General features: G+C 39.6%; 1 protein-coding gene across 4 annotated transcripts; it reads right to left on the reverse strand.

The window, feature by feature from the left end:
• Positions 1–842: 842 nt before the first annotated feature.
• Positions 843–119,796, reverse strand: BEGAIN (brain enriched guanylate kinase associated). 4 transcript variants are annotated; one of them, XM_071809653.1, is made up of 8 exons: positions 119,757–119,796; positions 119,009–119,037; positions 62,143–62,304; positions 60,471–60,527; positions 55,785–55,851; positions 9,682–9,789; positions 6,133–6,216; positions 843–2,933 (listed from the first exon to the last, which is right to left on the reverse strand). In XM_071809653.1, exons 2-8 carry the CDS (start codon positions 119,020–119,022, stop codon positions 1,566–1,568), a joined length of 1,860 nt encoding a protein of 619 aa, XP_071665754.1. In that variant the 5' UTR covers positions 119,023–119,037; positions 119,757–119,796; the 3' UTR covers positions 843–1,565. The 4 variants fall into 4 exon arrangements, with proteins under 4 accessions (XP_071665754.1, XP_071665751.1, XP_071665753.1 ...); XM_071809650.1 differs by lacking the exon at positions 119,757–119,796 and adding an exon at positions 74,135–74,224 and having other exon boundaries at positions 119,009–119,522; XM_071809652.1 differs by lacking the exon at positions 119,757–119,796 and having other exon boundaries at positions 119,009–119,522.
• Between the last annotated feature and the right edge of the window lie 24,383 nt (positions 119,797–144,179).

Genomic DNA, 144,179 nt, shown 5'->3' on the forward strand with positions numbered 1-144,179 from the left:
ACAGTGATCTCACTGATTACTACCACATATTGAGCTAAATAAGGTCTTACCCCATGCATGAGCTGGTAAGAGTCAGTATTTCAAGTATAGGATACACGTTCAATGAACATGACTTAAAATATTTGTTAAATATTTATGACTGTATTCTGCTTGTCACCAAGTAGCAATACTGAAGCTAGGAAGTAAATCCACAGGATTCACCTTCCTCTCTTTTTTGTTTTTCTCGTTTTGCTCGTTCCTTTCTGCTGCTGTCCAAGTTGTGTACTCCTTGGAGGTGAAATGATGAGAAACAAAAAATTCTGCGGAGGAAATGCAAAAACTACAGGTAAAACTACAACTCCTCAGAGCCAGAGGAGAAATTCCCTTAGGCTACAGAAGGCCCAATTTACCTTAAGCTTTAGAAATATCTCTTTGTTAGAAATACCAAGCTACATATGAAAAAAAGGGCAACTGTAGAAGGTAGCAGCCCTAAAGAACAAAAAGGTTGTGTCAAGTATGTGTGAAATAGAGGAGGAAGTTAAGTCACAAGTTTTCAGTTTTCTGTGTGCAGAGCCCTGCTTAGTGAACTCAGGCTTCCTGATAAAAAATTTGTTTTCTTGTTTACTTTCCCCAGGCTGATGAGAAGCAGTCTTTCCATGTCCAGGGTTGTGGACTGAGAGCCAGTGTCCTGGAGCTTACAGAGAAAGAAAGGCACAAAAAATCTGAACCAGGAGCTTTACTCATTAACTTCTGCTGGACTGATGCCACTCAGAGCAATGCCATATTCTATTGACTAGAGTGTATTTTAATGAAGGAAAAAACCTCAAACCAATGCAACAAACCCCAAACCAAATATATCCACTGGTGTCTTTTATTAAGTAATGCAAAATACAGTATTAATTATGACACTGCATGCATTTTAGACAATATAAATGCAAGCCTACAGAAAATGTGACAAAGAAACCCTCAATTACTTTTGAGGTAGTATACAAGGAAAAATAGGAAAGCAGAAACACAGTGGATTAAAAGAACAAAATATTAGTATCACTTTGTGCATACATTAGTCACTCATAAATACATTTGTATGAAATAATTTAAGATACAATTCCATTCTTGTTAAAAAATATACTTATTCAAATTCACCATTCTTTTTTGTTTTGTTTTCACATGACATTTTATGGTATTTTATCGGGTGGATTTATTTTTTATCACCGCCGTCATGATTTTACCCTTTTCCTCCAAGAGTATAGGCACAGATGGCCTCATGCACAAAAATAAATAAGAAAGCTGCTTGAAGGGAAAAGAATTCTGCTCAAATAGCTTAGGATAGTCTAATAAATACCATTTTGTTTATAAAAATATTTCAGGTTTATAAAAGAGGGGAGGGGACAGTCTCCCATGTGGAAAGAATGTTAAGTGAAAAGTGCTGTGTAACATTTTTGAAGAGATTTTCTTTGAACATTTAGTACCATTATGAATATATATTTTATAATAATCCTGTTTCTTAGAACCTTATTGTTCACCAGAAGTATCAAATGCTGTTTGCTTCCTTTTGTTTGTTGTCTTATTGCCGTTTTGGAAGATGCCTAGTTCAGAAGGGTTCCGTATAATTGTGCTTTTGTAAGGCTGTCCTTCCGACTCAAACCAGTACTCCCAGTCCGTTGAAACTGCTGCTGTTTGCTGTGAATACCCGAATGGCTTCCTTGCTCCATGGAAGACTGGTGGATTTCTGAAGCCTCCACTGAACTCTGGTTAAGGGACTCTGCTGAGCTGTTGGGGCTCACGTCCACGTATTCTCTTTTCAATACCGGGCTATTTTCGATGTTTTTGCTACTGCATAACTGGACGGTGATCCTTTCATTTTTTTGGTCTCTCGATTCTTTTGTTTTATAAGTGGGCAATTTTTCCTGTTTACAGCTAGTGCTGATGTCAATATTCAGACCACTGTCTGTTCTCAGGAAGCAAGAATCCACAAGTCTGCTTTGGCAGATATCGTCTCCTTCTGAGCAGCTATCTGCTTTGTAACTAGCATAGATGGGACTTGTGCAACTGTCTCCCTTTTTAATTGGGCTGCTGTAGTACTGCTCCGAAAAGCTACAGGGTGACAGCCTGCCAGTGTTTCTGTAAGAGTATGCACCAATGTCCTCCACGCTCAATTGCCTCCATCGCCCAGGCAAGTCTTCTTCTGAAAGGTGGGTGCCCCTGCATTCATTCCTCATTTTCTGGTTTGCTAAAGCCTGCTGTGGTGTTATGGCTGAGAAATGAAAAGGTTCGTTCGCATAAGGAGACAGAGTCCTAGTAAAAGTGGGTGAGTTCTCATTGTCGTCGGCAAGCTCCATGTGCTGGGCAGGTTTGGACTTGGCAAACCTAGGACTTCCCTGATGCTCGTAACCTGCAGGTGACTTTCTTTCAAACAGTTCATCTCGGCTGCTCATGTAGATCGCTTGCTGAGAGGCCGTCAGAGTGTTGGCTTGGGCGTTCTCCTTCTCCTCGGAGGTGACGCTGAAGCTGGAATAGGAGCTGGAGGTTGGCAGGGAGGTAATGTACTCTGGGAAGGCTTCATGAGAGAAGCTGGAATGGAAACCGTCTTCTTCGACGGTGCTGTCTGTGGAGTTCTGGGACCTCAGGAACCCCACATCTTTCACCTGTGTGTCCACGCTCTGTCTCCTCTCCCTTCTCCTCTCCTCTGGGCAGTAAAGGGCGGTGTCACTGCAGTAGATGTCTGACTTGTACTGGGGCCTTTGTCCAAGTTTTCCAGTAGAGTCCTGAAAATCCCTTGTAGATGGGCTTGACAGGTGTGAAGACAGGCTGTTTGGATCTGGTTTTTCCAGTACTTTGGCAATGACACAAGTGGGTATGGTATCAGCGTATGATGTGTGGCACAAGGGGACAGAAAGGCTGCAGCCGTGTTTTTCCAGATGGATGCTGACTCTTTCCTGAAATTCGGACGGCAACTGTAGCATAAAGAGATGACAAAGGGGACAGGAAAAAAGAGTGAACAACAGTGCTGGTGTCTGCTTGGGCCTATACAACATCGATAGAAGAGTGCTCTTTACAGTATATGGCTCAGTATACATGGTTCTTTGACTAATGTGGTGGCTACGATCTTTGTGCATTTCTGAAAACAAATGTAATCAAATTACTTTCACTTTTTAACATTTGGAAATCTTCATCTTCTTCCCCTCATGGAAAACATTGTGAAATTGAAATGTTTCCTGCCAAGTTAATTCAGGTTGTAAAGAATGTATCAAGCAACAATTTTAAAAAGACAGGTAGGGAATTACAGCCTACAGCAACACTTTCCAGACTGTGTGCTTATGTCTGATTTGCAGTTGGAGTGGAGGCATGTGGAGGTCTCTGCTAAGGTGAGGAAAGAGGAGGAAGAGATCACATCTATTCTATTCTTCTTTTGCCTTTTTTTGAGCTCATCTTGCCTCCAACCTGGTGCCAAATTGGCTCCTGCCCTCAAGCATTGCATTTGATAAACAATGCTCTTTGAAGAGGCAGGAAAGTTGGTTTCACTGACACTTAAAGCCATGGTACTGGCTGCTGTGACAGGAGCTTTCCTGTGCTGGGTAAGAAGCAAATCAAACTGACTGCTTTGCCCCAGCACTCGGACACTGCTTGTCAGATCACCCATCTATATAAGCCTCAACATCTTCCTTTACAGCAGCTTCTAGCTGACTGCTTTTCTGGTTTCTTACTACACTAATAGAAACCAGACCTGAAACCTGAATATACATTATGATTCCTGGGGCAAACTATTCAAAATTAATCAATAAGTCTGTTATGCATCATAACTCGTATAGTTTTTGGAGGAAGTCAGGATCAGGTCTATGGACAGTGGTTCCACCTGCCATTCTGTCATGTGGACCAGAAGAGACTGAGACCCTATGTTCCTCGGTGTAGCTGAAAATCCTGGTAGGTGATGCCTAGGCAGGTTTCGCCAGGCATGCTTGCTGTCCAGTATTATCTTCCTTACTCATTTTGGATCTCAATCAATGATCAGACAGGGATATGAGAGAGTGCTGCATGGTGGCTGTCTCTCAGTATTTCTTGCTGGAAATCAAAAGAACTCACATTTGCACTAGGTTTCAAGTTTGTAACTGTGATAACTCTTTTGATACCCATGTTGATCTACACTACTTAGGAGTTCAGCCCTTAAATACTTGGCTGAACTCTGATTTACTCAGCACTTGTATTTTATAACTAGAAATCATGTTCCTCTTTACCAAATATTCAGTGGTTTCCCTTCTCACCCTAATGACCCACTCCCTCCTTTGTTTCTCTAAAGAGAGAACCCAAGAAATACTGAAGTGGTGTCTTCCTGTCGCTATTTTAAGAAAGAGAAATTTAAGATGCCTGCTCCTTGTAATGATCTGATGTTGTATAAGGTATGGAGCTCCTCTTTTAGATTCTTTGGGAAGTTTTTAAAATTGGTTTAGTCCCCTCAACTAAATGTATTCAAAATATGGCATGTTTTGAAATGGCATTCTTAATGTGAAATAGAATGAATGTTTTTTTAACCAACAGACCTTCCAGGATATTTTGGATTAATCATTGTGTTGTTAATGAGCTCATATGTCTTCCATTGGAAATAAAGAGTGTGATATTGCCAATCTGCGGGCAGACAGCAATATTAGTCATAGTAAGTACAGATGCAGCGTAGATTGAACAAACAGGTTGTAAAATAGGGCTGCTGTAAATTGCCACAGAAATGAGGAAAAAAATACAGTTCATTTAATATGAAACTGCTGTATGGGGCAGCTATTACTTTAGTATACTGTAACACTACTGTCTGATCTATTTTTTTATACATTATTTAGATTATGAAATGTGTTAAGAAAAAGAACATTATTTTTAAGGTATTGCACTGGAAACTGGAATTACTATAATGATATTGCTGTCGCATTACTGTATTGTACTATAGTTTAGGCTTTTGGATAATCTACAATACTTTGTCAGGCAATATTTGCATTTGTAAGGAAATTATTTGCTGTGACAGCACATTCATACTTGCTAAATTAATAAATACTCAAACTTAAGAGTGGAGGCCTTGCCTATTCAATTGAGTGTATGACAGGCTGGGAAATGGTGGGGACATCCCACAATTGTGATAGTTTTCTACAAGTGAACCACTACATTTGAGGTCCTAATTCTTGCCAACAGGTAGGGTGCTTTCAAGTGTTGGTAAAGTCCTGGTAACTCCTGGATATGATTTGCTAAGCAAAGTCAGTTACTAGGAAAAAAATAGCATGACCAGGATAATGGTTGATTTGGAAGTTCTGTCTCAGTTCCAGAAAATCATTGCCCTTTTGACAGAACTCTTACTCTATCCTTATTTACCAAAGTTGTTTAGTGCTCTGGAGCACTCTACTGGCTCAGAAATGGTTTATACATTCCACATTCAATTTCCATTATTCCACCGCAGAATTGCACAAGAGAGACCATTTTGGGGGACATTAACCTGATGGGATTGAAAAAGAGAAGACTTTTATCCATGACCTTCAACAAAGCAATACACATGAGGAAGGTGCTATTGCTTTGTGTAGGGCTTGCATCCCTAAAGGCGGTCTTGTTCACTAAGATAATATTTGCCTCCCCTTCAAGGAGTCTGTTCTCAAGCCAGGTTTCCTTGGAAGCGAGGATTACTAATTAAAGTCTACACCTTGGAAATCAATCATTCAGTGCTCTGGTTGCTTTAGAGAAAGATATTTGTTCTGTCAGTCCATTTTAAAATTCAGGTTTAGAAATTAGCTGGACTGGAAAATAGCTTCAGGAGGAAAATTGATTATATCAGAATCTCTGATGCCTGTAGCTTGTCATTTCCCTACTCTCACCCCCCCACTTGCCCCCCTGCATTTTGCAGTCCAGTGTTCTTAACACTTTGGTTTGGCTAAAATGTTTGTTTTTCATGTGATCAGTGCAGGCCCATTCTACCAGACAGCCGAGGTTCTGAGGAAGACTGTAACTTCCAGTTCCATCACTGGCTGTGGTTTTGTCAGCACAGAGCACCAGCAGGTGCACAAGCCCAAGGGTGTGTGGAATCAAAGCCTTAAGGGCACACAAGTTCTGGAATTGATGCATGTAAAATAATCTGTTTTCCATAAAATATTTATTTATTTGAATATTCACCAAGTTCAGTCACATTACCTCCGAAAGCTTATGTGCCCTGTCGTAATTCTTGCTGCACTGGAGCAACTGAGCAGCTAAATTGCAGTCCTTCCTATAGAGTTCCTAGAAAAACAAAAAATAACCTGTTTTTTAAAGTCTGCAAGTAGCTTGTGGCTTTCAGCCTTTCTTTCATGCCTGAGCAATCTTTTAAAAATTTCCTTTGGGGAGGTGTGGAACATACTTAAGATTAAGATTCTGTGTTTCTTGCAGAGTCCTGAGATGTTTGCCTCTTTTACTCCTTGAGGGCAGATAAAATTACTAAAAAGAGAATTTTGAGAACTCTTACTACAGAACAGTAATCCACATTTCAAAAGATGGATACTTACCATTAGGAACTGGACTTTGTATTGTTAACATGCATGGTTCTATGAAGGCTAAAATAAATCTGATCTTTTAAACAAAAAGAAAATGTAAGAACAGACAACTTTTACTGAGTCTTATCCAGATCAGCACTAGGATACTACTTTAGAAAATGTTTAAATAGTTTTATGAGACTGTGGGAGAAATTCATTGCAGAAATACACATTGTATTGTTTTATAAAAGGATGGCCTTTGTCTTATGAAACTTTCTTGCTGGTTCCTGGCTCCTTTCATATCTTGCAGAATGCAGCTACACAAACATATTAAGTCTCACTGCAAATATTTGATACTGCAGAACAGGGTATTTTTACTGGATAAGAAATTACCATGAGAATTCCACACAGGGAAAAAGAGAATTTAAACAAGCCTCTTATACTTTTTTTTTTTTTTTTTTTTTTTTTTATTGAATGGCTCCCACAGCCTGTTTAATGGGAAAACTCAGTACATAGATTTGCCCTTCAGCTAAATTTAATTTAGCACACATGACTATAACTATATCCTTCAACCAGTATCTTTAGGTCCCTGGAGGTGAGAGTTGTATGTTGCTTCTAGTCAAGGTGCTTCAGAATTTGACTTTATTGTTGGGCATAGATAAGACAGACAAAACATAAAGGTACGATGGACACAAGGCTGGGCTAACCTGTAAAAATTAGAAAATGCTTATAGAGAAAAGGTGTTGAATACTGCAATGATTTTAATTTTATTTCATGCTAGTGTTTTAATTTTATCATATGCAGATTTTTACTGTTCTACTTGTTCTTTGCAGAACTGATAAAGAAATTTTCTATGAAAAGGAAAGGTGGAAATTCTCTTTGTTTCGAAATACAATTTTAGAACTACTCTGTAATAACAGATACAATGAGATATTCCTGGGAGTCTGTGAGGCATGAAGGTAGTAAAGGTGTTTTTTCTATGATCATTAGTTCATTATATCTTCATATTCAAGGGTCTTCAGGTACTCTTTTGTGTGTGTGTGTGTGTTTATACAAGCTTCTATACATGCCACTTCTGCCTTAAATGTACTGGGGAGATACATTCATTTATGCAAGTCTTAAAATTTATATTGGTACACACTATTTTTATTCCTGAAAACAGATGCAAACAGTAGGAATTCTATAATTTAGAAGCAAAATCTGTTTCATGTGCAAGTGATTTTGACACGTTACATGCACATTAAACACATAATATATTGCTGCACAATATGCAGCACTAAGTACTCCAAGTTCCATATGGAATTACTAGGCACACAAAAAATTAAATCACTCCAAAATCTAATCCTTTCTTCAAAAGCTCTGAGGCTCTGTTTCTGTGAAGCAGTTGTCATGGAGAGCACAAAAAGTATTTCTGACACTTTATTTTTAGTAGCTTTAAAAATTGCTACAGAAAAATTATATATGGGTTGAATGTACCACGTGTACATGCTGGGACATGCCATAGGACTGGGGTGACTTTCTGTCCTTTAATGTTTATCCAAATGGAAACTAGCCACATCTCTGGCAACTAGAACAATAATTGGCAATTAATGCAAAAAGTGTTCTTCATAGTCTAAAATACGTTTTTGCATCCTTTTACATATCTGTCAGAAGAATAAGGGGAAATATAATCAAAAGAAGAAATATTGGCAAGACAAAAACCTGTTCTCTCCATGTAGGATTCTTCAGTTTAACACTTTCTACTTATTAGGCATTATATTATCTTTTTTCATAGTTCTTTATTTTAGAGTTCAGAATTTAACCTTTAACTAGTCATGCTGCACAACTAAGGGTAGGATTTTGTTTCTGAATCAACCTCGATTGTGAAGAAGTAGTACTGTTATTTGAGGCTTCTGAACTGTACTCTAATGTTCACTGTAGTCCAGAATAATTATTGAAAAAGAATACTCTGTAGTTCAGTCCAGTCTAAGCTGCCTTTTAAAAGCTATGATTATTGAAAACACTCCTTCAAATCTAGGCTCAATCCTGACTCAGAGAAGTAGTGTAAATGCATGAATACTTGTTGGGAGAATGTTACAATATTTTCCCTTCCATTTTAAGCCTGAAATAATGCCACTGATATCAGCTGAGTTATTCTCGATTTATACCCATGTTTCTAAAACCTAAATTTAGTCCACTTCATTTGCCAGGTTCCTTTAGTTACAACTACTAGAGTTATGAACTAACCATTGTTTCAGCACAATTTCTATAAAAAATAAAGGGCCAGATTGTGAACTCTTTGTTTCCGCTGGAAACCTATTAATCACATAGGCATAATTCACATAAACAGTCATATTAATGGGATCAAATGCTCCCTGCCATGATTAAGAGTTCATATGAAATATGGGAAGGTTGAATGTAAGATGCTGAAAAATAAGTGCGAAGAGAAACATGTCTTCTGTAGATGAATTTTTTATTAGGTGTCTAAGAAATGGCACAATAATGAACTAAATGCCTGCAATGTTCCTTTCTTTGCTGTCTGTTTTAGGTTTGTCCCTGGAAGGTTTTCATGAGCTGGGTTGCCAGCTGCAGTGTACATACCAGTTTTCAGCAGTGTTTAATGAGATGCAGGGTGACAATTGCCAATGATGTTCCCTGCTTTGTTCTACACAGAAATTGTTACATTATTACACATGAACCACAGCTGGGAAAAACCTGGCTCCTGATCCCCGAATAATCTGAGTGACCAGGTTGGGTTAATTCTGTTTTCTGCTAGTAGAGCTCACTTGTGCTGAGTATCCCATTTCCAGAGGAATTACAGTAAATGTCAGGCTCTACCCTGTATCTGAAATCTTTTTGATGAATCCTCACCCCATACATGCATCCACACAAGAGCTCAGAGCATGTGCATCCACACAAGAGCTCAGAGCATGTACATCCACCAGTTTGCTCTACTAGACTGGAACCAATGGCAAAATCAATGTGGAAATATTGCCATTTCTTGGAATATTTTTTTCATCTGTTTTAGGTTAGATGTAAGGAAAAAAAAAGTGAAAAACCTCACCACAACACCATATCATAAGGAGAATTGGATTTACAAAATTATGGAAACAATCAAACATGACTTTTAACTGTCAAGGCGACAAGTTACTTTTTATGTAAACAATAAGAAATTATTCTATAGTTTCCTGGAAAGTGCATGGCCTAATTTATTTCTGAATATAATCTCAAGATGTACCCATAATTAAATACTTACATTGTCTTCTGACAACTTATCTATTGTCACCTTGGCCTCTATTAAGTGATTATTGAGTGCAATTATTTCATGGCTCAAAGCCCGTTTTTCCTCTTCGTAATGTTGACCCTGTATAAAAAATGGAGTAGTCAGTATTTTTGCTGCTGTCAGAATATTTCAGAAAAAGGCCCAAAGGTTGATGTTATTCTCAAATCCAGGGAAAAGCACAACAGACCAATATATTTTTTTTTCTATTTTTTTGCTATTTTTAATCAGTAGATGAGGCAACGTATTTTGAAAATGTAGAGGTCAAATCGAACTCACATTAGAAACCTTCACAAAAGTCTCTAGTTAGTCCATGCAAAAATGTTAGATTGAGCATCAACTATTCCTTATTTGCTACAAGGCAGGTTGCTAGCCTGGAAGTGACTCGGGCTGCTCTTGACTTTTGCTACAAGAACGTTTCACTTCTGCCATTAGCTCCCATTCTCACAGGTGAGAAAGAACAATACTTAAAAAGGAAAGTAGCGGTGTTTCAGCCAATTTCATTTTAGTTGTTGACTGTTATGGCTGCTTTAAAAACCATGAATGAGGTTGTTCATTTCTCAAGATGAATGTTTGCCTGATTGCGGGGTTAACACTCATTAGCAGAGTGTGACCCACTGTGGGATAACAGGAAAATAGTCTTCAAACTTCTTGCTACCTGCTAATTTAATCTTGTTACCAGTAGGCTGTAACTCTGTATTATTAGCACAAAGAAATCAGTGTAAAAAGTAAAGTGCCACTGGCCCTTCCCATACTGTGTTCCATTTTCATGTTGCAGTGTATATTGCACCGCCTCATATATCAAAAATTGGTTTGTAGCATTTATAACCCTCTCTCCAGCCTTATGTTAATATTAAAAAGTGTGATAACTTCTGAATGCTGTAGCTGAGATCAAGGCATCTTCCTTGTGCTCAGAGCTGTACATGACCAGGTAACAAAGAAGGTCTGAGAATTATCTGGAGGGATCTTTTAGAAAGCAGCATTGCAGTAGGAACAGAAAGTAAACTTTAATAAACATCTGTTTTGTTTGCAAACTCATTTCAGTGACAAATTCACAATCTCACTTCCCATTCTAAAATTGTTAGAGTCATTTGTGAAGGACTTTCTCCAGAAGGATGATTGTATTAGCTACTGAAATTTCCCAAATGCCATATTGCCAGGGTCACACAAAAATCTTCCATCAACACACAGTCGGTACTGTCAGCTAATTGACAGCAATGGGAGTTGTGTGTTTTGAAGTCCAAATGAATATCAAGGTTAATTATCCAGCTGCAAAGCACCAGGCTATATTAAGGAAGGGTGATTAAATTGAAAGTGGCAACTCTCATCCCACATTGCTATTTAAAGAAAAACACCTTCTCAAATGGTCTAAGCAAACCCACGGCTTGCTTTAAACAGTGTAGATATGATTACGGCGTCTTCGTGAAGGTCTGGACTGGCCTGTTTTAATGTCAGCTTTTCTATGGGCCATCTGTTCCCCGTCATTGCAAGACCTCTGTCTTGACAACCCAACTCTGGTTCAGGCTTGACACCTCACCCGTCCTCCTTCCCATTGATCAGGTCCTCCTCCCAGCTGCCTGGGGACTATGTCATGGAAAGCCGAAGCGTAATTTTGGGAGCTTCCAAGAGCTCCAGCCTCACTGATCTTAGGGGCTGTGTTTCTTAATCAGGTGGATTGATGTGGTTTTATATGAGGCCCTTAACTTGCATTGATTTTATTGTGAAGTAAAAAAACTAAGCAATTTGTAAACCTCCTGTACATCTGTGCACCTCTAGAAATCTGTCTCCTTTGAGAGTATGACTGAAGATTACATTTTCAAAGGTATTTAGCTGTGTAATGAGGTAGACAAGTACTATATTGGGATCTCCAGCTACCTAAGTACCTGGGAAAGATGTGTCCCCACAATTTACCAAGTCATTTCATGCTTCTGTAGGGTCTAGGCCCACTGAGCACAGACTTATTCTTCCAAATAACCATGTATGTCGAAGATTTTATTAATCCTTGTATGACAATCTGTTGTCAATGCCAGGGCAGCTGATTCATAGGAACCCCTTTTGCTCTTTCTCTGATTTCAGTAAGTGTTGCTCTTGCCTAACTAAATTGAACTTGACTCAATATATTCTACAGTTCAGGAAGATAATCTGATCAAGGATTTATAGTCTTCAGCATAGAAAGTAGCTCATAAAAGGACAGCAGATTCAGGCTTCAGAAGCAGTATTTTCATTGCAGAGTAATGCTGAATCTCACTGAATTATATGTTCATTTTATTTCAGTTACTTATAACTTTTGGGCTGATGTTTCCCAGGCTTTGTACCTGGCCAGCTCTGACTTCAACAAATATTGTCCACGGGTAGATGTTGGCATCTTCCTCTTGAAATCGCTGCTGTTGACATGAGCAAAAAGTCTGTCACACTGTGACAAAATGAGGGAGCCTAAGGGTGGACAGGACCCTGAAAGATTTTGACATATTGACCACATACTGTATGTCCATCTTACAAAGTTCAGGACTTCAGCCAGATATCATGGTCCCGTGGTGGCAGCAACAGGGCAGAGGCTTAATCCTGACACCACTCTGGGGAAAATGGTGCAGCTGGAAAACATAGCATTGTAGTGCTAGATCACTGATTTATAAATGTTGCAACTTTGAACCCTCTAGTTGCACTTGGACAATCATATTTTCAGCACTGGGTACATAAGACAGAAAGGGATGAATCGAGGACAGAAATCATGATATCAGTGCTATGAATGCAAGTTACAAATAGAAACACTTATTTTATTTAAACTACTTTTGAACAGACCTCTCCATGTTTAGTGGATTTTAGATGTTTGGTCTTCCTGCTCTTCTATAAGGCTGGTGACCTTACATGTCTCCTTTTGACATTGATTTCTGCTCTGCAGGCGCTAACAAATTGTCTCTCAAATGGTGTTATTGATATGCCAATAGCTTGCAGCTGGGCTGAAGGCTCCTAAAGTCCACTCCAAAATGCCATAGCTATAGGCTGCAATAGATTGAGCTTCTGGTGGATCTTTGTTCAGAAGTCTTTGTTGAGTCAGCTCAGTGCATTTTACCCCTGCCTCCTCACCTAGCACAGAGCCAGCATAAAAGAATTCAGCTCCATAGCGTCTGACTAGCTTGACAGAACTGCAGTCATGTGCCCATGTCTGAGTCAGATCAAATTCATACTGCTGGGTGACTTCAGCAGTGCACAGCACTGATATTAATGTTGGGAGAACCAAACATTCGAAGCATTGCTCCTACCCAGGATTTGACATGAGCCTCATTGCTGCCCTCTCAGATCTGATGAAGGAACTGAGTATTTGCTCTTCACAGTGGGATCAAATTATACATATATATATATGTATATGAAGATTGCCTCTGCCTAGAACCTTGTTTTTCTTATACTTGGTATCTATCGCAGTGACAATATCCATCATACCTTCACAGATCCATAAAAATATCAGGTGTGACTTTCAAAAGTGTTCAGTATCATCTAGTCCCTCCACCTGTTATTTGTGGTTTAAGTGAAAAGGCTTTTGGTAGGTTGGTATAGCTTGAAGTAATTAACAGATCGGTGTGATTTGGAAAGTTACAAAAGCCAGATGAAAAGGTCTGCTTTTCTTGTGTATTAGTGGATCCACAAAGGTTCCTGCTCTAGTACTTCAGCAGAAATTGAGCAGCCTAAAAGTTGGCGCTCTCTCTGGTAATGTTTCAGTCTCCCTTCAATGCTTTCCAGCAACTGGAGAGTGTCCTACTGTAAAGAAGTGTCAGACTATTAGTCACGGCTAGGTTGATTACTGTCATCTCTGCTGTCCTGTGGGAACTTTGACTAAAGGTTTTTTGAAATCAGTCTCCATTTTGCAAATGAGCAGTGCTGGTCTATGTAAATGTCAGCCTTTTCAAAGACGGCAAAGTAGATCTGTTCCTTATGTTCCTGTAATGAACATTTCAATGGATAGCACGTAAATGCTAATGTGAGAATCATACAGTGGTAGTAGAGACCATCAAGGCAGGCCAGCAGCATTCCATTGGAAATAGCTCTGAATGACAAACAGAAAGAGAGACTTGTTCTGTTACGAGTGTCACCAAAGTGGCAGTGGTATCCCACCTTGAATGCCTGGACAGAGGTTTACTGCAAGATCTTTTGATGTGGTATACAGGCAGAACTTTATTCACTTTTTTCATTAACACTGTGCTTGTTCAGGAGCAATACAGCACTTCCACAGGAGAAATTCCCTGCGTTTTTGTACCAGTGTAACATGGTTAACTCAGTACTTTTCTCACAGAGCACCAGTCATGATCTTTTCGTTGCAGATATTAATAGGCGCTGTAAGGTATCTGCCAAGCAACTGCAATGTGTTTACTGTTGTTCTGTGGATGGTAGTTGGCAAAGAAGTGCTTGTGGGACCATACTTTCAAAATAAAGTCTATATATTTTTAGGTGGTATTTTATAATCTCATTGAAATCATCATATGAAGGATAAAATGATAGTTGCAGATGACACAAAACTGGCAGGAGTAGCTAGTACACAGAAGAGTTGTTCTACCACCCAGAGGGACTTCTACAAGAAGGGATGAGAAATGGGATGAAGGGAACCTCACGAAGTTCAACAAATAGAAATACAAGGTCCTGCACCTGGGGAGGAAGAACCCCATGCACCAATATAGGCTGGAGGCCACACAACTGGAAAGCAGCTTTGCAGAAAATGACCTGGAGGTCCTGGTGGACTCCAAGTTGAGCATGAGCCAGCAACGTGCCCTTATGGCAAAGATTGTAACAAGAGCTGTGCTGGGAGAAGTGTTGCCAGCGAGTTGAGGGAGGTGGTCCTTCTCCTCTATTTGACATTGGGAAGGTCACATCTGGAAAATTGTGTCCAGTTACGAGATAGATATGGACATACTAGAGAGAGAGTCCAAAAAATGTCCAGGAAGATTATTAAGGAATTGGAGAATCTCTCATGAGAAAAAGCTGAGAGAGCTGGGACTGTTTAGCCTGGAGAAGACAAGGCTCTGGCGAGATATCATCAATGTATATAAATATCTGAAGAGAAGGTGAGAAGAAGAGAGAGGCAAACTCTCTTCAGTGCTGCCCAGTGACAGGACAAGAATTAATGGGCACAAACTGAAACATACATGGTGACATCTGAACATCAGGAAACACTTTTACTGTGAGGGTGACTGAGCACTTGAAAAGGTTGCCCAGAAATGTTGTGGAGTTTCCATCCTTGGAGATACTCAAAAGCTGTCTGGACAACCTGCTCTAGGCATCCAAGCAGGGGTTTTGGACCAGATGACTTCCAGAGGTCCCTTCAAACCTCAACCATTCTGCAGTTCTGTGAGATCTGTAACTGATTATGACTATCACACTTCACTTAACTGCTGTGATAACTGGTAAGCGGCATTTGGGGTTGGTATGTTATAGGGTATTTTAAAATCCCTCTATTAGCAAACACATCTGCCAAGTTCTGCAAAGATTACTTAATATATAATTAATACATGTTTAGGTCCTAATAAAATAGGAAAAAGGTATGCATTGAATATGGTATAAGTTCACTTATATTTCTCCCTGATATTCCATCAAGACTTCAGACAGACCTCAAGCTATGTTTGATGCATGTGAATTCCTGTCTTTTGGAGTCAGTGAAGCATTGTCTAATTATTACTGAAAATCACATTAAGAGTGGAGGATGAGGGTGTGTTATCTATCACAAAGAAAAGGCACCCAGATGCTCCATACATTCTCAGTAATTTTTCAATAAGAGTGCTTCAACAACGAGTGAGGATGAATTTGTTTTATAGCATCTGTCAGTGCATATCTCATATCCTGGTGAGAAATACATAAAATAGGCTTCCCTTGTGGAACTGAATGTTGGGAAAGTATGAAATAGTCTCTCCCACAAGGTGTGGAGACTTTTAACTGTTGCGGAGAGTAATAACGTAGCTTAGTTCAAGCTTACGTACACTCTTCTTCCTATCTAGGTGTGTCATGGTCCCTGCTGAGCAAGACACAGGTTTGAAATACAGTGTTTGAACCAAGGGACCTCTTAGCTTGCAGGTGGAGTCTTAAATAGATACCAGGGTGGTGGAGGGGATGACTAGGCCAGGGGCATATCTAAAAATATAAAGAAAACAAGAATGAGAAAACTTGTGGTGAAAACAAGACCTTTTTTCTATTGTAACTCTTAAAGTTAACAATTTTTCTATCTACAGTACTTCCCTATAGACCATATGCACAACATATGTTTTATCCATTGACTCATAAAAAAGCAGAATATAGTTTAGATTTGCAGATATCACTGGATATTCTCTGCAGTAATTCATGATTTCAAGCTTTACTGCATGTTAGTTTCTGCTCTGCAGATCTCCATGTTGTTACGACAAATGATGCGTTTGTGTCTGTACATGTTTATGGATGCTTTGGAGCTATGTGAGTTTTTCTGACAGTTTAGAGCCTCGCTATGAATATCTCCTACTCACACTTGCTTGCACCCATGGGCAGAAACTGCAATAAAACCAGTGAATTGACAGGATGAGAACAACAAGTAAGAATAATGAAAGACATTTCAATGAATAATGAACCTATATCAACTGATACCAGTTCATGACATGACCCTTGGGGTGCAGGATTTTATTCTGATCATTGTCTAAGAGCATTATTCAGTACGTATTTAATTTTTGGATTTACTTCTTTGCATAACAGTTCTATTTTTGTCTAACAGCAAAATGAGTATCCAAGGGAGCTCTTCACTTACAGACTCACTGACCCCACAAGTCTGTTAAGAATGTGCATCTTTACAAGCAACTAGAGAAAAAGAGTCAAATGTTTAGCTAATCTGTTAGGTAATTCTTCGTCAAGTTGCAAACAAATCTGCAGGAACCTATAGTGATGTATGCAGAATCTGTGGCAGCATCCTGATTGCACTTGGTGATGCACTATTGTCTCATCTTTGCTTCCTACTGTGGTAATCCTCAGGACACCCATCCTTGTCGCAACACCTCTTTACAATGCTATAGAGCCTGGATTTCAGGAATGATATTGCATTACCATAAAGAGTAACAGTCAATTAATTTTATTTACTCTATGGTATGCTAGATAATTATTTAAAGGAATTTTCTGTTTCCCAGCTACCAAGGGCACAGGTAAGGCTGCATTCTTCTGAGACAAATGTATGGCATCAAGGTTTTAAAATGCTCACTTTTCTGAGGCCTGACCTACTGCAAAAACCTGTATCATGCTGGAGTTCTTCCACATAAGGATGATAGTGGTAAGACCGTTATTCCAGTGCGACAGGCCTTATGATGAACACATGGGATAAAAGGAAGTGACAGTTATATAAGCCACGGGTTGGCTCAGGAAGAGACTCAGTTATCTGCTCTTGCCATAGCATAGTTTTTTGCATTTTGTAACTTTATCTAAGAGCTCATCAAAATAATTTAAAAGAGTTATGTGGTAACAGTGAAATGAAAGCAATAGAGGCTTCAACTGAACTACTGGTAAGAAGTGAAATGTTTTGCAAAGAGAAAAAGAAGTTACGTCAATAAGTAGCAAAGGAGAAATACCATTACTTCAGGCCACACTAGGTGGGTTTTTCAGGCTTGCAACTTGAAACTGTCACTTTAATGACTCATTGTTTGATGCTCAAATTTTCTAGCCATGTAGGTTCATCTCTAGGAATGAAGAAATTAGTGGAGAGAGGATATTGCTTAGACTCTACTTAAATGGACTGGGAAGAGAAAGTTGCTTCGTTAATTTCTCTGATTAAAGCAGTAAAATGGCCGAGGACGGAAAATGTGGAATTCTGAAATTTGGAATCTTATATTAGTACATAATAATTTTTGATCTTTGTAATATGCAAGTGAATTCTAATTAGAGTTGACTACTTAAAGAAGGGCGATTTCCCAACGAAACAACAAAACTGAGGTCAGACTGTTTACAATACTTTGCTCTTTCATACTTTGTTCTGCTCTAGGAATTTTTAAATACAAATTTCCTGTCACCTATTGACTTTTTTTCCTAATAATTAGTTGTGTAGAAGAAAAATGAAACTCCCCTTCCCCCTGTAATTACTGTCTTAAAATAACTATTTAACTAGATGCTCTCTCTTGGGAGTTAAGATATTTGTCTCTCAGAAAAGTTTCCTCAGATTTATCACACTCCTGCGGCAAGGCTGACTTTTCCTCTCTAGGTACATAGTAGAACTTGAGTGCACAAGATCTATTCTTGCAGCAAAGACTTATGCTGAGCTAGATTTGTGCCCAAACCCTGCCTGGTGGTGCCTGGCCAGCCACAGCAGCTCTGCTCTCCCTGCAGTGCCTGTCATGGTAGGAGCCCTGGTATTACTAATTTTGCTGTATTATTGTCATTCTGTCTCCTGACCACCCCAACTCACATCTAGGGCTCTTCCTCTTCTTGAAATGTATCCTTAAAAACATGTCCACATCCAATGTGTATGCCTTTATATGCTACCATTTCATTGGTTAAATCTAATATACATTGAAACATCAACTGGGATATTGACTGAAAAGATTTCGTAAGCTGGCTGCAAAATTGAGAGTGTAGTACAGGGAATAAGCACAATGCACTTGTGTCTTTTCTGTGTGAACCAGACCATCCTTTTTTTTTATTAAAAATATGTATATATATCTGCTATTTACTTGGTAAAATCTCCTGCTGGGTAAAGCTATTTAAGGTTTGGTGGTTTCCCCATGCCTCAAAGCAACCCCAGCTCTTTGAGAACATTATGAGAAAATCCCTATAAGCTCTTTTCAAGTCAGATGAGGGGAAGTTCATTAAAGTAAAATGTTCTGTTCAAATATCAAACCCTTCAGACTCTGCTAAACTGTGTATTTTTGTATTTTTGGCAGCATCCCAATTCAAACTGCTATAACCAAGTACAATGACTATATTAAATAACTAGTGTGAAAAAGTAAAAAAAAAAAAGAAGTTATTACATGAATTGCTTAAACAAAGAGAGAATTTTACTTCCAGTCCTCCTAATATGTTACTCAAGTCTCCTCTGCCTCCTAATGCAGCTCTCTGCAGAGCTGTTTTGGTGGTTGTTGTTGTAGTGATTTTTCATATGGGCTTAATTGTAGCTCTTTGGAACTGCTGAGAAAGCCTGGGTGGAGGGACAGGCAGGAGTGTGCTGGAGAGCTGGAGTGAAGTTTGCTGTGTGGTTGTGGTCACATGAGGCTTTGCAATAATAGATATAGTCACACTTGACCCTTATATGACATCCACTGTTTCTGCTGACTAGTGTTCAAGGAGTAAACTCTCCTGGTATAAGGAGAGGCTGCAGAATGGATGTATCAGAGTACTGGTTAAACTTAACTATAAAAGAAGTGCAACATTTCCTCCCCATTGGACTGCTCAGATCAAATCCAAAGAAAACAAAACACAGATATATTTTTATGAAAGGATTTGCTCCTACAAGCAGATAGGAAGCTCGCCGTATGCTCCTTACATTGCTAGTCAGAGTGGTCACTTAAACTGTTGTCTCTGGTTTGTGCAGACAGAATCATAGAATAATTTTGGTTAGAATATGCCTTTTGGTCAAGAGAAATGTTATAACCTTTCTTCCATGTCACAAGATGATTGCTATATGGATCAACTGTCTTACTTGAATCAGCTCTACTCTTCTCTATGCCATTTCAGAACTATTCTGGAATTTTATTTGCCTTCTAAACTGCTCTGAATTATGCCGTAACTTCACAGTCCTTTTTTTCAGGGATGAATCTGGTTTAAGAGGCCTTTACTGCCACACAGTAGTCCACGGCTCCATGAGTTGTGCTGGCACAACTTCATTGCCATAATGGAATTCTGGCAGGTGAAAAATAACCCTTTAAAATGGAAAAAACCCTTTGTTTGGGAAAGAGGTCTTTTAAGCTGCCTTTGCCATTAAGGAAAGTGTACATAGATTCAATGACCTCAGTATTTCTTTGTGGTATTCAGAAATCTGGCTCACAGTCTAAATATTTTCTGGTATCTCAAGATTCAGTTTTCTTTGAGCCTAGAGCTTTGCAAAAATTTGAACCCTGTGATTTCTTGATGCCATTTATCATAGCTATTAATATATCTTCTAATAACATTAAGTCTCTAAGGTGTTATTTTCACAGCAGCTTATAAACATTAATATCCTCCTCAGCAGAGGTTAAACAGACCTTCCATTATTTATATGTCTAGAGTGTTGTTGTCCAAGTCTAAGCCAGTCAGTTTCCTGCCTTCCTTCTATCAGCATGGAAATTTCTTCAAAGCATGAAATTCCTGATTGTATAGTGCTTTTTTGAGCACTATCGGAGGAACAGCTCTCCAACAGTGCCTGCTTCTTTCCATTGGCTAATTGAGATGCTGAGGATAGAAATGCTGCAGACATTTACACGTTACATAGATATCTAGCTTTTAGATGCCTAAAACTAGGTAAAATGAACCTTATTTTAAGCAACTAGCTCAATGTCATACAAATCATGTTTGGCAGAGGCAAGGACTGAATCCATGTCTTTCAAGATGTAAATCCTGTAATTCCTGAGAAGCTCACTTGTCTGGATCTGTAACTGTCCCTAGGGAAGAGGAGCATGAAGGGATTTTGGAACTAGTTGAGGTGGGCTTTCAGTAAGTTGATTGCAAATGACCTCTTGCCAGTTTTGATGGGAAAAACTCAAGAAATGGACAATATGCTACTTCTCTGGGTAACAAGACTTCTGTGCCTCTGCATTTGCAAACATTTTTCCCCATTTGAATAGGTCTGGTTCCTGACTGTAGTCATCATTCTTGTTTTTTTCTGATTAAAAAGCTCTGTGATAGTTAGCATTTTCTCCCTGTGAAGAAATTTATATGAGTCAGTTGCTTTTCTTTGCTACACTAAACAAGTGATCTCCCAGAGTCTCTTGCTGAGGCAATGTCTTTACTTAGTTTTATTTTTTCAGTCAGTCAGATTGAGTGATTTTCCACACCCTTTTATAAAATGTGAATATCAGAACTTCATCCACTGTACTCAAACTGGATTTTCCCTTGTCTGAAACTCTGGCAAAATCATCATTCTAGTCTATTCACTTTTTCCATGGTTGTACAAGTACTATGTTTGTCATCTTTGTCATGGCATGCTGCTGGGAGTTCACATTGAGTTGTTCAGCCAGCGTGACTTTCAGAGTCACTGACCTTTCCTGAGTTACTGTTTTCCAGATTACGGCCCCCACCCTCCACTTCCCACTCCCTGTTTTTTGGATACGGCCTGTAAAGTATCCCTGTAGATTTTATGCTTCTAGTTGTCTGTGGGAAAGATATTTTGATTGAATGGGCACTCATCACCAGTTACTAACGTTGATAAGCTTTTTTATCTCATTTTATCAACAATAATTTTATGTTCATTTTTAGGGCACTGTAGAAAACAGTGATTAATGCTGAGAACTGTACCAGTCACTGGGCTGTCCTGATCCAGCCCTCTGAAAAAACTCTTTTGTAATTTAAATACTTTTTGAGATGGCTTTCAGTCACTTTGCAACTCATCTACTAACTGCTTTTGATACTGTATCACTGTGGCTTTTTAATCAGAATCCTATGAAGAGATGCGTGCCATGTCTTACTATTCAAGCATCTATACTTGATTGCCTTTGCTACAGAAACCATGGTTTATTTAAAAAATTTTCATAAAAATATGTTGACTTCCATTATTTATACTCCTGTGATCTAGTTTTGCAGTAACTGAACTTCATGAACTATCATTTTGTGTTTTGTACAGCTTCTATTTACCTCATTCTATGCTTGAACTCCTGGATGTTGGTGCAAATGAGCATTTTTTTCAACCTCTCAGTATTATCCCAACATTCAGAGACTTATTTAAAATAAACATCATCTAAACACATTAGTATGTGCTTTTAATTTAGCTTGGAGCTGGAAGCTAGGAATCCACTCAACCAGTTCTTTTAGGACTCTTAGGTGGAAGTTTATGTAGGCTGCTGGTTTTTGTGTTTAATAAGACATATTGGTCAACATCATCTGTAGTTTCCATTGAATTTGGAAGTTGGATTACCAACAATAGTAAAAAAATTTCTGGTTTAAAATGAAGCGTGGCACAAGAGCTCTGCCTCCTGTTAATAACCATTCAGTGAAGAGGGAAAGATGCTCATGTGTTTTCTGGCTCATGTGGTAAGGCAAGGACTTGAAGTGGCATGAAATGCCCCAGTTACATGAGATGGAGACGTTTTCCAGCACAGGCAGTCTGAGATACTGGCTTTGCAAAGCTGGTGTAAGAAGCACATGACAGTTACACTATAGTGAGGAGGGAGCTGCTTCACATTTGGACAACTCAGGGACACAGAGACAAGGTGGGGGGACTTTACTCAGCATTATTGTCCCTGACTTTTGAGGTACCCCAGCAGCAGTATATCTCTGGGTGCTACACCAACTGATTTTGAAAAACTCTTCTGCAAAGCATCAGAAACTTTGTCTGTAATGAACTTTTCAGTCCAACCTTAACATGATTAATTTTTTTAGCTGTGCTATTTGTTGAGTGACTTTGCTTTGAAAGTTAATTACTGCTTATAACTATTTCATTTACTTTCAGACACAGGCCTCTGGGAAAAACTAAAACCAAAACCCAATACGCAAAGCCAAAACAAAATACAAAACTTCCTGGTAAACAGACAATGTTAAAATGAATTAGTTTTAATCTGCTCTTTTAGTATTTTTTTTCACCTTGTCTAAGGGGTGGTCCTTCAATCATGGATGCTGTAATCATCTAACAGCTACTTCCTTCCTGCAAAGGGAAAATGAAAGACCTTTGGAGCCTGGCATGTAAAATATCCTCTGGCATTTAGAAGATTAGGACTTAGGAAGAAACTTTATGGGGACACCCTTTTTAATCATAAAGTTTGGGAATGAATGGAAAATATTTGTCAGAGAACACTGCCATGAAATTAAAGGTTGTAGGCCAGATCCAAAGGCATCACTTTGGAAAAGACCATATCCTTCTCCTCCAGTTGCTTGCCTTCTGATTCCTTCCATTCTGTGTCTCACTGTTTTTTAAAACTATTCCTAAGAACATAGTTTTAAATTCATGAAACTTTAAATCTAATTAGTAAGACTTTGTCCCCAACTTTTGATTTGCTGCTTTTGTTTATGACTTGGTTTACTGGCTTTTGTTTTCCTTTTATTTCCACATAATTCTGTTTGAAAGTGTCCTCCACACAATGTGGTACATTGCATTTACTAGTTGTCTTCAGAACTGAAATCTAATTTACTGGTCTTTTTCTAAGACTTCCTGTCATAACATTTTGTGTTTTAGGAGTAGATACATAATCTGCTTTTCAGCTTTCGAGGTCTGTTTATTGAGAGAAACATGCTAATGTGGAAGGACACAAGAGCTGTGCTGATTCTCAAACGTGATAAGAAATTTATATCAAGGCTTTAGACACATTCTCTGATGGTCAAAAGGGCTCTTTTATCCTAATTTCTAGCTGTATCTTTGAACCTTAACAAACGATCTTTCCATTTTGATACTGCAAAATAAGAGAATGAATACTCTTCCCATGCATTAATATATTTGAGGCAATTAAGACACTAACCTTCAGACAATCTGACTGCTAGAAACTAGTGGTGGATGCCCCTGCACTAGTCTCAAAGTTTAACAGAAGACATAGGTGTCATTCTTAGAGGGGAGAAGGTCAAGCACATTCTGGATCAAAACTTGTTTAAATTCCCTTCTCTAACCTGCTGTCCTAGAGAAAAGTATTGATGTGTTCCAGGATCTAACTCTAGTAAATGGCTTAAAGTCATCAGAAAAACTAATGCTTGGCTTCCTCTCAATTTACTTGCTATAGCTCTAGGAAAAAAAAATATAATATAGATATTTTAAAATATGTTAAAGTAGAATTTTATACAGGCAAGTAGGAGGAAAAAAACAACTTTCATTGCAGGAAAAGGGAGATCTATACTATTTAAGCTTCATTAGAGCCTGTGCTAACTGTTTATGTTGATAAAACTAGGCACTATTGGAAGGTAAAGAAACACTTCCTACCAGTCTCGCATGATTTCAAAGTCCATATTTTCCAGCAGATTAGATACAGAAGGTTGATTCTAAGCAATGTCCTAATTGCTATTTGTTTGCTAACAAAAATGCAACTTAAGAGCTAGCATGAGGTGCCATGTCAGATTTTAGATTCTCTAGATCTGTCTTGTGTGAAAATGCAGACATTCATAAATAATTTAGCGAACCCAGTCAAAGCAACATATTTTTTAATAGGCTTTCTATGCCAGAAAGAAGACCACTGTGATCAGCTCATCTGATCCATCTAGTTCATGCCATAAACATTTCAATCAGCAAATCCTGTGTTTGAAAAATCGTTGTTTTTTTTTTTCCTCTGTTGTTGAGTAACTCCCTGAAGACCCTGCAGAAAGGTCACCAACATTTCATGAGATGCTTCTTGCGTAGTTGAAGAAGGCTGAGTCCATACATGTCCCCAGTGTATCCCATTGCAGTGAGAACCACCCTTGAAGTGGTTGACTGCTCCACATAGTTGAAGGTCAGTACCAGATCAGCACTTTGGGTTTGGCATTTTGTGAAAGCTTTGAGCTGTAGTGGGCTGCTCTGAATGGCCAAATGAATCTGTCCAGTTTTCCCTGGGAAAACCTCAGGAGGGCTCACCCCAAATCAGCTTCAGTGAGAAGAAAAGCTGCATTGAATAGGGCCTAGAATCAGGTCATTGACATGAGGGTGATTGGGAGTGTGAGGACTGTAGGAGAGATCAAAAGGAAAAATGAATGTCAAACAGTGAGATCTTTAAACTGTACAATATGTTAATTGTCACTATTTATCACTGTCAAGTGACCATGGACCTGTTAGAAGTTTAGAATTGAAAACCTTAATGTATTCTTTATAGGAACAAAAGCTCCTGAATTATGCAGCAGCCTAAAGTGTTCCTACTACATGTGACTCAGCTTCTCTATGCATTATTTAGAGAGTCCTATGATATCAGTCTGCCACTGTGTAGCTGCAATCTCTACCACCCATTTTCACTGGCATTTTTTTTTTTGCAAATCCCTAATTCTGATTGCAATAATTGGAAACAGTCCTGCTAATGAACTTCTGCAGTATGCACTCATCTTCATCTAGCTTTGTGGCTGTCTCCAACACTACTTTAAATATATAGTAGAACTGATGGTGACTCCTTTCTAATTTTGGAGAATGAAAGCTGGAATCATATTTGCATTTCTAGTCTAAGAAAAGACTTCAAGAACTTCTAAGCTCTATGCTAGAGGATCGTCTGGAAGATGTGGAGTAGCATAAGAACAGTAGGTTAAGATACGCAAGTCCTCTGTGAATAGGAAGGAAGAGGTGGAAACAGCACCTTGCAAGTGTTTATACTACCTGTGAAGATAGAGTAGTATACCTTGACTCAGGTTGGTATTTCAATGCTAATGTGATGCAGATAAAAAGCTCAAGTTATGACTTCTTTCCATGTTTCAATCAGAAAATCCCTGACCAGGAACCACACATCTTATACAACTTCAACAACTTCTACATGTTTTGAAGATGTGTGTTTCTTTTGTTGTTGTAGTTGTAGTGTTGTTTAAATATAGTGGTCTGAACATTTAAAAATATTAAGGGATTTCCTCTAAGGTTCATTTTCAATCATTCATATGTTGCTAAAAAATTTTCTTCAAATTCTTACTAAAAAAGCTCTCTTCTGCATCTCAAAACACAATGGACAAAACAGAGCTTTAAAACAGAATTTGCTTTCCAGGCTTAAAATTGTAAAGCATTACTGTGCTCATAATACAAAAGAAGATGCACAACATTTCTTTTAAAAGAGGATTAAATATACAGTAATCTCATTGGGAAATACTGTGGCGTCAAAACAGAGTTGATGGGAGAACCATCATACTCCTGAGGATGAATAGGAATTTCCAGATTTAAGAACCAAGTGTGTGTGTGTGTGTGTATAATCCCTCCAGCCTGAGCCTTTTCTTTACACTGATGTTAATTTCTCTCCTCTCCCAAATCTCATTTTTAAAGGCACTTTTCAATTCTCCTGAAAGTGGGGGAAAAAATATGATTGACTGTTTCTGTAGTGATTACAGAGGCAGCCACCCCTTGACTAGTGGGAAGGACTGCTGGGTAAGAGTCGGAACTGACAATAAGAGTCAGAATAGAAAATGTGTTCATTTTTCAGCTCCTGAACTATATGCAATAGTACTTCTTGATGGCAATTACTATTAGGACCCATTCTCAAAATTACTCTAAGTTACTTTGTATATTAACCTGTGCAGGACCCTGAAAGTCCTGCTGTTCTGGCATTTCTAACTATGAAAAACCAAGGGTTAACAAGTACTGAATATGCTCCTGCTCCCTGAGGTTGAACACAAAGGAACTTTAGTGGTTAAATCTGGAAAATTAATGGCCTGAGAGTGCTGAGGAGCTACTTAATGCTCCTACCTTCAAACGCCTCCTGAGATCAGGACAAGTGAAATGTATTTTGCCCTTTAGGAAAAATTAAAAATAATGTCAATTATGACAGTAATACTGGAAGAAAAAAATACAGGTGCCATATGGTGTTATGGCATATGCAAACACTACAAAGATGATCACTCACTGAAATAAACAGAAATTTTCTGCTAGGATGTTACTGCATTCCCTAGTATTGCAGTAGTGCCTGGGAGACTTATTCATGGATCAGGATCCCAGTCAACATCAAAATGCCATGCAGAGAAGAAAAATGAAGAGATCCCAACATCAGTAGGATCATTGTAGGTCTCAACTGCCTAAACATACCTGAGCTAAATCCTATGTTCTAGAATAAAGGAGCCTAGTTTTGTTTGTTAAAAGAACCCTTTAAGACTCACATTATTCCATCTGCATCATCACTTTGTATTCATTCTTAAAAGATGACTCTTGTCCAAGACACACAATTCTCGATACTCTTCAGCTGGTGGAAAATCTGGCAGGTTTCAAATATGTCACCTAATATACACACATTTTCTATAAGCAATGCTCAAAGAGTGATGGATGAGGGCTGCTGCCTTGCATGGAGATGCTGTCACGGAGATGCTGATGGTCATCTAAAAATGTGGTTACATGGTTCAAAAGAACAGAAATAATCTTTTATATTCTATTTCAGGTACTGTTTCTATGTTTTTGTCTGGATATAATAGCTCTATATATAAATGGAGTATGTTGGTAAGTCCTTCGCTTTCTCTGTCCCCATTACCTCCCCTTTGCAAACAACCACCACTGTCACTTTTGCATTAGCCAGACTGAAGCCAGATGGCTTGTAGCTGACTCCCTGCTTCTGTGAAATATCAAGGAAACAAGGACCTTTTTCTTCAGGCCTAGATTATTTTGGTTGTAAACCCCTGGTAGCCTTTATTTTCATTTCCGGCACAGAACATGGCCCCTGAAAGAGTATATGATATGAAAGAAAATTTGTCATCTGCTGAAGAGTAAACACACTCAAGTAGGTGTAACCAAGGAGAGTAGCCCTATGATTGCAGACCTCTTCTGAAAATTTGGCCTTTGTTTCTGTGAGGCATGAAGGGCTTTGAAAATCTGGCACTACATATATAATTGCATTGAATACAGAGCAATGCTGAGAAAATGCTCTGTTCAAAACCAGAAATGCTTGAGGCCAAAGGTGCCTTTGACCCTGTGAGTTAATGAGTCCCACTCCTTGCTATTGCAGGCAGCTGTGCTGTAAATCCTAACTGTAAACTGACCACACTCCAGCATCAATGTAACTAAACAGTGGAGATGCCCCTAATAAAAGTTGTTCTAGTCCTCTGGTGATGTTCAACCTTTGTCTAATATCCAGCCTAAATTTTTTAATGGCTAGTATCTATCCATTTGTTATTGTAGCAACAGTGTCTTTTAGTTTAAATAGTTTTTAGCCTCTGTTAAGTTTATAGAAACTTAGACTGATGAGTTTATGGAAAGCAGACAGAATCCCCACAACTTCATTCTCTTAGGCTAAACAAGCCAGCATCTTTTACTCTAATTTCAGAAGATAAATTCTTAATTTCCTTCATTATTGTAGTCCTGTTACAGACTGAATTAATCTTCCAGGCATCTGGGTGCCCAGGACTGCATATTGGATTCCAGATGGCCTCATCATGGCCTGGTTCTCTAAAAATGCCTCACAAGGGACATCTCAAACCAAATTATTTTTACAGCTATGATTGACTAATCAAGCCAGAATTTTCTTCCTTTCTGGCAGCTTCATTGGGCGATTCCTAATTTATAACAGATTTTTTTGTTAGTTTGAGGGCATAGCTTTGTCCCGCCTATGGGTGGGCATCTACCTGAGCAGACTGTTGAAGGTCATGTAGTCAGTGGAGTAACACAGCCAATTCCTCCAAGAGACCGGTTCATGTTCTAACTGATGCTGGAAGAGCTTGTCTTTCCCTGCTGACTATAAAATGAACACAAGAACTCCATGTTCCTAAATTGGGTTACTTGGAAGGGTGGGCTGAATCTGGCCAAAGATGTGCAGCACACACCTTTTAGTGTGTTTTACAAAATCTCTTCTTGTTCCTATGACTCAGGGGCATCCATTCTCTTGTATGCTTCCCAGTTGCCACCATGGCAGCACAATTGCTGGGACTAATGTAGGACAAGTGATCACTGTAGAAAGGTCTTATACTGGCTTTCTCTGACCATAAAACGGCATCCTTTGTTCCCTAGAATGTCAGTGGTTCAGCTGCCTTTTCCCTTAACAAGATCATGTCCTGCTGCTGTGTGGTAACTTTCTGTTTTATATCTTAATTTGTATGAGTTACTCTTTTTGTTTTGCTCCATGTGTCTGCTTCACTTCTTTTTGGGCTGTTGTAAGCACCAAATTCTCTGCTCTCCTTTTAGATAGCTTCTTTTTTCCTGTCCAACTACTATTTACACAAAGTTCCTTTTACTGTATATTTTACTTTCCCTTGTGAAGTCTAGCTCACCTTGAGTTTTGGCATTTGTAACTTTATTTCTACGCTTCATGGCATACAAGTTTCTCCTTCCATGTCTTTTAGATGCTCTCTTTATTAAAAAATATTACCTGGGAGGCAAGTCCTCATTCAGCTAATCCCAGAACTGCCGTATACAATTTCCCCCTCTAATTTTCTGTGCATAATCCTGTATCTTTGATTTCAAGAGCTTTCCAGTCTTTTCCACATTCTAAGTTCTTGAATTATTTACTCCATTTAAACAGTTCTTTTACTTCCTCTGAATTCTATTAGCCCAGAGAAATATTTCTCTTACTTTTTCTGAATTATTCTGTAAAATCTAAAGTCAGAGCTTCGCATGCAAATCTGACATTACTCTGTCTTGAATGTCTTTCTCAACAAAGTGTCTTTCTAAACATTAATTATTTAAAGGCAACCATTTGCGTGTTCCTGTAAGCTAGTAGTAGTTGGACTTCTCAAACTACCTTTGCTTAGTGTGGATTATATCCCACTTGCAACTATGTGGACCTTTTCTGTGCACTGATCTCGTGGTGCCATTGTAGTGACTAAGCAATCTCCTTTAATTGCTCTCTGTGCTCTGTGTAGGAAGCACCATCAATAGTTATTTCTGTGCGACCTCACCTAGGTGTTCCTGCTCCAGCAGGGGGATTGGACTAGATGATCTTTCAAGGTCTCTTCCAATTCCAAACATACTGTGATACTGTGATATTCTGATAAAAATTAATATCAAATAAGGAAGAAAAGAAATGAACTTGTGTTCTGTTACACTTTTAACTTAACTGTGGCTGTAGCTGTTCCCATGACAAGCAGTGAATTAGTTTCAACCTAACCAGTACGCCACATTTCTATTTGCTGGATTTTAGTTACTTTTTCTATTTTTGGAGGAGAATTATAGAAGAAAACAAGAGGTATTCTTACAGGCCATTCACATCACTATGGAATGAACAACTTCTCAACTTTTCCTCTAAGTTTACAAGTACGGCTCAAAGTTATATCTCTTAGCTTTGCTGGGAGGGTATGAAATAAAAAAATGGTATTCTTTACTCAGATCTCAGCCATCTAACCGGTTCACTTTCAACTAGATTAAACTTATTGCATTGTAATTATAAGGTGCGTAGCAGCAAAAGACCTTAGAAAAATTAGTGACTTGTGTTAAATTACAGTGCTATCCACAGCAAATGACTATCGCAGTTCCATTTTTTCTTACAATTTCTTACCCAATTAAGCCCATTCCTTAGGCATATCTGTTTGTCCTAACACACAAGAGATGTAGCAGAGGATCTGTAAAACTCCAGACTCGAGCTAAAAGTCCTCCTGGACAGGTAAGGCCTGGAGCAAACTGGTGACATACAGCACATGCTGACCCCTATGCTCATCTAAAATAAAACATGGGTGGAGGACTCTGGTCAACAGCTTCTTTGGTTGACAGTTTGATTGCTCTAGTGTGCTCACCTGTGTGCCCTTTCTCCTCTCCTCTCCTCTCCTCTCCTCTCCTCTCCTCTCCTCTCCTCTCCTCTCCTCTCCTCTCCTCTCCTCTCCTCTCCTCTCCTCTCCTCTCCTCTCCTCTCCCTCTCCCTCTCCCTCTCCCTCTCCCTCTCCCTCTCCCTCTCCCTCTCCCTCTCCCTCTCCCTCTCCCTCTCCCTCTCCTCTCCACTGGAATTAATCTGGCACCTTGGAGATCCATTTCTAATCACCCAGAGAAACTTCAGTGAGAGATGTTTGATTTCTTTCACAGTCTCTATCTTGGGATGTTTGACTTAAGATAATTTTAGCTCCTTGAACTATGTTAAAGCAGGGCTGGGATTTCAACTATCCTTGTAGTAACTAATTAATAGGTCATAAACACGTCACTGGAAGAAAATATTTACCCTAAATTTTGAAAAGAAAGTAAATTTGGAGATTTTTTTCGTCCTCATAGGAGGGAAAACCTCTGCTACAACACCAGTTTCGTGTACCTTTTAATTAGGTTATTTAATCAAGATGCTTTTGATCTGAACATTATTGTTCTGTATTGCAGTCTGGAGGGACTGATCAGTCTGAGATTCAGCTTCCCATGGATAACCAGCAGCACTTTGTTCCAACTACCTGGAAAAAGGCTGCCTTAGAAAATGGGAATTAATCTTGACTGTGTATTTCAGTTCCATTTCAATTCTTTAACTGTTTGCTCAATGGAAAAGAAAACAAAACTTAACTGCCATTCTGAAAGGCTTTTATGCAGGCATCTGTGCATTTCAAGCACATGGTAACTTATGTAGAATACAGACTGGTGATTTAAATGGGAATAGCACTGGGAAAAAATGAAATAAAATGGAACTAGTACATTAATCATTTTAATAGCATTTAGCTTGCCTCATAAAGAAAGTGGCAGCTTTTATTGCTCATACAAGGACTTATGTCACTATTAAAAACAATGCTTCAGCTACTTCTGCTTTAAACTGCAGAGTGTGAAAAACCCCAGTGGACTGAATTCTATTTATTACTTAGCACCTAAAGAGCAATTGCAATATTTAAAACCTGGTGGTAGGGAGAAGAATAATACCTTAAACAAAAACATTTGGCTCAGCATGTTGAGATGTTATATGTTTCCAGATTCAAATCTGTTGATTTTTATGACTTCATGTTGCATTAACACAGCAAAGTGTAATAGGATTAAAGCTTCATTGAAACATCACTTTGCTCTAAAAAGCTTAGGTGGTGCTATTCTCAGTCACTGTAGAGAAATCTTGCTAGATACACTATCTCTTCCTGTATCTGCCACTGATTTTTACCCAATTTTTGTACTCAAATTTTAAAGAAAAATCTGTCGCCACTGACAAAACATTTTGGATCTCATGGTTTTAGGACTTGTGCTGCAAAAATGAAGGATGAAGGAGAGAGCTGAACTTTGGTTTTGGCCAAAAATGTCATTTTGGAAGTGTTCCCTCCAGAGAACTGAAGTGTAGATAGCTCCTGCACGCTTCTGTTTTGTGAAATGGGATCCCTGGGTTTCTGATGTATTCTGTAGTCTATTTTTGCTCTGAATCACTGCTGTACCTCATGGGAACTGTTGTTCATTCAAAACAGATGGTGCATAGAAGTCAGTGAGACAAAGACCCAAATGACAAATCCCTGAGACACTTTGGTGCCATTTCTGACACAGAGTGTTCAGTTGAGTTTGCAGTCACAAACTGAACACCTTTTGATTACTTTCTAAATGAAAAGCTGAAATTTGATCTTAAAAATTTGTCACTGTCTGAGAAAAAAAATCCAGCATCATCATTTTGGAGATGAAACATCAGACTGGGTAAATTTCCATGGAAAAAGAGTTAAAACAATGCTCTTCTACCAGCCTTACAGAAGGCCTTCTAGGCTTTTACTCTCTGTTTCTACTAAGCTAAAATTATCCACTCCTTCAGAGAGCATTGTGGCTGTCTGTTTGCCCTGCATGTTTCTAAATCAAATGCAAACTCCGATCATTCTTTAACTTTACACATTTACTTCTTTACACCTTTACTGCTTTACGCCTTCACATCTTTGCTCATGTATTCCCCCCTTGCAAACAGTTGGGGATAGATTCTGACAGAATGCTGAGCCTCTCGGTATGAATGGGGTAGCAATTTGCTACTGGGCTAGGTAGAAAAAGATGGAGCAGGAAAAGTTGTGAGAAATGGATATAAAAATATCCTGGTAAGGTATCTAACTAAGAAGGAAAGAAACACAAGCTGTTTAATTTTCATGATTTACCCTTCTGGCCTATATGTTGCATCAGCTTGCATTTTCCAAGTTAAATATTATATTGAGACTAATAGAAGTTCTAAACAACAGAAGAATTGTACTAGTGAGGCCAGAGGTGTATCTACCCTATTACCTGTCTGAGAGCAGTGATGCCCAGAGAATTGTGCAGGGACAGAGCAAGCATTGAGTCATAATTTCCCAGAATATCCTCCCAACCTCTGTTAATTTGCCATTTAAGGGCTTCTTTACTTACAGGTTATACTATATGAAGATAGTATTGTCTTATAACTTCCATAGTGCAGATGTGATTTCAGCATCCATGATATCCTGTGGCACGAAGACTGACTGTTTATTTAGGTGATGTGCAAATAAGTGTCTCCCCTTTTTGTTTTGAATCAGTCACTTGCCCCTGTCATTTGATGTCCTCTGGTTCTTCTGTTGACTGTCATGAGAAATCACGCCTGTTTACTTTTTCCTTGCTCTTTGATTGCCTTTTTTTGTTGTTGTTGTTTTGTTTGTTTGTTTGTTTGTTTGTTTGTTTGTTTTTTCTGGGATCTTCCTCTCTCTGCTGTTTCTTCTAAAAGCTGAGGAGACCTGTCTGTGTATTTGTACTTTGCATGAAACACACTCCATAATTTTCTCATCTTGTTGCTTTTTGCTGTATTTTTTCAATTTCTCCTATATAATTTTTGAGATGGAGAAACTTAAGTTGCATACAATAGTCAGCTTATGGATGCACCATTGACTTTTACTATGGCAATAATGATGTTTCTATTCTTTAATCCTTTATAAAAGAATCACAGAATCATAGAATCATTTCAGTTGGAAGACACCCTTAGCCTCATCAAGTCCAACCATAACCTAACTCTAGCACTAAACCATGTCCCTAAGAACATCATCTAAGCCCTTCAGGGATGGTGACTCCACCACTTCCCTGGGCAGCCTGTTCCAATGCCCAACAACCCTTTTGGTGAAGAATTTTTTTCCTAATAACCAATCTAAACCTCACTTGGTGCAACTTGAGGCTGTTTGCTCTTATGCTGTCACTTGTTACTTAGGAGAAGAGACCAACACCCTCCATGCTACAACCTCCTTTCAGGTAGTTGTAGGCAGCAATAAGGTCTCCCCTCAGCCTCCTTTTCTCCAGGTTAAACAGCCCCAGTTCCCTCAACTGCTGCATAAGACCCTTATCCTTCATCACCATCCTCTGCACTCTCTCTAGTACCTCAATGTCTAGTACCTCAATGAGGGGCCTAAAACCAAACACAGTATTCAAGGTGAGACCTCACCAGTGCAGAGTACAGTGGCATGATCACTTCCCTAGTCCTGCTGGCCACACTATTCCTGATACAAGCCAGGATGCTGTTAGCCTTTTTGGCCAACTGGGCACACTTCTGGCTCATATTCAGACGGCTATCAACCAACACCCCCAGATCCTTTTCTGCCGGGCAGCTTTTCAGCCGCTCTTCTGAAAGCCTGTAGTGCTGCCTGGGATTGTTATGACCCAAGTGGAGGACCTGGCACTTGGTCTTGTTGAACCTCATACAATTGGCTTCAACCCAACAATCCAGCTGGTCCAGATCCCTCTGTGTGGCCTTCCTACTCTTGAGCAGATCAACACTCCCACCCAATTTGTTGTTGTCTGTAAACTTACTAAGGGACCACTCAATCCCCTCATCCAGATAATTGATAAAGAGATTAAACAGAACTAGCTCCAAATACTGAGCCCTGGGGAACACCAGTAGTGACTGGCTGCCAGCTGGATTTGGCTCCATTCACCACAACTCTTTGGGCCCAGCCATCTATCCAGTTCTTTATCCATCGCAGAGGACACCCATCCAGACCATGAGCTGCCAGCTTCTCCAGGAGAATGCTGTGGGATACAGTGTCAAAGGCTTTACTGAAGTCTAAGTACACAATGTCCATACCCTTTCCCTCACCTACTAGGTGGGTCACCTTGTCATAGAAGGAGACCAGGTTGATCAAACAGGACCTGCCTTTCATAAACCCATGTTGATTTGGCCTGATCACATGGTTTTCTTGTATGTGCCATGTGATGTCACTCAGGATGATCTGCTCCAGGACCTTCCCTGGTACCAAGGTTAGATTGACAGCTCTGTAGTTCCCCAGATCCTTCTTCTGGCCCTTCTTGTAGATGGGCATCGTGTTAGCCAACTTCCAATCAACTGGGAGCTCCCCTGTTAGCCAAGATTGCTGATAGATAATGGAAAGTGGCTTAGTGATCACCTCTGCCAGTTTCCTTAGCACCCTTGGATGTATCCCATCTGGCCCCAGATGGGATAATATACAGAAAATATACAGAATAGATTTAAACTGGTGTTTTATTAGAAGTATCTATTATCAGTAAAAACCCTGAGTGGTAGTAGCTCGTTCTGAATCTCTTGGGGTATGTGTGAGGTTGGAGCTGGATTTCCAACACACTGTCAGTCACTCTGCTCAGAAATCCTTCTGCAGATTGTCACAATCTCCTTTTGTCATCAGTGCCTTCAGGGAATGCTCTCATTGCACTGGGCATCTTCCTTTTATAGGACATCTCTAAACATGCACTGCCCCTCATTTTGATTCATTGACAAAATGGACCACTTACATATACTTTTGCAACTTTTATTATCTTTTAACAATAGGAAAATACTGATTTATATTCAGCATTATCAGTTATATCATGATTTAAAAAAAAACACTTGTCTTCTGTATGTTTTATACATGTAACATGTTTAAAGTACAGCAAGTTTATAACAGTAACAACTTCGATGCCTTTTTTTCTGGTTGCCAGAATACAAGCACTACAAGGAACACACCTTGACTTCCACATCATGTATTTCTAGTGCAGGCAATTAGAAATAATGTGTGTGAAGTTATGAATCTGGAGTTGGCCAGTTTGCTTAGACATATAATCATTGTCCTCCTTCCCCTATCCTCATTCTTTTTATTTAGGAGAAGTTTTCTCTTTAGCTGCTGAAGACATGTTGGAGAGAAAAAGCTATGATATTGTTACTGGTTCCACCAGTCATCTGCTTGGTAGCCCATTCTGATTAAGTACGTGCACTGCCAAATCAAAGGCTTTAATTTTCATGTTTTGCTTAGGGTTTGGTTGGAGAAGAAGTGGGAATAATTGGCTGTAATAATGGACTGTTCGTGCCTGGAAAGTAAAATGAACACATTCATGGGCTCACTTCCTTCTGCTGCTGTTGCAGACTGTTTTATTCAAACTGATTTGCAGTGGAAGCTTATCTCTAGGTTTTGGTTGTGAGAGGAAAAGTAAATAAGCTCAAGTAATTAGAGTAATGCTCATGCAGGTGCAAAGAGCCTGCACAAAGCTCTATTTACTCTTGCCTTCAAGTCCCTTTAATCATCATTGTGGAGCTTAAGTTGTACATGAGGCTTTTGTGTGGTGTATTTCTCACATGAAATATTTGAGTGCTTCTATTTCACTATGGAAATCCTCAGCCCTAGAGACATATCTTGTACCAAAATAACTCTGAGCATCTTCTCAGTCGTTGATGGAATGAGCCACTTCAGTAGTGAGTGGACGAGCTGTACAGACTCCATGGTCATTCAAAGGTTTATAGTTCTGCTTAGTAGCACTGTAAAATATAATAATAATAATACTGATCTATCAAATTCTACAAACAGTAGGTAAAGGTGACAAATGTAAAATGAGGGGAATCAAAGACTGCTGAAAAACTTCAGCACTACCGTGGTAATTATCTACATATCTAATGAAGTATAAACCCCTATGGAAATCAATATATTATTGGGATTGTCTTTTCTGTGATTTAATATTTTGTTTTTTTTTTTTTCTTCAGTAATGAAGTCTCCTTTTGTTTTCTTGCCCTGCCACTATTTTAAAATTGAGCAGTTAAAGCTGTATTGCAAGGATTTTCAAAAAAAAGCTTTATTCATGTTACTGAAATTCACAAGAATTGCTTATTTCTTTCTCTTGTTGTGCATCCTAAAATATTAAAGCACAAAATGAGTGATTTATCTATTTAGGCTTACATTAGTGTTGGCCTTAAGGGGATAATTTCAGGCAGAAAGTCTATAATATTTTCTGCAGCAAAGCTCCTGCTTTAAGGGCAGAAAAATTACAAGGTTGTTGAACTGACACTTCTGTTCTCTGGTAAACTACAACAAAAGAGCAATTTTACCCCTTTTATTAAGAAAAGCTTTAAGTATAAGCAAATATTTGAGCATGTGTGTTTTATTTTTGGATTAAGGATACGTAAAATTGAGTGAGTCATAGATTTTAGGGTTTAAAGATAGTATTAAATCAGCTAATATAATCTCATGTATGAATTAGTTCATTGAATTCCAATCTTGCACTAAGGCAAATAGTATGTGTTGGCTGAGGAACATCCATAATGTAGGCAAATTTCGTTGTACCTCCTGTCAAAATAATCCTTGGGTTCTTGTGTGTATATTTTTTTTCTCCCATCAGTGTATGATTGATCTCAGACACAGAACTTGAAGGTAGCTGAAAATTTTAGGCATTTATTTTTATCCTTGGTCAGTTCTCAGACTTTTCACCCATCTGCTACCACATCTCTCATCAGTTCTATTCTGTGGAAGACTCTGCATATCTGTTTTTCTGTTGGTGTTTTCTACTCCCAGGCTGACAGGATAACACATTTTCTGCCTGCCAGGATATTAGAGGGAGGATAGGGAAAAATACTGTTAGAAAGGGATCTGCAACCACCATCAAGACAATCTTTTTATTCACCCTTTTTCTTTGGGAACCAGAGACCAGTCTCAAATCTGAGTGACAAAACTGGCCCATGCATCTCACTGATGAAGGTCAGATTTGGACTTTGGAAGAACTGTAGATAATGGGGTAGAAACAGGCAAGGAGTTCAGTGTGGATCCACATGGGAGTCTTAGGTTCCTACCTTCTTTCCCCCATTCCTCTGTAGTACAGGATTTTTCTCACCACCACATAGTTGACAATCCTTACCATTTCCCACAAGAACAGCCCTGGTCTCCATCCTTCCTCTACAAACTACTGGGAGGGGAAAAGAAAGATGGAGGAGGGGAAGGCCAGGACCTGCTGTGCGGGAAGAAAGACAAAGGCTGGGAAGGGGAAGAGAAAGGAATTTGTGGAGAGTGTTGGTGAGTAAGGCTTCCTGATACTGGTACTACAAGGAGCAGCAGTGACATTATGGCTGCTATTCACTACTGTCCCATGTTCTACCCAAGCTGTACCATAAATGCATGACCTCCATGTGCCCTTCTGCTTCCTGTGCTTGTGCTCCCCTCCTAAGCCAGAAAACTTCAAAATTTTTGTAGACAGCAGGACTTCAGATTTCTGAATTTTGCAGTCAGTGGTACTAATTTCCAGTCATTTTGATGATTAATTTTTATTGTGTCCATTTTCCTTTTCCTTCTTATTTCAGTATTACTTAAATGTAACTTTCTTCTGTTCCCTATCCAGAACATATCTGGCACCTTTACGTCAGTTTTATCTTCTTGTGTGTTTGCCACACAATCATTTTTTTCACTGACATTTGTGTCTATTCTTCAGTCTGTCCAGTTCCAAACCTGTCCAAATCTATCCTGTTCCAAATCTATCACCTCACAAGCCCATTCTATCCTTTTTCTTGGGGAAAAGGTACACCATATGCCTGAAAGCCATGTGTCTCTCATACACATTCCTGTTATAACTAACTCTAGCTGTTCTTCCCTGAATTAACTGTCATTCTGTTCTGCAAATTCAGTAATTAGCTTCTATGGGTAGAGACATTCAGCATTGTCTGGATTGCTGTAGGTACATGACAGAAGAAAATGTATACTTTTGTGTATTGATGAATGTAATGGGATACAGGTATAAAGAACACCAATAACAGCATCTCACCGGTAGCTGGTTCTACATTTAGGCCATAAGTAACATCTGAATCATTAAATACTTGCTTGAAGAGATACAGAAGGCATCTGCTACAAGGACTGAAGGATGGTAACTACTGGCCTAAGGTATAAGCCTTATTGGTAGAGCCTTAGTAGGTCTGTACTCAATGGGTTAATGTATTTTCGCACTTACGCATTCACTTAACCTGACAACTGAAATATAAGATTTACTTTTCCTTTATTTTGTCTTTTGTACAAATATGTTTTAAATTATCTTCTTTTTCATAGTGCAAATGTAAGGTCTTTTTTCAATTATAATGAAGAAATTAATCTTGTAAACACCTGGCTACTTACTGTTTTGAATTATTTGACTTCTACACTTGTTTGTTAAAAAAGTAAAAAAATTATATGTTAAACCTATCAGCTATTGTTGAAAAACAAATTTGAGAGTTGTGGGGTTGGCAAATGCAAGAAACTGTCCTTTTCCATCTTCACCATTTTCCATCATTATGGCAATGCAGATGTCTCAGTTTCAGCCTCAAACCTAGAAGATTTTTTGCAACCACACATCCAGTCACTTATGAGTAATGACTATTATGCTTAAGAAAAGGGTGAAGGTTTTGTACATAACATATTTAACAGAGGCTTAAGTATGGCATCGTCTAGTTGAAAAGTACTGAGTAAGTTGTAATTCTTTGTGAGCATACAGCAGCTGATGAGGACTTCTTTGGGAAGGAAATCTGATGGACACTGGGAGAAATAAGCCTAGAGTCCATGGAGGTGACAGGACAACCATGCATGGAAATCGATGAGTGAGGCTATGGTTCTTCATATCCAGTTAAGGACTTTGCCATTCAACACCCACACTTTGATATCAGGAAGTACATTGAAAACTAGCACCTCCTTAAGACATATCCTTTCTCTGGAATGCATTCTATAGCCCCTATTTATGGGAAAAATGCTGCTGAAGTCACATGCAGTGTAGCAGAAGTCTCAGACTGGATTTAAGTGAAATAACATTAAAAGCCCCATGAAGTGCAAATTAATTGGAAAGAGTTCAAGTGCGATCACCAGTTTATTGGGATATCTCCCAAGGAACTTATTTAGTCTAACGAGAATGGATGGCAGTATCTGCTGATTAACTAGAAGAGTGTTAACATATGTTGAGCTTAATGGGGAGGGCTCCGGCAAGTTTTGAAGTGTGTTCAAGGTTTTTCCTAGCTCAGAAGGGTAAGGTCTGCTTTCCTGTTACTATTTTCAGAAGATAATTTATTTGGGAATTAATCTCATCTAGACTGTTTTGCATACAAATTCTTCCTTCCACCAGCAGATTGCCCAACTGTGTTATAATAAGGGAAATATATATTTTTGAAAAGTCAGACCATCTGTCTTCCTACAATAAGTATAATTAGAAATTGCTATAAGGTACCTTAGCAGAGGAGGAAAAGCAATTCTGCTGTCTATGGACAGAGCAGGCAAGACAGGATTGACAGATACTTGTGATATTTTAGCAGCTATGTTCCTAGACTTTCCACTCTGTTTGCCTCAACTGGGTGCTAAAAAATATTCCCGCACTTACCACTTCAAGAACTCATTGTTATATTTAGCTAATATGCTTAGCTTTACAGAATTGTTGAAACCCCAGCTTGATCATGTATAAAATTTTGCCTTCAATGTTCATTTAAATACCGTGTCCAAGATGCATCTCCAATAAGTTTTGCTTGTACTAACTTTACATATCCTTTCCCTGTGAAACAATCTGCGTTCCTCTAAAATTCTTGGCATCCCAATTTAATATAATTCAGAACTCTTTATGCAGTGTATGCTATAATAAGCTGTGTCTTAACATCTGTTGATGTTGCCATTTGGTTATCCTTAATTGCTGTATAAAGTCTCTTTAGTAGAGAGATTTCAGTTCAAGTTTAAAAACTTTCTCCTGTTACAACTATGTCCTGCTGACAAGATTTTGATTTAAGACCTAACTCTGTTTAACTTGACTCATGCTTAAATAGTTGTACTGTTGAATTTTAATTCTTTGTCTTATATGCAGGGATTCAGGACAGAAAAATTTGAGTGCAACAATAATGCAAATGACTGATATCAAAGTTGCCAAACTTCTTAATGCAATGTTAATGTTTTCTATAAAATTGTCAGTTAATTTGTCTATTGTGATATTAAACAAACCTGGCTGCCAGAACCAAGCTGTGCAGGAGTTAGCTATGCAATTATTAAACACATTAAATTAGAAGATATGAACAAAGAGCATTTTCCTTTCCTCCTGGCACCTTTCACTTGGTGCAGGTGTTTGACTGTATTTCAGGAGTTCTAGGAGAAAATTTATGAAAACAGGTTATTCTTCGGGGCCCCATTTTACTATAAAGACAGTAGTTTATACCACCATTCTGCTCCTTCTTAATTTCTGCTGTCAAGTCCTGTTATCTCTTTCTGCTTCACAATCTACTACATTCTTCCTGTGTGAGACCAGACCTCCCACTGACAAAGTGTGGTCATGGAGAAACAATTCCTCTTTTCTCTCTTGCCATCATTTCCCAGTCATCAGCCTGTTCTCATCAAGGCTTTCAAACATTTGAAGACTTCTTAGATTCAGTTCCCTGCTCTCCCCACTCAAAGGTTTTTCCCCATCAGAGATATTCAACTCTCTCCTCAGCCCACTGTAAACATGATTTCTCTACTTTTGTACCCACACTCTCCTGTCTAGGACAATAGCTGGTCGTATTCTGTAACCGGGGACTTAGGGAGGGCACTTGTGCACCTCATGGTCTATTTTCATCTTTCTTCTACACAGGTGACTCTTCTTTAGGCATTGCCAGAACAAATATACAGCATAGATTTCTAATCTAGGGGGAATATGAAAATAGAGTGTTACCTACTCCATAGGAAGTGGTCAAACTTTGAAAGGATTTATAGACTTCTTGAGCCTATACAAACAAACTGTATTATCACATCCCCCAAAAAAATCCCAACCCAAACCAAACCAAGACAAAACCAAACAGCAAAACCCAGCAACTTCCTGCCAAGAGCCTCCCAGCCCACTGTTTCCTGCAGCTGCTGTATGCCAATAAAAACATTTTATACTCCAGAATGAGTGGTGTGGGGTGGAGCTGTATGTTTTGAATGGGAAATCATGGATGTCATCACAAGGAAGCGTTCATCCAATTACTGAGTCACTTTCAACATAAAATGTTGCAGCTGAGATTTGACTTTGCTACCTGTATCTGTTCCCCAGAGTTTTGCAATTGAATTCTATGGATGCAAGGTTATGCTTAGAAATAGCTATTGCATTTATACTAAGAAACCTACACTGACATTATTATATCTCATCTTGTCACTCTTCCTCTTCAGGTGAATACTTGCTTGAAACTCATCTATAGTGTAATGGCACAAATGGAAATTCCCAAGAAAGTCAATCATTTAGAAAACAGAGTCAGGAATTGTGGTCTCTCCTTACTGCATTACCAAACTTTGACATAATGAGCAAGAACTTCCCATCCTGCAGAATCAAAAATCTCTGCAGAATTACTTAGGCCACCTGTTGTTGATGCAGGAGGAGGGAACAGAGTCTGAGTAGGATGGAGAAAGGTGAGTGGACCCACTGCAAAATCATCACGCAGTGTAAGACTACAGGAACTCTCTTCAAAACCCAATATGCTGCTGCAAATCTGAGCGGACTTTAATGTGTTTGGCAGAAGAAGATGAGAACAGGTGGAGAGGCTCAGAAAATTTGTAAGAGGATCTTTGTATAAATGACCTTCTTCTGAGGCTTTCTCCAACAGTTGAAACCTTAGGAGAGGATGATCTAAGCCCTTAGAGCTTATCAGATTTTTATTTAAAAACCCACAGGCTTTAAGCTACAGGGACACCCTTCAGGTTGTGCAAAGCCTTTGTTCACTTCAGGTTAAATCTGATCTCCTGTTTATAATGAATAAAGATTTTCTAACTCCCAGGCCTCAGTAAAGGAACTGTTTTGTTTTAGAAAGCACTGTTGGAACAACAGGAACAGCTAAGCTAGGAAAGAGCAAAAGATGAGATTTTGTACCCTGCTAAACATAGCATGATATTTAGGGATGCTACTTGTACAGTCATCTCTACAAGACCACATCCCCTCACTCAAACATACTAACAGACACCTATTGCTGTTGAAGTTAGAGAATCATACCTGGAATGCGAGTGTAATTTTTAGATAATGGATGTAAAAAGAAAACCATCTGAAAACCACCTGATCATAAATGCCCTAGCACTGGGTAACTATCTGATAATTCTATGGTGCTCTTAGCTTAATAGAGCACAGTAAATATGAAAAACATGTTTAGAAAAGGGACTATGCTTTAGGCAAGGAGTGTCAAACTCATTTTCACAGGGGGCCGCATCAGCCTCACAGTTGCCTTCAAAGGGCATAATTTTAGGACTGTATAAATGTAACATTTATATATATATATGTAAGTAACATTTATATATAATATATATAACATATAATATAGATATAATATAATATATAATATTTATATATAATATATAACATAGTACATTTTGGCCCTTTGAAGGCAACCACGAGGCTGATGTGGCCTCCAGTGAAAATTAGTTTGGCACCCCTGCTTTAGACCCTTGAGGACAGCTCTGCATACTTAAATAATGATTCCTGAATTGCTTTTAATAGTTGTGTCCAAAGGGTGTTTATGCCCGCGTGTTTCAACACCTGTATTAAGATGTCACAATCATGTTGTTGAGGTGTTTCTATCTCTTATTCAACTATGTAGAAGCCCGAGGACCAGCTGAGCCCTTATACCTAATTAATAAGCTAAAAGCAGGTGACATGAAGCACAAATTTTGTCTTAAGTTCCAACTACTCCTTCCTTGTATTAACTTTGTTGAAAATCTAGTAGGTGAACAGCAGTGAAGCTCTTAGGAAAAAAAGTAATAAGACCTTTAGTTCACTGCTCATTGCATTTCCATTTTTTATATAATGGCATGTTAGTTTTCTTTCAGTCTTCTGAAAATTCTCCATGGTTATTAGTAATACATATTTAAACCTCAAATGCATGTTTTATATGGTCATTAAAAAATGTGAAACCATGATTATAAAGAGCTGCTAAGTTAAAACCAACCATTTTTAGTTTTCTGTGTTTTTTATCATACTTGCTTACTGTTAAAATATAAAATATTTTTCACCTCATGATATAAAAATATCTTGTTTTCCTGAACGCAAAAAGCTCATTGACTTCTCCATTACAGTACTAAAGCCAGTGTACTCTCTACCATTCCTAGTAGGTAAAATACGAAAGTAATTTAAATTTCTTCTAGATAGATGAACTTCAGATGCATTATTATACCTAATATTGTGGAATTTTTTTCCTGTATCTTTGTGCTTCCTTTATCTATTCTCTATATTTCAGGGCTTGTAACTACTATTGACTGCTATAAGTTGTTCTTTCTGCTTCCTTTGTGTTTAATGCAACATTTTCCTAATCAGGCAACTGTCATTATAACTTTTTTAATTGCTTCTTACGAGCTCTGTACTGGCTGTAAGTGACCATCAGCATAGGTCATTAAAGGTACAGATGACAGCGTTTTTTTCCTCTGTGTGGTACAAATAGCTGATTATAAAGGTATTGCACAACTCGTTGCAGTGTGATGGTCTTTAGCAGACACAGACCAGCATGTGATCTGCCTTTGCCTTCTATTAATAATTCAGGAATATTCAAGACTCCTATTTTAGAGCTGCCAGGCACAATGCAGAGTGCTATTCCCAAGCTCTGCGATCCACTTGATCTGTCCCAAACAAGCTGACTTGAATTAACCATTTCAGTTGCACAGGTCTTTTCCATGAGCTCCAGCTAAAGTCTGGCACCAATGCATACGCATTGTTTCCAGTTCTCCGGGTTTACTGCTAGATTCTTAGTGCTGGCATATAGGCATCTAGAGAGTCTCTTTTCATAATCCTTGGTGACTGGATTTGTTTTATCCTTGACTCCTTGATTTATGGCAAATGAGAATACTGAATTTTTTCTTTTCCATCCCCCCTCTCCCCTACCCCCCCCCCCCTTTTTTTTTAATGTTATTTAGGTTGATGCCTGGGTGGTACAGTTCACCAGTTCCACAGACAGTACTTTCCTATTAGCTTTAGCAAAATACAGCAAGGCCAAACAGCTTAATTTCCTCATAGCAGATGGATCAGTACTTCAAAGGGCCCAAATCCTCCACCTCAAGCCACATGCTGAGTTTGCAATTCTCTTCCTGGGCATTCTGCTTTTTTATCTTGTTTTATTTGTAGGAGAGGAAGGTTCTCTGAGCAGGAGTTATATGGATGGCTCCTGTCTTTCAGCATTCTACTGGGAACTCTTCTTTTGGGAACAACAAAACTAGATGGCACTAGCTCCTGTGACAAAAATACCAATAATGTTCCTCATTCTAATTTCTGAGCCTTTAGAATTGTGTTAAATCACCTTAAGGAAGAATATATGCAGTCAAACTGTTGGAAGAAGCAGGCAGATCCATGCTTCTTTAACTCTCTCTTTCAAAAGGGCTTCTGGCCTGCATGTCTTCTTTTTCATGGAATATATGATACTCTTTCATCTCTGGCTATTTACCCAGAAGACAAATTCCTGGGGGTTATCCAATGGAAAGCTGGGCAAGACTGTGTATTGAGGGTTTGTCAAAATCTCATTGCAGCAGATCAAACTAATTACCTGTGTCACCATGGGGTAAAATAAGCCTTGTTCAAATGAATTTTCTCCTTGTGATGCTATATTTACTGAGCTCCTGTGTCACTGTAATGAGAAACTCTGAGATGTAGATACATTAATATAACAGTATGAAAATTCACAGAGGAGCAGAGCAGGTACTGGAGAGGCATCTAACAGGGAGATGACTCTCCAGTCACACTGGGAAGGGGAGACAGCTGCTTTCCTTGGCCACAGAGCATTGCACTGGGCTGTTGGCATCACCCCTGCCTAGAGACTATTTCTGTCACTGGTGCACTCTAGGAAGAAACAGGTAGCTGAGTTAAAAGTTCTGCTTTCTGTGACCTGCTGGCAGTATGCAATGCAGGGGTCTCTCCTACTCATGGGGTGGTCTTGTCCCAGGACTCCAGCCAAGGACCAAGGTGTTACTACTCCTGGGGTGGGTCCAAGGGTTTTGCTTGCTCAGCTTGCTCACATCAGTGCCATAAAGACAGATGTTTTGAGCTTTACATGTGGAAATCTCAGCACAGCAGGTTGACACAGCTGTAGTTTGCACTCCCTACATTTTCTTACTGGGCTTATTTTGAGATCTAACAAAACTGAATTCTTCCTTGAGACACCTCTCATTAGCATTTTGGGCTGTGTATTTGATTGCTGTATCCCATTAGAAGGAATTAAATCTATCGTAATAAGATAAATTTAATAATTGATAACCTAGACATCTCTGATAGCCTTTAATCTCCTTTCCTGACATCCTGTGTAGAAATTAAAGTTTCACCTTAAGTGATGTCCTTTGTCTATGCATGCACTGAATTCTTTGATATCTCTCTGTATCCATACTGGAAATTTGAAAGAAAATTTGCAAAAATATTTAAAGGGGAAAGTATAGAAGTTTTGGAAGAATCCTTAAAGTATCAGGTAATTTGAGACAAAACCAAATTGTATTGTATTGTGCTCTCTGCAATTAGTCTTGCCACACAGAAAAGTGCACTTTGTGACAAAACAGAATATGTTACTAGCTTAGTATTATCCAACACTGGAACTAACTTCATTGAGCTTACTACAGCTGGTACCTAAAGATCCATTCAGTAAACTATGCTTTCAAAACTGCATTGAGAGACTTTGGCTAATTTTGTTAGAGGTTTTAATTCTGATTCTCTGTCTAGTAGTTGAGTAACTGTGAAAGAACTATTTATTAATTTAAAGCTCATACAGCTGATTGATGCATGCTAATGCATTTTAGATTTAATAATCACATCTTACTTAATTGAATTGTATTTGCTCAGACAGAGCGTATAATTAAATCAAGCCTTTTCTAATCCTCCTCATGCCAGATTATTCTATGGTACTTTGGGGAAGAGAATAGTCAAAAGTATGCGTTTAGTTAATTTAGGCTCATGGAAAAAAATCCATAGTCACATCATGAATGTTCGGGATATTAATAACTTTCTAAAATAAACGCATGCACATTTCCATACATAATCTGCAATAATTAATAAGTGTATAGAGGCAGCAAGACTGAAAATATGGCTAGGAATGAAATGGTTTTAAGAAAATCCAGCGAAATTATACAACAGATAGTGAAATCCACATACCACATAACCAGCAAGCAATTTCAGACAGTTGCTTTCAAGTGCCTTAATGGAAAAGGAGAGGGTACCATTGTTCATGAACATTCACTTTCTTTTACCTACTTCTTACTATTTCGTCTGATGATGCAGAACTAAACAAGGCTATCAGAAAGAAGACACAGAAAACAAAGCCAAGACATAACTGAGAAATCACAGAAGAATGAGAAAATGCTTTACTGAGACACACTGATGTGCTTGTATATGCCTGGTCAGCTGTTTCCAAGCTGCAAGTCTGGGACCAAGGGGATTCCACAGCATGAAGAATTAAAAAAAAAAAAAAAGGCTTGAATGAGAGGGAAAAGTTATTAAGGGTTGGGGATGGAATTCGGGAAGAAAAACTAAGGGAAAGACAAACCAAGGGAAGGACAAACCAAGAAAGAAATTTGTCAGGAAAGAGATTTATCTGTCAGCTGAAATTTTTATAATCCACTGTTCTCCTCTACTAGAAGAGTTGCAAGAGGAGGAAGGTAGAGTTCACACATACAGAGGTTTAGCTTTTTAACACTTTTCTCTGATTGGTGGGGACTTTTTGATCGAAGAAAAATACAAGAACAATATTCTTAGTGGGATGTTCAAGCTTGGCATTCTCTTCTTTCAATGACAGATCAGAGGAACTGAATATATAAATGTGCTACCAATGCATCTTCTGTGTCCGTAACACTTAAAAATATATTCTGCAAAATAGACCTATGGAAACAAACACCATCTTTTTCTCTGATAAATGATGTATTGCCTCACGTCTAAATTACTGAGCTGATCTAATTTGTCCATCAGAGTTAAATTACAGAATTTATCCTCTTTAATAAACAACACTGGTTGTGGGTTAAAAAATGACCTGCAGCAGAACCTGATTTCTCTTCTCGATTTCCAAAGAGTATAATGTTATTAATGACAACACTGTGGGGTTATAGGGTGTTGTCTGAGGATTTTGATCTCATGCTCTCTGGCATTTCACTTGAAGAATGATTTGCTCTTAATATCATATTCAACTTTGTCCTAGCAAAGGTCTCATAAAGACTTGTTTCCTTGACTACCCCATGTCAAAGGCTTGAAATGTAATTCCATAGCAGTAACAGCAAAAAAAAAAAGAAAAAGAAAAAAAAAAATCAACACTGTTGTATAATTAACAACTTATCACAGAAGGAAATCTGATCAGTGAAATACTGCCAAGGTGCTGCTTGTGAAATAAAGGCATGCTTTGCTTTGCAAGTGATTTGTAAAGCATATGCAGGATAATTATTTGTCTTCCCAGTATAAAACAATACTAGTGTTGGTCTTCAGTGCTTCTTCCTGGGGGCAAGCATGCATTGACTGAGGTCAATAGGGACATTGCCTTTCTGAGTAGGGTACATCAGTTCATACAACTGTAGGTGTTTGCCCCTTATGTGAAATAAGGCCAACTTTCACAGCATACAGTGTGTAAAAGTACATTATAATAAAAATTGCTGACATCTGCATCTCCTACTAAAGGTCTTCGTGTCACAGTGTCATCTGGAAATATTCCTGAGGTTTCCTGTTCAATGAACACCCTGCACCTCACATGAGCTCAGGGTAAAGGCACCTGTGACCTCTTACCTAGCTCTTTTGGAACAGAAACCTGAGCAGCAAAATTAAGTTGTGAACAGGGATACTGCACCTAAATTCAATGACTGCAAACAAGCATGGACCTAGGCTAGGGAAAGGTCCTGTCATTCCTGATCAGAGTTCTACTTAGATATACTCTTTGATATAAAATATGGATGAACAGGGTATCAATGCACATGCTGATTTCTCCTCTAAGCATGAATTAACTGACTGCTCATCTTTTTCAAGTGTTCAGGACTTTACTTCAGGCACTGGATATCTTCTGTGGCAAGAAGTTTCTTGCTGATTTATAACTGCTTTACCCTGCTAACTCAGGACCAGTTCTTCAGGAAACCGAAAGATCTGCTGTCTATAATTGAACATAATCAGTTTGTTGCCTAACTACACTGACAGCAGGACCAGCTTCTTGGGAGGCAGAGGGGTGTTTTTATTTTTCATCACCTTCCTTGGCGTGCCATCATTGCAACTATGCTTGAAAAAAATCTCTTACCTATCAGCTTATTATAAGTCTTTCTAAGCTGGCTAGTCAGCTTCACAGCCTGTGCTCTTTCTGCTAGAAATACAGATGAAGTTGACAAAATGTGCTTATAGTCTTTCTGTGTACCTATTGTCTCCCACATTTCACATCAGTGACATGCCTTGCCAGGGTAGAGCCCTGCTGGATAATACAATGCTAAATATATTATAGCTGGAGGGAAAAGAGATGGTGTTGATTGATGCTAATTCCCTGAAGTCAATGTAATAGTATCTTCTGAGGCTGTGTTAGTGACAGTATGCTAAAAGAAGAAATGTTTGTTTCTGGGGGAAAAAGGAAAAGAAAAAAAAAGTAAAATATTACATATTACATCTCTAGAGAGCAAAGAGGATTCTGCTGGAGGTACATGACACTTTTGACAACAAGATTAACCAAAGAGCTTATGATTTTGATGATCCTACACACCTTTAGTACTTTTCTGTGAGCATGAAGTATCCAATTAGAACAAGAAAATACACAAATAAATCTTTCTCCATCCCTCTTTTCATTTTCTCATTGTTTCTTGTGTTAATTAATTACACGTTCCTTCCTGTACCGACCAAATTACATGGTTTTGGGTTCTGTAGTGGCTATAATATTTCCAAAAGGCAATTTTCTTTATTTAGAAATAAAATAGATTACAGAGAGAAAAGACAGAACCCCCCTATAGGGACCTGGACTAAATTGACTAATACTCTGCTTATTTATGCTTTAAAAAAAAAAAACCAAAAAACAAAAAAACAAAAAACAAAACCAGAATGAAACAGTGATAAACTCTGCCTTTGTAATTTTCTACTTATTTTGTAAACAAGAGATAAGTAACTAACATAATAAATTAGAGCCAAGAGAACTTAGGAAGTCCTTTGATCCTTTCTGTTGACAGGGAATATGGATAAAGAAGACCTAGGAGTCATTTGGAAATTTGGTTCTTCCTTGATGACATTGATCAATACATTTGCTCTTCTGTGTCATGTTTTCCATGTTCATAGGCGACACCAGCTTTTGTAAAAGACTTTGAGATGTGGAGTACCTGTTATACAACACTTTTTCGTGCTTATTGTTACTTATTCTTGCTTTCCCTTTCTTTGTGGTGAATTGTCAGATAATCACAAAGGGCCAAGGTGCTTACAAGGAATGCAGAGATCAAAGGTACCCACATTCTTTCCAGCTACTTTGTAGACAGCAGCTTTTTCTATTCATAGCTGGTCGAGATGGTAGCCCTGGAGGGTGTCACGAGAGGCAGAGACCAAATCACAGAGATCACCATGAAAAAAATAATCAGAAACCTCAGGTATCAGAAATGCATTCCAGTGGCCGAGAGATAAGACACATTCTGAGAAGGAAAGAGGTCTGGAGCTCTGTAATCATGCAACAAAGAGGATGCTGGAAGTGAGAAGTGTCCATTGTCACTTTACAGCTTCCTTAGGCTGCTGGTACTTGTGGAAAATGTCCTAAGAGGGAGAAACAAAGCAGAAACTTTCCCACGGCTTTTGAAATAAAGAAGGTAGATTTCCGAACAGTCTCTTCTGATGTCATATTCATTAACAACAATTAGGAAGAAGCTGAACTGCCTTGCAAGGCTTCTGGGAAGAAGGATTGCCCTGCCAGCCACATAACATTGGAATAACAATGGGAAATGAATCTCTTTGCAGAAGGATAGAAAGGACTGAGGATGTCTTAAAGCCTGTGTGTACTTGTGCTTGTGCGATGTGGAGTTGTGTTCCCAGCTAACCCAGGAGGATGCATTTATTTGACTGCAAAACTGATGGATCTACTCAGTCTGAACCTGTGTGTGGGTTGAAAAGGTTGGCCGTATTGCCTATTTGGCAATATTTTTTTACCTGGGAAATGAACGTGAAAAGAGTTAGTGAGAGATGGAAATCTTTAGTTCAAAATGCCTGTAAGCATAAAAAGATGAAACCTAAAGGACTCTTAGAAATGCATTTTTCAACTGCTATTTTTATAAATGGTTTCTGTAGCATTTATGGCCATTTCCTTCCTTGGAAATGTTGTTTTGCAGTTGTTTTAGTCCACAAAACACAGACCTTCTCTGGCTTCTGTCTTAACTAACTAACCAGTATAAATTTCTCTTGAAATTCACAGCTGTCTTCACTGAATGTGAGCAAATGAGCCTGTCAGGTTGAGCTGACTCTCAACTTTTCTTGTCTTTGGGATGCAAATCCTTTTAAGTATATTTAGGTCATCTCTATTTGATTTTCATGGGGCATACAGGAGGATGTGGAAGCAAGTTTTTCTTCATAAAGGAGAGAAAATGAAAAAGATGTGCTTGAAATCACTCTGTTCAAAGTCACTGTCAAAGTCATCATCCTCCATGCAGGAATCTAAACATGCTGGGCTTCTGCTTTCTGTAGGTTTGTGTCCGAAATAGGCTTTTTCTCTGTTACCTTCATCTTTCACTTATGATTTAAGCCATATTGGGGGGGTAACTGGGAGGTGTCATGGGAGACTTTGGTGCAATCTAATGACTAGCTTAAACTCCAAAGCCAAAGCACTGGGCTGACCTTGTTAGATGCTTCTAATGCCTCAATTAAATTCTTCATCAATTTCCTCACCACTTTCCATATTCTTTATCTTCCTGGCCTGGACAGCAAGCTGTTTCCTTTAAAATTACATTCCTCTGACACAAAATCTCTGACCACCACTTAAAATTGCTCAGTTCATACTTAATTCATTTTTGGATTTCCCCAGCTGGAGATGCTTGGGTATATATTATGGCTGGCAGACTAGAAAGCCCCAGTTATTCAAGAACTGGATAAATAACTCTTAAATAATATAGAGCATAAAGTATTTGCTGTACCTCTTAGTCCTCCTCTGGCTCACAGGCAGAGGAAGACACAGGATAAAAATCAGTGCAGTGCTCATATAGTGCAGCATTTCAGACCTGATCATCCCTAAACACAAATCCCTCTTTAGTGTCCGTTTATATAATAATTTCTTCCAACCTTATGTCTGAGTCACACCCCCCAGCATGCCTTAAAGTAAATTGAAAATCAAGCATTAATGTGATGTAACAGTATTAATTTTGACAGGTGATAAAATGTATAGTGCACTGTGTGCAGAGAGACAACGTTGGCTTTGCAGAGGAGGAACTGATGCCCCAGGGGCTGGGGCTGTGCTGGGGAGCCTGGCAGGGCTGGGGGACCTGCTGCCCAGCACCTCCTGCACCACAGAGCATAGAAGTCCAGTCACATCCCCGATATCTGACAGCATTCAGTATTGCCAATACTGCTGAAAAGTCCTGAACTGGCCCTGATAGAGAAGAAAGCCATTTCCTTCCTTTAAAACAGTAACCAAACCCAACAGGACCAGGGATGACACTTGGAAGGACCAGAGGTTTTGGTTCAACAGCGGGCTTGAGGGACGTGTCTTGGTAGACTGAGGGATGTGTATGAGTGAGGGTTTACAAGTGTGTGCACTGATTTATCTGGTGGTTCACCTGATCATGAGGGGCCTCTGTTCCTTATCACAGGGCTGTCACCTTCCCTGTCCACTTCCACTGTTGCCTGTGAATGCTTGTATTAGGTGCTGACAGCATGCATTTTAGACCGAGCAGAGGTTTCTATTCTTAAAGATCTTTGCATAAGGGAGTTTATATCATTAAGTAATCTGTCTGCCAAACTGTCACTTTCTAGTTACAAAAGACACATTTTTAGGGTGTTTCTGGGGAATATAGTCTCATGAGCTCTTTGCAGCTGGATATCTGAGATCAGGTTTTCAAGAACATTCAAAATGCAGATGGAGGAGAAATGGGTGTGATTTTCACTAACATTAAGTTTATTAGGCAGCTATTATTAGGTATCTAACAGTTCTTCCCAAATGTAGATACCATTAAAAATCTGGCTTACGGCTTTAAAGCTAAAGTTACAGAACTAACTGCAAAAAAAGCCTTAAAACTTCAGAAGCATTTTAAAAATTATGACTTAATTCCAGTGAGGATTGAAAGTGTGATACAGCTGGTCTGAGATCATATAAAGGATTTCCTATAATAATATGTACTTGGGATGGCTTGCATCATCTACTTAGAACTACTGTTTGTGAACAACAAGACCATCGCAGAGCATCCTCAGAAAACTCAGACCAGTGCCAGGGAAAACAAACACTACTGCTGACAACTGGAACTAGATATTATAACAAGTTCTTCAACTGAACAGCCCTGTCATGGAATGGCAGTGCAAAATTAAAGGTCTCTGCTTAATCTTTTCCCATATCATAACGGAAAAAAAAAAATAAAGCTTAATTATTTAAAAAGAGAGCCTCTATATTCCCCTGCTTCACCAGTGCTTACAAGATGAAACAAATCTCTGATTAAAGACCCCAGCCGTGGTAAGAAATGGAGTTTATGAGTAGTGACAGCAGAATTTTAGTTCTGTGTTATGTATGTTTCTACAGTGTCATATATTTAGTCTTGCCCAGTTGAACACAGCAAACTCTTCACTGATTTCAGGATTGCATTCTTTAGCTCTTAGCCAACACAGACACTGTAGTTTATATTTTATATTTTTATTTTAAGTTCTGATGTGATAGAGGTTTCAACTGGATACCATTTGCTGTGATCAGAAGTATGCTTTCAAATATTTTTAAATATTTTATAGATTAGCACTCAAAAGGAAGCAGAGCATAGAAGAAAAAGAACTGCTACTTCAGTTTCTTTTCTGTGACTGCTAATGAATTAATGATTATCTTTTACATCCCTTATACCAATTGCAGGCATGGAAGGCTTTAATATTCAGGATACCAAAAAACATTAAAGAGGGAAGCCAAGGTAGAGTCCTGGATTAGTGGTGTTGGACTGGGGCAGTCACTATGAGAGAGGGAGTTATGGGTCACCTGTAAGTGAAGGGAGAAAGTCGTCTCCTGGGAGCATCCCCTTCAGGCAGGGGAAAGAGGGGACCAGTGCCATGAGGGTCTGCTTTTCTCTACTTGTTGCATTTGGACACATCAAATGGTCGAAACTTCTTTAAGAATCTGTGTGTATATACGTGTGTGTGTTTACATTCAAATCTATGTGTATAGAGGGATGGGGTAGGGAAGAGAGGGACAAAGTAAATACATAGTTTATATATTTGGATTTGTATAAAGGTAAAGAAATAAAAAGGCTTTTGATTTTGGAATGACAAACTGACTAAATTAGACAAAAACCAAACCAAAACAAACCCACAGTTGTTCTTCCTAAGCAGGAAAGGGAGAGAAAGGTATCCAACAACCCAGTCCACTATAAGCTGTTAATTACCCAGACAATCTGCTGTTTAATCCAGCTTTCTCTGAAGTGTTGAGGGTTTTTTTGAGTGCCCCAAAAATCAAGTGTTTTGACTTATCTAAGTCAAATATGGTACTATTTTCCCCATCTTTTTGTTTTTAATAGAGTTTTCATTCGACATATTTTGGTTTTGTTTTGTGTCTTCAGTTTGAGTGCTTCAGTAGGCAAAGCAGCCTGGAGTTAAGCGGTGTACAGAGCCTGGCTGATCTTCTTCAAGCCTCTAAAGCTACCTTCAATGACTGTCATGCTAATGGAAAAAACAAAGGTACAGAGCTCCATGGAACCAGTCTTCCTTCTTTCTGTGCTATGCTCTGAAATCTTTCCTCATTCTTTTAAGCGGATGATGAAACATCAGTTTAAAAATTCTTTGCTTTGATCTGAAATACCCGATAAAAAAGCATGGATTTTTTGGAGTCCTTCTTTCTGTGTTTCTAAATTTTTTTTTTTTTTTAATTAATTTACCTGCCAGAATGCTTCTACTTTGTTTATCTTTTGTAGCACATATATAATAAATACTAGGCCACAGATGGAGATAAAATCCCAAAGTGATTTTGGTAAAAGGAAAAAGAATAAAACAAAGTAAGAATGGAGAAAAAAAACCCTAACAACATGAGATCAAATGCTATTTATGCTTGTACAGTGTTTATATTTATGAACAAATATCAGCTATAACCTGCTTGTAACTTTGCTCTGTTGTTAGCCAGTTACAAAAACATCAGTATTTTATTCTTTGTCAGTTATTTAAACAGATTCCAGAGATAAAAATGATGACATTTTCAAAGATCTGTTTTCTGCTTCTTAGTAAAGGCTGTTGTCCCTCCAGTAGGTTGCTATAGTCCTTATTTACTCTCAAAGCACCGTAATCTGTTCCCTTCATTCCAAGCTGCCTACCTGCAAAAATGCTACATATGAGACTTGTGTAAATTATAGCTGTATGTGAGGACTCTGCCCAGACCGGTAAACCATGTATTGATCTTCGTGCACTGTGCTTGCTAGGGCTGTGCCAGAGATGGGGCTGGGCAGGATGAAGACCAGGGAACAACTGACCTTATTAAGCCAGGAGAGGAGAAATCAGCTCAGACTGTGCTCAGGACCTGGAGCTCTTCTGAAGTTCAATACTGCTGTTCTTTCCTTTTTAAACATTACCCTCACCTTTCTCTGTAAATTTCAATTTCCTCCTAGCAGTGAATGTGATGTCCCAGAAACATTAGCAATGAACCAGGGCAATAAAGACACTGCCATTTCTTTTCAACATAAAAATATTTTGAATGAATGGTGCTGTGTCTTGTAATTTTAGTCCTGGATGTGGAGCTCATGAATGGTGCAGTGATTTCCTCAGTCACTAATTGGGTTGTGACAGTGATATTGATATTGTGACTGCAGACACATTAGATTGGAAATTAATACACTGAGACTGATAGTTATGACAGTATATAAAAGTCAGACCATCCATGCTCTATTAAATCACTTAATAAAGGCTGAATGAAAAGTGTCTAAGGAACATGAGAAAACCTTGGATTACCTTATTTAAATGTGTTACTTAATGAAAACATAAATATTTAAAACCCATGAAGTTATTAACTAGATTAACCAGAATTATTTTAAAGGTACAATTTACTCAGCCAGATCATCACCCAATGCAATCTCCATTTAAACCGATGGAGCCATGTTGTCGTACACAGCTTGAGCTTTAGATCATGATATTGATAAAGTCATATATCTTTTTTAAGCACACTGCATTTGGAGCATGAGTTTTGGTTTGTTTTTTCTTTGTTTGTTACAGCTACATATATGTTTGTCCCATGAATTAAGAATCATAAAAACACACTTAATATTTTTTAAAAAGTTCACTTATGATAACTTACCATTCTGTAAAGTTTATCCTCCAGATCCTGATTAATTCTTTGTAAGGCTAGGTAATTGTTTTGTATCCTAAAACAAAGATGATATCATGTAATTGAATGTATTGTTTTTCGTGTTGTTTTTTTTTTTTTTTTTACCCGTAATTTTCACATTAGTACAAAACCTTGGTTTGCACTACTTGAAATCTATTTTACCTCCTGTTGCCATTCAGTGAAATGTAATTACCACCTACCTCCTAAGCAAAACTTTGTTGTCACGCCTGTTTACTATATTTAGCAGCCAATGCCATTAGGAAGTGAAAATATGTTTGCTGTTTGACATTTGTGTGCAGACACGCATAGAAGCACGAAGCACAAAGAGATTGTATCTTTACATCAGGCTCAGGAATAATATGTCAGAGAGGAAGCCTGAGCTGTATGCTTAGAGAGTACAGAAAAAGGTTTACAGACCTCTCTTAATATGGAGAATTGCAGCAGAAACATAATGGCTTCAGCAAAAGCAACATTGCTACATGACTTAGAAGAGAACATTCCTTCCTTCGACAGAAGTTCAAGGAATGGCTTGTTTTCAAGAGCTAAACACATCCTTTTTCTTTAGGAAATACTTTCAGGTAGCTTAGCCTGAAAAACGTATTTACTTTTATCAGCACTGAGGGATTGAATGGATTACCAAAATGAGACTTCCCTGCTTATTCCAGAGCAATACACCAAAGAAACTTTTCAATCTGTACATCTTTAGGTTGTTTTGTATTGTAGTGAGCAAGCTGCGCAGCCTGCGGAAAAAATATTACTATTTTGATGGCAGTTGTGCCTTTCTCTTCACAGAAGGTAAGAAGGGCACACATCACCTCAACAGGATGTATAACAAGTTTAAAGCAAATTTCAGAAGTTCAGCTGTGAAAAGTTTGCCTAAACACATCTATGATAGTACTGGGAATCTCTGGTCAATAGGTCAAAATATTTTCAGTGGTGAGTTGATTTGAGGTAGCGTGCAAGTGCGTTCACCTTAAGAGTGAACTCAGATGTAATACACATTCATTCAGCAGACAACCACTTCCTCCGAGAAGCTTGGATCTGGGAGTAGTTTCCATGGTGATCAGGAAGGGACTGGGATTAAAGAAGTCTCTTCAATCTATCATATGGTTAGTAGCGGCTGTTGAAATCAGAACCAAGACCTGCATTTGAACTATGCCGTGGCTGCGAATTGAGAGGTCCAGCCCACCCCTTTGCCACAGTGAAGTGTCTCTCCCTGCTTCTGTTGCTATGGAGATTTTCTTTCCAGTTAAATGATCAAAACTCTCTGTTCGGGGGCAGGCCAGTGGCTCATGGTGCCCCTCACAAGGTTTTCAGAGCTCCTGCTGGGGCTCCCAGTAATACCATAACATCTGCTACATGGACCTGTTAGGAGAGGTCTGTGCCAAGTACAGCTGCTTGGTGGGCGTAAATAACGACATCCCCATGGGTGAAACTCCACATGGCACCGAGGCTCAGCCCAGACTCAGGGCAGCCATTTCAAATGGACATTACAAGCCTGTGGGAAGTTTCAGTGTCGTGTACATTTTACAGAGCTGATGAACAGAGGAGATTTCCTCCCTGTAAGGAGGATCTACAGTGAAGAGCGCTTAACCAGGTGGTGAACCAAATGGGCTGAAAACCTTTGAGACCTGTACTAACCTACAGGTTGGTCATTCCTCACCAGTTGTCACAGTGATGTTGTGTAAATGTCTGGGTGACTTAAAGGGTTGATTGAAGTTTATGGATCTCTGCATTGTCCACACTCCTGTTAGATGCAGCCTTTACCACTAAGCCTCTGTATAGACATTTATTTGTGCAGCTCTAGGTATACTTGGGATTTTTGCAGCTATTTAGCCAGAGTCAACACAACAGAGAGGAATCTTAGGCTACCCTGTACCCAGCTTTTCAGGGCAAAGGAGAAGGAAGAGATGGTCTTGATAAACCAGTGGGAGCAAGGAGATTTAAACTGGTTTTGCATGTAAACAGCTACTCAGCACTAACATAGTTATGTTTTTCAGGTAAGGCTGCATGCCATGGTGCAGGGAACATGGATTTAGAAAGTTAAGATAAGGCCTGCTGTCTGAGAGCAGAATTGCCCCACTATCTTCTCTGTCATGGTCTACAGTTTTTCTCCAGTAAACCAAAGTAGAACAGCTCAAACATGCTTTGCATCCAGGCAGCTCATGGCTCAACTAGAGGTGGTGTGAAACTGATGTAAACTTTTAGCACCTGCAGTCTCCTAAAAGTTTGCATGGGTCCAAAAGAATCTGCATAAACTCTTGAAAAAAAGGGAAAAAAATTATTGGATTGGGGCTTTTCTAGCTCAGGGGTCTCTGTACTCCAGTCTGTTCTGCAGTGTAGACTTATGTGGAGAACTCAAGGGAGACCCTGAAGGTTCCCTTTCCATAGGTTCAAGGTCATTAATAAAAACAGCAGTAATTTCTACTTGGATATCTGGTTTACGATGGTCGCAATGTATCACTGGGTTTGCTCCTCAACTTCTGTTGACATTTTTTGTCTTGATACAGATGACTGGAAGGTTGGTTACCATTAATATAATTTCTTTTGGATGGCAACACTTCCATGCCATAGGTGGTAGAGGGTTTTTGTAAGAGCTTATCACAATCTGCTTCTTTGCTTTTAACTTCTTTTGTCTTTGCCCATCAAATTTTCCTCTGTTGTATGTTTAGGAGTAGGTAGCCCACAAACCCTAGTTCTCTAACACATTCATTTTGCACTCAAAAAGGTGGACCACCTCCCAGTAAAATCAAATCCAATCTGAATAAAAAATCCACAGTAAGTAGGAAGCTGAGCTTCAAAAAATGTTTCTATTGAGAGTATTATGCAAAGGTAGTCAAAATAAGCACAAACACGTGCACACATACACAAACACATACACATGCACATATATGCATAAACCCAAACTGGAAATCCACTGTGCCAAAAGAAGTGTCAGCAAATGTAGGTGGCAAGGAGAGAAATGGACCCAGTAATATATGAAAGAAAGTGTTAATGGGATAAAAGAGGAACAGAGCAATCAAATCAACCTTTGGGCAACACTGTAAAATAAAGGAGGAGTAGGGAAAACTATTCCAATTTGAAAATGACCAGATGAGCAAATAATAACCCTGTTTGCAGGAAAAATACACCCAGATAGCCTGAAGGTTATGAAGTATGAAACATTTTAATGTTGAAAATCTGGTGTCTTTGTAAATCAAGTGGAGAGCAGGTCAACTTCACTACCCTGTGAAACTGCTGTAAAAATAAACTCATGTGAATCGATAGCTTCTTACAACAATTGATGCCTTTTTGTGTTGTTCGTATTATTAGGTGACACCCATATGCCTCCAGGTACATATGTGTGCATGTATTAAATGCAGGTTTAGATTCTTGACCAAATTAGGGCCTAATTAAAACTACTCTGATCATACTGTGGAGATAACACACTCCTCTCAGAGAGTGCACATCGCCACTACAGAGGAAGCCTGCAAAAGCCTCTGCTTCCACTCAGTCTCAAGCCCTCTTAAGGCCATGAGATATATCTAAAGTAAAACACAGGCTTGGGCTGACTTTCTCTAAAGAAGATAATTTTCTCCAGAGTGCAGTTTAGCTCTGAGGCTCTTAAAATAGAAACTTCTTGTTCAAAAACCATTTTCCCTCTCTGTTATCACAAATTACACTGATTCCTTTAAGAAAACAAGAATGTTTTGCCCCCATTTATTCCAAAGCTAACAGAGCTACAGGATTACTGTTCAGAACACCCCTTCAATCTGTGAAATGTTTCCCTTTTAGTGAAACAATTACGTGTGGAGGCTAATCTCAGTGCTAAATATATGGCTGTATGGGTTTATTTCTTGTGTCTTAAAATAACTCTACTCTCTTGTAAAAGCTAGAATGGGGATCTCGCCAGGTTGTTACCTAGGGCAGAGTCTTAGGGAGGAAACAGCATGAACTTTGGTTCCAAGACTGATATTTGATATTTTTTTTTTTTTTTAATTTTATCTTTAAAAAGCCATGCTGATCACATCAGATAGGTAATCAATGTGAGGTATATGAAATCCCCAATCTCTTTTCAGTCACTTTTCAAAGCCTGCTATTCTTTATAGTTAATATTTTCAAACATACTCAGGACTGCCCTGCTTTTGCTCCCATTGGAAAAAAGAAAAAGGCTACCTCTAGATGTTTGTAGAGAGGTCTAAAACTTGACCATTAAACCACATAACTGACCTCTTTGCTTGGGTAAGAGAAGGGAGACCTAGCAGCAACACAGGTAATTCTGGATGAATAAAGACCATAAAGGCTTTCAGAAAGGATTAGAAAAGGATGGTCATTCAGCCTCTCAGAAAAAAATCTGCATTTTACAGTAATGGAAATTTAATTACAGAAATGTTCTCTAGTATGCAAGTGGGATCTTGTTACACAAGGGTTATTTATTGGGTGAGGGGAGGAGGGTGGATTTATCTCCCTGTACAGAGAATGAAGCAAGAGACATGTTATTGACACTAATTTTAGTTCCTTGTTTTTCTCACAATGATTTTCCTCTGTGACATGTTGCTGACACACTTTTGGATGACAGTATTTTTTCAGACATTATGCTTCACCAGGTTGAGAAATCTAGTTGTTCAACTTGCAGTATGCCTTGCTATTCTCAATAGAAACATTTTTAAAGCTCACCTCGTAAAATATTTTGGGCTTCCAGTATCATGTATCTTCATGGGAGTAATCACCTGCCTGAAACATAATTTTTAATATAAGTTCTCTTCATAATATGGTAAAATGTTCCATTAGAATACTGGAAAGTCAGTTCTACGAATCTGATGCTTGTGTATGAGTGTTAGACTTTGCCATGAGCAAAGAAAGACTGAGTGGCCTGAGTTTTGAAGGGTGCTTAACTCATCAGTGCCCAATGAAACTGATAAAAGGCTTTCTCCTGACTAGGAAGCCCTGTTGTTTTAACACAAGTGGATGTTCAGCCCCTTTGCTAAATATGACACAGGATTTATGTCATCCATGCCTGAAATAACGTTTCAGGAGAAAAGAGTACCAGCGTAACCTGTCCTTAAAGCTGAATTATGTTGGAACACAACTACATCAAGAGTGAAGTTGCTTTCAATAGCTCCACTCTAAGTGAAGTGATAGGAAAAATTTTGTTGTCAAGAAAACTACATGGAGAATCTTCAGCCTGTTATTGATACATGTGTATAGATTTCAAGATCATCATGACACTGTCTTATTTTAACCTTGTATCGCTAAATAAGGAAGCATTTAATTTATGAAAGCACACTAGGAAGTATCCTAATTTGAGGTTTTACAGCCTCTTTCTGTTTAAAATATTCATAAACCAACTTGGTTGAATCAGTTTGTCAGCAGTTTTTGGCTTTTTTCTTTTTTTTTTTTTTTGTTATCTGTAAAGAATGAAAAATATTTCTTTGGGTATGCTCGGAATGATTTATTCTGAATTTCATTTTGACTCATGCAATAAACTAAATCAAACAGTTCAATTATCTACATCAGTTTAAGAAAGTCCTCACAAGACATGCAAATACATTCCTGCATAAATGGATAATTGCAGGTTCAGAAGTTTTGCAAACAAGTGAAAAAAATGATATTAAGAATCACTGATAAATTTAAAGCTACATTACAGACCATTTTAATCAAGGCCAGGAATGTCAGGAGCGCATGCTTATTATTATTTGTCATTAACATTAATTGGGTCCCTGATTTGCGATAGCACTGTATCACAGCTTCAACAATTTTGAACAGGTTTTCAGTATCATTCTATTCTGCTTGGGACTGAAAAGCAAATTATTTGCTATAACATAATGTGAAATGTCATAACACTATGTGAATTAAACACAGTCTCAGCTTTGAGAGATGGAAGACCAAATTCCATTCTCTTATATCAGTGCAATGGTGAGTAAAAACAGAAAATGTGCAGCAAAATGTACTATAACAATATATCTGTATATCTGTATATATATGGTATAAGCATATATATGTATTTATAACCTTTGTATGAATAACGCAACGTGGCACTGACTGGCATGTATGTTTACACACAACTGATATTGCATATGCAGCTATGTACATATATTTCTATTTGCATGTTTACTTCCAATACGGACACATCTTAGATATCACATGTAAATAACTTCATGTTGTTGGTAATTTATATTCAGGTAAGTGAAATATATATGCTCAATGTGAAAACACAATGTGTAATCCATAAATAATAAATAATGTATGTTTGAGACTATAAGCTTATATTTTTACTTACATATGTCTTTAACACAGCCCCTTGTACATTCCTAATAACTCTGTATATTTAAAAAAGTTAGTCACTAACCTTCTCAGTTTTTCAGTTACTTTTTCAAGTTCTTCCTGAGCACGTCTCAGTTCTATTTCAAGATACTGACGTGTAGAATCAAACTCCGTTTCAAGCATTTCCAGCTTATGGGTAGTGTATGACAGACGCTTTCGTAATTCCCCCTTCTGTTCTTGCAAAGTGCTGGAAAAACAAAGACCACAGCTGTAGAATTTAGCTGCTCCCAAAAAGCTTTTCATGATCCACTCTTTGACCAATTCCCTACAGTATAGATTGGCATTAAGCCAGAGAAGTGTGCTTAATAACTTGTTTACTGAACTTTGAAAATCTTCTGATTTAGACAGTTGACTATCTTCCCATCTGTCCTTTCTGGCACATTCATTGCTAATATCTTCTTATCCATAATGGAATATTTTGTGAAAGAATCCTCATTAAAATACAAAATACAGTCTATGGCTTTGTTTCACACAGGACTTTCCATTTAGAGTTATCTTAAAATACTATGACTGTAGTAGCATATATCAGTATAGCAATAACTCTAAATAAACTGTGTAAAAATATTTCCTTGCCAATAATCCAAGCTATAATATGTTTTGCGGAGAAAAAAAATGTCTTACTTGATTCAACTTCCACCCCTATCCCTTGCTATAGAGCTGCTAGAAATGTTATTGTTCAGCATTTAATCCTGAGAATGGTAATCAATATTATAGTAATTTTAAAGTTACAGCTCTTTTCCCATTATCCCACTTATTTGGGAGCAAAGACTTCCTAGTCTCAGGTTTCACCCCTAATTTTTCACAGTATTTTTACTAATGAAGAAGTTATGCCCTGTTGGTAAGATACCTTCAGTTACACTCCTTGATAAAACAAAGCACTAGACACAGAGTTTGGAGAGTTTTTCACTTTGTTGTTTTCTCTTCATTTCAGAGATTAAATAAGCATAAAACCAGGAGATCCAAGCAAAAATTTTATCATGAAGATCAAAGTGCCACCTGCACCCAAATAGTCCTGCTGGGTTTGCAGCAATGAACCTGGGCATCCTTCCCCTGCTTTACTGGAACTTGACTGCATGATTTCAGATGAGCCAGCCTGCTCTCACCTCAGTTCTCGTCTGCACAATGGAGATAATTTATCCTTGTCTATTTAGTATGTAAGCTCCTCTTTCTTCTAGCATGTTTGCCACTTGCACAGCAGGACAGGTTTCCAGTCAGAGCTGGTATTACTGGAGGTGGCTGTAGCTTGGTTCAGATACTGTATTGACTCGCACACAATACTGAGCTGGTTTCTTGGTTTCAGGTGGGAGCTCTGAAGCTCTACAGAATGGGAGTCTGCTATCACCTAGAGAAAAAAGTGCTACCATGTGATGCAATGTGAATAGCCTTGTTTGTTTTTAATAATACGATAAAAATAATTCGTCCTAAAAGAACGACAAATCTTTATTCCCTTTGATGTTAAATGAGCATGGCCTTCAGCTTCAGTAGAATGATGTTTTGAGTCTTCAATTAGACAAGGGACATGGGAACAACATGCTGTTCTTCAAGAAACACTTATCTGAGCTGGCTCCAGTGTGACTGTGGCGATAGGAACTTCAGTAATTAATGCAAATGTTTTACAATTGCTGCTTACTTGGTCCATGCAGCTTAGATCTAGGAAACAGTCTAATGTTTTGCCAACACTGTGCTCTATTTCAATTACACATATTGCGTGGTTACAGTTATACTTAGATTACCACTTTTAGTTACGTTATCTTAAAATAATATATTCTAATTCAGACATTGAATGCAGCTCCAGTTAATGCAATAATTTAGATTTTATATTTCAAATGGTGAGTAAAAGCCCAGAATTATCTCGGGAAATGAGAACCTGGACCCATGCTGCTCATTTCTGCATGTTCTCATTCGTGTTACCACATCACACCACCTTTCACCTGATCTGCTTGCTCTACTTCTGGCCTGTTCTTGCTACTCATCTGCTCATCTTGGGAAAGAAGAATGGTCAAAACTGTTTAGATGGAAAGAGATTTGATCTCAAGTCTTCTGCTGCTCTAAAGATCTAACCACTAGGGCTTGTACAAATAGACAGTAGGTCTTCCAGCAATGTTTTTGGATAAAATTACCCAGGTTGCTGCTCTGTGCTGGGTAAGTGCAGTTAATGAAAATTAAGCCAGATCAAAGGAGGTTACAACAACCTGCTGCACTGGGGAGTTCTGGCCACAGGCAGAGTTTGACCTCTGTGAGAAAGAGAGGTTCTGAGGGTACAAATATAAAGTGAATGACAGGGAGAAAGGCAATGGAAGGAGGAAGGGAAGGGAAGGGAAGGGAAGGGAAGGGAAGGGAAGGGAAGGGAAGGGAAGGGAAGGGAAGGGAAGGGAAGGGAAGGGAAGGGAAGGGAAGGGAAGGGAAGGGAAGGGAAGGGAAGGGAAGGGAAGGGAAGGGAAGGGAAGGGAAGGGAAGGGAAGGGAGGAAATGGATGATCTTTTACTGAAAACCTTCCCCTTAATGTTAGCTTCCAGTGGCATCACAAAATGCCATACCCGGATTCTCTTTACTTACTCTATTTTTTGTTCTACAAGTCTGTGTTTTCACAAGGAGTGCTTAATTTTATTGTGTACCCTTGCATATTTGGTAGTGGTAATTCAGACGCCATTGAAAGGAGGGAAAAAATAAGAGGTCAAAAAGTCATGGAAGTCATTTAGCATTTTCCCTTTTCTCCAAAGCAACAAACTCCACAGACTAGCTCCTTTTTGTTTCTGATGGTCACATACCAGTTAATTAGAAAAGTTCACTGCACCATTGTTTTAATGTTGGTAAATCAATATGCTTTAATTCATAATTTGTCTTCCTTGGCTAGTCATCCCTCATGGTTCTTTATTATAATGTATATATAATAAAGAATTTATATATATTCAGCAAAAGGATTAATTTTTTTATATATGTATATATATTAATTTAGTTTAAAGACTAAGAAAATAAATAAATGGAAAAAGTACAGCTGAGAGAAAGGAGAGGGTGTATTTACAGCTAAAAAACTGTCTTGGGAAAGCTGGTAGTGCTATGTCTCAGAAAACAGCAATCCTACATTCTATGGACTTTCTGAAACTCTGACATCTGGGAGGATTGAGGAATTATCAGATGGGCTTAAAAATCCTGGACATTTTGTATGAGTGGTTCTCTGTTTCTTCTAATGATTTCCAAAGTCCTGCTCTCATGACAACCAGTGGCTTGAAAGTCATTTCCCATTTTGCTTCATTAAAGTATTTCTCTAAAAACAAGGACAGTAAGTACAATCTTAAATATTTAGACAGGTGCAAAAACAAAACAAAACCCTTGAGGCAATCTACTTTAAAGTTTATTAAAAACAGGTCTTCAGACCTTCCAAAGAACTACTTACACCAATTAGCTCTGTTTATACTTACAAAAATGTAGAATAGATACGAAAACATATATTGGCACAGAAATTTGTGCCCACAAACATTGTAATGCTACTAGTCATTGCCAGGTTTGAATTCTGGAGTTGCTCCCTATCAGAGATCTTGAAGCCCTCTTCCCTCAGGCTGTGCTGCTACAGAGAGACACCAAACTTCACTTGAATCCTGTTACTGGAATTGATGGTTAGCAGCAATTCAGAGGCCATTCAGGGGAGATATTATCAGGTGGGAGTTAGCACTACCCAGGCTCTACATTTCATGAAGAAAAGAGATCTATTTTACAGCAGATGGCTGTGCAGGAAAATTCAAGTAGCATCAAATACTCTTCCTGCTTTCCTGGTGTAAAAGTATTACCACCCTAGCTTGCACAAAAGTTGAAACAAAGAGATGTTTGCATTCCTGGTGTCACCTCTCCCTCTTCAATAGACCTCTGTCTGCAAAGGCTAGTGAGTTGCCAAAATGGATGTTTTTTTTTTTCTAGATGTTCCCACCAGTCCATTCTTTAAGCTGGGCATCAGTCTACTCTGCACAGCTTCAGCCCCAGGGAAAGGTGTGCAGGGCACGATGGAGACCAATAACGTGTTCCTATCTCAGCCTGCAACCATCGATCAGGATTCATCTGTAGTGCTGGCTGGAGAAGCTCCAGGTAAACGTATTTCCACCAGAATATTTCAGGCAAAGCTAAGATGCTGTGTGGCAACAACTCTATTCTGAGGAAGCTGTGCTGGAAAACAAGCAGGTTTTCATTGTACCTGTCTGATCTTCTGCCAGCTCATCTGCCTGGCAGATGGCCTGATGACGGAGGAGTGCTGGCATGCAGAATTGGGGCTGTTCAGCTGCCTGCAGGTCAGAGGATTCTAGAGCTTTTTACCCTCAGACAGCCCACAAACATGGTGCCCTCTGAGCTTTTACTCCCTAAGAGTCCATGTCTATGGGGCTGCTCCATCTGTGGAGCATCCTGGAAACCGCATGTCTCCAGCTCTGACTGCTTTGGCAGCACTTTCATATCTGCTTGACACCTGTAGGTGGTTATGCAATGTTGTTTAAAACTGGAGCAAACCCATTTTTTTAACTATTGAAATTGTCCTTGAATGGACTGATTACACTCCTTCCCACAGCTCTAGGAGTGAGTGAAACAAAATATGACTAATGGTGTTAGGAGGTTAGGAGGGAAATTAGCAGTGAAAGGAGTGCAAAACAAGATCAAGATAAATGCCCATGTCAAATACACTGAAAAAACGTATTGAAGGTTCTCAGTTCCAGGTAGTTTTAATACAGCTGTGAAATCCTAAGTCAAACCAATTGTATTTTGTGGGTAAACATCTCATCTTGGGAGAAGAAAATCCCTGAACTGGGGCTTGGGGTTTTGAGTCTTGTACCTGGATTTGCCAAATGTGTCTGGTGTTATACAGGACAGATGAGTTAAGGCAAGACTGACCTGACCAGAAGCAAATGTCAAAACTGTTGGTCAACTCTGGCTCCCATTCTTAGTGAGTTGTGACAAGCAGGCACTATCAGGATGAGACTAATCTGACCTATTTTAGAAGCCTACTTTTAGATGAAGTGATGCAAATCTGGAAGTATCCATTTCTGTTAATTACAAAGGAAATCTAGTCAAGTAGCTCAGACATAGACAACCACATCTCATCAGATAACTCCCCCTCTTCCTGACTCAGTACTGTGTGTATGAGATGAGGTAATGGTAATCTCTTTCTTGTTTGCATAGATTGCGTGGAGGCCCTCAAAAAAGAACTACTTAATGTTTTTAAAGTGTTTATCAGATCTGTTTCATGGCTCTGTTGTGTCACATTCTAAAAAAAGGCTTCATGCGATCTGGAATTTGGGAACACTGAGGGAAATTTTTAAAACATTATGGAACAGAATTTCAAAAAGCACCTTTTCTTCTTCCACCCTGTGGGTTTTTATGTAGGGCAAAGTCATAAACAGTCAGCTGCAAAGGAGTCTAAAGAGCAGGAGAGGGTCTATGGGAAGGGCCAAGGCACTGCCTGTGAGCCCAGTCATGCTGTGCCATCTTACACCGTTGATGACAGCCAGGAGCAGTGATCTGGTGGGCAGGCAGAGAGCATGGGGCCACGTTTGTGCACTTGATGTTCTGGGAACACTTTTGTAACAGCATGAGGCTGCTGTGGACCTCTGTGAAGGGATGGCCTATTTGGCTCAAGGGGAGCAAACAAATGAGTCCCTGTTTTTGTTTCTGATCTTTGAATGGAGTCTGTCATCACAGAGATGAGGGCAGTCAGGCAGGTGGGAGGCAAGACCCTGGGAGACCTCTGCCCAACATGTGGCTCACACCCCAGGGAGCAGCAAGCTGGGACAGAGAGCTCTGGGGATGTTCATAGATAGCAGAGATGTCAACAGGTGCCACTGCGTTGCTATTCAATGGAGCTGGGCTGCATTGCCGAGTTGATCTTGGGGCTACCATAGAATTTTGGCTTCAGCAGTTCCCGCTGATCCATGGCTGATGGTCTGGATTACTCAGGACCTTTTATTTCAGCACAGCTCTGCTGCTGATCACAGGGTCATGGTAAATCTGTGTGCTGCCCAGAGCAGAAAGGCAAGAAAGGCACCCAGACCTTGGCCTAGGAGGAATAGCTTGGAGACAAAGTTGTTTTCATTGAATCTGACCCCTTGACAATCCTTTTTAGATTTGTAGTTGTTGGGAAATGAAGCCCGAGCATTTTACAAGTGTTTTCTAGATTAATGAAAGATCTTTAATGAAGCAGTAATTGGATTTCTGTGTTAATCAGGTTTTGATTATGTGTTACATGCTCAGGGTCACTGTTTCAAAAGGCTAATGTCAAAACTGTCTTCCTGTCTGCAGTTTTTGTGCCTAACCTTGTGCTTCCTCCATCTGATTAGGACAGGGAGGTGATCAAATCAAAAAGTCTAGATCCAGATTCTGAGAATCTAACTACAGACTTGAAATTAGTTTTATTGGCAAAAAAATTATGTTGCTGTAGCACAGATCTAGAGCCCAGCCTATGAATCCCAATATTCTTGTGCTCTTTATTCAGCAGCTTCATTTGGACCCAAACAAATGTGTATTCAACTTCTATAATAGACATTTTCCCATAATTCAGGGTCACATACACTTCGTTCTGCTCACCTATTTTTCTGCAAGTTTTCACAAAGGTCTGTCACGTTTTCTGTCACTAAAACAGATCCACCAAGTATCTCCATTCCTTTCAAAGAAGTTTGTTAAATATTTGAAACCTTAGAGTATTAACAGTTTGCCTGACAAATTGCATGCAGATCTTTCCTTCCTATAGATATATATGTACACACACACACACATATCTAGATAGATAACTTTTTGAGATTTTTTTTTTCCCCACAAGTATTAAACCATTTAATTTTCTTTCTACTATTCATTTTCAAAATAAAGAACATGAAGCTGGGTTGGGAATGTTAGAGGGAAGGCCTGTACGTATATTTCAGAATAAATGTGTGGGTGATCCAATTCTGAAGCTCAGATGCTTTCCAGATGACTGATGGACACATAAAACAAGTAACTGAGTTCTTTTCTTAGGTTCCAGGCATTCTGGCAAAATTTAAACCAGAGAAGAAGGATGCTTTATAAGAAACATTAGAGAGAATCATGTGGAAGGGAGGTGGGGAAAAATAAAGGAAAATGTGTTTAGAAGTTGAAGTCCTAAGTGCTGTGGGACAGATCCCTAGCATTAGAGCCTACTTACAGCACATGGAGAGCTGATACAACTATGTTGAAACAGAAGTATCACTGAATTTTGGAAAGCAGCTTTTTTGTCACCTAGGATGTGGGTATGTGACTGTTGCATAATTTACACAATTGAAAATTCAGACCAGGCAAGAGATATTATGTGGTGCGTGTAAACTGTGTTGAGCTTATTTGTAAGAGGTAGAAAAGAGAGATCTCTCTTAAAAATAGAACTGAATTATTTTTGGTTATATTGACCTGACAGTCTTTCATTGCGTAAGGGATGACTTCTATAACAAGTGACCAAAGCTAACAGACACATCTATCCAACAACAGCATTCAATATTAATATTAATATTAATGAGGCAGCTGGTGATGCTGAGAGAGAAGGGAACTAAATTCTAACATGGTAACCTTCAGCCATCATTTTCCAAGAGACCAGAGACATAACCACCCTGACAGTTATCAGGAATGAAGGGATCTTCACAATGCTTGCTGCCCAGAATCTACTCTTGACAAGACTCTGGAAGAAGGTTCATCTCTGTAAGAGCTGCTATTTTTTGGCTTTCCAGAGGCTGATATTGTTTGCATAAAACATTTGGCCAGAAGAAATGGTGAGCTAAAATGTAGAGTTGCAGGATATGAAAAGATAGGAAAGGCAGGAGAAAGGGCTGACTGCAACAAATTCTTTTTGCTGTGACAAAGGCTGTTGGGGGGGCTGCTTCCCACAGAAAGTGATTTGAAGCTGTTGAACAGACGTTGTCTGCTTTTTAATGTCTGGCAGAGTCCTAACAGTCTGCACTGCATCTCACTAGGGAATCCAGACTACTAAGCAGTGATGAGAAACGAGAGAAAAAAACAGGAGTGAGGTTTTGAGAAATCGAGGTAGCAAAATTAGAGGCAGACTTCAATTTATGATTTGGAAACCAAAGAGAGCTGTCCAGGCAATTGAGCAAGCAGCCTTCGGTTGCAGCAGCTCTCCTTACAGCTTTGGGTGGCCAGCTTCTAGATTGCTTTGGTTTGTAGTCACCGGTAAGCACTCCCTCTGGAAATTACTGAAAGCAGCTTGACATATCAGCTCACAAGCTTATGAAGTTCTATTTTAATTGTGCTGTTAAACTTTCTTCACTTTTGCTATTGTCTGTTTACCTTCCTGATTCATCTGGATCAAACTGTGCTGGAACAGGAATATGGTTCCTCCTGAATTGTTCTTTTTAATTGTCATAGGACATGTAATGAGAATGGATGAAACCCACTGTTCAGAAACAAGTCGAAATTAATATTTCTGTTAAAGGACTGAGGCTGGAGGCAGGGTAGGGGAGTACTATAGAAATGTGCTCTACTAGTAGGGAAGTAATTTTGTTCCTGTTTCATTTGCTATAAAGCACCTACTCATAAGTTGATGCACAGAGGTTATCACCTCTATTCTCACCTTAGCTATTTCCTTCCTTTCCCAATCCCTTTCTCTTTCTTCTGATTTGAAATTCATCTGTGTCTGGCTCAAGGGACTCATTTTGTTTGGCTGGCTTAGCACTTCCCATCAAAAAGGTTATGCTTAGTACTTGAAAAAATTAAATATACTCTTTTGGGTCTGGGACCAGTTAGATAGAATTACTACTGAGACTGGGGGGAGGAGGAACTGCAGATACCACTGCTTTTTTTCCATTATAAGCAATGAATATTACGTGCTTTGAGCAAATTACTGAATTTGCTTTTTAGTTATATGTGGTCACGGTTGTGTTCTGATCCTCTTTTGTGACAGAAGACATACAAGGCAGAAGCTCATGTTGTATCTCTAACTTGAATCCATAGGTGCTTGCCTTTAAAAAAATGTCAATGTTTGCCAGATATTATTACTGAAGACTATAGGGGAGAATGCTGCTGTGGCTTAGAGTAAGACACACCATTGACCTCACAGACACTGCTATTGGTACAGTTCTACTGCAGTCTCTGCTTTTTATCATTTAGTTGCCCCCTCACACAGCTGTGTGACACTAATAAAGCAACATGCCACAGAAGCTGCAAAGTTTACTGGTAGTAGAATAGATAATCAGTTTGTTAACACAAGCAAACAAATTAAATAAATTAATAAATTGCTTTAGATACTCTGATTAAATAATACACCTTAGCCTGGACACACCCAAATTCTCAGCTGTGCACATATAATTCAGATTTGGAAGGAAATTATTACTACACACAGACACATGCATAAGGAATTGAACAGGAACAATGGGAGTTACCAGCTGTTATCTGAATGAAGTTACTTTGCTTGATCATTTCAAGATATTTTTAGTTTTCCTACGATAACAAATTATCCCAAGTTCTTTGATCAAATTGATGTTACAGCAAAAGATGAGAAGGAAATAAAAAGAGAAAGGAATTGCCATCTGTCACCTTTGGTTAATTATTTCTGGCCCTACCTTGTTTTATACACTGCAGCACACTATTTTAGGACTTGTTAACTGAGAAGTCTTCTGCTCTGCAAGAGTATAAATGAGTTCACCACCAGCAAGTTCCCCACCACTCAGCATGTTGTGCCATCATTTCATACAATCTTCCTCCAATCTAATGTCATGATTTCTTAGTTGAGTCAAATCATTTTGTCCTGTTCCCTTGGCTGAACTGGCTTTTCAGTGTAAGACTATTTTCTTGCCTTTTTTTGTGGGTGTGTGGGGAAGGAGAGGGAACAGGACTGCATTCCTCCAAACTCCTCTTAGCAGTCCAGCATCTTGGCATTAGCTCTTCTGTAATTTTTGGAGTTAGAAAGTAAATGAAGGAGCTCTGTGCAAGTGTGGAGAGACCAAACCAGGCAGCAGGCATCCTTCTGAAAAGATGCTTGTGCTATGCATGTGAAAAGCAATCTACAGGATGTTGCTTCAGAGGGGACCCAGGAGCCCTTCACTTCCACCTACCTTGTGGATGTCGTACCCTAAAGAATCATGAAGAGTGAGAAAGCAGCTTTGTATTCTATAAACTTACTCCAAATTTTCTCTTGTACCCTGAGATGTGTATTACCTAAACATATAACACTTTTTTTTTGCCTTATAACCAAACTACTTTAGCATTCTGGGTGAATTCAGACTTGATTTTTTTTTTTTTTTTTTAGTCTCTTGCTGAAATTTTTGTTGCTTTGTTATTATTTTTTGAAAGGTTAAGCTGCATCTGGTTGGATAAAATAGAATCTATCCTCATTTTATAAGTACAGACAGTTGTCAAACTCACTCTCTTTCATTTTCATAAACAAATGTATTTCTGTTTAGCACCATCAGCAAGCTGATGCTTTTCAATACTATTGGAAGACAAGCTTCCAGATAAATTTTAAAGTCTAAATATGCTGAAACAGTTTGATTCAGATTTGGGTTAATAAACAAGAAAGAAACAAGGAAGATTTCAGGAAATACTAAAATTTCTCTGTAAAAATTTAGATCCTTTGGAGCTTTTTAAAATGATAAGCGGGAACTGAAATCTTTGAATGGCTCTTTATTTATTTTATGAAATGGCTAAATAGTCTGAGCTAACATTTTAAGCTTTGGTATACTTGGAGATAAACTGTGGTATTGTCATCCATAAGAGCAAAATTTTTCTTTTGAAAGTAAGAACTACAAGTGGACGGTGATGGTAGGAAAGAGATTTTTTGAGAGACCCCTACAAAAAGGCTACTAAATATCATCCCAAAGCTCTGAACTTTCCCACAGGCATCCATTTAAAAACACGACGTAAAATCAAACTCAGTGATTACACTGTGGCTCTGTGAATTTGTTCCGATTAAGAAAGACTTCAAAATATTCAATCATTTGGAATCAAGGTCAAACAATTTGAAAAACAGTTTTACATGCTCTGATTATATTTCACTTCGCTGGTGATCTCCTAGTTTTAACAGAGACAAGCAATAGAACAAAGTGATTTTTTACATCAGGCTCGTCTAAACACAGGTAAGAGTAGAGTGCATGTGCAGAGCCCCAGGGGTTTGAAAAACAAGAATTTGAATCAATTTTCCAAGATTTTTTTTTCTTTTTTTCATTCCACAGAGTATAAACCGTACCAAAAAAATACCAAAAGAATCTCAGTTATGTCTTTACTACCCTAGCAGCACTCTTAAAATGAAAATTTACACACATTATTCAAAGAAAATCAATAGACAGCAAGAAGAAAATCTAAAGCTTACCCGGTCTTTATTTTTTTAATCTAATTAATTTCTTACATTAAAATATATTTCAATATTTCATTTGTCATTGAAAGCTATAGGATCAGTGAATGACATTTCTTCTACAGAACTGTCCCTTGAAATTAAACCAAGTAACAAAGAATAAAGAGTAAATTCAGAAGAAAATTAAAAGAGAATCTAAGCAAAATATGGAAAAATAGTCATTAGTTAAACGTATGTTATGTACTGCATAGAAATGCACAGTAGTATCAGTCACAGCTCTTCCATCCTTTCAGTGTCTTTGTATCTGTAGAATTGAAAAAAATCTTTCCTTCAGGAGACCGAAGATTAATGCAAACCTGATAAAGGAGAGAGACTATACACATACCAGCAATTAGGAAAAGTGGGTTAACTGCCCGGATAACTGTGGTATCAACAATTAAATTCAATGTATCTGCATTATAACAACTACTTCATCAGAAAAAAATATTAACTGATAGCAAGCAGCTGTGGATTTTACATCTTCTTAAACAGCTTTCCGTTCTTATGCACATTAATAATAACTATTAATGGCTTGGCTAGAGTACTATCACAAACAGATCTGCTGTCAGTCCTCCAGTTCATAAAACATAACACAACTGAATGATGAGAGACTACAGACTGATGTGAAGAAATGAAACATTTTTACAGACATCAGAAAGTTAGAAAGAAAGCATAACTTCACAAAACATCACTTATTATTTACCTGTCCCAGAGAGTAGGTGAAGATTTTGCGAGCCTGCCCTGGAGAATTCTAGGTTGCCATAGGCAGGTTGGCACCCAGGAATTTCGTACCCTGCAGCATGAATAGAGGATAAACCATGGCTAGGTGTGGCTCATAAGACATACGAGTGAAAACCTAGCTAGATTTGCTGCATATCAGTAGGCTACGGCATAATTTGGTACTAATTATTATTCAGGATATCTTACTTTACAGCAGTGTTAGAACTACAAAACAAGGTGATGTTACAGCACACACGTTTAGTGGTTTTCTTGTATGACTATTGTAGGTCAGAAAAACCATTTATAATTGACCTTGTAATAGTTGTAAATGGGTGCTACTCCATCTATCTTAAAAAGCATTTGCTCTTAAGATTTATGAATCAAGCCCTTATATTTTTGCATTGTAAAAACATCAGATTAAACAAATTTATGCTTCATTGAAAGAAGGTCAGCAAAATTCCTTCTGAGAACCATAGTGAGAACGTGTTTAACAGTTTTAATTAAATCTGGGCTGAGGTTCAAGTTCCACATACCAGGTTCCACACACATCTACCAGCAGCAGAACAATAGCTGCAAGTATTTGCTGGAAATGAAAAACACAAACAACCTGAACTAGCAATATAAGCTATGAATAATGCACAGCAAAAGCAGATCGAGAGCCCAGGAGAAGGCCAACAAGGCAGGCAAATTAGCAATAAGAACTATTGCCCCAAATTAGCATCAAGCAATGCGGGTAAGTTTCAAAACACCCTGATCAGTCCTTAGTCAAGCAAATTGTTACTCGAGTCAAAGGTGTTTTTTCCTGAGTAAAATCTGAGTAAGGACTACAGTGTTTCATCACACAGAATTCCTCATACAGTATTGCTGTGCTCCCTTGCAATATCAGAAATGCAACATAACGTGCCTTGAAGGATAAACTTAATAAAAGATCAGTTTTTCCTCACTCAAGCACATTCATATTTATGATCCAGAATTTTTGCATAAGCTTTCCTTGTGGTCAGTGTTTGCTATACATGCAGAAAATCCTACATTCTAGTATTCGTCATCAATTGCAGGTGGGTACTGCATAGTAGGGACCTTTCGTACTGCAAAATAGGGACCTTTTGTACTGTGAAAACATGTTTACATACAGGGAAACATTTGAGGTGGAATTGTTATGCTACAGAGAGCAGCAGAGAATCTCAGTGTTTATGGGAAAGGAGAACTCTGCTGAGTCTCTTGCAACTCTGGGATCAACCTCACATCAATAATTACTGGCAGGAAGATGATGCTCTTTGAGGCACTCTAAGGAAAAGCACTAAGTGAATTCCAGCACGGTACTCTAGTTGTACCACTGAGTAGTTCACTGAATACAGGGGGAACATTTAAGTACCTTTTAACTGCCATACCAGACTTGGCTTAAGTAAGTGAAGACATCCAGGCTTGACAGAAAAAATGAGATGGCCCAAGGTCTGGGTGTTGTCATCACTTGAATTTATAGCAATATTAGCTTTAAAATCAAAGTGGAGGTGAGAATAAATCTCTGTAATCTATAATGACTCAGTATTGTTGGTTCTTCAGTGAACTGTAAGTACTATTTTGGATTATGTATCTCTCACAGTTTTTCTGATATTGTCAAACTGCAAAGCTCATAATCAATACATATGTACTTATTTAATACATACCAGTTCTGTGGTACTTCACTATATATTTGCATTCTCAACTATGTCTGTCAGAAAAACAGTGCATTGTAGGAGTATGAGTTTGAAAATGGTCTCTACCTGGCTCTCTATTTTGTATCTGTATATTTTAGGTACAAAATTATAATCTGCTCCTAAAATTCAGGTCTTTGAAATCTTGATTTTGAACAAAATTGCCATACAGCATACAGCCATACATTTTTCCAGAACCAGTGGGAATTTTTCAAACCAGTGCATATTGCATGTTTCTCTGCACTTCACTGAGAAACCCTCCATAGTAGTTTTCTAATGAAATAACAAAACTTGCAAATTTTGAAACGGATGGAATGAAAACACTGTCTGGCTTTTCAGTCCCAAAATCTAGTTAAATTTGGGGTCTTGGAGTAAAGAAGCCATTTCAGCAGGGACAAATCTCTGCTGTTTTCAGATCCATCACCAGCTCTCTTCCATCGTAATCTAACCTCATACCTTTTACTGATATGTAATGAATAGCTTTGCCATAGATAATCTTGAAAAAATGTTTTACGGCTAAGTGGTTTTGAGATGTTTTGACAGAGAGGAGAGGGGTGTGAATTCCACTTCAATGGTTTGCTCGGTGTTTTTCCTGACATCTTTTCAGTAGTAAGTCCCATGTAATTGCTCCATAAATGAGCTAATGCAGAGGAAAGCTCTCTGCTCTAAATGTGGTGGGTCTTTCAAAAACTCCCCAAAGGGATTTAATAACATCCTGTCTCAGTTAATCAGTGTCAGTTGTAGTCAGTCTAATCACATTCTCATGTGCAAGGTTGAAAATTAATTAGTAACTGTAAGATTTATTTATTTGCCTGATATACAAACACAAAAATTAATTTGTCAGCTTCTATAATTTACATGGGATATTGTTTTAGCATTGGCAAATCAGAAATCAGTAAGACACACACATTTTTCTCTAAAGCAATTGCAAATTTTAAAGGAAATAAATAGGAGATGCTTCCAGGTCTGATACTATGTTGTTTCCTTTTTGAAACAGCAGTTATAAGAAACTTGTAAGTACTGAAAATAATAAAGTATTTTTAAAAAAATATTGTATAGTCACAGTGTGCAAATTGTAGTTTACTAATGATAAAATATTTCAGATTATTAATTTTTAGAGACTTTTTGTTATACTGCAGCATGATAAATTAACTCATTTTCCTCTTCTTTCTGCAGAGCTTCCCTTATCCCTCATTGATGTGATTGAGACAGACTCCAGTGTCAAGTGAGGTTTGAATCTGGGCATACTGCTATAATAGCCTGTGTTTCCTTGTCTTGTCCTAGAAGATGCAGTATGTTACTTCAAATACTGTCTGTGGCTCGTCTGACAGTAATCATGGAAGATGCTCACAGACCTACAGCCCATTTGAAAAATAAAAAAAGGTGGATTTCTCAGTGAAACATGGTCAACTCTTTATTTCACTGTCTAGAGAAGAACAACTAACAGTTTGTCAGTTTTGGTGACAGATGGTGATTGATCCACTGTGCCTAGAATAGACTCATACACACTGCTTTGTCTATTTTGGAAATAATGCTATGAGAAAAGTAAACACAATGTCCATTATGTTCCCTTCTCCATATTTCATAGGTGGTAAGATTTTTAGCATCTGATGTGTATAAAAACCCCTGGTTTGCATCTGTTCTTCAAAAACACTGCTCTTTTATGCTAGAATATGCATGGTTATTTTAGAAGGGCTAATACAAATCTTAATAATTTTTCTGAAATAAAGTGTTTTTCAGAAATTACAGAATTTCATGGTTGCTCCACCTGCAAGTGGAGGACCTAGTGTAGCCACCCCAAAATCTTGCATCTGTTAAAGGGAGAAGGTGTTTCTGTAGAGCAGGAAAGAATGAGTCCTGGTCTGATTTTAGCTTAAACTCAGTTGTCTTTAAAACCTGAAGGGGATTTGAAAGTCACCCTTAAACTGGGTTGTGCTATTATGATCGCTGTACTTGTCCAATTTAGCCCTGTTTTACCCCAGTATGAAGAAGTTAAACACAAGAACTTCTATATTTGCTTCTATGAACACCATGCAGCTATTTTAAGGGCTTTTATAAACACTGATAACTCCAGCTGAAACATTGACAGAGCAAGCTGGAAGAAGCGCAGAGACACCTTGGAACATACTGTCACGACTCTACCTCCACATCCTGACCTCAATGAAGAAGCACGTGGCAGTGATGCTGATTTAGCATCACAGACTTGCAAGACACTACCAGCTACACTTCCTACCTACTTTCCTACCAGTCATGCCAAGGTAGGTAACTGGCTGACATCTCCACAGAACAAAGGCTGGAGTTAATAAAAATGTCAAACAATCCATCTTCTGTGAGGGGGTGGCAGTTCTATTCCTGCAGTTACCCAGAACTGCCTATGACCATAGCTTTAAATAATGTAAAACTGATGTAGAGACTTCAACAGTATACCTTAATGATTATTTAAAATATAATTCCTAATTGAAAAACAGGGTCCTAAGGGACCACCCCCCAGTGTGGACGCAGATGCTAACAGGGTATCAGAGAATCACACAGAATCACTGAATGTTAAGGATTGGAAGCGATCTCAAAAGATCACCTAGTCCAATCCCCCTGCCGGAGCAGGAACACCCAGATGAGATTACACGGGAAGGTGTCCAGGTGGGTTTTGAATGTCTCCTGAGTAGGAGACTCCACAACCGCCCTGGGCAACCTGTTCCAGTGCTCTGTCACCCTCACTGAGAAGTTGTTTCTTCTCAAATTTAAGTGGAACCTCTTGTGCTCCAGTTTGAACCCACTGCCCCTTGTCCTACCACTGGTTGTCACCGAGAAGAGCCTGAGAATATAACAAGGCTGGGAATGTCCATTGAGCAGAAAAGGGAGGAAGATGAGAACACTTATTATCAACAAAGCTAATACCTATTTTCTAAGAGTATAGGGATAGAGAGATGTTGCTCTGCTAGCTCAGTTTAACACATTTTAGAAGGGATTGTTTCACTGGCAAAAGGTCTGCTGGCTTGGGAACCTCAGTATCTTTCTAACCAGGGAAAAAATCCACCCTTTTTCCGCATCCCATTTATCTATCTATCTATCTATCTATCTATCTATCTATCTATCTTCCTGGCATTCTTCAAACAAACTTCTGCCTTGTCTGTATCTCCAGCTTTTCCCATCTCTGCAATCCCTATCTAATACGTTTCTGCTATGGCCACTTCAGCTGCAATGCTGAAGGTAAAAGACGACTTCCATGTCCCCTCTTGGAAACCAGACACTACAGCAAGCTTCATCTGCCAGGAAGACTTAGGGAGGAAATCTTCAGTCTTGAAACTCTGAGACCAAGAACACTTAACTGATAGAACCTATGTGAGATTAGGTTCCCGAACTGATATGTCTCTGTTAACAAGGCATGATTTTTTTTTTCAGATACTTTTGAAGTGTGCAACTTTGAATGTTTATAAAAATGTCATAGCACAAATTCTTGACTATTTCAAAAATATCACTACTTTCAGAAAACACACGTGGTAAATATTATACAAAACCTTTAGAGTCAAACTTCTGTGCTCAGATTATCAATATATGAATGAATAATTATCATTGTATTGGACATGTTGACAGAGAAATTGTGGTGGGATGGGACTACCTGCGATGTCTGATTTTGTTTGTTGCTGCCTTCAAATACATGTGTAGACAAAAGACAATTTAAGTTTTGTTCAGACACAAGGCAGTTGGCTCAGTCCAGGTCTATCGACAAAATGTAAAGATTTCTGACTATATGAATTAATGAACTTTCTATTCTCAAAATGTTAAGTTGCCATCCCCTCTGTGAACAATGCCCCAGGAGATGACATGAGCTAACCAGTTTTACATAAATTTCTAATAATTAACAACTGTTTTAAGCTCTCTCCACATCTTCCCAAAATTTTGCTAACTTTATTGTATTAACTGAGTACTCTAGTTTGCATGACTGTGTGAAGTTTTGCAAGCTTGACAATCACTTCTCTTGGTCTTGCTGTGGTATTTTATTATGGCTATATGACTTCATATTTTTTGTCAGCTTTTAAATGCATGAAATATACTAACTGATTTGAAATTTAACAGCTGGCTGAGTACTATTTTACTGATGATTAGATTTGGGGGAAGAGACACAGGTGCAGAAACATTCCCTCCTGCAACTACAGAAAAATCGGATAGGAATTAGTCATTCAGTATCTGCATGGAAATAATCACAAATTGTTAATAATATTTCATTCTGAGTCTCCTACTTAGGAAGCTGATCATCTGCATATTGTGAAAAGCATTAGCTAGGTTTATTGTCTTGCAGCTTATAAACTATTGCTATAGAATAAACACAGTCACACTTTTCAGGATTATAGAAGATCTTCGTAATATAATTCAGTGACAGCTGATGGTTTGCATACTGCTTAAATGTATTTTGTTATTTTCTGTGGGAAGCAATAGCCATAAATACATTATACAGATGCCAAAATGTACCTGTTATCTGCAGACATTTCCCATTGGAACTATACTTGCTTATGTGTTTTATATGTCTCAGGATGTTTCAGTATTAGTAATGGCCCTCCAGTGCTGTCAATGATAACATCCAACTGCTTCTTTGAGGCACAATTTGATGCTGAGTTTTGGTATAGTGGCAGAACTCAGTTTTCATGAGGAATGGTTGTCCACATGCAGGAAAATAAATATCAAACTGACCTAAGGGCTATCCTTCCCTCAGTTTCCCCTGGGCTCTTTTCTTCAACTAGCTGAATAAGTGTTGTTTCTAATGTAATTAGGCCATCATGAATCATTTCAATCCTCTCCTGCACCCCATCAGTATTTTTTCTCAATCATAAATGCTTTGTTCCAGTGTCCCAGTAGCAGATTTGTTTTTCATCCTTTGTCATGGTTTGACTTCAGGCAGTCTTCACATAGGTCCAGCTGCCCTGAGTGCACTTTACAAAGCTTTGTTTCAACATGGAGAACGTTTTGGGGTAGCTGGCAGTACATGTCTGAACAAGATGACTTCTGTGTCCAGGAGTGAATTTTTATCAGTCTTAATGAGACAAATTTGGAAAGATGTTTTGGTTTCCTATTATGGAAGTATGGATTATATATGCTTAATATATCACCTGCATAAATTATCAGTACATTAAAAGCTGTCTTCTAAGTTGTTTATTACCAGTGAAATTATCTCATTTTCTCATTTTTCCATTGTCTTGCTTGGAGCCTCTAAGTTTGGGAACTTTGGATAATCACTGATTTTATAATCTAGGAATGGACCATATAAGATGCCTTTCCTAAATATATGGATGCATTTACTGCAAACATTAACTATGTTCATATTCATATTTCACACCTTTTTCAAAATCTGGTATGAAGTTTTAAAGTAGGTATGTGAATGTGTGACTAAAAGCATACTGAATATAGAGTAGAATTAAGTTGACTGAGAATAGCAGCTCTTTTGTGCAAAGACTGGTCTGTCCTTGCATGGTTCCAGCAATCCATGCCTGGTGCCTCCAGAGAATCTGAAAAAACTAGTAATTGCAAAACCTTCCTCTTAAAATGGTTACATGGCAAGTAGAATAAAGCTAACATTTAAGACTGAAATATACTCCTTTCACTCTGAACAGATACCCTAAATCATATCTGATAGCTTAATAACTTTTATTTACTCACAGATTACATAGGTTAAAGGTTTGTTTACTAAGCAGCTGCAGTAAACTATAGGGCAAGGCGTTTCAGCAAGAGAAGGAAGCGCCTGCATGCCAGGGAAAGGGCAGTGATGTCTCTCTGGGAATGCTGTGCAGAATACCAGTCACCTGTTTTCAAGAGAGGCATTCAGTCTCCAAGAGATGGCTTTTTCTGAGACTTAAACGGCATCTTAGAAAGCAAACTCAAAAGCAAAGCTGGTTCAGATCAGTCCAAGAAAAGAAAGGCTGAGTGGGGATGTGGCTGCCATTTTAAATGTAACAGGGAGAGGGAAAAAGTAATTTCCTCTGAAGAAAAGCATTGGCTTAAGAACAAGTGAGCAGAACTAGTTATGACTACACTTCTGGAAATCACTGGAAGACTTCTAATGATGGAACAACATTATTCTGGAACAGCATTCCTATAGGAATAGCAGATAGAAAACCAATTAGAAGATGGAGCACGTGGTTGCCTGTAAATGCAGATAACTCTTTCAAAATGTCTGTGTCTTTAGCTAAATTTCTTTTTCGCAACAAGGCTATTGTCGTTAGGTTTATTCTAACAGTGGATCTCAGTCCTTTCAAATCTTACTCACTTCAGTGTTCAGTGACACTGAAATAAAGCGGTACTTGTGGGAGAGCCGAACCAGACACCAGCTCAGTTCTGCCAATGACAGGACTGGAAGAAATCTCATAGAGAAAGCCAGTGCCAAGTTCTACTTTCCAGAACCTGATGTGGCTAATGAATTTGTCTTTTGATCTCTGTTGGCAACCCATTTATCAGTCCAACACTTTCACATGTTTACAATACCAATGCACTGCAACAGAGCAGTTGTATTTTCAATTGAGAATACTATGATTACAGAGGTAATATCTGGAGAAACATTCCCCGGAGATGCTTCCAGGCAGCTTAAAATCAATAGAAACGATGAGTATTTTACATCTCTTCAGACTGTGCTTCTGGTTTGTCTGTATACCGTTATCTTTTACCCTGAAGAGTATAGATGCTTTCTCTGTGGATAGATATTTACATTCCTTTTGCTGAGAATATTAAGCACTGAGTGATCTGCTTCAGATATCTGTTCACTGGAGAGTTGGTAAATATGCATGTAAACAACTGCCCTAGAGTATAATCTGAGCTATTTTTGTGTTATAGTTTGGTAGGTTAGAAGAAGGAATTAATTAAAAAGAAAGAGACTAGATTTCAGTTCACAAATTGTTTTTCTTCTGTCTGCTCAGAAACGCAGTCGAGTACCCCCTCCACTTCTGTGGTCTTCCACCACAGATTTATATTATTTTTGTTACATTCTGCTCTTAGCGAAGAAGGTATTCATCACTGACTGTACCTCTGATGAAATAAGTCAGTGGAATTGCCTGGGCTGACTGGCATAGAATTTATCTCTTGTATATCCACACTGATTTTCTCAGTTCATCTTGCACTCTGTGGGGCTATTTGATATTGATTCCTTCTAGTTTTATGTGTTTTCCATCATAGAGAACCAATTCTCTGTTGTCTTAGGGTATCCTACATTCATTTTGAAACACTCATCCATGTCAGGCACTGTTACATTGGACTCTCGGGTTTGTCAAATAAACAATATGGCTCCCAATGTAGGAAAAATCAGTTCATTTCTCTGTCACTCAGCTTGCTTTCCTACTGTTTTCCCTTCTCATCCATTTAAAGTACAAGTTCATTGAAGGAGGACAACTCTCTTAGGATTTTGGGAGAACAGCATACAGTATAACGAATCCTTATCTCATGATGGGACTTCAAGGGATGCAGTAAAAAGAAAATGAAAGAAAGATCCTGGTGGGGTCATTTGAGTGGAGGGTCTTTTGAGAAATCAAGAAAAAGCCTAGGAAGAGCAATATCCAGGTGATGGAAGTTCTTGACATATATTGAAAACACCTCAATATTCTCAGATTTGTTTGATATTAAATTTCAGATTAGCTAATGGGAAGACTTGGAAATTATTTTATTATCCTGAATACCATTTTAAACCAGACAAATTTAACTAAAAGGTTGAATCCAGTATAACACAGGAACCAGAACAGGCTCAGAGGTAAAGAAAATGCAGAATTTCACCACCTCACAGATGAGTACTACCAGGGGAGGGGGCAGCATTGGGATGAAGAAGCAGGCACTGTGCTCCTGTTTGTGTCAGAGCAAGGGGCCATGACAGCTGCTTCTGCAAGAGGGATGAGCAAGAGTTTTTAGCCTACTCACATCATTCTTTCCCTTGGCAGTAGCAGTGGTAGGTCTCTGATAGACACAAAACAGGCAGCTGCCCCAGCAACTGCATACTTTGTCGATGTCTAGAGCTGGCTCTGCAAATCCCATTCTATTTATTTCAGGGCTCGAGCCACATACTATACCTGGCATGAGGCCCATTCTATGCTTTGAAAGTGCTGCAAAAAAAATTGCCAGGTGTGAGCAATAAGAGCACAATTAAATCTATTATGAATGGAATTAATTATCTCCTTAAAAAATATTAGCTGTTGTGGAACTTGTCTCATGTAGCAATTAAAAAATGTGTATGTTCAGGTGAATCTTATTACTGCTTGGCTAACTCCTGTCATATGCTTCTTTTGCCAGAACCGTCTGTGTTGCAGAAAACAGACTCAGTCTTCATCCAGATGTACATCAGTGAGTCATGGGCACAAGACTGCTTTATTCAGTAAAGATAATGCCTAACTATGATAACAGCAAACTAATGGATATTTTGAAAGAACTAGAGAGATATAAATCATAGAATCATAGAGTAGCCTGGATTGGAAAAGACCTTCCAAGGTTACCTAGTCCACCCCACCCTGCAATGAGCAGGGACATCTTTAACCAGATCAGGTTGCTCAGAGTCCCATCCAGCCTGGTCTTGAATGTTTCCATGAATAGGGGCATCTACCACCCCTCTGGGCAACCTGTTCCAATATTTTCCACCCTCATTGTAAAAAATTTCTTCATCATGTCCAGCCTGAATCCCCCTTCTTTTAGTTTCAAACCATTACCCCTTGCCCTGTCTTAATATGCTCTTCTAAAAAGTCTGTCACCATCTTTCTTAAAGGCTCTTTTAAGTACTGAAAGGCTGCAATAGGGTCTCCCTGGAGCCTTCTCTTCTTCAGGAAGAGAAAACCCTATTCTCTCAGCCTGTCAAATGCAGGATGCAGAATGGTGAGAAGTGAACGACATAGAATACAGCTCTCAAGTGAGAATATTGAGGATTAAAGGTGAGACAGGCTCTAAAGTAGTACTTGGCTGAAGTGCAGATATTGCTATCGAGAGGTGAATGCAGAAAGATTATTTTCTCCAGTCACTCTCATAGACACCTACATTTGGGATTCTGGAGTGCCCTAGGAGGTTGGACAGATACCCAGCTGCATGGGGCCAAGCAGCTGAGCTCTCCAGCACTGCTGTGGCTCCTCTGCAGGACAAGTGGTACAGGTACATGGAGAAGCTTGACCCATTCACGGTGCTTCAAACCCACCTAACCCATAGGGATGGGCAGTACAGAGTTAGCACAGAGCCCAGCAGCTGTGAACTCTTTTTGTAAGGACACAGTGGTGACAGTATATATCACACACTTTTGGTAATTTGAGCAGGAAGCACTGATTTGTTTCAATTTGAGAGACTTCAGTCCTGGTTCTACTTTTTCTCAGGGTATACACTTGCTAGGTGGCTATCAGTGGAGATCTCTATGCCTTCCATTGAAACCTGGCACTGGGTAACCAGGAATACAAAGTCATGAATTTAGCAAGAAAGAAAAAAAGAAGAAATTGGTTCTGTAGCTCTTATTTCCTTGACTGCACGGTATTTCTCTCTTTCTTCAACTGCTTCAGTACTCAGGGCTCCTTATTCAGGTGATTTGAAAGTCCCCTATGGACCCAGGGATCTCTTCTTGAAGCAATGCAATGTATGCATGACTTTAGGTGCAGTATGCTAACACTAACTTGGCTGTGCAAATAATTGAAATTTAATACATTCTCTTGGATTTGGCTGCAAAGTGCAACTGACAGCTAATTGGGCCTGAGGTTTGTAACAGTGTTAATTTGTTATGGTACAAACATGGAAACCAGAAGGTCTGATATGGTAGCTGATCCCCTCAAACAAAACAAAAACCTGTACAAGAAGCCAGGGAGGCAGAATTTCCAGCATGATAGTGGGGCCAAGACTTGTGGAAACCTGTTTCCTACTTGTGCAATCTTAATTGGCCATAAGCAATTAAAATCAAATTCCCACCTCAGCCAAAGAATAGCATTCCAATACATCCTAACATATACTGAGGCTTTGTGTCGATCATTCAGGAGTTGGAAGAGTATCATGTGGCCCATATAATTGAATCTTTTAGGTATGCAAAGGTCAAGTGAACCTGTCAATAGCAGATTGTCCCCCCTTCAGTCTCATGTAATTCTGCATCCTCTAACTTTCCCACGAGCCCTGATAAAAGGTTCTTCCTTTGCCAGAAATGTGCTACTGCTTAATAGCTGAGTAATGGGTTTTGTCTCTTTGCAAAATGCAAGCTTCAGGCTTCTGCCAGTTCCAGACCAGAGCTGCAGCTCCTGCAAATGCAGAAGGTATTGGGTTAAACCAGGATAGATCAAAGATTTGTCTTTAGGTGAAAGAACTACTTTTCTTGACTTCTGAACTGGGGAAATCATCATGCCTGATAAATAGACATGACAACTTAGCTAATGAAAATGACAGGGAATGGGTAGCTCTTAATTAACAGTTAAGCAGTCCTCCCCCACCCCAATCAAATGACCTAAATGGTATTTGCACAAATTCATGACTACTTAATAATGTTATATTCTCCAAGGAACTCCTAGGAATGTGAAAGGAAGTGTTTGGGAGAGAAAAAAGCACTAAATAAGTTGGATGATACTATGACCATATTTAAGGCAGCTCAGTGTGAAAACAGTAAGTCCTCAATTATCAGGTAGTTAATTCAGAATGGTTTGGGTTTTCTTTTTGTTATGACATGTTCTCTTTATTTATAGAAAGAGAATTTGGGGAGCTGAAGGGCTATCTCCACTCAGCTCCATCGGTTTTGCCTGTAGGTTGCTTATTCCTAACACCCCTATGATTTCTTCTGCATAATGAGAACTGAAGAGTATAAAATTAAGAGAGGTTTAACTTTCCCATGTCCTTGGATTGCATAGGTACAGCACAAGATCACAGAAAGGACAGAAATTTTGGTTCTGCCTGAGGAGCAGCTATTATGCAGGAAGGGTGACAACCTCAACTATAACCAGAGGCTGCTCTGACTCACTGCTAACCACTGCACCATTGCAACTGGTGAACCTCCGAGCTTTTGATATTAGGTTCAGAATCTTTTACAACATACTTTTCTCTATTTCTCTGCCTCTGAGCATAGCTAAACAGTGCATCTCTTTGGTTATTTCAGCAGCACTTTCTCTCAGTCTATCCACCCTCTTTTGGAAAGAAGCTACTGGGAGGTTTAGGCTTGATGTTGACAGCTGTTGAGCAATTTTCTTGAAGGAGAATCCAGTTAGGGTCTTTATGGTTTTTTTTCTGACAGAACTTTTTCTGCCTGACTCTATTCCTTCTTTGCAAAGTGTATTTCAGCATCATGTCTGAACTTCCTACTGGCAACTACCTCTTTGCTGAGAAATGACATCCTTTCACGGTCTAATGCCCAGAGTCTTGTTCCTGTCTTGTTTTCACGTAATCTTCTCTGAACAGCTCCAGACATCTTGTCATACTCCCTATCTGTGTTTCTTGGCCTCTTTCTGATACGACTTAGAGTCCCCCTGCTCCCTACAGACCTTGGAATGAATGAAGTAGTATGGGAATGCAAAAATCCTACTCTTTCTCCCTTGCTGTGTTCAAGCGCAAGAGGAATGGCAGCTCCTGCACTTCTGGGACTATAGACATGTTGACCTGTTTGGATAGCAAGAAAGTGGAAGTGTATGGCCCCAGCCCTGTCCTCTGCCTGTACCACTGGCCAATATCTGGGAGAGCATCATGGGAGTCAAGCAATGAATCTCCATGTTTCTTTTTTCCTAAGACTTGTCTTAAAGGCACATTTTGACATTTTGGGATTAATTCCTGTCATGGTGAAGTTAATGTTGAAGGGCCAGTGAGAATTTTGATATGAGCTTTGGTTTCTTGTGAGTTTTTTGAACTAAGGTCCAAACCTGTGGCCAAAGTTAACTCTTAACACTTGTATCACATTACAGGACAAGAGCTTTACATTCCTTGGTAGATTGTCTACTTACAGATTATGTATTTATAACCTGGCGGAGCCATGAGCAGCTACTTGCTGACTCCTGGAGACTAATCCAGGCAGATGATCAGCTCTATCACCTCATATTAATCAGACCCAAGTTAACAAAAAACCCTACATGTTAGAATGCTCTGATATTTGATCCCTTTTCAATGCTTTTCTTCTCAAAATATTCCAGAAACATTTCAAACAAACTATTTTTCTTGGACAGTGAGGCTGAGATAAGGCTACAGAAATGTGAAACTAAAGGAGCAAAAGGAAAACTTTAACATTAGCTAGTGATGCATTCAGTTAGTTATGCAAATTTCTGGTTTATGGCATGAGTTAAAATTAGTTACTGCGTTAAGTATCAGTAGTAAGTATGGGAATAGCTCACTAAAATAAAATTGTATTTTACACACATTGAAGAAAGTTGTGTGATCATTTCAACCTTTGCTAAATATTTCATTAAGCATTATGGCAAATAAAATTTTATTTCCATTTGTAAGGGGTCTACATACTGGTGTGAAAAGACTGTTCATTTCAGACAAGTCTTGCTCTCTGATTAACTCCTATGAGTAGGATAAAAGTATGGATACATTTTTCTGTCTTCACCTCACTGATGTTCAGTCTCAGGTTCTTTCCAACTTTACACGTTTTTAAAGGACAGTAATTTGCTGAAGGAATTCTTAGCAAGCTGGTGTCAGTCTGATTACAATTAACAATACGTTCTGTTTCCATTTCCCTCCTTCAAATGAGGTACAAGTCAGAAAAATGAGCTGATGTCTCTCCAGATTTATGGATTTCTTCAGATTTCTTTTATGGTAAGCCGTAACTTTTTGTATGTATCCCTGCACTTTCCTCTTTATTTGGACCTGACAAGGTAAATGAGTAATAAAAATGAAACAGGAAAGGTAGATGTAAAGAAAATGCAGTTGTCTGGATTTATTGAGCCCACTTGATGGTGTTGAAATTATTTTTTTCTTATTTTATAGCCATTCATTCTGTTCAGATCAGCTAGTGTATGTCAAACACCACATAAATGAATATAGAAAAGAACCTTTCTTATGTGTTAATGGAAATGATGTACTGCAAAATGACAGTGTCTACTGCAGCATGGAATAATAGATACTGAACAACTTGTTCTCTTTTCTGTAAAGTGAATTTAAATATAAATATGACATATAACAGCTTTTAGTTAAAATGGATAGTCCTACTAATTCAGGAGGTGGAAACACGCAATTAGCCCCACTGAAGATGAATAAGGAGCAGGCAGGCGAATCACCACAAATGCTGTAGAGGTGACACACACACAAGGTGTTTTAGGGTATACTCCCAGCAGCACATATGGCCACCTAATCATCAGATTCTGATGGTAGTGATGGGCCATAGGAGTGCTTTGCTGAAAGGCTTTGACCTGCAGATTACCTGGTGCAGGTGGGCTGTGAGGACTGATCTCAAGGGAAGGATGCTCACTCCCAGTATCACCTCCCCCTAGCATTTGCTGAGGGCCATTTGAAAAGTTCTTGAGAGAAACCACTAGGATTTGGGAAGGCTGCAGAAAGAGGCACCTGATGCACAGCTCTTGAGAAGGCTATCAGCAGCCTACAGGGTATGTTGCTCCAGGTGAACTGTGATGTGGGAAGGTCTAAGGAATCCTCATTTGAGAGCACAGACTGAAGCAGAAAGGTTAAAGGATAGGAGACAAGATACAGGAACAGAAAAAGAGCACACACTCTTTCTCCAACAATTTGCAAGATATTTGTGCCTCCTTGTACACCACAGCTAAGGTTTTTGTTGCCTGGGGCAGCTGTAGCCTCACCTGCCCTTTGCAATGTGGGAAAGGAGCAGTGAGTAAGCTCCATCAGTCACTCCACCTTCCTGACGCAGAGACCTCTACCCTTGGGGAGCCTGACACAACCAGTAAAATCCAAACCCGAGGTCCCCTGCACAGAAACCTTAGGATGAACCCTCAGGTCACAGGACTGATGTCATTGAACCTACAGTAACATGTACCAGGTAAACTTCTAGCTAATGGTATTTCATGCTGTCTTAAAAATAAGGATTATGTTTTGGCTTTAGGTTTTGTTCCTCATCCTTTTTAGTTAGTGTGACTGTAAATACTTAGAAAAATCTGAGGTAGAGATATTTTAAGTATCAGTAGTCTTGGAACAATAACTCTACAGTGAGGCATTGTTGCTATGAAATACTTCAGTATGCTAATTTAGATGAAAAGTGTGTGAATTTGAGTGCTTAAGGTTAGTGTCATGTGCAGAACCTTGGGTAAAAGTCCGTGCTTTAGATATTGAATTGCTAATGGCAGATAGAAAAGACTTCTCTTGTAAATGTCAGACACAAAGGTTTTAATGAAGTAACACCCTTTCCTGGAATTCTAGTCTTCCCCCCGCCCCCCACCCTGCCCTACCCCACTTTTCACTCTTCATGGGAGCTATGTTTGTGTCACACAGTCAGTGAGGAAACCTCTTTTTTGAAGAAGATAGATGCAGTATTGGTGCCACCCAGTGAGACCTGGGCAAGCTGGAGAGTTGGGCAGGGAAAAATTTAATGATATATAAAAAGGACAAGTGTAGAGTATTGCACCTGGGTAGGAACAACCCCAGGTTCCAGTATAAATTTGAGAATAACCTATTAGAGAGCAGTGTAGGGGAAAGGGACTTGGGGGTCCTGGTGGACAGCAGGATGAGCATGAGCCAGCACTGTGCCTTGTGGCCAAGAAGGCCAATGGTGTCATGGGGAGTATTAGAAGAGGGGTGGTTAGTAGGTCGAGAGAGGTGCTCCTTCCTCTCTACTCTGCCCTGGTGAGACCACACCTGGAATATTGTGTCCAGTTCTGGGCCCCTCAGTTGAAGAAGGACAGAGAACTGCTGAAGAGAGTGCAGCTCAGGGCAATGAAGATGATTAAGGGAGTGGATCATCTCCCTTATGAGGAAAGGCTGAGGGAGCTGGGTCTCTTTAGCGTGGAGAAGAGGAGACTGAGGGGTGACCTTATTAATGTTTACAAATATATAAAGGGTGAGTGTCACGAGGATGGAGCCAGGCTCTTCTCGGTGACAACCAATGGTAGGACAAGGGGTAATGGTTTCAAACTGGAACATAAGAGGTTCCACTTAAGTTTGAGAAGAAGCTTCTTCTCAGTGAGGGTAACAGAACACTGGAATAGGCTGCCCAGGGGGGTTGTGGAGTCTCCTTCTCTGGAGACATTCAAAACCTGCCTGGACACATTCCTGTGTAGCCTCATGTGGGTGTTCCTGCTCCGGCACGGGGATTGGACTGGATGAACTTTTGAGGTGCCTTCCAATCCCTAACATTCTGTGATTCTGTGATTCTCTGCTGTGGCCCTGAAACACTTTAGGTGTATGCAAATTCTAAGTGAGCTAAACAAAACACTTTCAGATATGCACTGTAGTGAACAGGCTGCAAGCACAATCTTCGGGCCGATTTACCGGTTGTGCCTTGGCCAGTGAATATTGGTGCTATTACAAATGATTACAGCATGAGGTGTTAACCTATGCTTCAAAAACAGGAATAGTTTATAGTCAGTACAGTTTCTCTCTGACAGTAAAGCAGAGTATGCTTCATTTTTTTTATTTCACAAACCATATCAAATATCACAGGCAGTATTTGCAGAATGCAAGTGTAGTGTTAGTTTTTCCAGTCTCCACCATCTTCGTAAACATAAGGCTTTGAAACTCTAGAACTAATCCAAGGAAGGGAAATATTAGGACCCCAGATTATGAATACCTTCTGGCCTGTTTTACATGGATGAGGCACAGCAATAGATGTCTAATGGACACTCAGTAGTGAATTACATGGGTACAGCTGCCAGTGGTAAAGGTAAACGGATTATTGCTGTAATCTCCCTCTCCCTTATTGCTTGGGGTAAAGAAAGATCATGCTTGAAAGTCTATCAGATCTGCCTTTTAGTGTGTAGTATGGGTAGATGTTTGTGATAGAGTTTATCTCCCTGTGTGCTAGATTATCTGCCATTCAATGCTGTTTGGCTGCTGCACCTGATCCATTTTTCTCTTCCTTCAGCTTCTTACCTAATCAAATCTCAGACAATCTCAGCAGAAAACAAGGCACAAAGAAACAGCTGAAGAAAGTTTTCACAAATTCTACAGTAACACAAGACTGAAATAAGGCCACAGGGATGTGCTCCTTGCTATAGTGTTCTATAATCCACTTCATCAACTGACCAGAATTTTTCTTAAAATTCATTCAGTTTTAGCCTTTATCCTCATCTTTATGGTTACAAATAGTCTTTCAACAGCAAGAACAAATACATGCCTGCTCAGTTCATGCTCATTTGTTTTTATACCTGTGCTGCCCCATAACTTAAAGCATTTATCTCCCTTTCTGTTTGTTCATACTTTTTGTCAGCTTATAAAGAACAAGATGGGATGGGGGGAGGAGGCAGCAGCCAGAAAAATTACTCAGGAATAAGTGAGGTTTAACAAGGAATCCCCAGGTAGTTGAAGTGTTTGATGAATTTGGAGACTGACCTTTTCTTTTCCTTTGTCTTCCTGTTAGTGTTGGCTTAAGCCAGTTATATCCATAGATTTGTGAGATTTGGCTCCATGAAAAAAGAATCACAGAAACCCAACTGATGTAAATGTAAGGACAACCTGCAAGAGCATCCTAACACCTCATGGGGTGAGGTTAGAGGGCACTGAGAGAGTCAGGACAGGGCACTGAGGGGAAGGGTGACCAAGAATTGTGTGAGGTGAAGAGCACTTTCGCTGTTTCTCTCTTGAAGAATGTTCCCTTCTATTTGAACTCTGGATGTTTGTTGTTGTCACTGAAGCAGTTTAATAATTTCAAGAAAGATGGGATATTTATTTTGGTAGTTTTTTTAAGGAGCATTTACTGATTGCTGCTCTTGGCAGCCTGCTTCTTGTGTTCTCCCAATGAACGGTGTAAATGTTTGTTCACTGCTCCCAAACACAGATAGCCTTTATCACCACAGTAACAATGCAATGAGGTAAGTCAAAGACACCAAGGCTCAAAGCCCAGTGTCAAAGGCAGGGTGGGAGCAAAGACGTTCCTGCCCCTGAATTCTCTGTGCAGTGCTGATGTGCCTCTTCACCCAGGTGTCTGTGGTTTTGCCATGCTCTGCAGGCAGGCCTGAGGAGGTGAAATGAAAAGTGTTTCATCAGAAACCATTCCTCTGAAACAGTAACATGTGCCCTGCATAACAAGGCTGCATGGTCCCCCAGAAGAGAAGAATTCATGCCTTGGACTAAGCTAAGATGCCTTCTTTGTGGTAGAAATGCAGGTGTCATAAATGTCAAATCACTGGAAGATTTGTATTTTGCTGTGTCATTTGTAGCACAGGCTACAACTATTTTTTTTTGTTGTTGTTCAAGTAATACATCTTGGCTGGGGAGCTGATAAGGGGAGTATGAGATTTATTCTTATCTTTCTACCTTGCAGATACTGTGTGACTTCATCCCTTCCAGTCCTAAGCAAAAGCTTTGATCTTCTCATGAATTCTCATGAGATGTACAGAATAATCTCAAATAAATTTTGATGTTGTGACCTTCCTTAATGTTAAGTTCTCTGCTTTTGCTGGTCAATCAAAGTCCTCTGGGGCAGGTTCAAAATTTTGTCAGTGGATTGCTATAATTGTTTGCTTTGTGTGGTCCCATTGACTGCTGGACTCAGTGACACAACTTTCCTTCCTAGTGGTGCCTGTGATTTTTTTGCAGGCTACTCTCTGATCTTCATTATGGCTTGTTTTTAATAGCATACTCAGTTCTCTGGCAGGTGTTTTTATAGTGCTATAACTAAGGAACCTCCTATCCTCTTGTAGGCTGAATCCAGTATTGGGGTGTTCACAGAATGAAAATGTTGTTCAACATCGTGTGTTGGGAAAACAGCATTTTTGTGAGTTCAAAGTGTGAACAGGGTTCTTAATTGAACAAAAAATTAAACTAATGACTCATTTCAGGCTGCTTTGGAGTAGGTATGCTGGCTGGGGTTATGGGATCTTGAGAAGTGATTTTTAAGATTTCCTCACAATAGTAAATTAATATAGGTTACTGTAAGATCTCTCTTTAGGAAGAGATTGAAGCCTCTGGCTTTCCAGGTGGGTACTTGTAAAGTGATATTCGTATGAAAAACTTATAGTGGGAAGAGGGTAAGAAGGCACAGTGATGGACCAGCTCATTACACTACACTGGAAGATCTATTGATTACACAGTGCATCCAGTTCAGCATGTTTAATCACTTTCCACAGGATGCATTATAGCCCTGAGTTGGCATGGTTCTTGCCTGCACATGTGGGTAATGGAATAAAAGTAAAGGGCTCTGAGGGATTCTTGAAATTGAGGTAACATCACGTACTACAAGTAATAATCTGTTCTGGATAGGTTTGGTATTATATTTTTTTAATTGTTATTTTATTTTGCATTAGCAAGCACTTAAAAACTGTCCCTGGAACCACACCGTTCATATCGCTGTTGTAAAACATGACTGTCATCTATCCGTTAGTAGTAATAGCAGCGCCTTAGCAGTGCTAGCAAAGGTAATTGGAAAAGATGTCTGTGTTAACATGAAGAATGCCACTATTTGGTTCAAAGCAAAACCAATTTTATATAACTGCATGTCACACATTAATTTTCTCACTAGCTCTGAGCTGTAGCTAATCTATGTATTTGCAGCATACCTATTACTGAAATATTTAGACATTTTCAGATATGGTGTTTAGAAGCATTTGATGTTTACTTAACTAATTGGAGAAAATACAGACTATCCACTTTCATAAATGAAAGAGCAAAAATTAATTGAAGAGTAACCACATTATTCTGCAATACTGGATCAAGTAGGTTAAAATGGAATTCCACACTAAGATTAATTATGTTCTGTGCTTCCTGTTGAGTAATTACGTTCAATAAAAATCACTTCATACAATTCAGTACAACCTGCCATTTCAGCGAATATTTAGTGGTGTGTAATGGACTGAGATTCGCACCCTGATGTGTAGCGCAGTGGGTGTGGCAGCTAGCGCAGCGGGGTGCAGAGAGCACTTGTTGTTTGTCATTCCCACCGACTTATTGCCAGCGTCCCAGACCGCTGATGACCATGGTCGCCTCCAGAAGGAGAGCATGTCTCAAAAAGACTGTGGCAACGCAGACTGAAGTTCTGTCCCAAACGGTGGCTGCTCAGGTCTCCGGCTGCAAGGAGTGCCAGAGCCTGCTGCTGCCGGAGGAGGGAGGCCAGCACTCTACTTGTGTGAGGTGTGAGCAGGTGCAAGATCTGCTCGACATGGTTGTGAAGCTTAAGGAGGAGGTTGAGACGCTGAGGTCCATCAGGGAGTGCGAAAGGGAGATCGACTGGTGGAGTAACACCCTTACGTGCCGGTCGGAAAGGCCCCAGGGAGGTACCCCCGAAAAGGAGATGGACCTCCTGCCCTCCCGGACAGAGGCAGAGGTCCTGAGACAGCCCCACCCTTGTCGCTGTCGGGCAGAGGTAAATGACCTAAAAGAAGATGAGGGTTGGAAGCTTATTCCAGTTCGGCATCACAGGCAGCCCCCCTCCCTGCCTGATTTGTCTCCCCAGGTGCCCCTCCGTAATAGGTTTGAGGCCCTGGATCTTGAAGAAGAGGTAGGTGAGGAGGTGGTGCCAAGCCTGCCTACAAGATCACATAGGAAGAGGCGGTTGACTACACAACTGAAGACTACCTCTGATAAGAAAGATAGAAGGGTGATTGTAATAGGAAATTCCGTTCTGAAAGGAACAGAGGGGCCAATATGCAGGGTTGACCCTCATCTTAGGGAAGTCTGTAGTCTACCTGGAGCCCAGATCAAGGATATTGCTAGAGAGCTCCCCAGACTGGTGCACCCAACAGACTACTACCCACTGCTGGTCTTCCAGACAGATGGGGAGGAAGTTGCTTCCCGTAGTCTGAGGGGAATGAAGAATGACTTCAAGGTCTTGGGAAGGATGGTGAAAGATTCAGGGGCTCAAGTGATCTTCTCTTCACTCCTTCCCTCTTCAAGTGACGATGTGGGGTGGAATGGGAAAATTCAATCTCTAAATGGTTGGCTCCAAGACTGGTGCTACAGGCAGGGCTTTGGTTTTTTTGATAGTGGCTGGTTTTATAAGACTCCAGTCCGGACAGTGTTATGCAGGAAAGGCTTATCTCGCAGAGGCAAAAGGACGCTGGGGCAGGAATTAGCTGGGCTCATTTGGAGAGCTTTAAACTAGGCTCAAAGGGGGATGGGGTTGTAGTTGGGCTTGCCCCAGTGGGGCAGCATTCTAAAACAGATGAGGACCGGGTGGCCTCCTGTGCCCCTAGGGAGAAATTGGTGTGCTCTGCTCGCTCCCTGAAATGCCTGTACACCAATGCGCGCAGCATGGGGAATAAGCAGGAGGAGTTAGAATCCTATGTTCGGTCGGGAGATTATGATCTGGTGGCAATTACAGAAACGTGGTGGGACAGTTCACATGACTGGAATGTGGTCATGGATGGCTATGCCATTTTCAGGAAAGACAGACCAGCCAGGCGCGGTGGTGGAGTTGCTCTCTATATGAGAGAGCAACTGCAATGTACTAAATTCTGCCCAGGAGCGGATGAGGAACGAGTTGAGAGTGTATGGGTCAGGATCAAGGCACAGGCTGGTAGGGGTGATACTGTTGTAGGTGTCTATTACAGGCCACCAGATCAGACTGAGGAAGTTGATGAGGCCTTCTATGCGCAGCTGAGAGTGGCCTCACAGTCACAGGCCCTGGTTGTTGTGGGTGATTTTAACTTCCCTGATGTTTGCTGGAAGGACCATTCGGCCAGCCAGCCACAGTCCAGGAGGTTCCTCCAGTGCATTGACGATAACTTCCTCATGCAGATGGTGGAGGAGCCGACCAGGAGAGGTACACTGCTGGATCTCATCCTCACTAACAAAGAGGGTCTGGTCGAAGCAGTAAAAGTTGAGGGCTGCCTGGGTTGCAGTGACCATGAGATGGTGGAGTTCAGCATCTCGTGTGGCAGGAACAGAATAGCAAGTAGAATTGCAACCCTGGACTTTGGCAGGGCTAATTTCGGCCTTTTCAAGCAATTGCTGGGGAAAATCCCATGGGCAAGACTGCTTGAAGGAAAAGGGGCCCAAGAGAGCTGGACTGCATTCAGAGATTGCTTCTTCCATGCTCAGGATCAGAGCATCCCCACATGTAGGAAGTTGAGGAAGGGAGCCAGAAGGCGTGCGTGGTTGAATAGGGATCTGTTGGGTATGCTCAAGCAGAAGAGGCAAGTTTACAGGTCATGGAAGCAGGGACTGGCCATTTGGGAGGAATATAAGGCTGCTGTTAGAGGATGCAGGAAGGCAGCTAGGGTAGCCAAGGCCTCCTTAGAATTACAGCTGGCGAGAGGGGTCAAGGACAGCAAGAAGAACTTTTTCAAATACATAGCAGATAAAACTAATACCAGAGGCAATGTAGGCCCACTGATGAATGAGGTGGGTGCCCTGGTGGCAGAAGACACAGAGAAGGCAGAATTGCTGAATGCCTTCTTTGTCTCTGTCTACTCCGCTGGAGGCTGTCCTGGGGAACCCTGTACCCCTGAGACCCCGGATGAAGCCAGGTTAATGGAGGAGTTTACTTTAGTCGATGAGGACTGGGTTAGGGAACAATTAAGTAGTCTGGACGTCCATAAATCCATGGGTCCAGACGGGATGCATCCGCGGGTGCTGAGGGAGCTGGCTGAAGTCATTGCTAGACCGCTATCCATCATTTTTGCCAAGTCTTGGGAAACGGGAGAGGTGCCCGAGGATTGGAGGAAAGCAAATGTCACTCCACTCTTCAAAAAGGGCAAGAAGGAGGACCCGGGTAATTATAGACCGGTCAGCCTCACCTCTGTCCCTGGGAAAGTAATGGAACAGCTTATCCTTGGTGTCATCTCAAGGCACATCAGGGATAAGAGGGTCATTAGGGGCAGTCAGCATGGCTTTACCAAGGGTAAGTCATGCTTGACCAACCTCATAGCCTTTTATGAGAATGTAACAAGGTGGATGGATGATGGCAGAGCGGTGGATGTGGTCTACCTTGACTTCAGTAAAGCCTTTGACACAGTCCCTCACAGCATCCTCACAGCTAAATTGAGGAGGTGTGATCTAGACAATAGAGTAGTGAGGTGGGTTGCAAACTGGCTTAAAGAGAGAAGTCAGAGAGTGGTGGTCAATGGTGCGGAGTCCAGTTGGAGGCCAGTATCTAGTGGAGTGCCTCAGGGGTCAGTACTGGGGCCAATATTATTCAATATATTCATTAATGATTTAGACGAGGGAATTGAGTGTACTATCAGCAAGTTTGCTGATGACACTAAGCTGGGAGGAGTGGCTGACACGCCAGAAGGCTGTGCGGCCATCCAGCGGGACCTGGACAGGCTGGAGAGTTGGGCGGGGGATAACCTGATGGAATTTAACAAGGGAAAGTGTAGAGTCCTGCATCTGGGCAGGAACAACCCCAGGTTCCAGTATAGGTTGGGAAATTACATATTAGAGAGCAGTGTAGGGGAAAGGGACCTGGGGGTCCTGGTGGACAACAGGATGACCATGAGCCAGCACTGTGCCCTTGTGGCCAGGAAGGCCAATGGCATCCTTGGGTGTATTACAAGGGGGGTGGTCAGTAGATCGAGAGAGGTCCTCCTTCCCCTCTACTCCGCCCTGGTGAGACCCCATCTGGAATATTGTGTCCAGTTCTGGGCCCCTCAGTTCAAGAAGGACAGGGAACTGCTGGAGAGGGTCCAGCGTAGGGCAACAAAGATGATGAAGGGAGTGGAGCATCTCCCTTATGAAGAAAGGCTGAGGGAGCTGGGGCTCTTTAGTTTGGAGAAGAGGAGACTGAGGGGTGACCTTATTAATGTTTATAAATATATAAAGGGTGAGTGCCACGAGGATGGAGTCAGGCTCTTCTCAGTGGCAAACAATGATAGGACAAGGGGCAATGGGATCAAGCTGGAACACAAGAGGTTCCACTTAAATTTGAGAAAGAACTTCTTCTCAGTGAGGGTGACAGAGCACTGGAACAGGCTGCCCAGGGAGGTTGTGGAGTCTCCTTCCCTGGAGACATTCAAAGCCCGCCTGGACACATTCCTGTGCGACCTCACCTAGGCGTTCCTGCTCCAGCAGGGGGATTGGACTAGATGATCTTTTGAGGTCCCTTCCAATCCCAAACATACTGTGATACTGTGATACTGTGTGACTTCCACAAGTCTGTTCCATTTAGTCTTTGAGAAAGGAATTCTGCATGTTCACGGGAACTGTGGGGCCTGGCTTCTGGGAAGCAGTGATATAAAAGTGCCCAGAAGCGGAGCTTTTTGGGTAGCTGGAAAAGCACTTCCCCTGGGCAGTGGCTCTCATATGGAGGTTTTTTTCCTCTCCCATGTAAGTGCATCCTGAGGAAGTAAGTGTGATTAGGAACTGGGAAGCACACTGGGAACAGTCTGGGAGAGATGGTGGTGTCAGGGATGGGATAGGAGGGTTCTTGATAGGCACTGTGGTGAGCAGGAGCCAGGGGAATTTCTGTCTTTCAGAAGCTTCTTGGGCATTTACTGTTGTGACCATTTCCCATACTTGGTTGGCATAGAGGGACAGAGAGTAGGGTACTCTCCAAACTGTCTGGTTGGAGCAGCCTCTACTCTGAGGCTCCAAGTTTGTTCCTGTCACCTGTTCTCTAGCTCATTCCTTGCTATTTTCTCTAAGGTCCCTCAGACCTAGTCCCCAGATGAGAAATCTGTCCTCAGACTGGGTCAGATAATTAATCCCATTATCTTGGACACTCATACTCCATCAAGTTATCTTAAGTACCTACTTTCCCACAGCTGCATTTGTGGGGGCACTCTCATGACAGTTTTCCTCAATGGACAGGTATTGAATCAAGAAAAGATTCATGAATGTTCTTCTAAATATTTCTAAATGTATCACCCTTTAATTAGCATAAGATGAATGAAAGAGTCATCAAGCGCTGGAACAGGCTGCCCAGGGAAGTGGCTGAGTCATCCCTGGAGGTATTTGAAAGACGTGTAGACATGGCACTTAGGGACATGGTGCATTGGTGGACTTGGCAGTGCTGAGTTTACAGTTGGACTCAATCTTATGGGTGTTTTGCTTTTTGCTTTGAGTAGTCTGAAAAACAACCAGGCAGTGATTTTAGCCAGCAAACCACTGGCCAAGAAGTGATCTGCTCTCCCTGCAGATCTCTTCAGTTACTATGATGCTCAGTGAGGAGTGCAATAGAAGCATTAGAAGTCCTGCCAGAATACATCCAAACAGAATGCATTAAATTGTGTAATAACCTTGTATAATTGCTTTTGTTAAGTAGCCCATATTCAAATGCCTCGAGTGACTAAAACTTTTCTATAGATGTTGGCTATATTCTTGCATTGTATTGACTTCAATATGGCTCTAGTTATCTTGCCAATGTCAGACTTTTGGCTCTTTGTCTTTGCAATGATGAGGAGGAACTTCATCAGGTAAAAGAGCATGCCATATTTAATGCATGAACATAAGGATACCCAAAAATCTAACATTGGCGTGGGTAGACATGGAATCAGTCACCTAACCAACCTCAACTACAAGGACAAATATGATGTGTACATCTGCACATGAGAAGTGAGTGTGTGTGTTCATGTCTGCCTACCTCTGCTCACAGCTTAAAATTCTAAAGAAAAACAGGGTACTTGCCACAGTCATTTCTGGATAGAGATACTTTGTCTCTTTCTGGCAAATGCTTTTCTTTAAGTGAAACAGAGTTGCAAAACCACGTAATTATAACTGATTGAGCTTGATGTTTATCAGAAATTACTCTGCTGGATGGCATCTTTCACAAGGTAGGGGGAAGTAAATGCTAATGTCCTTAAATCAAACCATGTAAAAGAAAAACTACTGAAAAGCAATACATCTGCAGTTACTACAGATGTTGCCCTTCAAACTCCAATTTCCTTCAATGGGCATGCCAATGTAGGAAGGAGCTGGGACTCGGGGTATGTAGAATCACAGAAGGAATTAGACTGGAAGTGTTTCTGGAGATCATCTGGTCCAACATCTTGTTCAAGGCAGATTCAGTCAGATCAGGATGCCTAGGGCCTTTTCCAGTCAAATTTTGAACATCTTGAAGGATGGAGATTTCAAAACTTCTCTAAGCAGTCTACATGACCTTTTCTCTCCCCTATGCTCTAGTCTCAGGCTATTGCCAAAGGCAGAATTAAATCTGACCAAAATTCACACCAAGAAAAAATATTCTATTTAAAGAAAAACAGAAGCAAACCAAAGCCAGAGGTCCCACAAAATTTTCCAGTAACTGCTATGAACATCACTAGTGAAACCTGGTGAAGAGAAGGGACGATTTGATAGCAAATCACTGAGTGTGTTAGAGAATTTCAGACTTACAGGACTGCTTTGTAATTTCTAGTGGAAAATTTTGTGGGACTAGTTCTTGCTTAGACTTGAGTGTAGACTTAGAATCATAGAATAGTCCATGTTGGAAGGGACATTTAAAGGTCATCTAGTCCAAGCCCCCTGCAATGAGCAGGGACATCTTCAACCAAATCAGGTTGCTCAGAGCCCTGTCCAGCCTGGCCTTGAATGTTTCCAGGGATGCGGCAGCCACCACCTCTCTGGGCAACCTGTGCCAGTGTTTCACCACCCGCATTGTAAAGAAATTCTTCCTTATATCTAGCCTGAATCTCCCACCTTCTAGTTTAAAACCACTATCCCTTGCTCTGTTGTAACAGACCCTGCTAAAATGTCTGTCCCCATCTTTCTTATAAGCCCTCTTCAACTATTGGAATGTCACAATAAGGTCTCCCTGAAGCCTTCTCTTCTCCAGGCTGAACAAACCCAACTCTTTCAGCCTTTCTTAACAGGAGACGTGTTCCATCTCTCTGATCATTTTTGTGGTCTCCTTTGGACCTGCTCCAACAGGACATGCTCAACTGATGACTAAATGAGCAGACTCAACCTTCCAGAATAACTTATCTGATCTTTAGCTTGCTTCTTGCTTTCTCCTCTGACAGTCTGAATAGTTTCTGCAAGGCTTACGACTCTTTGTCCCTACTGAGGGGACGGTGTCAACTTTCCTGTCATGGGACACCAGTGCAGGTGGTCCTCCCATTGTGTGAAAGAGATGGTTGCTGGGATATGACTATGCAGACATTGAGAGTAGCACTGCTGGAATGGGAATCAGAAAAAAATCCCTGTATGCTTGTCTTTTCAGTACCTTTAGGAGCTGCTGCACAGTGAAAGGCTGGACTTCCCTACTTTTTCAGTTAATGAAATAAATGCACTGGATTAAGGAGGAGGCATGTCTGTAATATGCAGCAGATGATCCAATTTTGTTCTTGTGCTTTAGTGTTATCACTGATATCGGAGGAATGGTTGAGAAAACAATATTTCTGCCAGTTGTGTGCTTTTTAGCTAACTCTGCCCACTACAGCTGTAGCGTTTATTCAGTCTCATTCCAACCTTGTCTCTTTGGATATCTGTTTAATTGGATGCGTGACACCTTCTCTGCTACAGCAAAATGCCACATGCAGACAAGGTACGTACTTGTGAGGAAAAGCCGCCTGATTTACGATGTACCAAAGCCTGATGCTTGAATAGATGCAGAGCCAAGACTGTTTCTCTCTTGGAAACCACAAGAAGTGAGGAGTGTCTGTCTGGGAGTCACAGACAAGGAAGGCAGGTGAATGCCTTAGAAAGCAGAGCCAAAACCTGCAACTACAGGAAGGGGACCTGGAGTTAGAGGTTCCCATTGCTGAACAAAGGGGCTGGGTGCTTTCATGGGCTGGCTGGTGGCTGTGAACTTGGAACTGTCACCCGTAGGCTCTTAGCTGCTGGGCTAGGGGAGCTGCAGTTGCTAAGCTTATTCATGTAAATGCTGAATCTTTTGTTTTAAATTACATGCTTAAAATGTCCATTTGTTCCCATTTGAATATACTCCATTCAAACTTGCCAAATTTTATGTTCTAAAATGGGAACTGATGTCCCATTCTTTACAATCACTGTATTAGCACTCGGAGAGTCTTGCTACCCAGCTGGAGAGTCCTTTGAACAATCAGAGCACCTAAATATGGGAGATCCATATCAAGAATGCAGTTTATAATGCAGAACTTAAAGTCCAAACAGTACTTCCGAGAATGGGAGCAGAAGATACAAATATAAAAAAAAGTCAAACGCACTGTTTCTTTCCAAGTCAAAGCAATTGTATAACATCAAATGTAAAGTACGACACAGAAAGTACTGCAATACATATTTATCTAATGAAGACCGAAATAACTTGTGAGCTTTCAATGTCATAGCATCAAATAACAAGTGTTAACTGTTCTGCAGATGTGAATTTTCCTCTGGGGTATTACTAATCAATAAACTCCTATGTGCTACTTGTACCTGCTTTTTTGAATTAGATAACCACTTTATGGGGGTGCCTCATAGATTTCTATATGGTTAATTCATGTCATCCTTTTAGTCTGGGAAAGAGCTTTCCACCATCCCCATTTTACAGATGAAAACTGAGGCCTGAAAAAGTTAAAGGTCAGATCCATACTGTCATTTGAATCTTGAATCTCCTCTGAGATGTTTGCAGTATCTATTTGTATTTTGGTGGTTTTTGAGAGGTAAGTAAATGTCTTAAACTTCTTTGTTTCAAGAATTTTCTTGCGAAGATGTTTCTCTTACTAAACAGCCCTCTTGGTTTCTTTAACCTTTGCCTTTTGCACCTGTTAAGGAGCAGGCGGTATGGCATGGTGTATCCTATGGCATCAGCAGCTTTCTGCCATCAGATGCTGCTGCACTCCTGCTCCTCCTGTCTGGGTGCAGCCTGTGTCACCTTCAGTGACAAGGCAACAAAAATGTCTCAGGTTCTCCCGCTTGGCAGAAAACTCTCTTTGCTTTGTTACATCCCTCTAAATGTCTCCTCTAGTGGTCTGTGCAAGAAGAAAAGGATCTGAAAGTCTTTTTGATTGATATCTCAATCTGTCTTTTGATTTCTCCTGCTGCCTGTTTTGCCCAGCTTCTGTCACTGATAATTTGCTTTTAAATGTAATGGATAAGCTTTTGAACCATCCATCTCCTCCTTTAACCACAGCTTCTCTCAGTGCATTAATGACTGAAAAGTTACATTTTCATTTAATGTGAATTTGCAAAGAAACCTTTAGATAATAGGCAGTTCTAATATTCTGACATTGCTGAAGCTATTAGAAGAATAAATCAAAAGAAAATTCTCCCGCTGCTGCCTGCACAAAATGCAGAGAAACATAAGACAGGGGCCCCAATGCTGTGATGCTACACAACAGTAATTGCCATAAACTGAAAAGGGCATAGAAATAGCAGCTAGAGTTGATATTCTCTCTCTGAAACTGTGAAATGTCAGGAAGAGGAGGGGGAAAACCACTGCTGAAAGTGAAGCCATGTTAATTGCCTTAATCTCACACTATTTTTTTACTCCTTATTGGCTAACCTTTTTTAATGCACAAGAAAACATCAGAATAAAACAAAAACATTACATATAGAAACTGCAATAACTATTTTGATCTGAACACAATTGAGTCCACTCGCACTGGTGGTGGATTTAGCTCTTGAAGCTACTTCTAGTAATATCTTGCTTGCAAGAATGTATGCAGTGGTGCTTATCCAGTATCCCTAAGAGATGTTAAGAGCCTGTACCTGTGCAATGAGTAGCACCGATTTTGTAGGGATTATTTATATTTAAGGACAACTCTTTGTATCTGGACCCTTGCTCATAAGTGGTCTATGCTACTATGCTGTGGAGAGGAAATAGTATTGGGAAAAAGAAAGCAGTCACAAAGAAGTTTTGAAATAATTTGTGAAACAGTGAAGAAGCAAGCAGTACCATGTATATTTTGATTTGTCTGAGGGATGTTGTGTTTTGGAACTTGTCCCTGCTTCTTGGCTGAATGAAACTACTGATTTCAGAAATTGTTATTCTGCTCCTGGAGCAACAACTTTGTTCTCTTGCTCTGTGTTCTCTGCCCTCTTCATCTTAAGGCAAATAACTTGCATCTGCTCTTTTGACTTTGACAGAAACCCCTCAACGAACTTGGAGAAGCCACTCAACCATTCTCAATCTCACCTTTAAGAAGGCAATAATGCCTGCAGGAGCCATAGAGGGTTTCTGAGACTTGGTTGACATCTAGAAGTGCAAATGTTCCTTTGTTGGCCAAACAAACCTATACAGTGCAGAGGCAGAAAGTAATTTCAGATTTCTCTCTGCTGTGCTTCTGCTCTTTGTTCAATGACGGGCAGGCAAAAATGGCATGTTTTACATTTCCTTTACATTACAACTCCAGTATAACATTCACAATTTTAATGCTTTGCATGCTGATCTAGTGTGTTGGTTTTTTGTTTTTTTTTTCTGTGACTGATATTCAAGTACTTTAATGATTACTCACATCACTTTCATTATGCAGGTAAACAATGTATCTACCTATACAGTGCAGATAAAATCGTACAGCTGAAAAGGCTCCTGAATCATTAGTAACTTGACCTTCCTGTCTGATTTGTACTTATGAATCTAATAATAAATAATCACATGTGGAAGAGTCAATAGAGAAATAATGTAACACACTTCTTTTAGTGCCCTAATTCAGCAGAATAAACCATGAGAAGCATTTCAGTAATTTACTATAGTAAGTGCTCTCAGCAGCTTCTCTATTTCAGCTGTTTGGTGCTCCAGCATGAAGATAATTATCTTGGTCATTAGTTATATTGTTATTTAATAGTCCCCAGACAATATTCTATTTTTTGAAGGAACAGGCCTTTCCTTCTGTATCTTCCTCCCCATTACAAAAAATGTTTATCTCTGAATCTTTCCCCTTGCCAAATCTTTTTTTTCTTTCTGTTTACTACTTTCTCCAAAAAGATCCTAGTTATGGAAAGACATCTTCTGCTTAGCAACTGCCTCAATAGAGCCACAGGAGACTCCCTCTTCTTGCATCCCTCTGAGGAAGTCACAGGAACTGCTCCTGAACCAGCAGGGCTGGGAAGGGAGCACAGGTGGCGGGGGAGCAACAGTCAACAGCAATGTGGACTGAGAGCACACAACTGTGCCCTAAAACCTGTGCTTCTCCTCATTTGGGCTTCTAGGGAAATAGATAAAGCAAAAATATTGATGAAATGGAGTGTCATTGATGAGAATAGTGAACTTCGGTCTCTGAGGTTTGATGAAAATTAATCTTTGTTAGAGTTGCATAACACTAGGCAGGGGCTTTTCAACTGTTCCTGGAGCAACAGTGGCAAAAACCAGCAGTCCAAGGGTAGAAACCAGGATGACAAAGAATAACTACCTCCTGGGAGGACTTGAGCTTTGGTAGCTTAAATAAGGGATTCAACTCCCAAAAACTGCTGGAGTGGAAAATGTCTGGAGCTGACACTGTGCCATCACGGTTTAGGGATGAGAAGGGGTGAAACTGTTGATGGAGCATCTCTCCAGAAGGTGAAGAGGTGGAAAACACATCAGGAAAAGACACAAGGCTAGGGAGAGGTGGGAAAAACATTGGAGACTTTTGAATTTGAGTGTAGGTGGTTATGACCTCAATAAAAAGAAACTTCCCCCAGTGTCACCTTGTCTCTCAAAGTGATTTTTATTCCTCTGGTTTAAGAGGAATAGACTGTCACATCTCTTTTTTTTTTTTTTTCCTTGCATCAGTCCCTCTGTGGTACTATTTCTTACAGCCTCAGCAGGAAACAGCTTGTTTGCATATACGTCTTTTAATAAACAACATAGCTTCTAGTTTATTTAATGTTTTGAGATTTTGTGCTTTCTGCATAGTGGCCTTGTTGCAGTTGTCCTTTCAGACAATTCTGATTCTAAGAAGCCAAGATTTTCTCTCTATCTTTTTGGCTGCATAGAAGATGGTCTTTTTTTTTTATTTTTTTTTTTTTTTAATTTTTATTTTTATTTTTATTTTTTTTTAAATTCACTTAGTGACTCAAACTCCACAAAGTACCATTCCTACTTCTCACCAGCTGGTGGTCCATATGCCACTGCATCTCTGCTCTTGTAAATACAAGTTAGAAGTCATGTTCACAGATCAGACTTTTCGTGGTTAATATGGCAATATGTTAAAATGTCAAATGATGCAGAATGAGTGAGTTTGGGGTGGGGGGGAATAAAGCAGTGTTCTGCACATTTGTAAAACTTCCCTTCTGAGGGGTTCCCAGAATGTTTGCAGACATCAGGGGATTTCTGCAAGTCTGACAAGGTCAGCACAGGACTGGGATTTGGGATCCACAGCATCGTGAGAGAAACATCTGTGAGAAGCAGTGGCTACCAGGTTCTCAGTGCTGTCTACCAACATGTTTAGGCTCTAAATTAGGAACAAAAAATACAGTCTGGCACATTGTCCATGAAAGATTGCCAGCTTCTAGCTGAAACTCTTCAGTACTCTAGAAAGGGTGGTAAGTGTTCCCCTGAGGAGATGGAAGCTTGTAACTTATACAGTGCTCAGAAAAGGAAAAAAAAAAAAAAGGGAAAAAGAAAAAAAAAGAAAATCCTTTGAACTTTGTCAGTGTTTCGGAGAGAATCCTAATGGCTGTGGCTGAAACCTGTGTCTGTAAAGCAGATTCTTCAAAGCTTTAAACCTCAGTCTATGTTTTCACCTCAGTAATGGCAACACCTTCACCACCTGCATTTCAAGTAGATGTACAATCTCTGACCCATTATACTTCCTCTTTCCATTGCCTAATTGCCCTTAATTTCAGCAATCAGGGCATGACTCTGCAAGCCAATGCCCCAATTTCTAGCGCTGAAGAAAATATTCAGGGTAGGAATAAAAAATGTAACTAATAGCTTTCTGCAAAAGAGCTGTCACTAGTAAAGGGATAACAGTTTTTGTTGATTTTACTGATTCTGCTGTTAATAAGAATGTGTTCTGCCATTGTGAAAGTTGTAGTTAACTAGTCTTCAGTTCACTGGCTCATAGAATAGGTATAAAGAAAAAAATTCTAAGTGGATTTGAAAGATCTTGAATAGTTTAATAGCTTTGTGCCATGAATCCACGCTGTAGATGTACACCGGCTATAATTCTGATTAATGCAGGCTCATAGCAGGCAACATTCTAGATATGAGTGACAGGAGTATCATGTGAGTACTTTGTTTTTCAAATGAGCGTAAAATATTATAAATAACATTGCCTTTTTGATAAAAGAATATGTTGCTTTTTCAAGTAATTTTATGATTCCATTAATCGCTCTGCAAGTCTGTAGCTAACTGTTTTCAGCTTCTGTGTGGTCTGTGCAAACCAACACATAATGTAACTAATCTATGCATAATGAGGTAGATAACACTCAAAAAGGAGTTGTAGTTCTGGGAAAAATTGGAGTCCTCCAAGGATGCAGTAATGGATTCATTCAGTTACTTAGAATTCAGCATGCAACCATATCTATGCCTATTTATATCTTAAGATGCTTTCCCAATGTTGTGTATATAGAGATGATGAATAAGGAGATGGGACGGTCTACAAATCCAGGCTGGCAATTTAATCAGAACTGTCTGGTCTGCATGCCATGATAATTAGTAGTTCAGTGCTAAATGAAACTTAGGATGAAAATCTTGGTTAACTTCGTTCTTACTGTGCAATAGGATCTGGAGAGCTCTTCAGGGGATGGTGATAAGCATGAAAAACAACTGGAAAGCCACAGTAGAGAGGTCTGGTCCATATTGTGTTACCAGCAAAGTATTTTCCAATCAAAACTTTAACTGAAACCTTCCATGTTCCTTGAATCCAAGCAACATGTAGCTGTTGTTGCATATGTGCTACATATTCCTAGGTTATAATGAAAGGTGTTGTCCATGGTGGATGATTGAAGGGTGATCACTACATAAAAAAAAAAATGTTTTTGGAGGAGAACAATTGTTCTTCAAAGCAAAGTATATTTAAGCAAAACTGGCTAGATTAGCATTGTTTCTCTCAAATCATTCCAAGAGCTCTGTGTACTGGAATTAATGGGACATCTCTCTCACAGATCTTTTTCTTTTATATTTAGGTGATATTCAGTCCTAGTTTGTAAAGAAAACACTTCAGAAGCTCACAGCATGTGAAATCCATCAGTTCTAGTAACTGAATCTGCTAAGGCTTTGTCCGATTACAAAGCATAACAAAGTTAAAGGAAAGCAAGTTGAAGTCTACAGTCACTGTAAAAATCTGCATCAGCAGCTTTTTCAATGTGGAGGAAAAAAAAATGTTCCTGTTGTCTGAAGTTACCTGTTATCTAGAACTTTTTCCGTATATTAAGTAGACAAGACAGCTTTACTTCTTTAAACTGACATTTGTTAGCAGACTACCTGTTTAGTGCTACAATTTCCTGTACTTTTAATTTCTCAGAAAAAACCAACCAAACAAAGAAAACAACAAAACAACTTCATGACTTTTGGGTTGTGGTCCCCCTTGTAGACTGAGGAGGGAAGGGGCTGAGGGGGAGGGGATGTTGCTTTGTTACAAAACAGTGTAGGTCAGCTAAATTTGGCTCAAAGAAACCACTGTCAGTCTTCTCTATCTGACTCATATCTTCCCTCTCCTGCCCATATGCTCTGTTGCCAGAGCTACCTCTGGAGTTATACAAAGGGCTAATTAACCTTCCCCATGGAAAAGCCAAGACTCTGGAATTTGGTCCTTCCTTCACATGGGACTGGAGAGGACTGTGTATCTGTGTTATCTCCTAGACCTTTCCTGCCCTTAGTTCCTCCAGTAGTAAAAGAACATTTGATAAAAAGACAAGACACAAACTGATGGCCTCTTGTGAAGAAATAAAACAGGACCTAAGAAACACAAAAACATACTGCAGGGGACTCCACAACTGGGAATGTTATTTTAGCAAGGGGTCTCCCAAACCTACCACAGCTGTTCCAGCTGCAGGGCAAGGGTACTGCTTTGCCTTCCACAAGTGGTCAAATGGAACCAAAGTGTATGACAGGACTTTCTGTCAGCCTTCTTTACTCCTCACTCTGCCTTCACCCCAAGCTCCAGAGCAAAAATTGGCATCAATGGGCTATCCTAGACTACTTTTTCAAAGCATGGGCTGACAATCTACTTGGAAGCTTGCCTCTCATGCTCATTGCACTTGGTGGCATTCATGCAGTAAGAACAGGGATAATCCAGGAAGATTTTTCTCTTCCTAAAGGCTTGTGAGGGGTCAGAAATGCAGTGGAACTGCTGAGGCTCAGATTTGTCAGGGTTGCACTGCTGATATGGGTTGAGAAACCAGAAGCTTCCCTGCATGGCTCTGTCTGGCACTGTGTTTGCAGGACTGCAAGAAGATAGCAGAGTGGGTCTGCTGATGTGCAGATTTGGACACAAGCCAGGCCATTCATGCACCCCTTTTAGCATGAGTCTGTGAATTCAGCACTGGAAAGGAGTAGGACAGGGGAACAGTTTGGACTTGTGTAAAAACTTACTTCTTGTTCCTTTGACTAGAACAATCAATTTTTTCCGTGTGTTGAGCTATGCTGTTGTTTTCCAAGTAATTTACTTAAATATCATTGCTGCTCTTTCACCAGTCTACTTGCATTGCTTTGGGCTAGTTTGCTGGGTTTCTCATTTTTATCCAGCCTTCAGAGTATTTGACTCACTTGATCTTTCACTCTTTAATTGTTGGTCTTTCATCAATCTATATCAGAATGCAAATACAAATTAAAACGTCACAAGCTATTCACAAGCTGAGAGTCAAAACCAAGCATACAATTTATCTTGAATTCAAATAGAACTGTTTCAGTGCTATAGATTGTTTGTATGCAGTCTAAAAATATTTATTTCCCTACAGAAAGCAGCACTTTCCCCATCATGAAGGATGTGCCTCTGTTTGTGAATGTACTTTGTTACTAACTCCCCACTGAGTTCTTGAGAATATTGGGTAGAGCTGCAAAACATTTATTTTTCAGGCACTCATAGATTTGCATTAAGTCTTGGAATATATTTGGTACATATCGGTCTGGGCTGTTTCTGATCAGCTGACTAGAAATACTACTTCCTTATTACAGAATAGAGATGGGATTAATACCAAGAGAGAATAATATCTCAAAGGTCAAGTGACCCAGCAGTTATAAACTTAGTTAAATACGCAGGTGCAAAGTAATTTGCCATGCATTTAGTGCTACTTAAATGTCATTTCAAGCACCTACATCTGTAGGAATTGTTGGCAGTAAAACCAATTATACAGATATATAGACAATTTCTATCTGTAGATACAGGTAAAGCAATGAAACCTATATTAATTTGTGCAGTACCTTGGTTAAGCCAGCATCCCTGAGTGAAATGGCAGCACAAAGATTTAACAGTTTTAAAACAGAAAAGCACTGAAAAGAGGAGTGCGGATTGCTTATCTCTTCAAATTGCTACTGCAAGAATGAGCTCTTGGGGGATGTCGAGGGAAAAGATTAAGTTGCCATTCATTGCTGGGAATTCCAGTATCATTCTTGGAAGGCCTTAAAAATAGAGCAGCTCCTTAAGCTCATCTTGTCAAAACGACAGTTAGAGGTAACAGAAACATAGAATGAGCTCATTTGTTTGACCTGATCTGTATAGAAGCTTCAAAGTTAAGGAAGGCCCTTTACTCTGACATGGATATCAAACTTGGTCTTGTTGAACAGAGTGCAGCAATTTGGAGCTGTTGAGTCACTGGAGCTTCTTGTGAACGTGAGGGTCTTTGTACTACAGCAGGGACTCCCCAAAGAGCTCAGTGGCTTCCAGGACAAGTTTAAAGCTGTTTTTTTTCTTCTAGGACACCCTTCTCTTCCTCCTCCTCTTTTAGAGATGGGTAAAATCAAGAATAAGTGATCAAAATTTGCATTTTGCTCTGAGTAGCTGAAAGTGCATTTGTGTAGTCATGAGTCATGATGTCCCAGTACTCCATGCAAGTCGGTCAACTGCTGCTTTGTTGCCTCTATGCCACAATATTCCTCTCAAACATCATTTGCCCTCCTAGATGCAAGTCTGCTGCATGAGGTGTGTGTATGTTTTCTCACACACAGTTTCTCAGTTATGGTTTTGCTAACACTGTGACAGTTGGGCAAGTTCAGGATAAAAGCTAGATTTCTCAATTATTTTCAAAGCTTTGCAAATGCATGTATGAAGAAAGTCATTCTCTAAGAGGCAATATAACTGACTGTAACACGGAACCCTTTTTTTATCCCAGTATAAACGCTACTAGAAACCAAGCAATGAGCAGTGACTCTGTGTGCTGTTCAATGAGGTGGATCCTATTACACCTGGATGAGTTGAATAACAAGAGCTGTGCAGTTCACGTGAGCAGTAGGATGGTCACACACATGAGAGAAATCTAGCAAGGAGCTACAGGCACTTATGATACTGCTATCCCATTTGAGGGCTCTGTAAATTATCCAATCCTTGTATTCACGAATTCCAAAAAGCATGATTATAGCTCACTATCTACTGTCTCTTTTTCAGTACATCATACTTTATGCTAAGCTGGCTGTAAGTCATCACTAAAACATTAAGGCCATTCATCCCTTTTGTTTTTTTTTTAATGTGAAAACCTTCACTGTTTTGGTATATTTCAGATGTTTTTGACTTTTAAAGAACATTGAATCAAATGTGGTGCTATGGAGTTTTTATTTGAATGCATTCTAAAGTCACTTGTGTGTAAATCAAGGATTGATTGGCAAATTCAATTGCCTAAGCCATGCCAGCAGTAGTGGAGCTGGCAATTGCAAAAGCCTGTAATAAAGTGTTGCAGACAAGTTATCTTCTTCCTTTCATCAGTCTGTGCACTGTAGCAGCAGCAAGCATTCAAATTGTACTTGATTCCACCACAGAGCACACTCAAGTGTGGTTCACCAACTGTACTGCCCTTGAACCATCTGGGATTTGCAGCTTGGAACCTCTTATACTCTCCAGCTTATGTTTTGTTACTGCTGCAGTCATTGCTGCTGTTTGCTTTGTAAGTCACTGTTTTCACTGTTCAGCACACATCTCCTGATAGCTTTGCTCAGAGCACTTACATAAGCTGAAGTCTAGTTGCTGTTAGCAATATAAAGGATGCAGAGACCATCTAATTTTTCCACCTTTGAATCTTCTGACCATCGAGCATCCTTGCCTCTTTTTGCAGTGGGGGGAGGGAGGGAAAACAAAACCCACTAAAATAGGAAAAAAAAACCAACAACAAACATCTTGTTCTGGAAGCTCTACTCCCTGTGCTACAAAGTTTTTGAAGTAATCAGAAGCATTATAAGCAATGACTTCCCCCCCCCCGCCCCGCCTTTTCTTATATACTTGTCCACAATATCCCCTCCTTTTTTTCCTGAGCAGGTTATACTACTGCCCAGTGATGCACTTTGCCTTGTAAGAAAGGGTTAGGCAGAGCATTATTTGTACGCTCGGTATCACCTTGGTCCAGCCTCTTCCCCATGACTCACTGCAGCTCCAGTTCACGGCATGGCTCACCTCCTCCTACCTACTTCCTTGGTCTCTTCAGATGTTTGCTCAGCTTCCACTTATCCCTGCAGGCCACTTTACACAGCTATACCCGGTTTCATTCAACTTGAATCTATTCTGCTCTCTGCTCCTGTCATATTTCTTGTTTGCTGAATGCTTTTACTCTACTCAATATTTACCTAGAGCTAAAAGATATTATAACACAACACTTGTTACAGCAAGTGACTGGAGATGATTCTTTCCATATCAGCATCACTGCCTTTTGGATCATTCTTCCAAGCAGCATAGAACAGTTCAGGGTACAGGGCTGTAGCGAAACAGAACAGTAACCCCCCCTAGCTCAGGTAGGTAGTGCTAATTTGACTGACTAGCCTGGATAAAAGTAATAGTGGAAATTAAGTGTGATGGACTTCAGTATAATCTACACAAGCATATTGTGCCCCTGATAGAAATAATAAAATTCTCAGAGGTGCTAGTATAGGTAGGTCAGTGTCGTTCTGTGCCCTAACCCATCCCAGGTCCAGGGCTATAGTTCCCTTGGGGGCTGTGAATGTATCCTTGTGTATACATTGCTCCCATTGTTATGATTGACCACCACTGAACTTAAAGTTGAGTGGAGTGTCTGGGGGAAGGAAAGTGTGGTTTAGCTGTGCTGCACTCACACCTTGGGTACCGGAGTGAACAAACCAGATGTGATGAAAACAGCACTACAGGGCTGTCACTGCTGCTGGAGCTGTTTGGGAAATGAAAACAGGAGATAAAAATTTAAACCTTCTTTACCTGTTTGAATATAAGCAGACAGCTCTCTTTTCCTTTTTTTTCTTCCTTCTTTCAAAATGGACCCAACATTCACCCAGCTAGGTGACTTTTCTACCACAACCTCTAATGACCCCAAACTCTTAGCCCTTTCGCACCATCATTTCCATCTTCTCTGTTTCTTCTGAACTTGTCCCATGCCATCTCTTTGCCTGCATCCTGAGCGGGGGTTTGAAGTCCCAGCATAAGCGAGAGACTGCAGACATTGCTGAGCAGATGTTGGAGCTGCTGCTTGCGCAGCACTACTGTTGTCCTGTGGCTTTATGTCTCTGTACAAGGCAGCAGCTCCCAATGTTTTAACTGTGGATGTGAAGATAAGATCTAGGGTAAAGTAAACCATGTTTGTTGGTTAACTTTCTGGGAAAAAAAATATCCTCTCTTTTTGTTCAAATAACTGTGGTACAATTAATGTAGATACAGGATAAGAGAAGGAGCAAGAACAAGGTGGGGATGGCAGGAAATTGCAGTGTGTTCATTAGCATGTGAAGAGGGCTAAATATATATCAAGTGCAAGGAAGGCAGCATGATCTAGTGGGCATTTAGGGAGGTATTCACATTTTCAGTAAGCTGTCACAAAAGCTTTTCTCTAGGACTGCATGTGCCTCTGACGTTCCTTTTGAAGAGACTGCTATTCCTTCCTTGCCGCAGATGAACTCAAACATGCTGAGAAAAGTCCAAGTCTGAAAATTCAAGAGACTTGGATTGAGCAGCTGACTTACTACCAGCTGTGTATGCAAAACAAATCATTTCATTTTCATATGCTCTGAAGCAAGGACTACCATGAATGATGTTGTCTCACAAGTTCCTTGACACACAAATCACTTTTACCAGAGATCCCTGGATGGTTAGTAAAGTACTACTAATGATGCTAGCAAAATAATGTAATCCTCAGTTGGGGGATACCATATTTAGGTTGCAAAGTAGAAAGTCAACCTCCTTACAGGCACTAATTATGTGAGCCTGGTAGGTGATGTCGGTGGTGATGTGCCCCGTTTTGTCTACTTTTAGATAAACAGTTCTGCCTATTGTGGATCTTGAAAGCTTAGAACTAAAGATATTGATTTATAGAGTTTCTGAATTGTCACTGAAATTTTAGGAATGTATTTTGAAAAAGAAAAAGCTGTTATTGAACGATATGTATCACTTTAACTGGTATTTCCTGTCAAGTGAGATATTTTTCACTGTAAGGAACACTGACAATCTGGTCAATATTTGTGTACAAAAATATATCTGGAGGTCTGTTATGCCACACATTACAATATTTTCACCTGAAAGGTTGAATGTTATAACCTTTATTTCAAGCAGGATTAAAAGGAAACAAACAAAAGGCTACCAGGAATTTGTACAGGAGTTTTGGTGGAATTGGTCTTTCATTTGCACATCTAGCCGTTCTGTGGATTTAATTTGACTTAAAAGAGCAGTTTCCAGAGTACTCACAATTTTGTGTGCCAGCCACCACAGATTTGCAAGGCCTTAGACTTGGAAGGCATGTGCATCTCTTGAATATATGCACCAAAGATAGCACATTGCTAAGAGTCAAAATAAGATAGTATAGGTATATTTGAAATTTACTCAACTAAGATTTTCAGTCCTCATTTAAACATGAAAAGAACCGGATCCAAAAAACTGTATTTAAAAGGTTGCAGCCAGATGTAATTAATGTTTAAAGTGACTGTATAACCATACACAGCCAACCTACATAACTGCAGATCCTCAAGAGGTTTGTGATTAGCAGTTAGCCTTACTTCCTGCCTAATATATTGGTATCTTGAGATGTTATAAACACTATGTACTGCTAAGAATTGTTCACAGTGTGAACACTTCATTGCAGTAACCAATTCTTCTAGTTGAAGTTTTAGCACAAAATAGCATGTTTCCACATCTAGAGGAAGTCATCCCTGTGTCAGGCTAAATATTGATAACCTCTGATTCCTATTGCTTCTTCCACCTCTAATGCTGTCATGGCAAGCCCCTGCTGAAAAGGGCAGGATGTGACATTGTGGGTCACAATGGTTTCTTGGTCTGTGAGGGGTATTATTACTGCATTACGTGAAATGAATTGCATCTTTCCAGCTAGATTCTGAGTGAAGGAATGTAACAGCAAGAGGTATATTCGTTTACTACACCATTTGTTGTGCTGCCCTTCCTCAGTGAATTTGGGGCTGAATAAAGCATGAGTCACCAGTGGGTCAGTTTTGCAGGCTCCTGTATTTGTCTCTTTGTCTGAATGAGCCCTGCCTACCCCAGTCCTTGGGGATGCCCCAGATGCACTGGGTTGGAGAATGTGCAAAGCTCGCTCTAAGGCTTCTACAGCTGCCTTTTAAAAATGTTTGACCCTGTGGGCTCCCAAGGACTGTGTGGAGCAACTTCTCTAAAAAGTGTGATTCTCTGAGCCTGTTCTTCATACTTAAAAGACTTATCTTGAAGTGCACTGTAGAATGAAAACCTGGATTTCTCTAACCCTGAGGGTTTTAACCTACATCTGACTGTGTAGGTTGTTCTGTGGCTATCCACCTTGCTTCTGCTGTTTCTCCAACAGGGATTTGGTTTGTTTCCTTTTTGCTAATTCCAGACCCCCTTCTCCCTCTGTTGCACTAGCCTTGTAGTCTCTGTGCACCCCAGCTCCACAGCTGGCATGGGCTCATGCTCTAATCCTCAGGCCAGCACTATCCCAGCTGATGTGGGATGGAACATCTTCAGTTGGTTGCAAAGAGAGAGCGGGGAAGGAGCTGGGCTCAGGGGTTAGGGCAGAACATATTCAAGTATCATGTGGGAATGGCTTTTCCTGTGACATTACATTGGTTTCTACATGTAACAAGAATACCTCTTTCTTCCTGGCCCACCCCTTTCCCTCTTGTTTTTTCTTCCTTTCCCTTGCTTCAGTCTATCTATCTTCATGGTCTCTCTGAAGACACTGTGCTTACAAGACAAGGTAGCCTGTTTTTTACATTGGTGCTAGACTTGGATAGGGTTAGGAAAAATCTAATTCTCTAAAGTCTGTGGGCTCACAGATCATTTAAAATAATGACTCCAGACTTGATTACTGTTTTCTTAAACTGCTGAGGGTTCTGTCAGTTTGCAACCAAGACGATGACTACAGACAGGGAGCCTGGAAGAGTTTGGGACCGAGCAGTACAGCTCCTGCCACAGGTCCCCTAGCACCGCTTGCTGCTCCCTTCAGGAGTGCAGGGGGCCCTTGCACTGGCCCTGCACTGGCTTGGGTGATGGGGACAAACGGCTATCAGAAACAGCTTTTACAGATGAGAATTGTAAACAGAAAACTTCACTAACAAACTCCTGACACAGCCTGACCCTTCTCTTGTTGGAGTTAATAGCAGGGCAATGTGGGCTTTTCCATCTGTACAGTGCTCAAGGAGCACTGAGGTAAGGACTGCTGCATGCTTGACAAACTACAAAACCAGGGTGCCAGGAAAATGGAGCTTTATGGTTATTTACTCTTGTCATAGCATATTCTTTCCTTTTCAATACATTCCTGAGCTCATTCTCCTTGGCTCTGCAGCCCATGACTGCAAATGTGGCAAGAGCCTGTCTGCTAAAAGCAGCGGTTAAGGCACCCTCAGGAAGATATTACAAGTATTGTATTGCATTTCTGCACACATGCTTATCAAGCAAACATGTACATATGTATTTGCTTGCACCTTCTAAAAGAGTAATTCATGACATGAGCATGCATACATCATAGGTGATCTTGTTTGGAATTTTTACTAAACTCAGGACCACATACTGTGGTTCTTTCTCAGGCATTACTCAGGAAAAACTCACAGCTTTAACATTATAGTGCTTATATCCACATAAAATCATAATGTCTTTCATATGGTTTCTTTTTCAGATCAAAAGTTATAAGACTTCCATCATAATGAGACAGTACAAAAAATGTACAACTGAAGCACTTTACAAATAAATCTGATCAGAAACTTTTGGACATGCATCTTCAAGTCCACTGTAAGAGACTTAACGTCCTTTTCCTTCTTAAATGCAAAGGAGGATTTGGTTTACAGCCCAGAATTCATTAAACACTCAGTCAAATCTCTGTTTTCATATTGTCACTACTTCCCCAGTTGTTTCCAGAATTTTAGAACTTTTCTGCATTTCTAATAACTCAGGGTAGCCATTCCGAACTCAAGGAATCTAAGAAGTTGTGCTCGGACAATAGTTGTCACTAACCAAAGTCACCAGGTTCAGAGAAGGAATTTGGGCTTGTCCAATAAAACCAGGTAAGAGCATAGCCAGAGTTTTGGGTTATTAACATACGTTCCATAAAATATTTAAAGGGTAGTAAAAAGTTCAGTATTTCTTTATCACTTTGATAATACCTTGGGATTTTATTAATAGACAGAATTTTTTTTTTTTTTTTTTTTTTTTTTTTTAGTGGGCTACAATGCTTTCTTCTTTCTTTTTCTTTCTTAACAACATACACAAAAGCAATATCCCCCAAAGCAGACTTGCACTCGGACATGAGATGGAAAAGTTATGTTTATAAAAGCCATCTCCTTTTGCTTGAAGCAGAGAGATGTGCTGAGAAACTAGTACAGTATGACAACATTTTAAACACAGAGGAGACAAGATTTATCTGGCTGGTATACAATATAAAACAAAAATCGAACACCAATGTTACAGCATTATATTGAAACAAACCACAGTAATTAGATGCTTTGAAGTCAACCCTATATTTTCTTCAGCTTTTTTTCATGAATTATTGATCCACTTTCCTCATTAAATGGAATGGCAGGCTCTTGCAGTAAATGGACAAGTGACTACAACATTTATATAATCAAATATCCTTTGCATCCGGCAATAAAACACGTTTATGTGTAAAACATCCTTTCTGAATTGACATCCCTGCAAAATAGATTTACTAGACTAACCACATTTCTTTTCTTTTGTCTCTAAAACACAGCTTCCCTTGCATCATCGTGCAATCCGGTATTTTACACTGATCATATTAAGCAAAATATTTTCCGAGAGCCTGTATCGTACATTGTGCAACAGAACATTTCTTCTTGATAATGAGATGTAAATAAACGTCTCACTTACCTTATTTTCTCCATCTCTGCCGCAGAGGCCTACAAGAAATCAAATAATAGGAGCAAGTGAATGAAAGAAAACATTCACTCTGCAGATTTATGCATAGTTAAGGCTTTCCAAATGGTTTTCGACAAGTGTCTACAAAGCGACGGTAAGTGAACCCCACATCTGCATTAGCCGAAAATAACATTGACAGATGAACTGGGGAATAATGCAGCACACTGCAGGAGCACTGTATACCCACGAGCCATGGGCAACAGAATGACTCAGTTGTAGCGCTGAGGCAGAAAATGGGGAGGGAAAGAAAAGGAAAAAAAAAAAGAAAGAGCGAGCGGCAGCGAGTAACAGGTTATTGTGCCTCCTGGGTTTCAAAGGAAAAGTTGAAATGCGGAGCTCCCCTCCGCAGGGTGGGCACGGCAGCGGGGCGCTGCTGGCTGGGCAACAGCGGTGACTTCATCACACGTGCATTTTGAGTTCAATTCATCATCTTTCTCAGAGCCCGGCAGATGGAAAGGGCACAAGCTTGCCTCCTTAGTGGGAGTTTCGAGTAATCAAATTACTTTCCTCAAGTAATACACTATCTTGACAATTAGCATCTCAATACATGGAGGCTTTTTGTTAACCCTTTCACTGCTCTGTACACAGGCTGCAACTGACAACTCTGGTAACACCTCAGGTCCCTCTGCCTGCCACTGTGCCCGGGCTCCCATTGATCCTCTGACAGCACCTCCGTACCCCTGCAGCCCTGAATCTTTACCTCCCAGCAGAACTGTAGGTGGTCATTTCACTAATCTGCCTCGTTTCTTTTTACCGTACAGATGCTGTAAATCCCTACTTATCTATAGCATGGAGACTCATTAATCTCTCTGACATATATCAAAAGCATAGTCTTGTTAACCCTTTGGTTTCTTGTTCATCATTATCTTCTATAGATCCTTAATAGCTGCTTCCATTTCATTTTATCACACCACTGGCTCAGAATCCCATCAATCCTCCTGGTTCCGCTTTTTGGTAACCAAGGAATGGGCACTCACAGCCATTCTGCAATCTCTAGAGCCAGATAAATTCTAGCATCACAGAATCTCTTATTTATACTGAAGGCATTGTCAATTAATCATGAACACTTTAAACCTTATTGATTAATGGCTAACAATCATATTTGAGCATGAAATGAATTAAAGATTAAAAATAGGGAAATGTAAATTTAATCAGTTAACCAGTAGGAAATCTATCAAACTCCCTAATAAAACATCCTAAATGACAAATTGTTTGTTCTTCATTGGGTCACTCATCTTCCTTTCTTCCTGTTTACTTTTGAGTTGTCTATTATATAAATTGTCAGTCAGACTGGTGTCTGCATGATAATTTCTGGTCACATGCATTAAGCATTTTAGGCATTCACCATAACTTTGTATGCAAGAAACCAGCTGCAGGAAAAGCCCTCCTTAGCTTTCCAGTAATGGATGTAATATACGTCTTACATAGTCTGTTGGAAACACAAACTTGCCTGTGGTAAATCCCAGGTTTTGAGATCAAAAATCTAACCTAGAGACCCATAGTTTCTTTCTCTAATTTGTATCCATCCATTGAATCCATGTGTATTCTGTAGCATTCAGGAAATAATTTAAACATTGCTGACCAGAAAATGAATCACAGCGGCTTTGTCCCTGGACATGGGAAGCTACTGGCAGCCTCACGGGCTTACCAGTCTGGTTTTCTGGAGATAAACTGTCAAAACCTGTCCTAATCACCATGATCCTGTAATTTTGGTGAGGCTGCACAGCGTTTTCTCCAGGGCCACTCACTATTGCTTTGTCTTGAAATGTGACAGTCACTCATGAAAACAAAATACTTAGAATATTTGTTTTCAGTGCTTCTATGATGGCAACATCTAAGGAGATAAGGGAAAGCTCCCTGGCCTTGCTTTTTCCTGGTGCTTTGAATATTATTTTACTCATGGGGCTGGGGTGGGGTTTGTTTCGTGTGATTAAAGCACAGAATGGAGAAGAGGAGCTGTAGGCTGGGTTTCTGGCTACACTCATCGGTGAACGCAGGTGAATCATTGGCTGCCAATCCTGACAGGAAATCAGTGGGGGGAAAAAAAGCGCAGTAAATGCCTGACACCAAAACAAAAGATAAACTGAACTTCAGTTACTTCTGTATGAACTCTTCACCTTTTTCTGTTTTTTTGTTTTTGTTTTGTTTTTACCTGCTTGTTTTGTGTAAAATGGCCCGTTTTCCTTTGGAGCATCAGGGATGTTGTGCTCTGCCTTTCCCTGAAAAGCTGTGCAGCAAGGAGAGGGCTCCTTTCTGATATGGGAGCAATGGATTCAGCTGAGTCCTCCTCAAGGAGCATGCTCTGACCCAGGTCAGAGCCCTTTTTAGGCTGCAGAATTGCAATGCTCAGTTGTTTCTTTTGATGGGGATCCACTTTCAGCAAATAAATAGAACAGATGAAAGGACTAGAGCCTAGGTGTTTTTCAGGGAAATGTCCTAGGTTTAAGGTTAGAGAGTCAGAACTTGACATGTTGAAAACAAAGAGAACCTGTGGAAACATAGATTTCATCCCAAGTATTTTTTTTTTCTTTCCAGATAATTGTGCTCCTTAGGAGGGTCGGGTTTTTTTCATCCTTTACTTTTTCCTCTTTTCTTTTTCTTCTTTTTCCCTTTTATTTTCTTTTTCCTCATTTCTTCCCTGCTTCCTTCTCCACCCCCTGCCCCTGCCCCAGAAAAACCTTAGCAACTTAAAATGTTAAAAGTTTGTGGTTTTCTGAAACAGCTCTCTTTTTACCAGGTGAAGTTTTTACTAAGGGAGAATTGCTGTTTCCTAGCCAGATCCCTGCCATTGATACAGCCTGTGGAAATTTAGAGTCTACATTGTCCTCCCACTGCTCTCTATGAATGCTCTTACCTAAATATCCTACTGAATTGATTTTAAAGCATATTCTAAACAGCTCTGAATTGGCCACTTTTAGAACGAATCTTGTCCTGAAAGTCTTGTGGGACTTATTTCAAGCAGAAAGACTGAAGTAAAGGTTGGTATGAGAATATCCTTTATAGTATGTCATTTATAAGTTGCTGCCTGCTAGTGAGTTGATTTATTTCAAGTGTTTCTTGATCCCTGAACTAAGCTGTGTGATTGAAGCTGCATGATTTTTTTTAAATAAAATATTTTTAATGAAGATTAGTAATTAACTAATTACAGAAATAACAGATATGGTTTAAATAACTTTTATTTTTTTTCAACAAAATAATATAATTATTGTAGAATCATAGAATACTAGGTTGGAAGGGACCATGAGGATCATCTGGTCCAACCTTTCTTGGCAAATGCAGTCTTGACAAGATTGCCCAGCATCCTGTCCAGCTGAATCCTAAAAATGTCCAGTGTTGGGGAATCCACCACTTCCCTGGGGAGATTATTCCAATAGCTAATTGTTCTCGTCATGAAAACTTGGTATGACAAAAGAATTTATTTAATCAGCCTAAAAATAACAATTTTTGCTTTTAACAAAAATATCAGGTCCATTAATTCAATATCCTGTATTTCCATATACAGTTTCCTACTAGAATATTGCAACTTGTTTGAAGATTTTCCTTTTAACAGAAGTACCTGGTGTGGAAACTTTGCCTGGAAGCACTTCTAGGCAATGCCTAAGAGTACTGGTAGAAACTTCATTTGTTTCCAAGTAGTTGAAGAAAGCAAGTGTAAAACAGAACAACTGACAAGATCCTCCTTTTCTGGAAATGCTGAGTGTTTGAAAGTCCATTTTGGAGCAGGTATTGAAAAGGCAAATCAGTTGTCTCTTTTTGAATCATACCTTCCCCTACTGTCTGCTTATTGTAGAATGCAAGTTGATATTCTTTGATATCCTTTGAGCACAAAGTAATTTGCTGGCTTGAATGAAAGAAGGGATGCTATTAATGGAAACTCCAGGAAATTTTACTGTGTTTTTTTTTCTCTTTAGAATATAGTTACTGTTTCGGTCAGCATGACAACTTCTCAGTTGTTTTCAAATCAGCAGAGTGATGAAAAATACTGTGATCCCCTAATTTTTTATCTCCCCATGTCTGATTAATGAGTCAACCTCAAGACAATGGCAGGACATTCTTAGTCACTGCCATACATAAAACTTCATAGAGTAATGTAATTCTTTGATTTTTTTTTTTTGTTATATGATCAGTATTTATAGTGTTGATTATTAAACCAAAACCTTTTTAAAGAAAATAAAAATTTATACTGATAGTCTGTCTATCACAGAATCACAGAATCACAGAATCATAGAATGTTAGGAATTTGAAGGGACCTCGAAAGATCATCTAGTCCAATCCACCTGCCGGATCAGGAACACCTAGATGAGGTTACACAGAAAGGCGTCCAGGTGGGTTTTGAATGCCTCCAGAGAAGGAGACTCCACAACCCCCCTGGGCAGCCTGTTCCAGTGCTCTGTTACCCTCACTGAGAAGAAGTTTCTTCTCAAATTTAAGTGGAACCTCTTGTGTTCCAGTTTGAACCCATTACCCCTTGTCCTATCATTGGTTGTCACCAAGAAGAGCCTGGCTCCATCCTTGTGACACTGCTCAATTCACATGGTGACAGCATTGGTAAAATACTGTGTTTATAATTTATTTCCTTTGTTGTATTTTCACTTTCTGAAGGAAAAGCAATGATGAAATTTCAGATCTTCCAGATGTCTAATGAAATCTTCCTAATACATGTATGAAAAAGGTAGAATACTCTGGAGGTCACATATTTATTTATTCGTTTGTTTGTTTGCTTGTTTGTCTATCTATCTATCTATCTATCTATCTATCTATCTATCTATCTATCTATTATTTTTGCTGTTGTTTTCTTGGAAAAGGATGTTTCGTTTTAGAGGGAGGGATAGGACCCAAAGCTTGGCTCACCAGTCTTCCCATTGTGTTCAGTGGACTTTGTATTAAAATGTGGGTAGTTGTTACCAAATGTATAAAAGAGTAACAGGAAGTTACTGCTGCTCATTTAGTCTGACTGTTATTACTCTGACTTCTTCTGTGATGAGAGCTATAACTGAGAGTTTACTAAAGATGTCTGGACTGCTGGCACATTTGTGAACTGCCACATGTTTTTAACCACAAATATTTTGTTCAGCATTTCTTTTGTGCTCACAGTTATAGTGAAGTTTTATTGATAGGAGCCACTGTGGCCATTTTATTTATTTAATTTTTATCTATGAGGTACAAGAGTAAAATATTTGATTTAATAAAATTGACAGACCACGTAATTTGATAGAATTAATCTTTAATTAGATTCTTAATAAATTTTTAGAGATTTCTTTGTATAGGCTTTAACGTACCACTCTGATGCCTGAAGAAAGACTAAAATTTAATCTATAGAAACTTTAACAGAGCTGGAGGAAGGATGTGGCTGCATTTGATTTGGCTTAATGTAAGCAATATATGCAATTGCTGTTTATGAAAGAAGAAAAATCTTTCTGTAAAACTCTTGTTTGAAACTGTCATAGAGATACAAAGAAAATTGAGTCCGGTTCTCCACAATTGCCATTTTAATATATTTTTTGTTCAGAAAGCACCTCCTTCATGTATACCTCCACACCATGAGCTATAGAACACCTCTGCTATTCTCAGCCTACCTGAAGATAGTTAATATATATAAGGTGGAGAGGATTAAGACTGAGGGAAGAAGGCAGAAGAGGTCAAGACTAACACCCTATATACCCACAACACAGAGGAGCTTGTTGGGACCATTGGACATTTTCCCCTGGAAAGAGGAACATCACACAGAGTAGAAAGAATCACAGAATCATAGAATGCTGGGATTGTAAGGCACCTTGAAAGTTCATCTAGTTCAATCCCCCTGCCAGAGCAGGAACACCTAGATGAGCTTACACAGGAGGGCGTCCAGGTGGGTTTTAAATATCTCCAGAGAAGAAGATTCCATAACCTCTCTGGGCAGCCTGTTCCAGTGTTTGCTCACCCTCATTGTGAAGAAGTTTCTTCTCATACTTAAGTGGAACCTCATATGTTTCAGTTTGCACTCATTGTCCCTTGTTTTATCATTGGTTGTCACTGAGAAGAGCCTGGCTCCATCCTTGTGACACTCACCCTTTACATATTTATAAACATTCATGAGTTCACCCCTCAGCCTCCTCTTCTTCAAGCTAAAGAGACCCAGCTCCCTCAGCCTTTCCTCATAAGGGAGATGATCCACTCCCTTAATCATCTTTGGTGCCCTGCACTGGACCCTCTCCAGCAGTTCCCTGTCCTTCTTGAACTGAGGGGCCCAGAACTGGACACAATATTCCAGGTGCAGTCTCACCAGGGCAGAGTAGAGGAGGAGGAGAACCTCTCTCGACCTACTAACCACTGCCCTTCTAATACACCCCTGGATGCCATTGGCCTTCCTGGCCGCAAGGGCACAGCGCTGGCTCATGGTCATCCTGCCGTCCACCAGGACGTCCAGGTCCCTTTCCCCTACACTGCTCTCTAACAGGTCATTCCCCAACTTATACTGGAACCTGGGGTTGTTCCTGCCCAGATGCAAGACTCTACACTTGCCCTTTTTATATTTCATTAAATTTCTCCCTGCCCAACTCTCCAGCCTGTCCAGGTCTCGCTGGATGGCAGCACAGCCTTCTGGTGTGTCAGCCACTCCTCCCAGTTTGGTGTCCTCAACAAACTTGCTGATAGTGCACTCTATTCCCTCATCCAAGTCATTGATGAATACATTGAATAGTACTGGTCCCAGTACCAACCCTTGAGGCACTTCACTAGATACAGGCCTCCAACTAGACTCCACCCCATTGACCACAACTCTTTGGCTTCTTTCCTTCAGCCAGTTCACGGTCCACCTTACTATCCGATCATCCAGACCACACTTCCTCAGTTTAGCTGTGAGGATGTTGTGGGAGACTCTGTCAAATGGTTTACTGAAATCAAGATAGACCACATCCACTGTTTTATCATCATCTGTCCACCTGGTTATGTCCTCGTAAAAGGCTGTGAAGTTGGTTAAGCAAAGAATTTTAAGGTTTCATTAAGCTGGGGGGGTTTTGCATGTCTGGCCTGAGGAAAAGCATCTGTCAACCAGTTTAGACAAAAGCAACCATGAGTAAGATATACCAGATCTCTCCACACCACCAAGAGTAGCATTGCATCTTCCAGGCATTTTTTTTTCCCGTGTGTTCCCAAACACTATGAAACTGAAATCAGGGTCATTCTAACCATGTTAAATTTTGTATGACCAGTTTATCTCTGTTTGATCTTGTACCAGTTTTATGTTTAAAGCTTGTTACTCCCACCCTGTTTTTGAATTCTCATATGCATTTATGAGAGGCAAAACAAGACATAATTCTTTGACTGCTCTCAGAAGATGGTACTCCTTTCCCTCAGTCATTTCAGTATCCCTTCTCTGGATTGATTCCAAGTTAGCTTAAATCTGATTTGAAAGTGGGTGATCAGAGCTGTACATCATGTGTAAAACATGTTGGCAGTAACTTGTATAATAATATAAATGCTTCGGTGACTCTAAAGAAAATATATCTGCAGAGCATCTTTGGCTTGTCTCAGATTTCCTGTGGTTCTGTCACATTAGAGGCTCCTAGCTATTTTACAGTCTAACAGTGCACTTAGGTCCACGTTTCTCTGCTGTTTCCAAATGACAAGCTCCACAACATGATGTGGATGGTTTTGTGTTAAATTTCATTCCATTTCCATTATTCTGCTTATAAATAGAACAATTCTTATATGAGCTTCCTCATTGTTGTCAATACCTCCAAATCTCTTTATCATTTAGCCAAATCTGTTTATTGACTTAGATTCACATATATTTGTAAAAAGATGTGTCCAAAACCTTCTTCCAAAGTTCTGATAACCTCTTCCCAATCAGACAGACTTCCTTTTTAACATGTTACACTTTTTTTTAGAAATACAATTTTCACTCAGGTTAATATTCTTGAATTACTCTCCATTATATCAGTTTTAGACAGCAATTCTCAGCTGATAACTTTATGAACTACTTCGTGCAGATCTAGATGAATCAAGACATACTCCTTGAGTATGAAATCAGCTCTCTTAACAAACTTACTCTTGCTAAAACCTTTGTGTCTTATCTCAGTTCTTTGCATCCTCGATTGCTCAGCTTGCTTGACCATGAAGCCTTTGCTCCACTTCATGCTACTTTTTCTTTTTATGAGTTATATTCTAACTCTTGAACCAATACACATGGTGAAATGCTTTGCTTCTGAGCTTTCCACTTCATGTGTCAGTTGATCAGGATTTGGAGCTGGGGATTACAACGGGATTCCTGATATCTCCAGGGTGAATAGGCTCAGTTTGATCCTGCCTTAATTATGGTAGTTTCTGGTAAACCTTCCTCATTTTTTATCAGATATCCTACAATCACTCCCATTTTCACTATTCTTACTGAAAGATGAGGCAAAGTATCCCTTTAATAACTGGACCCCATCTCAGTTATTTTGAGCTTCTGTCTGACCTTCAGCACACACAAGGTCTTCCTTCTTTTTTCTTTTTCTGTCTGCATTGTTGAAGATCTCCTCATCACTGGTCTTGTAAAAATCCTTGGCAAGGTTAAACTTCCCTGAAATTTTGACTGAAAGAGACTGGGGAATAACCACAACAGAAATAAGAGAAAAAGAAGTCTCAGGCCTTTAATTTCTCTATGGCACATACTGCATGTGTGAGCATGTATCGAACAACCACAAATTAAATTGAAACTGTAACCTACAGGCTTCTCTTTAGCATGCTTGGGAAAATAACGCATTCTCAAGCTCTTTTATTTCCTGGTATTTCAGGATCTTTGTTTTGCTTCTTTAGTTTCATTTTCACTCTGTAAAGTCTCAGAGTCAGGTTCCCAACAGGGGCAAATCAGCAGAGCTCCAGTGAAGTGAAGCCTTGCTGATTTATACCACTAGAGGGTCTACTCTTAAATGGCTGTTTCAGTGAGTCAAGCTGATTTCTGTCATACCCAGTATTCTCACCTAGCATGAAATGTCATAGTCCTTCTCAAAAAAGCAGTCTCAAAAGACCCCACACCTATTCTCCATGTTGCTTGGCAAACTATCCAATGAAACCTGAACAAAGACTACTGAAAACAGGCATCTACCTGACTTAAAATGGCAGCTAGGACTCCACTAGAATTGTTCAGTGTACTTTTCCTCAATCAGATTATTTCAACCTGTGCATGTAATTAATGTTATTGAAGTGCTTATTTGTATTAAAACAGCATTGTAGCCATCAGCAGAGATGAGGATCTGTGGTGCTAGGAGCTGTACAAACTCCTCATATGAAGACAAAAGCCTTTCCTAAACAGTCCAGCTAGCTAAAATAGAAACAGGTACATGCAGTATTCTTGTTTCCTTTATGATGCAGAGACACAGCAGCACTTTTCTCTTGTGAGAATGGATCGATGAACTATGTTTTCTTTACAGTTATTCAGCACCGTATGCTGTCATAGAATGACAAAAGCTTAAAATAGTGAGGTGAAGCCACGCTGTTCAACTGACTCCCTGTATACTTCACTTCCAGCTAGCTTAACTCCAGTATGACTCCACCAGCTATAGTATAACTGTAAATATTGTAAGTGAGTAGAGACTGAGGAGCCAGAGGAAAATGCAGTCTAATTGACTAACTAGAGTCTTTGTCTCTTAAACTAATACATGGCACTACTGACTGCACATTGCTAGTATACTTACGTGGATGTCTGTATTACAGACATTGGTAACTGTAATTACAGACATGAAATTAAAGTATTTAGCCACAGTAGTTGTCATTTGAAAAGCTCCTGTTTGTCAATAGATAATATAAAATGATGTCTGAGACAATCAGGAGTAACTGCAATCTCCTGGAGCACTGACTCCTAGTGTGTTAAAGGTGGCCATGTACTGAGTGGGACCAAAGCCTGGGCTATCATGAGCCAGGGTGGCATATGAATTCTAACATAGCTGATCCTATGCATTTCTGTGTTTACATATTTATATCTCTACATATGTTGATGGTGGAAAGTGGGAGAGAAAGACAAAAGGGGGAGCAGAACTGCAAAATTCCTACGTCCTACTCTTGTAGAGGTCTGTTGGTTACAAAATATGCATTTTCTGCTCTATGTCTACATCTACCTAGGTGATAGGAGTAATCATCTGTGCTCCTGTTAAACAAGGCTTCACCTTTTATTTTTCTTGTGTGGTCACTAGCTTTGTGTTTTTTCAGCACTACCACTAAAGGAAGGATTCATAGGAAGGCAATCAGAATGCTAAGAGAGAGTGAAAACCCTTCCTAGAAAAAACAAGGCTGAAATAAGATAATTGTCTTCAAGCAGGGAAGAAATAACTGTAAAGAGAAAGGAAATCAACGTTCATTGTGGACTGAATAGCAAATACGGGGTTCAAAGAGAAACCAAAAGATTTAGTGAAAATGTTAACAGGAATGTTTTAATCAGAGGGATAGTTATGTACTGAGGGGATCACCACAATTGCTGTGGGATGTTCCATCGATTTTGGAAGGATTTACATACAACTTTCCTGTCTTGGGGTGGGAGGAGAGGTTAAACAATGTTCATGGTCCTTTCTGACTCTTCTGACTATGACTGTTCCCCCAAAAAGAAAGAACAATATAAACCAGCGCAAACATTTCTTCCAACAAATGGCATTTATTCTGTTCTTCACTGCCTTCAACAGAAGTCAGTTCCTAAGGCACCATTGCTTCCCTGGGATTCATGCACTGGGGAGCTGAGTCTCCTACAAATAGGACATTTGTGTTCATGGCTTTTGCCACTTATGAACTTCTCTGTGGACAGGGAAGAGTAAAATAAACAAGGTGCAGTGATATACCCAGACACTGTCACAGATATTTCCTTGAAAAGAAAAGCAAACTTCAAAGCTTTCACTTCTCCTGTCACACAACACTAGTGGAAAACAATATCTATTTATTGATTCGCCTCATTTTTTATCCCATTTCCAACCAATGTGTGTGATGCTTCAAAGTCATATCGGTGGGGCTATATCTATTTCTGGAACGATGGGTATTCCAGTGAATAAAAAGCCATGGCCCATGATAGATCATTTGGATATGTGCCTGTAATTGTTTAAGTAAAGAATTTTATTGAAGCAGTAAAAGAATGAGGCCAGAGAACTATATTAAATAGATCTTTGATCTTCCTCCTTTAAACTAGTCTTTCTCTTCACCAAAGGAGTAGGATCTTCCTAATAATATTATGGATGAGATAAAAAAATATCTCCGTAAAACCACAGCAGACTAGAAGGGAATTAAGATGCTACTTGAATCAAAGGAACTGGTTCTAGTCACCACTTTGGCTTACATGCCAGAAAAATCTAAGTGTAGGGAAGAAAAGAGGAGACCATATTCCTAGAAGTGCTGTTGTTTGATGCTGGTTTTCTTTTTACCTCAGAATACGAGTGGAAAACCTACTCCGCACATTTGCAGCCTCAGTGGCATTCGGGTACATGCAAAATACGCATCTGTAAAACAGGCTTAAAAAGTTGCATGCCTCATTCTTTCACTGTGAAAGTTATGAAGTGTCTTTTGATATCTATCTGGAGGTCAAGAGGAGATGATGAACCATTATATATTCATAACATATATCTATATAACATACACATATATTTACATGGATAACTCACTGAGAGCCTCAAGATGGTGACTATTAATTACCATCCAACTAATCTGTAAGATAAAATAGGGCTTAGAGAGGTACCTATTTTACAGAGGGCTTGAGTTCCTTAAGGGAGTCCCAAGGTCAGATGATGTTGAAAGATAGAAGAGACTTGAACCTTACTGTCCCAATATTTCAGCTAACTTGCTGACCACTTAATCTACCTCTTTCTTCACCTCTTTTGAGTCAGGATTTGAAAATAAAAAAGCTCATTTTGTCTGCTCCTCTCTGCACTCCTGCGCAAGAGCCCAGCAGATTCCCACTCTAACAGTGCCTAGCAAAGAAGGTAAAATATTTCCTAAGCTGCAGTGATTTTGGTTTCTGCCAAGCCACAGTGTTACTCGTCTCTGTCAACATTGCTGAGTCCAGTTGTGTCATTGTAATAATTTTAAGCACGAAGTGACTTCTACACTGGACTTGGATGTTGTCTTAATTGCTACAGGGTCATAAGAGGTCTCTTTTTATTCACTGCTTGCACATTAGCATTCTTCTCAGCGCTCTTTTCTGTGAGTTGAAAGAAGTCTGTTCTTACTCCTACACAAAACGTGGAATTGTTAGACTTTACTGTGGAGACATTAAATCAGACTCTGGAGATTCCTTTGTCGAAAAGGAAGCTGTATTGTTAAAATTTCATCTCGTTTTTGCACGTGTCACATTTCACAGGAGCATTGAACCCATATTATCTAGTGGCTTTGCTTGCAGTCTTTCTTCACACAGTGCTATTTTTAGATTTTTCATCCTGTTGGAATTCAATAGTTGTCAAGGCAAGCAAGAGAAGATAGCTAAGGCTGAATTTGTCAATGATTCAGCCATGTTCGTTGTTACTATTACTATATAATCTTACTGTACTGGGGGACAAATACTGCATGTAGGACATATAATTGCATGGAACTGTCAGGTTTTAGACTGAAATTACGAGGTACAAAAATATAATTAGAAACTGAGTTTGAATCATTACAGAATAAGTAGAAGGTCATCAAAAGACTCTGGGGGAAGTTGTAGTTTTCCTGAAAGGAATGGCAGTTCCCCAGTCTTTGACTCCAGCTAGGATTTTGCCCTTTTTCCCTCTTTCCCACCCCATATGTCACCATGGACACTTTATTTCATATACCTTTACTGTCACATGAAGAAGAAAAGAGTTTGGCTGTGGTGTTACATGCAGACAGTGAAGGATCAGATCAGAACGTTATCCTATCCTGGTACATGATAAGAAATGAGGGCATTTGCAGTTAAACAGAATCAAGCTCAAAATCTGTGAAAAGGCTGACTTCGGTGGACTACAGATTGGGGTTTAATATTGTGATGTTACACTGAGCAACTGAAAAGACATGAATGAGAAAATAGACCTATGTTCTTAATAAATGAATACTTTTCTGATGTATACCTATTTAAACAGTACTAATGGAAATGATACAGCAAAGCACAAAACCCATATGCAGTTCTGATAACAAGGGTTATTTCACTGAAACTAGTGTGCTCCTGTGATTAACATAGCTCCTGGGTCATAAAGAATGCAGAATTTTAAAGATCACTAGATTATAGCCCTCGGTGATTTCCAAGTTTCTAACTGTGCCCTCTCAGACACTCTAACAAAAACACTGATTAAGATGATATTGGATATTTCCTTTAATGAAGTTAAAATCGGGAAATAAAGTCAACGTGGCAAATCCTTCACAATGGCACCACTGTCACTGGGTGTATGTATCCTGAGATGTTTGGGTGCCAGGAAGACAAATGCACTTGCTGTATATCCAAGCTGGGAGGCCCCAAAGGTACAGGGAGCTTCAGGTAGTAAAGGTGCTGGTCTGAGGCTTCTCAGGGTACAGACGTGTGCATGTAGGGGAATAGAGGTGACAGGGCTGGGGATGGCCAAATTCTCTGAACTGTCTTAAATGAGCTCAGCACTTTCTGTGCTGGCTGAAACCTTGCCAGAGCACTGAAACTAAGTTTATAGCTATCAAACAGACACACAAAATAATATTGATTAAAAAAGGGTAGCATATTACAGATACACGATAAAATACCTACTTGCAGAAATCCAACAACTCTTAAACTTTCCTGTTCTACAAATTTGAAGTTAAATCACAATTTTTAACCAATAAGATGTAAGCTGCAATTGTTTGAGTACTGTCTGGCAGGAAAACCTGATTATTGCCAGTTTGCTCTTTGCAGTGTGGAATATTTGCAGGACTGAAGTACCAGTCTCCTAGCAACCACAGATCCTCTAAGAATCTTCTCTTTGATAGTCCCTAAAATATGTTAATGCCACTAGATATTGCAAAATAAAACACTGGGATGCACACCTAATGAGATAAGGAATTTTGATTTATATCTTCAGTCCAGAATAACAATGCACTAGTCTGCAAGTGTTAGCACAGTTCTGACAGTTGACTCAACCCAGCTGAAGCTGCTAACTATTTTCATTTTGTTTAATCAGATTCTTATTACTAAATCCCAATAGTGCAAAGGCTTATACACATAACTGTGTACATGAGTAGTCCCAGTGAACTTCATGTGACTATTTATGTGTTTAATTACTTGCTGGACTAAGGATTTACTGTCTGAATTTTAGTAGACGATATTTTAAAGGTACTGCTCCTCTCTCTTCCACTGGTTATCTACATGCATCTTATTAGGAGATTATTCTCTGACAATCTGTCATACATATGCTGAGAAATAGAGAATTTAAATCTTGAAAGCAAAGTTTAAAGCTCATATTCTCATGGGAGATTTGGATTCAGCAATTATGTTGTCCTCAGAGCATTCACACAGTGCTTCATCCCTCCAAAGTGCAGTAAATCTTTCAGGGTGCAGTCCTGAGAGCAAGAAGGAAAGGGAAAAGGAGCAAGCCTGTTAATCAATTCAAATGCCTACTATGACAAACAGCTGCAGCGGTGTGCCAAGAGACATCAAAAGGACTACACAGATGTAAGCCAGCCCAGGATGCAAGACTCTGCATTTAATGTAGAATCCCAAAGGACATATTCATGCTGCTGCATTGCTATTTTTAATGAATGAAGCAGGAAGCACCATAGTGCCAGGCAGAACTTGTTGGAAGGGACTGAAATACCAGATTTCTGAAAGATAAAGAGGAGACTTCACCGATGTTTTTTAAGAAAGATTTCCCTCCCCTGAGCTGTGGCTTTCCAAAGAAACAAAAGAGTTCAAAGAGAATAAACTGTACAAAATCAGTTCTCAGGAAACTTGGAATTAGCAAAAATAGATTTTTGCTTATGGAGCTGTGCTATAGAGAACACATATGTTAAGTCTTTGTAGGGCAATTGTGATAATTACACAAAGGACAGCATTTCTCATCCATTGCTACTGATTATTGTATAAGTGCCATAGAACCTCACTAGTTTGGTCTTTGTTACATTCATTATAGAGGTTTCACCAAGAAGAGAAAGGCTTCCCCTTATTGCTTTTAATAGGCAAAGAACAACTGACCATTTGTAGTCAGAATATATGTTTCATTTCTTTTAGAGTGAAAAAAAGAGATGATAGAAGTGAAGAGTATGAGAGGCAGTGTCATGCCTCTGTCCTCTAGAGCAGCCCTGCCTGAGCTCATGAGTGCAAGAGGAGGGGAACTTTCCTTCTATTTAAAGCACTTCTATTTGTAGCATATTGAAAAGAGCTGCCACTAATTGCTGTGCGTGCAATCAGTAAACAAAGCTACAGTAAAGTGAAGCGGGATCCTCCAGGTGATGGAGTCCTCTGTATTTGAGGACTGTGGTCTTTTGGAGTAATTATAAGGTAATTATGTATAGTAATTATATAGGTACTTGTAGAACTTCTAGATTTCTGTAACAGCTAAGAAATATTGCAGACATATGATTGTGTACTTGTATGGAGTTCTGACATTCAGTATCTTTTTAGAAGTTACTGCAAAGGGAGGGAAATCTCCTTCTGTGAGTTCTCTGGTGTTTGCTGTCAGTAGACACCGCCAGTCAGATGATTATTGCAGTGGTCCAAAAGGAATGTTTCTTACAAACTGGATTTCTACGGGAAAAACCAACATCATAAACAGGCCTAAAATTTTTATCCTGCTACTTCACTAGCAAAATATGATGATGGAATTTCTTGACTGAAAAGAAATACACTTTTTCTCTGTTCAACAAGATTATTTATTTCCTAATGCCTGCATCATTATTCAGCACAACAGTAAAACTCATCCCCACACCAGCAAAGTTGTTTAATTTCTTGTTATATGGCAGACACATTATACAGATTGTTCTCCTTTGTGACCCCAAATTATTTCTGAGCCACAGACTATATGTGAAGCAGTGCTGTTGACCAAGGTCAGTCAGTCTTCTGTTCACATCCCAGGTGGCTGTCATTGAGACAAAAAAGGAACTGAAACATAAGGAGAGCCTACTAAAAGGCTATAGAGTGGAGAAGAATGGGGAAGTATCAAATGATGACAGCCTACACCTGCAAACGTGTCATGTTGTACTGATGAAATTTGTAAGATAAGTATAATTGCCTTAATAGTGTGCCCTCCAGTACATTGCTAGCATAATGGTTTTCTGATGAATACCTGGCAAAGATGATAGCTCAGGAACAGAGAGGTTCTGGCCTTTCCCTAGCTGCGGAGACATTACAGGGCTGCTCTCTTTCACCAGATGTCAACAGAAAGTCACTGGACTCTGAGTGCTTGTCAAAGAAAAGCTTTTAATATGGGACAGGGAAGTTTCTCCCTTGCCAAGTGGCAATAAAAGAGACTGAACAGGCCACATCAAAGTGACTTCAGTCAGAGCATCCCTATTAATTGCTCCAAAAGAATTTCCAGGCAGGTACAAACGCAAAGAGAGTAAGAGTAAAGGAGAATTTCCTCCACTGTTATCAGACCTGCTGTTTTGAAAGTGGGTTTTTTTTTTTAGTTGTAATTATTTCAAAGGGCCTGAGCATCTTTAGAACTGTGTTATGTCCATCACTACTAAGAGAATGACAAGTCTTGGCATCAGGAAGAGAAATGCGTAGAGATGAAAAAGGACAGTCACTTGCAGAGATTCAAGGATATTGCACAGATTTGGAGAAAAAACAAACGTCTGAGTGGGATCTTAATAAATTAATGAGCAATGCTCTATAAATAGTGTCAAAACATGCTGGCTTTCCAGTCAAGGTTAAATGAAGACATAGTGACTTTCTTTTGAGAAGTCAGCTAAAAAGGAAGCTAGTGTTTCAGACAGCAAAGGGGATGTTAGCAACCTGGGTTGAATTTCTTCATCTACTTCACATTTCCTTTGTGACTCTCAGTGAGCCTTTTGAACCTTAGTATTGCAAAAGTAATTAACCGTACTCACATGTAGAGGTTTGAGGTTTAAACCTCCTTCTATTCTATAGCTTACAGTCTACCTGCACTGCAAACATCACAACTCATGTAATGACAATTGCAATTCTAATCCTATTTCAGCTCATAGGGTTGGAAGGGACCTTCAAAGGTCACTTAGTCCAACCCCTCCTGCAAGGCATGGAGACATCTTCAACTAGATCAGGTTGCCCAGAGCCCTGTCCAGCCTGACCTTGAATGTTTCCAGGCATGGGGCATCTACCGCTTCTCTGGACAACCTCTTCATGTGTTTCACCACCCTTATTGTAAAAATTTCTTCCTCATGTCTAGCCTGAATCTCCCCTTATTCAGTTTAAAACCATTACCCCTTGTCCTGCTGTAACAGCTGCTGCTAAAAAGGTCTGTCCTCATCTTTCTTATAGGCTCCTTTTAAATACTGAAAGGCCATAGTAAGTTCTACCTGAACCTTTCTTCTCCCCAGACTGAACAACCCCGTCCTCACAGGAGAAGTGTTCCATCCCTCTGATCATCTTGGTGGCTCTCTACCAGGTCTGTGTCTTTCCTGTACTGAGGGCTCCAGAGCTGGATGCAGTACTCCAGGTGGGGTCTCACCAGAGCAGAGTAGAGGGACAGAATCACCTCCCTCAAGCTGCTGGCCATGCTTCTTTTGATGCAGCCCAAGATTGGCCTTCAGAGCTTGCAAGCACACATTGCTGGCTCATGTCCAATTTCTCATCTACCAGTATCTCCAAGTCCTTCTCAGCAGGGCTGCTCTCCATCCCTTCATCCCTCAGCCTGTATTAATACTGGGGGTTGCCCTGACCCAGATGCAGGACCTTGCACTTGGCCTTGTTGAACTTCATGAAGTTCACATGGGCCCACTTCTTGAGCTTGTCCAGGTCCCTCAGGCGTGTCAACTGCATCACTCATCTTGGTGTCATCCACAAACTTGCTGAGGGTGCACTCAATCACACTATGTAATTGATGAAGATATTAAACAGTGCTGGTCCCCTAAGGGACACCACTTGTCACAGGTGTCCATTCAGACATTGTGCCATTGACCACTTTCTGGGTGTGGCCATCCAGCCAGTTTCTCATCTGCCAAATGGTCCACCCATCAAATCCATGTCTCTCTAATTTAGAGAGAAGGATGTTTTGGGAGACAATGTCAAATTTTTTTCAGAAGTCCAGATAGACAACATCCGTAGCACTGCCTTTGTTGACTGATGTAGTTACTCTGTTGTAGAAGGTCACTAAGTTGGACAGGCAGGACTTACCCTTCATGAAGCCATGCTGGCTGTCTCAAATCACCTCCGTTTGCTCCAGGTACCTTACCATAGCTTCTAGGAAGATCTGTTCCGTGATCTTCCCAGGCACAGATGTGAGGCTGACAGGTTTTGTAGTTCCCAGGGTCTTCCTTTCTACCTTTTTTAAAAATGAGTGCAATGTTTCCCTTTTTCTAGTCACCAGGGACTTCACCTGAATGCCATGACTTCTCAAATATCATGGAGAGTGGTTTGGCAACTGCATCAGCCAGTTCTCTCAGGACTCTGGAATGCATTTCATCTGGTCCCATAGACTTGTTCAGATACCTTAAGTGGTCATAAACCTGATCTTCACTTACAGAGGGAGGGACTTTGCTCCCTTAGTCCCTGTCTTGCAGTTCATTTTCCACTCAAGAAATGTGGGAAGAGAGTTTGCCTGTGAAGACTGAGGCAAAGAAGTTGTTGAGTACCTCAGTCTCCTCCTCAGCCGTTGTTAACAGTTCACCAGTCTAGCTCATCATGGAGGGCATGCTTCCTTTGACCTTTCTTTTCTGGTTGACATACCTGTGGAAGCTCTTCTTGTTATTTGTTGTGTCCCTTGCCAAGTTCAGCTCCAGCTGCACCTTGACCTTCCTGATCCCATCAGTTAGGAGCACTGTATTATTACCACACTGATTTGATGAAAAAGGCAAGGAAAATACCACTGATAAAGATTCAGTTCTATAAACTGAAATGTATTTAGTAGCTGTTAAAGGTTCTGTTTTCCGTTTAAACTGGATTTTTGTATCAAAAAGAGAAGACGTTGCTGTGGTTCAAGACTCCATTTCATCTGGCTTCCCAAATCTTGTTTTTTCACTAATTCTTTGTCTAAAAATAGGACTAGTCAGGAGACAAATTTGTGTTTTGTGTCTTGATATTGATAACTGTAAAACAATGGCTGTAAACAGCTCTTCCCAATGTCACAAATATTCAGAGAGAAAAAAGAACCAAGGACTATGAAAAAGTCAGAGACAAAAGGAACTAGACTCAGTACAAAAATCACAGGCAGCATCATATCTTTAAAACACTTATGTCTGACTATGGCAAGGAAGTGGGTCATTACATTAGGTATAAATTAAACCGAAGGCTCTTTTCTATTGGTAGTGATCTTTGGTGTGACAATACAGTTGTGCATATCAAGTGGTGAAATAATTGTTCTTGTGTAGAAATAAACAAAGAGAAGCTATGAATTTTCCAAATGCTTCATAGAAAAGTAGATGGAATTTTAGTGCTGAAAACCTGCTTGAGGAATTAATTAGCCCAATAAACTGGGGACAGGCGGACCACTGAACAGTAAAGCATGTAAGCAACTGCAAAGACTATTTTCTTTAAATAGCTTTCTTGATGTCCAAAAATGAAAGAGTCACAATGAGAATCTGAACCTCAAGGTAGAATATTATCATCTCATACAGTTGTACATTTCATCTTTGAAGAGCATGAACATGAAGTGCCAAGGGAAGAGAATCAGGAAAAGAGGCATTGTCACCAGCGTGGCAGAATAAATAATCCACTGAAACACAAAAATCATATGAAGCATAAAATGAAAAGGATTGAGATAACTAAAATCAGGAGAGGATTAAAAAGCACATTCAGCTGGACAGAATGCTGTGCTGTCCTGTCTAGACTGTGCTTTTGCCAAGAGAGGTTGGACCAGATGACTCTTGAGGTCCCTTACAACCCAGTATTCTATGATTCTAAGGCATATCTAGAAAACCCAGGAGTAAATTGAACACAAAAGGCTCAGCAGTAAAAGTAGAAATTTTAGTATATATTATTAACATATTTACATAATTATAGTCAACATAACAAGAGCCCTTTTTTTTTCAAAAACACTGTAAGAAAATGCCCCAACCAGTTGGAGAAAGCCCATCCTCTGATGTTCTTTTTTTAACTGGGAAGGGATCTAAAGTTAGAGACTGAAATTCTGTCTTTATTAATCTCTGTGTGATTTTCATAATTTGATTTCACTCCTCCAGAGTTTCATCCAACAGGCATATTCCTTTAGGGTAAAGAATTCACTTTAACTTCCAGTTAGATATTAGTATTTATCAGGGAGAGGATGACATCACTCTTCTCTCTCTTAAACCAAAGGGAACAGCAAGGATTTGCCTGTAAGCCTGTGCTTCCGACGTCATGAGAGAGGACTGTTAGGGTCATCTCCTCTTTAGGCTTCAGTGAGATCAGTCTAGTAGCATGGCCACGACTACAGAACCAAATGAACCCTCAGAAATATTTCATGCTGTCAGGTAATTCTTTTTGTCTCTTTAGAGCAATAACTGGCACATATGAAATGAGCTAGTCAAGTTTTACAGGGAGAATTAATACATTTTATTACACCAGTTAGTACATTCTGAGAAGCAAACAGAAAACCATGAAGTTCCTGCAATTTTATTTGGAAGAAACAAATGTTTAAACACATAAAGAGACTTTGTTGTTTTTTTTCCCCATTTGTATCACTTGGCCCAATTCTCTTGCCCTGCAAACATTGCCTGTTTATATCCTTATGTTTTCAAAGCTAAAATAGGCCTGTGAAAATGTATGGTATGGATGTTGTATATCCTTGCATGTGACCCACTTGTCTTCAGTTTGGTGATGACCTAAGCACTCCTCTATCTCCTAATCTTCCACATCAATGATCTTCAGAGGTATGTTTTGAAATTCATGGTTCCTGGTATCATAGCATCTAAACTAAAGGTCTTATCCCTAATGTTTCACAAGAAAATGTATAAAGTGACATAGTGAGTAGTTATGGAACAACCTGTAAGCAGGAACTCACTTTCTAACTCCTGTAAGGTAGAATTTGGATTGTACCTTGCTGCCTGAGGATATATATACCTTCAGATGAATGTCTAACATTACTCTGATTTCTACTCATCTTTAGACCTTCAGATTGTTTTGTGACAATGAGTTCCATGTGCAACTTAATCTGTTTAAAAATCACTTCTTTTGATCAGTTTTGCCTTTCTGTGTCATTTGAGTCTTTCATTCTTGAATTATGAAGGTAGAAACTGGAGCACCTGACACTCATTTTTCTACCCATGTTTTTGTATATGTTTCTCCTAAACTCAATTCGTTCTTTTTGCTGTCTCTTCCTAAAGAAGTCTTTTAACTACTTTTAGTTCCTCTCTCTTAAAAACTTTCTGTTTCTGCCTGGTTTCGGCAAGATGAAGATCAGATATTTTTTCAGTACTCTAGAATGGAGTTATATTGTGACAAAAATTACCTTTTTTCAACTTATTATTTTGGCTACAGCAGTGTTTATCAAGTCTTCCTACTGAGTTTTCCATGAAGGTTTTTTGTTCTGTTCCTGTCTTTTCTCCCAAAAGAAATCTAGATTTTTTTACTCCAAGCACAGTTGGATTTGTCAGTATTGAATTTTGCCTTCCCTTGTGCTATATCTTCATCCAGCTCTGTAGGTTCTCCTTGAAATCTATCATCTCTTGATTTCCCCAAATGAGTTTGTGCTATCTTTGAGGTTTTTTTTCCTTCACTCTTCGTCTGTTATTCTGAGATTATTGGTAAAGCATGACTCACCAGTTACTGTGTTAAGCTATTACTAACCTTTAACTTTTATTAACCTTTGGATAACTTAGTCTTACATTTTCTTTTTCGTAGCTTGTTTTGAATGGCAACAAAACTTCTCTCTCACTCCTTTCTGACTTGATTCATCTAATAGGACCTCACATTTTCTACAGAGCTCTCCAGGACCTAGAAAAAATAGCATATGCAATCTTCTGGAATGACCTGGAGAACACTAACTTTAAGAAACTTTTGAGAAGGAAGTGTTGGAGAGTTACACACCAGACAACTTTGCCTCTGTTCCTCAAATGAGCATGGAGTATACCCTCTTTGAATCTATTTCCACGCATATGAATTTCTTCTGGTGTGGTATAATTCTTGGGTCTCTCTTCAATGCAGTCTTCAAACTTTTTGTCAATCTTTCTAACACTAATCTTGTCTGTTCTGTGCACAGAGGTGAACATGTCTCATTAACTTCCTACCCCTCTAGTTTTAAATCCAAGGTTATGGTAGCTTCTTTTCAGCCACATAGTCAGAACTCCTTCACCCTCAACAGAGTCTATTTTACAGCCTCCTAGCCTACAAGTATAACATTTCCTTCTTACACCTAGATGTATAATTTTATCATTTACTATATTAATGTTCTTTTAAAAAAATAAAGTGAGATCAATTTGTTCTAATCTCATAACTGTTTACCTCACTGTGAATGTTTGTGTTACCCATGAATTAATAATAATTTAAAAAGTTTTCGTTGCAATCACAAATGAAAAGGCTTAATACTGTTAGACTTGATTTGTGAGATCCTTGTAAGGTGATTTTGTCTGAAACGACCCTTCAGAGAGCTGTTAGTCAGTTCTGTATTCACTGAAACAGTGTTTTATGGTTACTGTATAGCTCCATACATTTTTTAAAGGAAAGCACCGTGTCATATTATATCAAATATCTTTAGAAGATTGATACATCTGCTCTTTTAAACTCATCAGTCCTTGAGGGAATGTTGGCCAGAGTGTGAAGCTGAAATTGTCTGTAGGGATAGAAGCAGCACAGTACTTCTTATTAGAGTGATGAAGCTTTATAGCACTTCTAAAAAACCCAGTTTAATCCCCTCCTTTGAACCTGCTGTGATTATGCAAGGCTCAGGCTGAGAAATTGGTTGTTACAATTATTTAGCAGCATAAATTGAGACTCAGGTTCTGTGAGGGTGCAACCACTGCTTTTGAGGGTGTCCTTTGGTCCTGGCCCTCTCTATTCAGATTGGGAACCTGGCTGAAGCACACACACTGTTGCTCCCTTCTGGACAGGGCAGCTGAATTTTCCTTCCCTGAAAAGTGTGACAGGACAGTAGTAGGGGAGAGAGTGCAATCCAGAATATGACATTACATAGAAACGGGATTACTGGGGATTTATATGTGAGCGTAGAATCATGCAAAGTTGACTGCAATTAATATCAGGTAAAAGAAGACATAAATTTTTCAACTTAAATATGTGGTTAGTTCTGAAGGAAAAGCAAGTTGGGGAAGGAAATGCAAAAATAAATAATGTAAATGTGTTGTCAGATAAACAGCCTGAAGGCAAAGCACCATTCAAGAAGGACTACTGAAATTCCTATTTAGAAATATTGAGAAAGTTATGCCAACTTAGAATAAAAAGACATCTGAAAAGTATAAACAGGGTAAAGAAAGGCCTGTTAACAAAAAAGAGACTTTTTTCCAAAGGAGCAAAAGCAAGGGAAGCCTGACTTGTTTGGAAAACAAAAAACCCAAGATTTTTTTTGAACATTTTTTAAACCAGCTCTACTTCTAATTAATAACTTATGTAGATAGAGTTTTAGACAAGCACTTGCTTAGAAGACATTCTTACCTCTATACTAAGTAGTTTAGTTAAATATATGATCAAATATAAGGCTGTGAAGTTCCGAACATTTATCAAAATATTTCAAATTGATGCTGGATAAATTATTAATAACTGAAGTCACAGGAGTAAACTATTTTTAACCAAAGGAAATTCTTAATGTTCTTTGTCATCAGAAATTAAATTCTTGGTGAAATTAAGCAAACCAAGTTGTCTACAAAGGTTGTTAGCAATGCCAGCTTTTCTTCCATGGCTCCAGAATGGAAGAGCTACATCATCCTTTTCCATGAAGAAATAAGAGGCTCAGATAAATGTGGCCTTCACAGCATTTGCCCTGCTCCCTGACTGCTTCATAAACTTTCTCCATGTCCATGACAAGAGCTGTAACAGTCTTCAAGGCATTTCAGGACTGAGCAATGCCTGTGCTGAGATGAGCAGGACAGTAGCTGTCAGCAGGAGTTTGGGGTGATCTGAATCTGTCTCCATGGGAGGGACAAGCTTGTGGGGGGTGCTGCAAGCTTACCAGACTACCAGGCTGATCAGTTCATATGTGATGAGGTCCAAGGGAAACTGTCACTACATTCACTTCCTGGGAATAAGCCCTAAAGCTGCCCTTCTGTTACCTCTAAGCAGTACTTGTCTCGTGCATCTCATTCAGTTTTGACGTACAACCCAAAGAGTAAAGAAGAGCAGTGACTCCAAGCACATGCAAGCACTTGTCTGACTTTATTTGTTTCTTTGTCTAACAGATCAGAAAGCAAAATGCTGCACAGTGAGTGTTTGCAAGATTAGGCTCCCAAACCCTTTTCTTCACCTTCTTCAGTAAGGAGCAGTTCCACAGTGGCCATCGTGATAATAACAGCACTCGTATCATTATACTTTCCTACTTACAATATTTGGCATAATCCTCAAACCATATTTTTCTGCAAATAAATAAAACCCAGTGATAGTTTCGGGCTTTTAGGGCAGAAGTACATAAAAAGCTATAAATTCTTTATTGCTTGCTTCTTTTTTCCTGAGTTCTCTTTTGTGTTTTCTGCTTTTGATATTTAGAGAGGTAAAGTGTTAATATAAAACACTAACAGGGCTGTCAGTCAAGTTTTAATGTGCTCTGTTAAGTAGAGACAGGTGGAAATGTATTGGTGAATAAAGAGAATCTATCTGAAGTATTGTAGGCCCGAAGTGAACACACAATACCCCATTAAACCAGTTGTAAACAACACCACAGAAATTATAAAGAGAAACAAAGCTGTGCAAATGTCTGCTAGATTGAGTATTTTTGGAAATACAGAAAACAACTGGAAAAGTTTTTAATGGTATACCCATCATCTGTGAAAGTAATGGATGACAACGGAAAGCAAGATAATAAAAAGGTACATTTATTTCTGACAGTAGCGAGTTCTGCTGCACTTTTACTGAAGTTAATAGTTTTCAGCTGATCCACACACAGCAATTTAACTGCAAAACTGCATTACAGGGGTTTGAGTGCTGTACTTGACACAGAAACGTAAGGTATTTTTAACTTTGAGC

This window comes from Patagioenas fasciata, chromosome 5 (assembly GCF_037038585.1).
Source record: "Patagioenas fasciata isolate bPatFas1 chromosome 5, bPatFas1.hap1, whole genome shotgun sequence".
Classification (NCBI taxonomy): domain Eukaryota; kingdom Metazoa; phylum Chordata; class Aves; order Columbiformes; family Columbidae; genus Patagioenas; species Patagioenas fasciata.

Coding starts and splice junctions, on each gene's coding strand:
- BEGAIN (XM_071809650.1), bottom strand. Junction 60,528..62,142: donor GTAACTGAAAAACTGAGAAG/GTTAGTGACTAA, acceptor ATTATGTTTCAG/GCAGGTGATTACTCCCATGA. Junction 6,217..9,681: donor ATAAGTTGTCAGAAGACAAT/GTAAGTATTTAA, acceptor TTGTTTTTCTAG/GAACTCTATAGGAAGGACTG.